We start from the raw sequence: 122,062 nt of genomic DNA, 5'->3' as shown, positions 1-122,062 counted from the left end.
AGCTGTTCTTCTGTTACATCATGTCCTATCCTCCAGTCACCTCCAGAGCTGCGGTCTCTATTCTGCTGTTACATCGTGTCTTATCCTCCAGTCACCTCCAGAGCTGCGGTCTCTATTCTGCTGTTACATCGGGTCTTATCCTGCAGTCACCTCCAGAGCTGCGGTCACTATTCTGCTGTTACATCGGGTCTTATCCTCCAGTCACCCCCAGAGCTGTTCTTCTGTTACATCATGTCTTATCCTCCAGTCACCCCCAGAGCTGCGGTCACTATTCTGCTGTTACATCGGGTCTTATCCTCCAGTCACCCCCAGAGCTGCGGTCTCTTTTCTGCTGTTACATTGGCTCTTATACTGTGTCAGTCGCTCGCCGTTGTCACTTTCCTGGCTGATGTCAGGGGGTCCGGAGAAGTAGACCCCTCATGGCATCTCTTACTATGTTGTCTCCACAGATTCCATGATATCAGTTGGGGGCCCCGGGGGCCACGTTGTGTTCTGGCTCCTCCACCTCCGTGCTGGCCTGACAGTAGCACAGTGTCTGCCGGACACAGAGGCCTAGTGAGGGTCGGGCCCTGAGGCCACAGACAATTGTCAGTATCTGATGATCGAGAACAATGGAGTCTTGTGTGATGGAGGGGCCGCTGCTGCCCCCTGAACTGCCCCAGACAATGGCCTCCTCACACCCCCGGGAATAAAAAGCTCATTATAACAGCTGATGCCAGTGGTCCCATATACCGATTATATACAGGGGGGATGCTGGTTATATATGGGGGGCTGTGTGCTGGTTATATACAAGGGGGAGGGGTGTGCTGGTTATATATGGGGGAGGGGTGCTGGTTATATACAGTGGGAGGGGTGTGCTGGTTATATATGGGGGAGGGGTGCTGGTTATCTGGTTATATATGGGGGGAGGGTATGCTAGTTATATACAGTGGGAGGGGTGTGATGGTTATATACGAAGTGGAGGGGTGTGCTGCTTATATATGGGGTGAAGGGAGTTAGGGTTATATGAGGATATTGGAGGATATACAAGGGGTCTATATATAGTCTATATATGAGGGGCCTATAGGTCTATGCTGACAGCGTCCATGCTGGCCACATATACAGCTGTGGCATAAATGAAGAGACCACTGCACAGTTTTATAAAAATCCGCTTCTCTCCATGTCTGACGCCATTCCATTCCAGTGTCAGTTGAATTCCAACCAGAGTACAACTCATTCTACTTAATGTGCTGCTGATTAGGTGATCACCTGAACCAAATCCTATTTGACGAAGGAAAGTATAAAAAACCTGCTGTGGTGATCACAATCCTCCTGCAATAGGACAAGCTGGATGGCAAAACAATGGCTAGTAATATCCCAAAAGTAATAGGAATGAAAAAATAACTCTTAGCCATCCCAAAGGCATTGAAAAGAAAAGTCTTGAGTGAGGAAGAGAAGGGCTCAATTCTGGCTTTTCTAGCAGAGGGACACAGTGAGCGTCATGTTGCCTCCATCCTTGAAATGTCTAAGACGGTAGTCCATTACAACAAGGTCAAGCAGCAGACATTGGGGACAACAAAGCTACAGACCGGCAGAGGGCGAAAACGACTCTCCAGTGACCGGGATGATTGTCATCTTATTCCAATGTCACTCAGCAACCGCAGGATGTCATCAAGTAATGGCAAATGGCTGCTGGTGTGAAGTGCATGGCAAGAACAGTTCGTAACAGGCTCCTAGAGGCAGGACTCAAGTCATGTAAAGCTAGAAAAAAGCCTCTCATCAATGACAAGCAAAGGAAAGCCAGGTGAAGTTTTCCAAAGACCGTAAGTTATGGTCCATAGAGGAGTGGAGTAAGGTAATCTTTTCTGATGAGTCTAATGTTCAGCTTTGCCCAACACCTGGTCGTCTAATGGTTAGACTGAGACCTGGAGAGGCGTTCAAGCCACAGTGTCTTGCACCAACTGTGAATTTTGGTGGAGGATCTGGGAATGCTTCAGCGAGGCTGGAATTGGGCAGGTTAATCTTTGTGAAGGACGTATGAATTAAGCCGCATACAAGGTTATCCTGGAAAAAAACAGTTGATTCCTTCAGCTCAGGCAATGTTCCTCAACTCTGAGGACTGTTTTTCCATCAGGACAATCCGCCGAGTCACACAGCTAGGTCAATTAAGGTGTAGATAAAGGACCACCACATCACATCTGTCATGGCCAGCCCAAACTCCAGACCTGAACCCCATTGAAAACCTTTGGAATGTAATCAAGAGGATGATGGATAGTCACAAGCCATCAAACAAAGAAGAACTGCTTAGGCTAGGTTCACATTGCGTTAGGGCAGTCCGTTAAGCGCATAGCGCTACGGACTGCGCTAACGCAATGTCCAAAAAGGGATCGCGTTTTCCGATCCCGCTAGCACAGATACCCGATCTACGATAGCGAGGACTGGACCTCGGACGCTGCAAGCAGCATCCACGGTCCGTCCGAAACTAACGGGACATCGCTAGCGCGTGCCGAAAATGGCATGCGCTAGCGATGCGCTAAAGATCCGTTAGCACATTGCCGTCAATGGGTGCGCTAACGAATCCGTTCCATGGCGTTAATTGCGACAATTTTGCCATGTAACGGAGTCTGCTAGCGTTAACCCATTAACGCAATGTGAACCTAGCCTTACATTATTGTACCAGGAGTGGCATAAGGTCACCCAGGAGCAGTGTGAAAGTCTGGTGGAAAGCTGCCAAGACGCATGAAAGCTGTGATTAATAATCATGGTTATTCCACACAATATTGATTTCTGAACTCTTCCTGAGGTAAAACATTAGTATTGTTTCTATATTATTATGAAATTGGTTGTTTTGTTTTTTTTTTTTTTTTTCATTATTTGAGGTCTACAAGCAATGCATTTTTTTTTGTTATTTTGACCATTTTACATTGTCACGGATCCCCACTCTCCATGGAGTCACTACTTCATCACGTATCCGCTCTCAGCACGTGACTTGGGGTTGTGCCTGCAAGGGTTAAAGGGACACTGTCACCTGAATTTGGAGGGAACAATCTTCAGTCATGGAGGCGGGGTTTTGGGGTGTTTGATTCACCCTTTCCTTACCCGCTGGCTGCAATATTGGATTGAAGTTCATTCTCTGTCCTCCATAGTACACGCCTGCGCAAGGTAAGATTGCCTTGTGCAGGCATGTACTACGGAGGACAGAGAATGAACTTCAATCCAATATTGCAGCCAGCGGGTAAGGAAAGGGTGAATCAAACACCCAAAAACCCGCCTCCATGGCTGAAAGTTGTTCCCTCCAAATTCAGGTGACAGTTTCCCTTTAATACAGAAAGGTTCAATGCTTACAGTAAGAAAAAGGTATAAAAATATAATACAACTTATGCAAAACAGTATAAAATAACAGGAGAAATCTTACAGAAATCATCTAACTGGGTAGTCTGCTTCTGCTCCCTGGGGGTGGGATGAATGTAGATTGGATCACACCAGCTCGGCCGCCCCCATTATGTGAACAGGGTTCTAGGTATACAGGTCTAATTTATAGCTTTGGTCTGGAGGTCAGGTTTCTAGACCAGCCCCTCAGGTTAATATCATAATTGCTTGTTTTTGATTGGACCACAGCCGCGCTCCCCAATGAATATATTATTTTCTCTTGAGATCCTTTGTGTAAACGTTCTCACAGAGAAACTATCAGGCCGTAATTAACATCTCTCTTCCAAGAGCTAGGAGGTGTCAAGTGTTACCCTTTCTTCTTGGTCCTAGCTAGACCCCCTGGTGAGATTTGGAGACAGAAGACTGCTTGTCTCAGGAAAGTACATATTAACACCTGGGTGAGACAGATGTTCAACTACTGCTAGTTAAGCCCCCGTCACACTTAGCGACGCTGCAGCGATACCGACAACGATCCGGATTGCTGCAGAGTCGCTGTTTGGTCGCTGGAGAGCTGTCACACAGACCGCTCTCCAGCGACCAACGATCAGGGGAAAGACTTCGGCATCGTTGAAACTGTCTTCAACGATGCCGAAGTCCCCGGGTAACCAGGGTAAACATCGGGTTACTAAGCGCAGGGCCGCGCTTAGTAACCCGATGTTTACCCTGGTTACCATCGTTAAAGTAAAAAAACAAACGCTACATACTTACCTACCGCTGTCTGTCCCCGGCGCTCTGCTTCCTGCACTGACTGTGAGCACAGCGGCCGGAAAGCAGAGCGGTGACGTCACCGCTGTGCTCTGCTTTCCGGCCGCTGTGCTCACAGCCAGTGCAGGAAGCAGAGCGCTGGGGACAGACAGCGGTAGGTAAGTATGTAGCATTTGTTTTTTTACTTTAACGATGGTAACCAGGGTAAACATCGGGTTACTAAGCGCGGCCCTGCGCTTAGTAACCCGATGTTTACCCTGGTTACCAGCGAAGACATCGCTGAATCGGCATCACACACACCGATTCAGCGATGTCAGCGGGACCTCAACGATCAAAAAATGGCCCAGGCCATTCCGACACGACCAGCGATCTCACAGCAGGGGCCTGATCGCTGCTACGTGTCACACATAGCGAGATCGCTACTGAGATCGCTGTTGCGTCACAAAACTTGTGACTCAGCAGCGATCTCGCTATGTGTGACGGGGCCTTTACACATATAACGCTAGACATATGTCACTACACAGATATATATACATATTTCATCACACTCATTTTCAGAAAATAAATACAAAAATTTATTGCTTGGAACTTCGGAGACATGTCAGTAGTTTATAGAATAAAAGAGCAATTTACATTTTACTCAGAAGTATACCTATAAAGAGAAATATCAGACAAACTGAACATTGTGCAGCGGTCTCTGCATTTTTGCCAGAGCTGTATATGTAGACATTTCCCATCATGCACCTGGACTGTAGATGCTCCACTTGAACCTGCAGGTTTTCATTCATTTCCGTCTGTTCATCGAGTGATCGCTGCAATTTTCGGATCTGATTCTGCATCTCGTCCAACTGTAAGGAATAAAAAACAAAAATCTTCAGTCCACTGCGTCCGTCAATCCAGCAAGTGAGAACGCATGGAGGCCCTGACAACCAATCGGCAGCAAGAAGAGGTGGGTGACAACCCCCGAGGAGCCTGACTATATACATGGTGCTCAGGAAGGAGGTGATGTAGTATAAGGGGTGTGGTCTCATGTCACTATCAGTGATGTCATCACTGGGGGCGGGGCTGACCTCCTCTTACACTATGTACAGGCTGGTGATGTAGTATAAGGGGTGTGGTCTCATGTCACTATATCAGTGATGTCATCACCGGGGGCGGGGCTGACATCCTCTTACACTATGTACAGGCTGGTGACGTAGTATAAGGGGTGTGGTCTCATGTCACTATATAAGTGATGTCATCACTGGGGGTGGGGCTGACATCTTACACTATGTACAGGCTGGTGATGTATAAGGGGTGTGGTCTCATGTCACTATATCAGTGATGTCATCATCGGGGGCGGGGCTGACATCCTCTTACACTATGTACAGGCTGGTGACGTAGTATAAGGGGTGTGGTCTCATGTCACTATATCAGTGATGTCATCACTGGGGGCGGGGCTGACCTCCTTACACTATGTACAGGCTGGTGACGTAGTATAAGGGGTGTGGTCTCGTCACTATATCAGTGATGTCATCGCCGGGGGCGGGGCTGACCTCCTCTTACACTATGTACAGGCTGGTGACGTAGTATAAGGGGTGTGGTCTCGTCACTATATCAGTGATGTCATCACTGGGGGCGGGGCTGACCTTACACTATGTACAGGCTGGTGACGTAGTATAAGGGGTGTGGTCTCGTCACTATATCAGTGATGTCATCGCCGGGGGCGGGGCTGACCTCTTACACTATGTACAGGCTGGTGACGTAGTATAAGGGGTGTGGTCTCATGTCACTATATCAGTGATGTCATCGCCGGGGGCGGGGCTGACATCCTCTTACACTATGTATAGGCTGGTGACGTAGTATAAGGGGTGTGGTCTCATGTCACTATATCAGTGATGTCATCACCGGGGGCGGGGCTGACATCCTTTTACACTATGTACAGGCTGGTGACGTAGTATAAGGGGTGTGGTCTCGTCACTATCAGTGATGTCATCACCGGGGGCGGGGCTGACATACTCTTACACTATGTACAGGCTGGTGATGTAGTATAAGGGGTGTGGTCTCATGTCACTATCAGTGATGTCATCACTGGGGGCGGGGCTGACCTCTTACACTATGTACAGGCTGGTGATGTAGTATAAGGGGTGTGGTCTCATGTCACTATATCAGTGATGTCATCGCCGGGGGCGGGGCTGACATCCTCTTACACTATGTATAGGCTGGTGACGTAGTATAAGGGGTGTGGTCTCGTCACTATATCAGTGATGTCATCACCGGGGGCGGGGCTGACATCCTCTTACACTATGTATAGGCTGGTGACGTAGTATAAGGGGTGTGGTCTCGTCACTATATCAGTGATGTCATCACCGGGGGCGGGGCTGACATCCTCTTACACTATGTACAGGCTGGTGATGTAGTATAAGGGGTGTGGTCTCATGTCACTATCAGTGATGTCATCACTGGGGGCGGGGCTGACCTCTTACACTATGTACAGGCTGGTGATGTAGTATAAGGGGTGTAGTCTCATGTCACTATATCAGTGATGTCATCGCCGGGGGCGGGGCTGACATCCTCTTACACTATGTATAGGCTGGTGACGTAGTATAAGGGGTGTGGTCTCATGTCACTATATCAGTGATGTCATCGCCGGGGGCGGGGCTGACATCCTTTTACACTATGTATAGGCTGGTGATGTAATATAAGGGGTGTGGTCTCATGTCACTATATCAGTGATGTCATCGCCGGGGGCGGGGCTGACATCCTCTTACACTATGTATAGGCTGGTGACGTAGTATAAGGGGTGTGGTCTCATGTCACTATCAGTGATGTCATCGCCGGGGGCGGGGCTGACATCCTTTTACACTATGTATAGGCTGGTGATGTAGTATAAGGGGTGTGGTCTCATGTCACTATATCAGTGATGTCATCACCGGGGGCGGGGCTGACATCCTTTTACACTATGTACAGGCTGGTGACGTAGTATAAGGGGTGTGGTCTCATGTCACTATATCAGTGATGTCATCGCCGGGGGCAGGGCTGACATCCTTTTACACTATGTACAGGCTGGTGACGTAGTATAAGGGGTGTGGTATATATATATATATATATATATATATATATATATGGATTAATGAGCCGCACAATGTAAACAAGTGAACAACACAGTAACTAAATGCGCTGAGGAGCCACATCAAGTAGAAACTATGGTGAAAATGGAAAGGAGAATAGGCTCCCTGGATTTATGTGCCATTTTCCGTACAAAATCCGCTTCTCCTGGCAGAAAACGCAGGTGCAGATTTGATGCGGATTTCTATAATGGAAGGGCTCAGAAATGCTGCAGTTCTGCACACAAGAAGTGACGTGCTCCTTCTTTTGTTCCGCAGTGGTTTTCATGCGGATTTTTCCGCACCATTAGCATTTTTTTTTTCAATTGATTTACATTGTACTGTAAATCTCTGTGTGGAACTGCAGCGTTTGTGCACGGAAAAATCTGCTGCGAATCCGCACAAATTCCGCATCGTGTGCACACAGCCTTAAGTTTATTGGACACACAAAAGCAAGCAAATAGGGTAATTAAACACTAAATAATACATCCGGGGTTCCCAGGCACAAATCCCCCCAAAGCTGTACATACAAGAATCCATCCCTGTGATCATGTAGAAGACATCATCCAAACATTCACAACATAATACTTGTATGAAGTACACAGGTGAAAGGTCGCACAAGAAACCACACGTGAGGTAAGTGGTGAAAATCACCAAATAGCCCAATCTATATATATAAAGCTGTGTGTATGTATCAAGCCCCGCCCACTCCACACAGCCACGCTTACTCTACACAGTGAATGTGCTTAACCCCTCTGTGACCTTAGACGTACTATCCCGTCGAGGTGCCCTGGGCTTATCTGACCCTGGACGGGATAGTACGTCATAGCCGATCGGCCGCGCTCACGGGGGGAGCGCGGCCGATCGCGGCCGGGTGTCAGCTGCTTATCGCAGCTGACATCCGGCACTATGTGCCAGGATCGGTCACGGACCGCCCCAGGCACATCAACCCCCGGCACACTGCGATCAAAGATGATCGCGATGTGCCGGCGGTACAGGGAAGCACCGCGCAGGGAGGGGGCTCCCTGCGGGCTTCCCTGAGCCCCCCACAGCAACGCGATGTGATCGCGTTGCTGCGAGGGTCTCCTCACCTCCCTCCTTGCTCGAGCCCCGGATCCAAGATGGCCGCGGATCCGGGTCCTGCAGGGAGGGAGGTGGCTTCAATGTGTAAAAAAAATTAAAAAAAATATTCCAAAATAATGAAAAAAAAAAAATATATATTATTCCCATAAATACATTTCTTCATCTAAATAAAAAAAACAAAACAATAAAAGTACACATATTTAGTATCGCCGCGTCCGTAACGACCCGACCTATAAAACTGTCCCACTAGTTAACCCCTTCAGTAAACACCGTAAGAAAAAAAAAAAAAAAACGAGGCAAAAAACAACGCTTTATTATCATACCGCCGAACAAAAAGTGGAATAACACGCGATCAAAAGGACAGATATAAATAACCATGGTACCGCTGAAAGCGTCATATTGTCCCGCAAAAAAAGAGCCGCCATACAGCATCATCAGCAAAAAAATAAAAAAGTTATAGTCCTGAGAATAAAGCGATGCAAAAATAATTATTTTTTCTGTAAAATAGTTTTTATCGTATAAAAGCACCAAACCATAAAAAAATGATATAAATGAGGTATCGCTGTAATCGTACTGACCCAAAGAATAAAACTGATTTATCAATTTTACCAAACGCGGAACGGTATAAACGCCTCCCCCAATAGAAATTCATGAATAGCTGGCTTTTGGTCATTCTTCCTCACAAAAATCGGAATAAAAAGCGATAAAAAAATGTCACGTGCCCAAAAATGTTTTCAATAAAAACGTCAACTCGTCCCGCAAAAAACAAGACCTCACATGACTCTGTGGACCAAAATATGGAAAAATTATAGCTCTCAAAATGTGGTATTGCATAAAATATTTTTTGCAATAAAAAGGGTCTTTCAGTGTGTGACGGCTGCCAATCATAAAAATCCGCTAAAAAACTCGCTATAAAAGTAAATCAAACCCCCCTTCATCACCCCCTTAGTTAGGGAAAAATAAAAAAAAATGTATTTATTTCCATTTTCCCATTAGGGCTAGGATTAGGGTTAGGGTTAGGGCTAGGGTTAGGGCTAGGGTTAGGGCTAGGGTTAGGGTTAGGGCTAGGGTTAGGGCTAGGGTTAGGGCTAGGGTTAGGGCTAGGGTTAGGGTTAGGGCTAGGGTTAGGGCTAGGGTTAGGGCTAGGGCTAGGGTTAGGGTTGGGGCTACAGTTAGGGTTGGGGCTAAAGTTAGGGTTTAGATTACATTTACAGTTGGGAATAGGGTTGGGATTAGGGTTAGGGGTGTGTCAAGGTTAGAGGTGTGGTTAGGGTTACCGTTGGAATTAGGGTTAGGGGTGTGTTTAGATTAGGGTTTCAGTTATAATTGGGGGGTTTCCACTGTTTCGGCACATCAGGGGCTCTCCAAACACGACATGGCGTCCGATCTCAATTCCAGCCAATTCTGCGTTGAAAAAGTAAAACAGTGCTCCTTCCCTTCCGAGCTCTCCTGTGTGCCCAAACAGGGGTTTACCCCAACATATGGGGTATCAGCGTACTCAGGACAAATTGGACAACAACTTTTGTGGACCAATTTCTCCTGTTACCCTTGGGAAAATACAAAACTGGGGGCTAAAAAATAATTTTTGTGGGAAAACAAAAAGATTTTTTATTTTCACGGCTCTGCGTTATAAACTGTAGTGAAACACTTGGGGGTTCAAAGTTCTCACAACACATCTAGATAAGTTCATTGAGGGGTCTAGTTTCCAATATGGGGTCACTTGTGGGGGGTTTCTACTGTTTAGGTACATTAGGGGCTCTGCAAACGCAATGTGACGCCTGCAGACCAATCCATCTAAGTCTGCATTCCAAATGATGCTCCTTCCCTTCCGAGCCCTCCCATGCGCCCAAACGGTGGTTCCCCCCCACATATCGGGTATCAGCGTACTCAGGACAAATTGGACAACAACATTTAGGGTCCAATTTCTCCTGCTAACCTTGGAAAAATACAAAACTGGGGGCTAAAAAATAATTTTTGTGGGAAAAAAATTTTGTTTTATTTTTATGGCTCTGCATTATAAACTTCTGTGAAGCCCTTGGTGGGTCAAAGTGCTCACCACACATCCAGATAAGTTCCTTAGGGGGTCTACTTTCCAAAATGGTGTCACTTGTGGGGGGTTTCAATGTTTAGGCACATCAGTGGCTCTCCAAACGCAACATGGCGTCCCATCTCAATTCCTGTCAATTTTGCATTGAAAAGTCAAACGGCGCTCCTTCCCTTCCGAGCTCTCCCATGCGCCCAAACAGTGGTTTACTGCCACATATGGGGTATCAGCGTACTCGGGACAAATTGGACAACAACTTTTGAGGTCCAATTTCTTCTCTTACCCTTGGAAAAATAAAAAATTGGGGGCAAAAATATAATTTTTGTGAAAAAATATGATTTTTTATTTTTACGGTTCTGCATTATAAACTTCTGTGAAGCACTTGGTGGGTCAAAGTGCTCACCACACCTCTAGATAAGTTCCTTAGGGGGTCTACTTTCCAAAATGGTGTCACTTGTGGGGGGTTTCAATGTTTAGGCACATCAGTGGCTCTCCAAACGCAACATGGCGTCCCATCTCAATTTCTGTCAATTTTGCATTGAAAAGTCAAACTGCGCTCCTTCCCTTCCGAGCTCTCCCATGCGCCCAAACAGTGGTTTACTGCCACATATGGGGTATCAGCGTACTCAGGACAAATTGGACAACAACTTTTGAGGTCCAATTTCTTCTCTTACCCTTGGAAAAATAAAAAATTGGGGGCAAAAATATAATTTTTGTGAAAAAATATGATTTTTTATTTTTACGGTTCTGCATTATAAACTTCTGTGAAGCACTTGGTGGGTCAAAGTGCTCACCACACATCCAGATAAGTTCCTTAGGGGGTCTACTTTCCAAAATGGTGTCACTTGTGGGGGGTTTCAATGTTTAGGCACATCAGTGGCTCTCCAAACGCAACATGGCGTCCCATCTCAATTCCTGTCAATTTTGCATTGAAAAGTCAAATAGCGCTCCTTCCCTTCCGAGCTCTGCCATGCGCCCAAACAGTGGTTTACTGCCACATATGGGGTATCAGCGTACTCAGGACAAATTGGACAACAACTTTTTGGGTCCAATTTCTCCTGTTACCCTTGGTAAAATAAAACAAATTGGAGCTGAAGTAAATTTTTTGTGTAAAAAAGTTAAATGTTCATTTTTATTTAAACATTCCAAAAATTCCTATTAAACACCTGAAGGGTTAATAAACTTCTTGAATATGGTTTTGAGCACCTTGAGGGGTGCAGTTTTTAGAATGGTGTCACACTTGGGCATTTTCTATCATATAGACCCCTCAAAATGACTTCAAATGAGACGTGGTCCCTAAAAAAAAATGGTGTTGTAAAAATGAGAAATTGCTGGTCAACTTTTAACCCTTATAACTCCCTAACAAAAAAAAAAATTGGTTCCAAAATTATGCTGATGTAAAGGAGACATGTGGGAAATGTTACTTATTAAGTATTTTGTGTGACATATCTCTGTGATTTAATTGCATAAAAATTCAAAGTTTGAAAATTGCGAAATTTTCAAAATTTTCGCCAAATTTCAGTTTTTTTCACAAATAAACGCAGGTACTATCAAAGAAATTTTACCACTATCATGAAGTACAATATGTCACGAGAAAACAATGTCAGAATCACCAGGATCCATTGAAGCGTTCCAGAGTTATAACCTCATAAAGGGACAGTGGTCAGAATTGTAAAAATTGGCCTGGTCATTAACGTGCAAACCACCCTTGGGGGTAAAGGGGTTAATAATAATGGTGACGTTTATACATTCATGATTCAGAAGCTGAAAGCTGACTAACATCATCTCTATAATCTGAGGAGAATGGGAACTACAAGCCCCAGCAGTCCCTCATATTATGCGCTCCACCCTCCTCTCATGTAAGAGACCTCTCCTCATGAACCACCTCTTTCACGCCTAGAACTGATCCCGCAATGATTTCTGGGATTTGTAGTGTAACTGTCCCCATCTACCGTTTGTTACTGCATTCTCTGGACTACAGTTCCCAGAATCCATTTGTGGCGCATGGGTTTCTGGGAACTGTAGTTCACGTCTGCTGTTATCTAATGCGCAGGAGGGATTATTAAACTACGACTCCCAGCAGGCATTGCGGAGACTGCCGACTTTCCTCAGATGCTGCATATTTCTGGGCGGGAAACTCTCCTGAGGTGAATGGTGACACCGGTGCTTCTCTGCTTGTGGTGAACGGTGCTGATGTTAGTGGTTTCTGAGGTAAATGTCGCCGTTATGGGTCTTTATACCTGTAATCTGCCCTGAAATGTGAGAACACAACTGATGCCACATGTTCTACCTGTGCTGTGAGGTAAAGTGTCTGCTGAGTGTCGTCTTCATAGTGTCATAAAATCTGAAAAAATGGAAAAATAATTCCCAGTGAAGTGAAATAGTAGAAAAGAAACAATTTTCCAGTTTTGCTTTTTTTTCTATTTATGACGTTCATTCTGTGGTGAAAATGACCCGATGACACGATTCTCTGGGCCGGTACATGTGGTATAGAAAGGTCGCCATTTTCTGAGACCTGAAACCTACTATATATATACAGGGTGGGCCATGTATATGGATATACCTAAATAAAATGGGAATGGTTGGTGATATCAATTTCCTGTTCGTGGCACATTAGTGTATGGGAGGGGAAAACTTTCCAAGATGGGTGGTGACCATGGCGGCCATTTTGAATTCGACCATTTTTTTATCCAACTTTATTTTGTTCAATGGGACGAGGTTCATGTGACACATCAAACTTATTGAGAATTTCACAAGAAAAACAATGGTGTGCTTGATTTTAATGTAACTTTATTCTTTCATGAGTTATTTACAAGTTCATGACCACTTATAAAATGTGATCTAAGTGCTGCCCATTGTGTTGGATTGTCAATGCAGCCCTCTTCTCCCACACTTTTAAAACACTGATAGCAACACCGCAGAATAATTAGCACAGGCTTCCAGTATCCATTGTTTCAGATGCTGCACATCTCGTATCTGCACAGCATAGACAATTGCCTTCAGATGACCCCAGCATCTGAAACAACAGATTCTGGAAGCCTGTGCTCGCTTTTCTTCTGCGGTGTTCCTATCCGTGTGTCAAGACTGTGAGTAGAGGGCTGCATTGACAATCCAACACAATGGGCAGCACTTAGATCACATTTTATAAGTGGTCATAAAATAGTTACCATACCCGGGCAATGCCGGCCTCTTCAGCTAGTAAAATATAAAGCTGGAATTGTATGGGCCCTGTCCCTGACAATAAGTAAGATTAAATGAAGATCCCATCACTTCTGAAGATAAACATAAGGAAGAACATGCAAGAGTATGGTTCGAACGCGGTCCCATAAGACTGCACCTGTATGGCAAGAGACACAGTTGGGATCAATATTATGATCAAATGGCTGCCAAAGAAGCAGTAGCTTCAATTATATTCCTGAAAGACAAAACCCCCAAAAGTATACCCTCATATAAGAGGTAGAATCGCTGGGGGAAGGAACCTATTGAGTGTGGAGAGTTGGAAGGCGGAAATGCAAGGTGAACCACCCAGAGCAGGTTGGGTCTTGTATACAGGGGTGTTCACACTGGGATGTGTTGAGAGATTTCTGGCTAACCCACCTAATCGAATAGTATGGGCGTGACTAATAGGCTGAGAACCAGACACTGCATTACCTGCATGTGAACAGCGTCCTATACAGACCTCTCTATTGTGCAAACACATACTAAGGCTAGGTTTGGCTAGAAATGAGCCACATTTGGTGAAAATTTGCTTTCGAGTGACTGCGTTTATGTCATTTTGGTGTCCGTTCGTGAAGCATCTGTTTTTCTGCCTTCAGGTACTGTTAATAAAGTGTTTTGGTTTTTTTTGCTCTTTTGTCAGCGTTGGGGGTGTATGGATAACATTCTCTATTTTGAAAGCATTGAGTGAACGTCAGCTAGCAAGATGTTTGTGTCTGAGCTTGTTAGATTTCGCTTGATGCAGTTGCAACTTCGGCAGAGAAGGCGCATTTCCCGAAGGAGATATTGGATCCATGAAGCAAATTTTTTACGGAATACATATGGTGCCTTTCACACCCTGTATGTTCAGCTTTGGGATCATCCCTTGAAATTTCAACGTTATCTTCGAATGTCCATTGAGACCTTTGATGTTCTGCTGTCGCATGTGAAGGATGAGATACATCATCAGCGCAGCACTTTCCGTGATAGTTTTTGTGCGGAGCAACGTTTAGTGGTGACTCTGAGGTAATTATCCTTTTTTAACATTGTTCTATTGACAAAGACAGGAAGTAATTTATTGTGGTGCATGTCTTATATAATTATGTACACTTTGGCAATTGTCCGATTCCATTTTAATTTGCCTTTATTTTAGTTGTCCTTTAAAATCTTAACAATATGTCCATAGTGCTAATTTTTTTTGGGATTGCCGACAGATATCTGGCTACCGGAGAATCTTTTGCGTCACTGCATTTTCAATTTCGACTGGGGAAATCAACCATTTGCCAACTAGTTTGTGAAACTTGTGATGCCATTTGGAACAACTTACAACCACTTGTGCTACCAACCCCGACAACAGAAATGTGGCGATTGATTTCCAAACATTTTGAGGATGTGGCTAATTTCCCCAATTGTATTGGTGCCGTGGATGGCAAGCACATTCAGATTCAGAAACCAGTGCATAGTGGATCCCTATACCATAACTATAAAAAATACTTTTCCATTGTATTGATGGCTATTGCGGATGCTAGATACCGTTTTGTTGCTGTGGATATTGGTGCATATGGATGGACAAACGATTCCAGAGTCTTCAAAGAGTCCAACATAGGGAAATGTTTGTACAGCAACAACTTCAACATACCCTCAGCACGACCTCTTCCGGGAACAGAAGACCCAAGTTTGCCCTATGTTTTAGTTGTGGATGAGGTGTTCCAACTCGGACGCAATCTTCTAAAGCCGTACTCAAGCCTTAATCTAAACTACACTAGACGCATGTTTAATTATTGTTTAAGCCGGGCAAGACGTTATGTGGAATGTGCCTTTGGTATTTTGACTTTAAAATGGCGTATCGTACTAACTTGCATGCAACTGCAACCTGAAAATGTGGACCGTGTAGTGAAGGCGTGCATCTGTCTGCACAATTTTGTTTCCAGACATGAACCCCAGGTGGTTGACCCCAATGACTGTGAGTCAAACCTCATGAGCATAGATTCGACTACTGTTCGGTCTACAGTTGAAATATTGAGGATTCGTGATCAATTTGCAAATTATTTCATACATGAAGGTCTTGTTCCATGGCAAGACATACACGTGTGAAAATGTTGAAGCCTGTTGATATTGATGTAATGTGTGAGGCAATTCCCTTTTTTTTTAATTAGTTTATATTACCTTAATCAATTGTAAAAAGTTCAATCCATACAAGATTACTGAAAATATTTTGAAGACATTCTTAGTCCAACCTGATTGTTGGTAGACATTTTTACATATGAGATCCCATAGGGATGAACAAAAACATACACGATTAACTTGGGTACCAAAAAATTTTACACAAACATTTTAAACACAGTAATTGCCAAAGTTTGGTGATTGTTTAAACCAGTGGTCCCCAACTCCAGGCCTCGAGGGCCGCCAACAGTGCAGGTTTTCAGGATTCCATCCCCTGTGCAATACTAAGGAAACCCTGAAAACCTGCACTGTTGGCGGCCCTCGAGGCCTGGAGTTGGGGACCACTGGTTTAAACAGTAGTTACAGCCTGTGATATTGCGCGGGCGTATTGTCTGCCCAACTGTACGCTGGACTGCTACATTGCCTTTGCATTTCCATACTCGGTTCACCCTGGCCTCTGTATTGTGGTTTGTATGATGGCATGTCCATGGTTCTTGGTCTCGAGGAACTGGGTTCTTGAGGGGCCAAAAATTCGTTGACTAGGTCATGCAATCTTTGCCTAAACATTAAATTTCTGTTTGGCGGTATATTTTGGACTACAGGCACATATAACAAAAGCAGGAGCTTCCACTCATTGGCTGCATATACAGATTCACGGGATTGCAATTCCATAATTTCCCGCCTTAGATCTCTGTGTTCACTGCGACACAGATCCTCTAACCGTTGTAGTCCATCATCTACAATTATGGCATCGACTTCATCTTTGGCAGATGATCGCTTGCATCCGCGTTGTGCTTGCAAACGGGCACTGACAACAGGAGCCACAGTACTACTCTCCATTGATCGTGGCTCGCTCAGGCCAGACACATCTTCAGTGCCGTCTGCTGGCTTGTTTCCTGTAGAGATGGCTCCGGTTCCTCTGCCTCTCGAGGCGCAGCAGTACTGCATATCGTTCTGTAAAAAAAATATATTGATTTAAGAGATTTTAATTAAATACTTGTTCGTCTCTCACACCGAAGCTTTTTACTTACGAGCACTGGGACATTTTCTGTAGAAACAACAATTGCTCATAATGAACATAAGGGATGACACGTTTGCCACCAGATCCACTGGGGGTGTTTTGGCTGCTGCGGAAGTCCCATACAAATCGATCTCTAATGGATCTCCACCGGGTATGGACAGCATCAGCTTTTAAGAAAAAAAAAAAAAAAATTATTTGACAGCTAGCAATCTTTACATTTTGCAAGCTAAGTTAAGCAATATTTACCAATTTTTTTCTTACAGGATGTGGACTTCTCCAAATATCGTGGGTCCAACTGGCATATTATTTTCTCCCACAACTTCCGGTTTTTAATAATATCGTGGTGGGAGCTGTCACTTTGATCCCATATGGACGGATTCGCTTCCACTAGAGTTATAAGTGTCTCGTTCTCTATGTCCAAGGGCTCTTCGTCAACCACAATACTCCTTTTTTTTGCGGGCTGCTTGGACTATGTAAACGCAAAACGTTACATTAAAATGTATACGTTCATTTTTGGTTGCATAACTTTATCTCATCGCCAAAACTACATTGTATTATTAAAGGGAACCTGTCACCTGAATTTGGCGGGACTGGTTTTGGGTCATATGGGCGGAAATTTTGGGTGTTTGATTCACCCTTTCCTTACCCGCTGGCTGCATGCTGGCCGAAATATTGGATTGAAGTTCATTCTCTGTCCTCCGTAGTACACGCCTGCACAAGGCAAGATTGCCTTGTGCAGGCGTGTACTACGGAGGACAGAGAATGAACTTCAATCCAATATTGCAGCCAGCGGGTAAGGAAAGGGTGAATCAAACACCCGAAAACTCCGCCCATATGACCCAAAACCGGTCCCGCCAAATTCAGGTGACAGGTTCCCTTTAAGGACATTTTATCCTAATTTTTTTCATTTTTAAAACACTTTTAAATTTTTATAAATTGCAATGTTTAATCGTTAATTTTTGTTGGTTGTCCTTGTAGTGTTTGGGTTATGTTATGATATGTATGTAGTTTTTTAACCATGGCTTTAAATGTTGTTATATATATGTTTCTTGTGTTATGTTTGTTTTGTATGTTTGATTTTTTAATAAAAAAAAGGAAAAAACTAGTATTTTTTTTTTGTCAAAAAGGAACATTTTGCGTGGCATTTACCACTTCTAGGTGAGGTGAAGACAGACGGCGAGGCTGTTTTTTTTTCCCTTTTTCAACAACCTACGGTGTAGTAAAAAAAAAAAAAATTACAATTATTGTATCAATTAATTTATGTGTTAAAGACACAAAATGTGTGGCATGTATCTTCTTTGTTACTTTTGCCACTTTTTTGGGGGGGTGGCCTGGCAGGTTCGGGATCAGAAGATTCCTATTTGCAATAAAAACATGATTACCTCAATACTCTGGAGTGACACACATTATTGTGGCTTTTTAACACTCGGACTACTGGACTCGTGAACCCTGACTAGAACTACTGCAAGTAGTCAAAATGACTATACCAGTAGTCCTAGTGTTAAATCGGAAGCCTACCTATTGCGATGAGAAGGCTGCAGACACGCTGCTGCTGCTGCTCGATCCCTCACTATCCGACATCTGTGTACAAACAAAACAATACATTTAGTACACACACATCCGACAGGCACTACTGTTGTGAATTCTGTTGTCGAGCTCCCTCCTGTGGTCGTGAATGGTACTTCGGTGAGTTCTGTCCGTGGGCTCCCTCTGGTGGCTGTGAGTGGAGCTGCTGCTTCTGAGGTTCCTTACACAGGTGACGTGGTTTATCCTTTGGTTGGCTTCTCTATTTAACTCCACTTAGATCGTTACTCCATGCCAGCTGTCAATGTTTTTGCATTGGTTCAGTTCGCTCTTGGATCTTTCTGGTGACCTGTCTACTCCAGCAGAAGCTAAGTTCCTGATAGTATCTAATTCGTTCATTGTTTTCTTGTCCAGCTGGATATCATGATTTTGTCTTGCTAGCTGGAAGCTCTGGGATGCAGAGTGGCATCTCCGCACCGTTAGTCGGTGCGGAGGTCTTTTTGCACACTCTGCGTGGTCTTTTGTAGTTTTTTGTGCTGATCGCAAAGCTACCTTTCCTATCCTCTGTCTATTTAGTAAGTCTGGCCTCCCTTTGCTGAAACTTGTTTCATTTCTGCGTTTGTGACTTTCATCTTTACTCACAGTCAATATATGTGGGGGGCTGCCTTTTCCTTTGGGGAATATCTCTGAGGCAAGGTAGGCTTTATTTTCTATCTCTAGGGCTAGCTAGCTCTTAGGCTGTGACGAGGTGCCTAGGTCTGGTCAGGAGCGCTCCACGGCTATTTCTAGTGTGTGGGATAGGATTAGGGATTGCAGTCAGCAGAGCTCCCACATCCCAGAGCTTGTCCTGTGTGAGTTTTAACTATCAGGTCATTCCGGGTGCTCCTAACCACCAGGTCATAACACACTACACACTCAAATGATGTATACAGAAAAATATATACATAGAATTGTACTTACATTGCCTCTGATCGCTTGCAAGACACACACTGTGTTGCTTGCGTTTTCAGCATATGTGTTGGCAGAGTATATGCTCCAAAATGGCTGCAATCATATTTTCTGTCACCTGACCACATGGACCAACCTCATTAACGCAATCCAACGCATGGTTTCATTTGGACATTTTGCTTGATTTGCGTCTGGCTGCATTAGCAATAGACTTTGAATGGCAGAATTAGCGCTTCCGTTAATCTTGCGTTAGTTTGACCGGACCTGAAAACGCTGCAGGCCGCATTCGAAGGTACGTCATAAAAAACGGAATGTTGCAAACGCATGCCAATTTTGACATGCGTTACGATGCGTCATACAAATGTAAGTCTATGGGTGCATTACAATGTCAGTTACATTGCGTTTTGCCTACTTAAAAACGTGTCCGTTAGACGGACTGCCCTAGCGCAATGTGAACCCAGACTAAGCAGTGACCCTGTCCATTAATTGGTAGGCTGAGAGGGGCTGTCTATTTAGTATTTTGCACCTGTGTTGCTAACATCTTTGCTACATGGGCTGGCTGCATCCTGTAGTTTATTTGTTCAGAGACCTGGGCACTTAAGCGGTGCTGCCCCTGTTTCTGCTGTATTTTTGAATTTTCTGAGGATTTTCAGTCCTCTTTTGTGGCTTTGCTGCTAGTTTCCTGCTCAGCGATAGGTGCAGAACATATATAGGAATGTTTAGGGCAGACAGGGTGATTTTAGATCTGCCTAGGGGTCTCCACTTCCCTAGTGTTTGGACTCTACCTCTCCCCATTGTGCACTTACTTACCTTTCACAAAGCGTGACATTAACACCAGCCATACACTTTTGTAAAGGGGGGAAAAATTGACTTTTGGGGGGGGGGATTTATTTTTCTGGGTTCATGGATCCCGTTTCTGTGCTGGCAGAGCAGCTGCAGAGGTTGTCAATGAAGGTGACTGACCTTCATTCTGAGGTTCAGCAGCAACGGCAGCGGCTGCAGACTCCTATTGTGGGGACTCTGCGGGTAGGCCGGTCCAGCTCGAACCCAAAATTGCCCTCCCGGACAGTTTTTTTTGGGGTAGGGACAGTTTTTTGTATTTACAAATGCTTGTCAACTGTATTTTAACCCCTTTACCCCCAAGGGTGGTTTGCACGTCAATGACCAGGCCAATTTTTACAATTCTGACCACTGTCCCTTTATGAGGTTATAACTCTGGAACGCTTCAACGGATCCTGGTGATTCTGACATTGTTTTCTCGTGACATATTGTACTTCATGACAATGGTAAAATTTCTTTGATAGTACCTGCGTTTATTTGTGAAAAAAATAATTTGGCGAAAATTTTGAAAATTTCGCAATTTCCAAACTTTGAATTTTTATGCAATTAAATCACAGAGATATGTCACACAAAATACTTAATAAGTAACATTTCTCACATGTCTACTTTACATCAGCATAATTTTGGAACCAAATTTTTTTTTGTTAGGGAGTTATAAGGGTTAAAAGTTGACCAGCAATTTCTCATTTTTACAACACCATTTTTTTTTAGGGACCACATCTCATTTGAAGTCATTTTGAGGGGTCTATATGATAGAAAATACCCAAGTGTGACACCATTCTAAAAGCTGCACCCCTCAAGGTGCTCAAAACCACATTCTAGAAGTTTATTAACCCTTCTGGTGCTTCATAGGAATTTTTGGAATGTTTAAATAAAAATGAACATTTAACTTTTTTTCACAAAAAATTTACTTCAGCTCCAATTTGTTTTATTTTACCAAGGGTAACAGGAGAAAATGGACCCCAGAAGTTGTTGTACAATTTGTCCTGAGTACGCAGATACCCAATATGTGGGGGTAAACCACTGTTTGGGCGCATGACAGAGCTTGGAAGCGAAGGAGGGCAATTTGACTTTTCAATGCAAAATTGACAGGAATTGAGATGGGACGCCATGTTGCGTTTGGAGAGCCACTGATGTGCCTAAACATTGAAACCCCCCACAAGTGACACCATTTTGGAAAGTAGACCCCCTAAGGAACTCATCTAGAGGTGTGGTGAGCACTTTGACCCACCAAGTGCTTCACAGAAGTTTATAATGCAGAACCGTAAAAATAAAAAATCATATTTTTTCACAAAATTTTTTTATTTTTCCAAGGGTAAGAGAAGAATTTGGACCTCAAAAGTTGTTGTACAATTTGTCCTGAGTACGCTGACACCCCATATGTGGGAGTAAACCACTGTTTGGGCACATGGTAGAGCTCGGAAGGGAAGGAGCACCGTTTGACTTTTCATGCCAAAATTGACAGGAATTGAGATGGGACGCCATGTTGAGTTTGGAGAGCCACTGATGTGCCTAAACATTGAAACCCTCCACAAGTGACACCATTTTGGAAAGTAGACCCACTAAGGAACTTATCTGGATGTGTGGTGAGCACTTTGACCCACCAAGGACTTCACAGAAGTTTATAATGCAGAGCCATAAAAATAAAACAAAATTTTTTTCATACAAAAATTATTTTTTAGCCCCCAGTTTTGTATTTTCCATAAGGTAACAGGAGAAATGGACCCCAAAAGTTGTTGTCCAATTTGTCCTGAGTACGCTGATACCCCATATGTGTGGGGGGGAACCACCGTTTGGGCACATGGGAGGGCTCGGAAGGGAAGGAGCGCCATTTGGAATGCAGACTTAGATGGAATGGTCTGCAGGCGTCACATTGCGTTTGCAGAGCCCCTAATTTACCTAAACAGTAGAAACCCCCCACAAGTGACCCCATATTGGAAACTAGACCCCTCAATGAACTTATCTAGATGTGTTGTGAGAACTTTGAACCCCCAAGTGTTTCACTACAGTTTATAACGCAGAGCTGTGAAAATAAAAAATCTTTTTGTTTTCCCACAAAAATTATTTTTTAGCCCCCAGTTTTGTATTTTCTCAAGGGTAACAGGAGAAATTGGACCCCAACAGTTGTTGTCCTATTTGTCCTGAGTACGCTGATACCCCATATATTGGGGTAAACCCCTGTTTGGGCACACGGGAGAGCTCGGAAGGGAAGGAGCACTGTTTTACTTTTTCAACGCAGAATTGGCTGGAATTGAGATCGGACGCCATGTCGCGTTTGGAGAGCCCCTGATGTGCCTAAACAGTGGAAACCCCCCAATTATAACTGAAACCCTAATCCAAACACACACCTAACCTTAATCCCAACAGTAACCCTAATCACACCTCTAACCCAGACACACCCCTAACCCTAATCCCAACCCTATTCCCAACTGTAAATGTAATCTAAACCCTAACCCTAACTTTAGCCCCATCCCTAACTGTAGCCTTAACCCTAACTGTAGCCTTAACCCCTAACTGTAGCCCTAACCCTAACCCCAGCCCTAACCCTAGCCCTAATCCTAGCCCTAACCCTAATCCTAGCCCTAACCCTAACCCTAATCCTAGCCCTAACCCCAGCCCTAACCCTAGCCCTAATCCTAGCCCTAACCCTAGCCCTAACCCTAGCCCTAATGGGAAAATGGAAATAAATACATTTTTTTATTTTTCCCTAACTAAGGGGGTGATGAAGGGGGGTTTGGTTTACTTTCATAGCGAGTTTTTTAGCGGATTTTTATGATTGGCAGCCGTCAGACACTGAAAGACGCTTTTTATTGCAAAAAATATTTTTTGCGTTACCACATTTTGAGAGCTATAATTTTTCCATATTTTGGTCCACAGAGTCATGTGAGGTCTTGTTCTTTGCGGGACGAGTTGACGTTTTTATTGGTAACATTTTCGGGCACGTGACATTTTTGATCGCTTTTTATTCTGATTTTTGTGAGGAAGAATGACCAAAAACCAGCTATTCATGAATTTCTTTTGGGGGAGGCGTTTATACCGTTCCGTGTTTGGTAAAATTGATAAAGCAGTTTTATTCTTCGGGTCAGTACGATTACAGCGACACCTCATTTATATTATTTTTTTATGTTTTGCCGCTTTTATACGATAAAAACTATTTTACAGAAAAAATAATTATTTTTGCATCGCTTTATTCTCAGGACTATAACTTTTTTATTTTTTTGCTGATGATGCTGTATGGCGGCTCGTTTTTTGCGGGACAAGATGACGCTTTCAGCGGTATCATGGTTATTTATATCTGTCTTTTTGATCGCGTGTTATTCCACTTTTTGTGGGGCGGTATGATAATAAAGCGTTGTTTTTTGCCTCGTTTTTTTTTTTCTTACGGTGTTTACTGAAGGGGTTAACTAGTGGGCCAGTTTTATAGGTCGGGTCGTTACGGACGCGGCGATACTAAATATGTGTACTTTTATTGTTTTTTTTTTATTTAGATGAAGAAATGTATTTATGGGAATAATATTTTTTTTTCATTATTTAGGAATATTTTTTTCTATTTTTTTTTACACATTTGGAAATTTTTCTTTTTACTTTGTCCCAGGGGGGGACATCACAGATCGGTGATCTGACAGTTTGCACAGCACTCTATCAGATCACCGATCTGACTTACAGTGCTGCAGGCTTCACAGTGCCTGCTCTGAGCAGGCTCTGTGAAGCCACCTCCCTCCCTGCAGGACCCGGATCCGCGGCCATCTTGGATCCGGGCCTGGAGCAGGGAGGGAAGGAGGTAAGACCCTCGCAGCAACGCGATCACATCGCGTTGCTGTGGGGGGCTCAGGGAAGCCCGCAGGGAGCCCCCTCCCTGCGCGATGCTTCCCTGTACCGCCGGCACATCGCGATCATCTTTGATCGCGGTGTGCCGGGGGTTGATGTGCCTGGGGCGGTCCGTGACCGATCCTGGCACATAGTGCCGGATGTCAGCTGCGATAAGCAGCTGACACCCGGCCGCGATCGGCCGCGCTCCCCCCGTGAGTGCCGCCGATCGCGCTGGACGTACTTTCCCGTCCAGGGTCAGATAGGCCCAGGTCACCTTGACGGGATAGTACGTCTAAGGTCAGAGAGGGGTTAAACTTTGACCTTATTCCTCTAGAGATGAGCAATGAGTGGGAATTGTGATTTCACTGTTGCAGAGGGACATCAGTCCTGGGCTTTTTCTCTGCCACATGATTCTATCTGTCTGCAGTCCATTGCAGGGCTTTTTAAGACTTTAGCCCTGATCTATGATGATTCTGACCGTATTTCCTTGGCTGTATCAAGGCATGTGGTGAAATATGTATATATATATATACAGTACAGAACAAAAGTTTGGACACACCTTCTCATTTAAAGATTTTTCTGTATTTTTATGACTATGAAAATTGTACATTCACACTGAAGCATCAAAACTATGAATTAACACATGTGGAATTTTGTACTTAACAAAAAAAGTGTGAAACAACTGAAATTATATCTTATATTCTAGGTTCTTCAAAGTAGCCACCTTTTGCTTTGATGACTGCTTTGCACACTCTTGGCATTCTCTTGATGAGCTTCAAGAGGTAGTCCCCGGGAATGGTCTTGAAGGAGTTCCCAGAGATGCTTAGCACTTGTTGGCCCTTTTGCCTTCACTCTGTGGTCCAGCTCACCCCAAACCATCTTGATTGGGTTCAGGTCTGGTGACTGTGGAGGCCAAGTCATCTGGCGTAGCCCCCCATCACTCTCCTTCTTGGTCAAATAGCCCTTACACAGCCAGGAGGTGTGTTTGGGGTCATTGTCCTGTTGAAAAATAAATGATGGTCCAACTAAACGCAAACCGGATGGAATAGCATGCCACTGCAAGATGCTGTGGTAGCCATGCTGGTTTAGCAGTGGTTTCCTAGCAGCTATTTTACCATGAAGGCCTGCTGCACAAAGTCTCCTCTTAACAGTTGTTGTAGAGATGTGTCTGCTGCTAGAACTCTGTGTGGCATTGACCTGGTCTCTAATCTGAGCTGCTGTTAACCTGTGATTTCTGAGGTTGGTGACTCGGATAAACTATCCTCAGAAGCAGAGGTGACTCTTGGTCTTCCTTTCCTGGGGCAGTCCTCATGTGAGCCAGTTTCTTTGAAGCGCTTGATGGTTTTTGCCACTGCACTTGGGGACACTTTCAAAGTTTTCCGAATTTTTCGGTCTAACTGACCTTCATTTCTTAAAGTAATGATGGCCACTCGTTTTACTTACCTGCTTTTTTCTTGCCATAATACAAATTCTAACAGTCTATTCAGTAGGACTATCAGCTGTGTATCCACCAGACTTCTGCCCAACACAACTGATGGTCACAACCCCATTTATAAGGCAAGAAATCCCACTTATTAAACCTGACAAGGCACACCAGTGAAGCGAAAACCATTCCCGGTGACTACCTCTTGAAGCTCATCAAGAGAATGCCAAGAGTGTCCAACGCAGTCATCAAAGCAAAAGGTGGCTACTTTGGCTGAATAACTAAAGCAATTGTTACCATCCACCTCTCGTGTCTCCCCTTTTCCCCATAGTTTGTAAGCTTGCGAGCAGGGCCCTCACTCCTCCTGGTATCTGTTTTGAACTGTATTTCTGTTATGCTGTAATGTCTATTGTCTGTACAAGTCCCCTCTATAATTTGTAAAGCGCTGCGGAATATGTTGGCGCTATATAAATAAAATTATTATTATTATTATTATTATTACTTTGAAGAGCCTAGAATATAAGACATAATTTCAGTTGTTTCACACTTTTTTGTTAAGTATATAATTCCACATGTGTTAATTCATAGTTTTGATGCCTTCAGTGTGAATTTACAATTTTGATAGTCATGAAAATAGAGAAAAATTTTTAACCCCTTCCCGACCTTTGACGCATACGCTGCGTCATGAAAGTCGGTGCCATTCCGACCCATGACGCAGCATATGCGTCATGGAAAGATCGCGTCCCTGCAGGCCGGGTGAAAGGGTTAACTCCCATTTCACCCGATCTGCAGGGACAGGGGGAGTGGTACTTTAGCCCAGGGGGGGTGGCTTCACCCCCTCGTGGCTACGATCGCTCTGATTGGCTGTTGAAAGTGAAACTGCCAATCAGAGCGATTTGTAATATTTCACCTAAAAAACTGGTGAAATATTACAATCCAGCCATGGCCGATGCTGCAATATCATCGGCCATGGCTGGAAACACTTATGTGCACCCACCCCACCCCTCCGATCGCCTCCCCCAGCCCCCCGATCTGTGGTCCGCTCCCCTCGGTCCTGTGCTCCGCTCCCCCGTCCCCAATCACACCCCCCACGCTCCAAACAAACCCCCCCGCACTCCGGTCCCACCCCCGCACACAGCGACCCCCCCCCCCCGTGCTCCGATCCACCCCCCCGCACAGCGATCCCTCACCCCGTGCTCCAATCCTCCCCCGTGCTCCAATCCTCCCTCCCGTGTTCTGATCCACCCCCCCCCCGTGCTCCGATCCACCCCCCCGTGCTCCGACGCCCCCCCCGTGCCCTGATCTCCCCCCCCTTATACTTACCTGGCCGCCCGAGGTCCGTCCGTCTTCTTTCCTCGGCGCCGCCATCTTCCAAAATGGCGGGCGCATGTGCAGTGCGCCCGCCGAATCTGCCGGCCGGCAGATTCGTTCCAGAGTGAATTTTGATCACTGAGATAGGTTATATCTCAGTGATCAAAATAAAAAAAATAGTAAATGACCCCCCCCTTTGTCACCCCCATAGATAGGGACAATAAAAAAATAAAGAATTTTTTTTTTTTTCACTAAGGTTAGGGTTAGGGTTAGGGGTAGGGTTAGGGGTAGGGTTAGGGGTAGGGTTAGGGCTAGGGTTAGGGTTTCGGTATGTGCACACGTATTCTGGTCCTATGCGGATTTTTCCGCAGCGGATTTGAAAAATCCACAGTGCTAAACCGCTGCGGATTTATGGTGGATTTACCGCGGTTTTTCTGCGCATTTCACTGCGGTTTTACAACTGCGATTTTCTATTGGAGCAGTTGTAAAACCGCTGCGGATTCCGCAGAAAGAAGTGACATGCTGCGGAATGTAAACCGCTGCGTTTCCGTGCAGTTTTTCCGCAGCATGTGTACAGCGATTTTTGGTTCCCATAGGTTCACATTGAACTGTAAACTCATGGGAAACTGCTGCGGATCCGCAGCATTTTCTGCAGCGTGTGCACATACCTTTAGAATTAGGCTATGTGCACACGGTGCGGATTTGGCTGCGGATTCGCAGCAGTGTTCCATCAGGTTTACAGTACCATGTAAACATATGGAAAACCAAATCCGCTGTGCCCATGGTGCGGAAAATACCGCGCGGGAACGCTGCGTTGTATTTTCCGCAGCATGCCAATTCTTTGTGCGGATTCCGCGGCGTTTAACACCTGTTCCTCAATAGGAATCCGCAGGTGAAATCCGCACAAAAAACACTGGAAATCCGCGGAAAATCCGCAGGTAAAACGCAGTGCCTTTTACCCGCGGATTTTTCAAAAATGGTGCTGAAAAATCTCATACGAATCCGCAACGTTGGCACATAGCCTTAGGGTTGGGTTGGAATTAGGGTTGTGGTTAGGGTTAGGGGTGTGTTGGGGTTAGGGTTGTGGTTAGGGGTGTGTTGGGGTTAGGGTTGTGATTAGGGTTATGGCTACAGTTGGGATTAGGGTTAGGGGTGTGTTGGGGTTAGTGTTGGAGGTAGAATTGAGGGGTTTCCACTGTTTAGGCACTTCATGGGGTCTCCAAACGCAACATGGCGCCACCATTGATTCCAGCCAATCTTGTATTCAAAAATTCAAATGGTGCTCCCTCACTTCCGAACCCCGACGTGTGCCCAAACAGTGGTTTACCCCACATATGGGGTACCAGCATACTCAGGACAAACTGCGCAACAATTACTGGGGTCCAATTTCTCCTGTTACCCTTGAGAAAATAAAAAATTGCTTGCTAAAACATCATTTTTGAGGAAAGAAAAATGATTTTTTATTTTCACGGCTCTGCGTTGTAAACGTCTGTGAAGCACTTGGGGGTTCAAAGTGCTCACCACATATCTAGATAAGTTCCTTGGGGGGTCTAGTTTCCAAAATTGGGTCACTTGTGGGGAGTTTCTACTGTTTAGGCACACCAGGGGCTCTGCAAACGCAACGTGACGCCCGCAGACCATTCCATCAAAGTCTGCATTTCAAAAGTCACTACTTCCCTTCTGAGCCCCCACGTGTGCCCAAACAGTGGTTTACCCCCACACATGGGGTATCAGCGTACTCAGGAGAAACTGGACAACAACTTTTGTGGTCCAATTTCTCCTGTAACCCTTGGGAAAATAAAAAATTCTGAGCTAAAAAATTATTTTTCAGGAAAGAAAACGTATTTATTATTTTCACGGCTCTGCGTTATAAACTTCTGTAAAGCACTTGGGGGTTGAAAGTGCTCACCACACATCTAGATAAGTTCCTTTGGGGGTCTAGTTTCCAAAATGGGGTCACTTGTGGGGGGTTTCTACTGTTTAGGCACACCAGGGGCTCTGCAAACGCAACGTGACGCCCGCAGACCATTCCATCAAAGTCTGCATTTCAAAAGTCACTACTTCCCTTCTGAGCCCCCACGTGTGCCCAAACAGTGGTTTACCCCCACACATGGGGTATCAGCGTACTCAGGAGAAACTGGACAACAACTTTTGGGGTCAAATTTCTCCTGTTACCCTTGGGAAAATAAAAAATTGCGGGCTAAAATTCATTTTTGAGAAAATAATTTTTTTATTTTATTTTCATGGCTCTGCGTTATAAACTTCTGTGAAGCACTTGAGGGTTCAAAGTGCTCACTACACATCTAGATTAGTTCCTTTGGGGGTCTAGTTTCCAAAATGGGGTAATTTGTGGGGGATCTCCAATGTTTAGGCACACAGGGGCTCTCCAAACGCGACATGGTGTCCGCTAATGATTGGAGATAATTTTCCATTTAAAAAGCCAAATGGCGTGCCTTCCCTTCTGAGCCCTGCCGTGCGCCCAAACAGTGGTTTACCCCCACATATGGGGTATCTGCATACTCAGGACAAACTGGACAACAACATTTGTGGTCCAATTTCTCCTATTACCATTGGCAAAATAGGAAATTCCAGGCTAAAAAATCATTTTTGAGAAAAGAAAAATTATTTTTTATTTTCATGGCTCTGCATTATAAACTTCTGTGAAGCACCTGGGGGTTTAAAGTGCTCAGTATGCATCTAGGTAAGTTCCTTGGGGGGTCTAGTTTCCAAAATGGGGTCACTTGTGGGGGAGCTCCATTGCATAGGCACACAGGGGCTCTCCAAATGCGACATGGTGTCCGCTAACAATTGGAGCTAATTTTCCATTCAAAAAGTTAAAAGGCGCGCCTTCCCTTCCGAGCCCTGCCGTGTGCCCAAACAGTGGTTTACCCCCACATATGAGGTATCGGCGTACTCGGGAGAAATTGCTCAACAAATTTTAGGATCCATTTTATCCTGTTGCCCATGTGAAAATGAAAAAATTGAGGCGAAAATAAATTTTTTGTGAAAAAAAAGTACTTTTTCATTTTTACGGATCAATTTGTGAAGCACCTGAGGGTTTAAAGTGCTCACTAGGCATCTAGATAAGTTCCTTGGGGGGTCCAGTTTCCAAAATGGGGTCACTTGTGGGGGAGCTCCAATGTTTAAGCACACAGGGTCTCTCCAAGCGCGACATGGTGTCCGCTAACGATGGAGATAATTTTTCATTCAAAAAGTCAAATGGCGCTCCTTCCCTTCCGAGCCTTACCATGTGCCCAAACAGTGGTTTACCCCCACATGTGAAGTATCGGTGTACTCAGGAGAAATTGCCAAACAAATTTTAGGATCCATTTTATCCTGTTGTCCATGTGAAAATGAAAAAATTGAGGCTAAAAAACTTTTCTTGTGAAAAAAAAAGTACTTTTTCATTTTTACGGATCAATTTGTGAAGAATCTGGGGGTTTAAAGGGCTCACTATGCATCTAGATAAGTTCCTTGGGGCGTCTAGTTTCCAAAATGGGGTCACTTGTCGGGGAGCTCCAATTTTTAGGCACACGGGGGCTCTCCAAATGTGACATGGTGTCCGCTAAAGAGTGCAGCCAATTTTTCATTCAAAAAGTCAAATGGCGCTCCTTCCCTTCCAAGCCCTGCCGTGCGCCCAAACAGTGGTTTACCCCCACATGAGGTATCAGCGTACTCAGGACAAATTGGACAACAACTTACGTGGTTCAGTTTCTCCTTTTACCATTGGGAAAATAAAAAAATTGTTGCTGAAAAATCATTTTTGTGACTAAAAAGTTAAATGTTCATTTTTTCCTTCCATGTTGCTTCTGCTGCTGTGAAGCACCTGAAGGGTTAATAAACTTCTTGAATGTGGTTTTGTGCACCTTGAGGGGTGCAGTTTTTAGAATGGTGTCACTTTTGGGTATTTTCAGCCATATAGACCCCTCAAACTGACTTCAAATGTGAGGTGGTCCCTAAAAAAAATGGTTTTGTAAATTTCGTTGTAAAAATGAGAAATCGCTGGTCAAATTTTTACCCTTATAACTTTCTAGCAAAAAAAAATTTTGTTTTCAAAATTGTGCTGATGTAAAGTAGACGTGTGGGAAATGTTATTTATTAACTATTTTGTGTCACATAACTCTCTGGTTTAACAGAATAAAAATTCAAAATGTGAAAATTGCGAAATTTTCAAAATTTTCGCCAAATTTCCGTTTTTATTACAAATAAACACAGAATTTATTGACCTAAATTTACCACTAACATGAAGCCCAATATGTCACGAAAAAACAATCTCAGAACCGCTAGGATCCATTGAAGCGTTCCTGAGTTATTACCTCATGAAGGGACACTGGTCAGAATTGCAAAAAACGGCAAGGTCTTTAAGGTCAAAATAGGCTGGGTCATGAAGGAGTTAAATGAAGTGTGTCCAAACTTTTGGTCTGTACTGTATCTCTGTGATTTAAGGGCATAAAAATTCAAAGTTGGAAAATTGTGAACTTTTCCAAATTTTCACCAAATTTCCATTTTTTTTTCACAAATAAACGCAGGTAATATCAAAGAAATTTTCCCACTATCATGAAGTAGAATATGTAATGAGAAAACAACGTCAGAATCACTGGGATCCGTTAAAGCGTTCCAGAGTTAGGACCTCATAAAGGGACAGTGGTCAGAATTGTAAAAATTGGCTCGGTCATTAACGTGTAAACCACCCTTGGGGGTAAAGGGGTTAATATTCTAATCCTTGGTTTGTGACTGGATCCTGGCTATTTTACCAATGAATACATTATTATTCTTTGAACACTATTTGTGTGACCTTTCTCATAGTAAATAGTGTCATGCTGCAACTGGCTTGTCTGTTCAAAAGAGTCAGAAGGTGTGAAGTGTTTCCACTTGTGTGTGTTCAGGCAATCCCCCTGTGGTGAGACTAGAAAGAATGTCTTTTTCTCAGGAAAACAAAGGTCATGACATTTGTGAAGACCTGCAGCCTAGAACAGATGCTAAGTTGCTGCTGGTTATACATCCATACATATACATATTTCACTACACCTCCCTCTTTATGACAATGCATGGGCTTGTCACATACCCGCTCTCAGCACGTGACTTGGGGTTGCGCCTGCAAGGGTTAATCTATCTCCTCTCACTCAGTCCAGCATTCAGCCTCTGTCCTATGCTGTGATGGGAGCATAAATCACACACCGACCCAGGCCACACACCCGCTCATACACGCTGCCACCACTCATCGAATACACAGACGATGAGTCCCGGAAATATTACTAATACTGTCTACCACTCAGCAGGGTCACACACTTTAAGGCTATGGACGTGAACATCTTTCTTTGTGTGTAGGCATAATTTATAGAGTCAACCCGAGGTCTAATTTCTAGACCAGCCTCTCAGGTTAATATTATAATTGCTGGTTTATGACTGGACCATGGCCGCTCCACTAATGAATATATTATTTTCTCTGAAACTCTTTGTGTAACGTTTCTCATAGATAGATAGTGTTAGGCTGTAGTTGGCATCTCTCTTCAAAAGAGTCAGAAGGTGCGAAATGTTTCCACTTCATGGTTCTTGGCAAGGCCCTCTGGTGAGATTAAAGACAGGAGACTGCCTTTTCAGGATACGTGTGATCCCCTGTGAGACCTGCAGTCTCAGGACAGATGTTAAATTACTGCTAGTCATACATCCATACCTACACATATTTCACTACAGGGGTTTGAGTTACAGGTCAGCTCCCAAGCGCGTATCTTGTTCCGCCTCACCTTGGCGAGATAGTCCATTAGCATTGCCATGATCGATTCCTTTCTTATGTTGAATGGTAAAATCATATTGCTGTAATATTAGACTCCATCTAAACAATTTCCCGTTGTCCCCAACTACTCTGTTGAGCTAACTCAAATGGTTATGATCTGTTATCAGGTAAGGACTGGGGCAGAAATTCCGCCCTGGTATTTGAAATCACACAGGCCCATGTTGTCCCCATCCCCATGAACCAGATGTGATATATTACTAATATTACTCTGGATGGAGGAAAGGATGATTTACTACAAGACCAATATTTCTAATGATACCAATGACTGCTAGGTAAGTGACGGAGTCAGCGACTGTGTGCTCCATCACATCTCTTAACAGTATGGGTGGCTGGAGAACACGGATTCTGATAACATAGCAGACAAGGTGACCCACAACCAGACTGGCCCTTCGGGCATTTGCCAGAATTGTCAGATGGACAGTCTGGCTGTTTTCCACCTCACTTTAGAAATTGAAATCAATGAACAGATTGGTTAGATGTGTTGGGCAGCTATGTCTATTTGTCCCGACCGTCCCATAGGTGCCGGGAGTCATATAGATGACTTACCCAGAGGATAGCACTCGGGCAGCATGGTGGTGCAGTGGTTAGCACTGCTGGTGTCCTGGATTCAGCTCTGACTGAGGGCGATGAGATTCCTCCTCTCAGGTGTATTGTAGAAATAGTAGTCAGTGATTGTAATGGGACCTGCTCTAGTTTTTTCTCACTTTCCCATAAATGCTGCGAGTCCTATTGATGATCTGGCCAGAAATAAAGTCTCAGGCAGCACAGTGGCTCAGTGGTTACCTCCATTGCCATCATACACTTGGGTCCTTAGTTCAAATCTGACTGAGGTCAATGAGATTCCTCCTCTCAGACACATCTTAGAAAATGAAATCAGAGACCTCAAATGAAACCTGCTTTTACTTTTCATGACCGGTCGGTGGACACTGATGGACATATTGATGACCTAGTTGTTAGGTAATCCTGTAGTGGCTCAGTGATTAGCTCCATTACCTTTCAATGCTTGGGTCCTTAGTTCAATTCTGGCTAAGGTTGGAATAATTCTACCTCAGTTGTACTTTAGAAATTGCAAATGGACCTGCTCTTCCTTTTCATGACCTCTCGGTGGGCACTGATATACATATTGATGACCTAGCCATCAGGTAATCCTCAGGCAGCACGGTGGCTCAGTGGTTAGCTTGATCACGGTTCAATGGGACCTTAGTTCTACCGACAGAAGTTGGAGTAATTCATCCTCACAGGTCTATTTTAGAAATTACAAATGGACCAGCTCTAGTTTTTCCTTATCTTCCCATTGGTGCTGGTAGTAATATCAATGACTTTGCCAAAATGCATGTTCTGAGCAGCACGGTGGCCCAGTGGAAAGGACTGGTGCTTTGCTGCATGGGAATCCAGAGTTCAAACCCCACCATAGGAAATTTCAAATGGATCTCTAGTTTTTCCTGTTCTTCCTATATGTGCTGGTAGTAATATCAATGACTTTGCCAAAGTTTATCTCTCGAGCAGCACGGTGGCCCAGTGGAAAGGACTTGCACTTTGCAGCATGTGAGTCAACGGTTCAAATCTCACCATGGGAAGTTGCAAATGGACCTGCTCTATTTTTTTTTTCCTAATCTTCCCATAGGTGCTGGTAGTAATATCAGTGACTTTGCCAAAGATTATTTTCTGAGCAGCACGATAGCCCAGTGGAAAGTTATTGTGCTTTGCAGCCTTAGAGCCAAGTGTTCGAACCCACCTATGGGAAACTGCAGATGGAATTTCTTTAGTTTTTCCTCATCTTCCTGGTGCTGGTAGTAATATCAATGACTTTGCCAAAGGTTATCTTCCAAGCAGCATGGTGGCTCAGTGGAAAGGACTGGTGCTCTGCAGCATGGGAGTCCAGGGTTCTAATCCCACCATGGGAAATGCCAAATGGACTTGCTCTAGTTTTTCCTGATCTTCCTGGTGCTGGTAGTAATATCTATGACTTCGGAGAAGGTTACTTTGTGAGCAGCACGGTAGCCCAGTGGAAAGGACTGGTGCTCTGCAGCATGGGAGTCCAGGGTTCTATTCCCACCATGGGAAATACCAAATGGACCTGCTCTAGTTTTTCCTGATCTTCCTGGTGCTGGTAGTAATATCTATGACTTCGGAGAAGGTTACTTTGTGAGCAGCACGGTAGCCCAGTGGAAAGGACTGGTGCTCTGCAGCATGGGAGTCCAGGGTTCTAATCCCACCACGGGAAGTAAGGAATGGACCAGCTATAGTTTTTCTTGATCTTCCTGGTGCTGGTAGTAATATCTATGACTTCCGAAAAGGTTATTTTCAGAGCAGCACGGTAGCCCAGTGGAAAGGACTGGTGCTCTGCAGCATGGGAGTCCAGGGTTCTAATCCCACTATGGATGACATCTGCAAGGAGTTTGTATGCTCTCCCTGTGCTCAGGTGGTGGCCACCCATGATGTAAAGACATATACAGGTAAGAGTGATACATCTGTCAAGTAACTATCCTGTGTTTCTGAAGATGGAAGGAATATCAGGATTTAGAGAAATGAGAGGGAAGAAATGGTGAAAATTTTGGCTAAGTCCAAAAGGACTTTGTGCAGCTCAGCTAGGCTGAGCTGCATAGATAACAGCTGATCAGGATACTTGCCCAAAGGGGGGACAGGCAAGTAGCCCTCCTGGATGCTGTTCAGGTGACACATCATTAGCCACAGCACTTGTCCACACCTGTATGTTTTTAGAGCCGCCCACCTGAGCACGGGGAGAACATACAAACTCCTTGCAGATGTCGGCCATGGTGGGATTAGAACCCTGGACTCCCATGCTGCAGAGCACCAGTCCTTTCCACTGGGCTACCGTGCTGCTCTGAAAATAACCTTTTCGGAAGTCATAGATATTACTACCAGCACCAGGAAGATCAGAAAAAACTAGAGCAGGTCCATTCCTTACTTCCCATGGTGGGATTAGAACCCTGGACTCCCATGCTGCAGAGCACCAGTCCTTTCCACTGGGCTACCGTGCTGCTCACAAAGTAACCTTCTCTGAAGTCATAGATATTACTACCAGCACCAGGAAGATCAGGAAAAACTAGAGCAGGTCCATTTGTTACTTCCCATGGTGGGATTAGAACCCTGGACTCCCATGCTGCAGAGCACCAGTCCTTTCCACTGGGCTACCGTGCTGCTCACAAAGTAACCTTCTCTGAAGTCATAGATATTACTACCAGCACCAGGAAGATCAGGAAAAACTAGAGCAGGTCCATTTGTTACTTCCCATGGTGGGATTAGAACCCTGGACTCCCATGCTGCAGAGCACCAGTCCTTTCCACTGGGCTACCGTGCTGCTCAGAAAAAATTATTTGTCAAAGTCTGTGATATTACTACCAGCACCTATGGGAAGATTAGGAAAAAACTAGATCAGGTCCATTTGCAATTTCCCATGGTGGGATTAGAACCCTGGACTCCCATGTTGCAGAGCACCAGTCCTTTCCACTGGGCTACCGTGCTACTCAGATAATCTTCGGCAAAGTCATTGTTATTACTACCAGCACATATGGGAAGATCAGGAAAAACTAGAGCAGGTCCAATTGCAATTTCTAAAGTACAACTGAATTACTCTGACCTCATTCAGAATTGAACTAAGGACCCTGCGTTAAAAAGTAAGTGAGCTAACCACTGTGCCACCGTGCTACCTGAGGATTACCTGATGGCTAGGTCATCAATATGTCTATCAGTGCCCACCAACAGGTCATGAAAAGGAAGAGCAGGTTTTATTTGAGGAATCTGATTTTATTTTCTAAGATGTGTCTGAGAGGAGGAATCTCATCGACCTCAGTCAGAGACCTCAAATTAAACCTGCTCCTCCTTTTCATGACCTGTTGGTGGCCCAGTGGAAAGTACTGGTTCTTTGGAGCATGTGAGTCATCAGTTCAAATCTCATCTTAGGAAATTGCAAATGGAGCTGATCTAGCTTTTTCCTAATCCTCCCATAGGTGCTAGTAGTAATATCACTAACTTTGCCAAAGATTTTTTTCTGAATAGCACGATAGCCCAGTGGAAAGGACTTGTGCTTTGGAGCATGTGAATCATCGGTTCAAATCTCACCTTAGGAAATTGCAAATTGAGGTGATCTAGTTTTTTCCTAATCCTCACATTGGTGCTGGTAGTAATATCACTGACTTTGCCAAAGAGTCTCTGAGCAGCACGGTGGCCCAGTGGAAAGGACTTGTGCTTTACAGCCTGAGAGTCCAGTGTTCAAACCCCCAAATGTGAAATTGCAAATGGAATTTCTTTCATTTTTCCTGATCTTCTCATTGGTGCTGGTAGTAATATCAATGACTTTGGCAAATGTTATCTTCCATGCAGCACGGTGGCCCAGTGGAAAGGACTGGTGCTTTGCAGCATGGGCGTCCAGGGTTCTAATCCCATCATGGGAAATACCAAACGGACCTGATCTAGCTTTTCCTGATCTTCCTGGTGCTGGTAGTAATATCAATGACTTCGGAAAAGGTTATTTTCAAAGCAGCATGGTAGCCCAGTGGAAAGGACTGGTGCTCTGCAGCATGGGAGTCCAGGGTTCTAATCCCACCATGGATGACATCTGCAAGGAGTTTGTATGTTCTCCCTGTGCTCAGATGGTGGCCACCCATGATCTAAAGACATACAGTGATGAAAGTGTTACTTGTGTCAAGTAAGTATCCAGTGTTTCTGAAGACAGGAGGAATATCAGGATTTAGGGAAATGAGAAGGAAGAATAGGTGAAAATTTTGGCTAAGTCCAAAAGGACTTTGTGCAGCTGATCAGGATACTTGCCCAAAGGGGGGACAGGCAAGCAGCCCTCCTGGATGCTGTTCAGGTGACACATCATTTGCCACAGCACTTGTCCACACCTGTATGTTTTTAGAGCCGCCCACCTGAGCACTGGGGAGAACATACAAACTCCTTGCAGATGTCGGCCATGGTGGGATTAGAACCCTGGACTCCCATGCCACAAAGCACCAGTCCTTTCCACTGGGCCACCGTGCTGCTCACAAAGAAACCTTCTCCGAAGTCATAGATATTACTACCAGCACCAGGAAGATCAGGAAAAACTAGAGCAGGTCCATTTGTTACTTCCCATGGTGGGAATAGAACCCTGGACTCCCATGCCGCAAAGCGCCAGTCCTTTCCACTGGGCCACCGTGCTGCTCAGAAAAAAACTTTTGGCAAAGTCATTGATATTACTACCAGCACATATGTGAAGAGCAGGAAAAACTAGAGAAGGTCAATTTGCAACTTCTCATGGTGGGATTTGAACCCTGGACTCCCATACTACAACGCAACAGCACTTTACACTGAGCCACTGTGCTGCTTGGAAGATAACTTTTGGAAAAGTTATTAATATGACTCACAGCACCAATGAGAAGAGCAAAGATAACGCAGCTTACAACTGGCATTTCTTACAGCTCGGGATCTTGGCATCTCGTCTGCCAGCTTGTAAAGTGAAAGCAGAATGTGCTCCAGCTACACACAGTGTGAACAGTGCGCGGGAACGTCCTGGGACTCTTTTTTTTAGACAATGTGTTATTGACAATATAACATTATTGTTGGAGACAGAGGCTCAGGCACCAATAAACAGTAGCACATAAGGATGTGACCGATGCTAGTCCTGTAGGACCCCACTCTCCCCAGACACTGAGGGTGTGACCGATGCTTGTCCTGTAGGACCCCCCTCTCCCCAGACACTGAGGGTGTGACTGATGCTTGTCCTGTTGGACCCCACTCTCCCCAGACACTAAGGGTGTGACCGATGCTTGTCCTGTAGGACCCCCCTCTCCCCAGACACTGAGGGTGTGACCAATGCTTGTCCTGTAGTATCCCCCTCCACCCAGACACTGAGGGTGTGACCGATGCTTGTCCTGTAGTACCCCCCTCTCCCCAGACACTGAGGGTGTGACCGATGCTTGTCCTGTAGTACCCCCCTCTCCCCAGACACTGAGGGTGTGACCGATGCTTGTCCTGTAGGACCCCCCTCTCCCCAGACACTGAGGGTGTGACTGATGCTTGTCCTGTTGGACCCCCCTCTCCCCAGACACTGAGGGTGTGACTGATGCTTGTCCTGTTGGACCCCACTCTCCCCAGACACTAAGGGTGTGACCGATGCTTGTCCTGTAGGACCCCCCTCTCCCCAGACACTGAGGGTGTGACCAATGCTTGTCCTGTAGTATCCCCCTCCACCCAGACACTGAGGGTGTGACCGATGCTTGTCCTGTAGTACCCCCCTCTCCCCAGACACTGAGGGTGTGACCGATGCTTGTCCTGTAGTACCCCCCTCTCCCCAGACACTGAGGGTGTGACCGATGCTTGTCCTGTAGTATCCCCCTCCACCCAGACACTGAGGGTGTGACCGATGCTTGTCCTGTAGGACCCCCCTACCCCCAGACACTGAGGGTGTGACCGATGCTTGTCCTGTAGGACCCCCCTACCCCCAGACACTGAGGATGTGACCGATGCTTGTCCTGTAGGACCCCACTCTCCCCAGACACTGAGGGTGTGACCGATGCTTGTCCTGTAGGACCCCCCTCTCCCCAGACACTGAGGGTGTGACCGATGCTTGTACTGTAGGACCCCCCTCTCCCCAGACACTGAGGGTGTGACCGATGCTTGTCCTGTAGGACCCCCCTCTCCCCAGACACTGAGGGTGTGACCGATGCTTGTCCTGTAGGACCCCCCTCTCCCCAGACACTGAGGGTGTGACCGATGCTTGTACTGTAGGACCCCCCTCTCCCCAGACACTGAGGGTGTGACCGATGCTTGTCCTGTAGGACCCCCCTCTCCCCAGACACTGAGGGTGTGACCGATGCTTGTCCTGTAGGACCCCCCTCTCCCCAGACACTGAGGGTGTGACCGATGCTTGTCCTGTAGGACCCCCCTCTCCCCAGACACTGAGGGTGTGACCGATGCTTGTCCTGTAGGACCCCCCTCTCCCCAGACACTGAGGGTGTGACCGATGCTTGTCCTGTAGGACCCCCCTCTCCCCAGACACTGAGGGTGTGACCGATGCTTGTCCTGTAGGACCCCCCTCTCCCCAGACACTGAGGGTGTGACCGATGCTTGTCCTGTAGGACCCCACTCTCCCCAGACACTGAGGGTGTGACCGATGCTTGTCCTGTAGGACCCCCCTCACCCAGACACTGAGGGTGTGACCGATGCTTGTCCTGTAGGACCCCACTCTCCCCAGACACTGAGGGTGTGACCGATGCTTGTCCTGTAGGACCCCCCTCACCCAGACACTGAGGGTGTGACCGATGCTTGTCCTGTTTGACCCCCCTCTCCCCAGGCACTGAGGGTGTGACCGATGCTTGTCCTGTAGTACCCCCCTCTCCCCAGACACTGAGGGTGTGACCGATGCTTGTCCTGTAGGACCTCCAGCCTCTCCTGATACAAATTTCCACTTTCTGACAGGAAACTTTGACTAATTAGATGAGAAGGAATGCACTTCACAGAAGGTGGACCATGCTGCACTACAAGGGCCAGGAAGAGGGAGAAGTGATACAACTGTAGAGCTGCCGCTATGTGGTATTTTCCCTATCACATGGAGGACGCAATCCACCAGTGCTGTGCACGAAACTTACCCATCAGTCCACTATGACAACACTCCTTGAGAGACTGTACACCTCCAGCGCGCTTACTCACTGAACCAACATAACATTTTACATTTTAAAGGTTAAAAAAAATTTAATAGAAACATTTTGAACAGCTGATTAGTCGATTACTGCGGCCTCTGCCCCTACAGAACTTCCCTTCTTTTCCAAGACCACCATTCCACAGGAACAGCAGAGACCCTCTGCAGATGAGGGGGCGGCCTCTGCAGACGAGGGGGCGGCCTCTGCAGACGAGGGGGCGGCCTCTGCAGACGAGGGGGCGGCCTCTGCAGACGAGGGGGCGGCCTCTGCAGACGAGGGGGCGGCCTCTGCAGACGAGGGGGCGGCCTCTACAGACGAGGGGACGGCCTCTGCAGACGAGGGGGCGGCCTCTGTAGACGAAGGGGCGGCCTCTGTAGAAGAAGGGGCGGCCTCTGCAGACGAGGGGGTGGCCTCTGTAGACGAAGGGGCGGCCTCTGTAGACGAGGGGGCGGCCTCTGCAGATGAGGGTGCGGCCTCTGTAGATGAGGGTGTGGCCTCTGCAAACGAGGGGGCTGCCTCTGCATTCAGCTCCTTTTCATCTTAGGACTCATTCAGTGCAAAATAAACATTTTAGTTGGCGGCGACACCAGATCCGCACTCACAGCAGAAATTCATTGGAAGGGTCGGGGACACGTGCATCACAGAGTACCAACAACTGCAGGGTGCATATCACAAGTGCAATTCTCACAGCAGCCACATGGTGTCATTGTCCAGAGTAAAGCGGCAGCACGCCTGCAGGGGGCAACAGACAGGACCCGCCAGGGGAGGGGACTGCTCCCAAGTTAGCACCACAAGACCAGAAATTAAATGTACAAAAATCAAAATGGCCGGAGAAGAAAGGATTTGACGTCGTCGATCACACCCATTCCTGCAGGGAGCGCTTGCAGTATCGCAGAGACCGGGGGGGGCCTTTCCTGTGCATCTGAACAATGACATAGATCAATCCCAGGACGCATAGCAGCAGGAGAAGGGGCACAATAACCATGGCAACACTGACCGCCCGCGTGTATTCATCAATATGGATGACAACATCCACATCATGGCCACCGACATCCTCCTCCTCGGGCCCAACATCAGGGTTAAATGGCGGCCGCTCCACATCTGGCCAGCGGGGGGCAGCATCTGGCTCTCGGGACACTTCCTCCTGGCAGCCCATGAAGTCTCTCAACATGGACTTGGGGTATCCGGGCTCCGTCTTCAGTCGCTGGTTGTCAAACTTCCAGTACTTGACCCCTCTGTAAAAATACGTGTAAGCTGCGGAGACGAGAGACAAACAATCAGCACCACCCTCGTATCATGAGGGGGGGACGAGGCTGAAAAGAAAGAAAGTGATATGAGCCAACTATAATGGAGGGGGGTATGTGCAAAGTACGGGAAGATAGGACAGGGGACGAGAAATGCGCCACCAGGAGACCAGTCGTACTTGGTCAGTTTGCCCTCATGTTGTTTCCAGAAAAGTACACATCAAAAAGGAAGACGGAGGAGACATTTGTATGGGAAGAGTGATGTGAGGAGGAGCCGTTGGTATGTGAGTAGTAATGTGAGGAGGAGCCGTCTGTCAGGAGGATCCGTCTGTATGTGAGTAGTGATGTGAGGAGGATTCATCTGTATCTGAGGAGTGATGTGAGGAGGATCGGTCTGTATGTGAGGAATGATGTGAGGAGGAGACGTCTATGTGAGGAGTTATGTGAGGAGAAGACGTCTGCATGATAGGAGTGATGAGGAGGAGACGTCTGCATGATAGGAGTGATGAGGAGACGTCTGCATGATAGGAGTGATGAGGAGGCGAAGACTATATGTTAGGAGTGATTAGGAGATGTTTGCATGATAGGAGTGATGAGGAGATGTCTAACCATCAAGCCAGGAAAGTGCCAGATGGGCATGAGAGCGGTCCACTACCTGGGGCACCGGGTGGGAAGTCCATAAAGCCAGAGCCTGGGAAAGTGGACGCGATAGTAGCCTGGCCCACCCCCAGGACCAAGAAACAGGTGATGTCCTTCCTGGGCACTGCAGGGTACTAGAGGTGCTTCGTACAGAACTATAGTAGCCTGGCAAAACCCTTGACGACCTCATCAGGAAGAAGCTACCCCAAATAGTCAACTGGACTGACGGCTGTGAGGGGGCCCTGTGCAACGCTCCTGTGTTGAAAGAAGTCGATCGTTCTTGGTGCAGTCCGACGCCAGCGAGTTTGGCCTTGGTGCTGTGCTCAGCCAGGTCAACTCGGGGAACCACGAGCACCCCGTGTTGTACCTGAGCCGGAAGCTTCTGCCGAGGGAAGTGGCCTATTCCACTATCGAGAACGAGTGCCTGGTCATAGTCTGGGCCCTGCAGCGCTTGCAGCCCTAACTATACGGGCACGCCTTCAATGTGGTGACCGACCACAATCCTCTGCGCTGGCTACAAGCCATATGTGGAATCAATGGAAGGTTGCTACACTGGAGCCTTGGCCTCCATCAGTATGACTTTACCCTTGAACACAAAACTGGCAGGGGGCATGGCAATGCAGATGGATTGTCCCGCCAGGGTGAACCTGCTGAGGTGCGCATGGAGGAATACCGAGAGATCCTGCCTCCGTAGCGCAGTCCATAAGGGGGATGTGTCAGGAACATGAGGTATTTGATTGTGTATTATCGCGCACACAGAGCTCTGCTACATCCAAGAGCAGAGAACAGACGCTGTGGGCCATTCTGACCCCCCTTCTTCTCACTCTGCCTCCTGCTATGTGTGTAATTCAAAACCCTCTCTAGAATCACTGAAGTTTATTGCTCTAAGCGGCAAGCAGATCTCCCTACACTCCTCATTCCCCCCTCCCATCTAATACTAGTTGGAATTGGTGTAAAGCCCTGAGTTTTTTGTTCGATTAAAGTTATATAGTGGCACCGATTTGGGCTAGAGAGATAAGAATTGTATATTCCGGGTGTACATCGGTAGATCTATCACTCACTGAAAGCGCTAGCAGCTAAACGCAATGAGTGCAAAGTGCGGATTTCTCAGCAAGCGGTTCACATAATTACTCCTTGTTCAAACTTTAAAGAACGTCCCTGATGTGGGGAACATCATGAGCATGGTGTTGTACTTATGCGAGGTTCACACAGCAAGTTCTACATAAAAATAGTTAACAGCTATAAGTAAAGGGGAGGTGTCAGCCTCAAAGTGATGTCACCACAGGGGGAGTGCCTGGGTATTGGGCTAGAATAACTTAGTGAGACCAGCATTCTGGGAGTGTTTTTTGTTTGGGGTCTTGCTGCTGTACACAGGGGTGCTGTGCATCTGGATATATGCTCACCCTTCCCCCCAGCACACGGCCAGCCTAGATAATACCATGACATAACGACCCAAGTGTTCTTTTCAAGTTTAATCCCATTTTATTTGTAATTTGTATTGTACACATGATTTTGTCTTCTTTATAATATCTTTTAATTTTTGTAAACACTGCCTACCTTTTTATGGAGTAAAATATACAATTTACTAGCTTGTCTTTCCCTGCTCTATAACAAACCGTACGTCCTCATAGGTGAATTACGCTGCTGGTTTGGCTCTGGACCCGTTAATCCTTAGGAAATTGGAGGTGGTGGCAGCACACTTTGTTCTGTGCGATTGGGAATCTCTGTAGCGACCGGCGGCGTTGATAAGCATTGTTCCCACATGAGTGGGGGTAGTTATATCGCCCTCAATGCAGCGTGACCAATAGCCAGTACATAGCAGGCAGCCTTGCTGGCGACTAATTACCCTAGGTGCGGTACTTGATCTGACCTGAGGGTAAGGAAGGGGGGGGGGGGTGCCACAGAGCTGAAAGTTCCAAACCGGAACTGGGAAGTGGGATATAGATAAATCTTCATAAGAAGGAACCAGGGGCAATCAAACGACCCCGGTTCATGACAAATTGGTGTGAGTGGTGGGGATGATAAAGGTATCTTCCCTGTGAACCGTGACAGATTGGTGGGATCCCTGACATATCCGTTGGGATCCGTGACATATTGTTGGCAGCACATTGGGATCCGTGACAGTGTGACTACAGAGGGGAGCTGTGGATATATGGTATATACAGAGAGTGTGACTACAGAGAGGAGCTGTGGGTATATAGTATATACAGAGCATGTGACTACAGAGAGGGGCTGTGGATATATAGTATACAGTGACTATGAACAGCCGCCCCCTCAACTAGTGATGATTTCATAAGAGGCCGAGATGCTTTTTTAGAATATAACAAACGCTTCATTACAGCACGCTCTTCTCTGACGCTGCTGCGGTGGTTGGATGACACACGTCACGTTCTTCTCTGACGCTGATGCGGTGGATGAATGACACGTCACACTCTTCTCTTACGCTGCTGCGGTTGATGGATGACCCGTCACGCTCTTCTCTGACGCTGCTGCGGTGGATGGATGAAATCTCACACTCTTCTCTGACGTTGCTGAGGTGGATTGATGACACACGTCACGCTCTTCTCTGACGCTGCTGCGGTGGATGGATGACATGTCACACTCTTCTCTGACGTTGCTGAGGTGGATTGATGACACACGTCACGCTCTTCTCTGACGCTGCTGCGGTGGATGGATGACACACGTCACGCTCTTCTCTGACACTGCTGCGGTGGATGACATGTCACGCACTTCTCTGACGCTGCTGCGGTGGATGGATGAAACATGTCACGCTCTTCACTGACGCTGCTGCGGTGGATGGATGACACGTCATGCTCTTCTCTGACGCTGCTGCGGTGTATGGATGAAATGTCACACTCTTCTCTGACGCTGCTGCGGTGGATGGATGACACGTCACGCTCTTCTCTGACGCTGCTGCGGTGTATGGATGACACACGTCACGCTCTTCTCTGACGCTGCAGCGGTGGATGGATGACACGTCACGCTCTTCTCTAACGCTGCTGCGGTGGATGGATGACACGTCATGCTCTTCTCTGACGCTGCTGCGGTGGATGGATGACACGTCACGCTCTTCTCTGACGCTGCTGGGGTGGAAGGATGAAACATGTCACGCTCTTCTCTGACGCTGCAGCGGTGGATGGATGACACACGTCACACTCTTCTCTGACGCTGCTGGGGTGGATGGATGACACGTCATGCTCTTCTCTGGCGCTGCTGCGGTGTATGGATGAAATGTCACACTCTTCTCTGACGCTGCTGCGGTGGATGGATGACACGTCACACTCTTCTCTGACGCTGCTGCGGTGGATGGATGAAATGTCACACTCTTCTCTGACGCTGCTGCGGTGGATGGATGACACACGTCACGCTCTTCTCTGACGCTGCTGCGGTGGATGGATGACACACGTCACGCTCTTCTCTGACACTGCTGCGGTGGATGACATGTCACGCACTTCTCTGACGCTGCTGCGGTGTATGGATGAAATGTCACACTCTTCTCTGACGCTGCTGCGGTGGATGGATGACACGTCACGCTCTTCTCTGACGCTGCTGCGGTGTATGGATGAAATGGCACACTTCTCTGACGCTGCTGCGGTGGATGGATGACACACGTCACGCTCTTCTCTGACGCTGCAGCGGTGGATGGATGACACGTCACGCTCTTCTCTAACGCTGCTGCGGTGGATGGATGACACGTCATGCTCTTCTCTGACGCTGCTGCGGTGGATGGATGACACGTCACGCTCTTCTCTGACGCTGCTGGGGTGGAAGGATGAAACATGTCACGCTCTTCTCTGACGCTGCAGCGGTGGATGGATGACACACGTCACACTCTTCTCTGACGCTGCTGCGGTGTATGGATGACACACGTCACGCTCTTCTCTGGCGCTGCTGCGGTGGATTGAAGACCTCCTCCTTCTCATGCACTTGTATATTTACTCTTCTTTTTATCCTGTTCCTCAAATGAACTTTATAGACATTTGTATTTAACGGCAAGTGAATTCCCTCCGTATTATCACATGACCGCATAGCCAAAGCACTATACTATTACTCCCTGTTATCAGCCATTTCTAGAATCATCATGTTATACTCACAAGTGTCTGATTCCATGTAGGCGCCCTTAGGGGAGTCGGGAATCCCAGCCCAGACCTTTATGGATTTGGGATAACCTATATCTACAGAGCGAGTCTTCTCACTGAAACGCCAGTAACTGAGGAAAACAAAATACACCATAAGATTATGGGCACGAGGCAGGGGGGCGGAACGAGGGAGGGGTGCAGGGTCAGCACGAGCAGGGCTGCGGGGTCGGCACGAGGGAGGGGTGCAGGGTCAGCACGAGCAGGGCTGCGGGGTCGGCACGAGGGAGGGGTGCAGGGTCAGCACGAGGCAGGGGGGCGGGGGCGGAACGAGGGAGGGGTGCAGGGTCAGCACGAGCAGGGCTGCGGGGTCGGCACAAGTGCAGGGTCAGCATGAGGCAGGGGTGCGGGGTCGGGATGACGTGCAAATGGAACACGAGGAAGAGGAGCGGGGTCAGCACGAGACGAGGGAGCACAAAATGAGGATGGAAACGAGGTCAGGGTGACCAGGGGGCGCAGCACGAGGAGGGGAGTGTGGTTAGGGTGACAAGAGAGCATTAGGAGGAAAACAGGGTGTCACGATAATGCAAAAATGCCATATTGAGAGTTTAGGTCTAGAAGATACCATGGTACAGACACATGCTGCAGATTCGACCCCTCTTTCTCCCCCACTGCTGATACAAAAACAAAGCCCTATGGCAGACACACTCTGTGCAACTTACTTGATACTAATGTGTAGCAACCCCCACTGAGCAGTTTATGGCTTTTAGCTGCAGCAGACAAATCTCCCTACCCTACTCATTCCCCCCTCCCACCTGGTACTGGTTAAAACTGGTGTGGAAACCATGAGCTTCCATTGTTCTATTAAAGTGATATATCGGGGCACCGATCCGGGCTAGAGATACTCTGTGTTTACACTTAAAAGAATCCCCATGATGTGGGGCACATTCTGATCATTGTGTCTTTCGTATACGAGACTCATACAGCGAGTTAGGCATAAAAATAGTTTTCGGAATTCTAAGTAAAGGGGAGGTTTCAGCCTCTAAATGAGGTCACCACAGGGGGAGTGCCTGGGTTTTGGGCTGTAAGATAACTTAGTAAGAAAGTAGACTTGCAGTGTCTTTTTGTCCAGAGTCTAGCTGCTGTACAGACATGTGATGCATCTAGATGTAGCCCCTCCTCCTCCAGCCATGATGATGCAATGACATAATGACCTGTAAGTGTTCTTTTCAATTTTAATCCTTTTTTTAAATTTGTAATTGTATTGTACATATGATTTGTCTTCTTTATATCTTTTTATACTTTGTAAACACTGTCTACCTTTTTTGGAGTAAAATATAAACTACTAGCTTGTCTCTCCCTGCTCTATAACGAACTCTCACGACCTCAAGTGAATTATGCCGATTTGGGCTGGCTCTGGACCCGTTAATAATTAGGAAATCGAAGCTGGTGGCAGCAGATTTGTCTTGTGCGTTGGGAGTTTTTCTTTTGACGGTAGAACTGATAATTATTGTCCCCGCCTGAGTGGGAGTAGTTATATCGCCCTCTCTGCAGTGTGCCCAATAGCCAGTACATAGCAGGCAGCCTTTCTGGTGACTAATTATCCTAGGTGCAGTACTCTGACTGACCTGTGAGGTACAGGGGCGCCAGAGAGCTGCAAGTTCCAAAACGGAACTGGGAAGTGGGATATAGATAAATCCTCTTCAGAAAGAACCAGGGGCAACCAAACAACCCCGGTTCATAACAAATTGGTATGAGTGGTGAGGATGATCTTCCCCGTGAACCATGACATATTGGTGTGATCCCTGACATATCCGGTGGGATCTGTGACACAGGGTTATAGGGTGACGGGTGGGAGCAACAAGAGGAAGGGAGTGTGGTCAGGGTGACGAGCAGGTGAAGCACAAGGATGGGAGAGGAGTTATGGTGAAGAGCTGGTGCAGCATGATGTTGGAAGCAGGGTCCAGGTGACGAGGTGGAGCAGCACGAGGAAGAGTGCGGGGTCAGGGTGAGGAGGGGGCGCAACACGAGGAAGAGTGCGGGGTCAGGGTGATGAGGGGTGCAGCATGAGGAAGGAAGCGGGTTTAGGGTGATGAGGAACTGCAGTAAGAGGATGAGAGCGGGGTTAGGGTGACAAGGGGGTGCAGCATGAGGAAGCCAGCAAGGTAAAGGTGACGAATGGGGAGCAACTGTATGGTGAACCTGTCAGCGGTGGTTGCACTCTGTCAGGAGGGGGTCAGTCTTGCCCCTTGCCGTGAGCCCCCAGATTCAGGCTTACCTGTCTCCCCGAAAGAAGTAGGTGTATCCGGTGGGCTCCCAGAATATGGCCGTGTCAATTCTATCGTAGGGGATGCCATAGCCCAGGCTGCTCAGCGGCTGCGGATACCCAGGCTCTAGATTGGCCTCACGGAACAACCAGAACTTATCCCCTGCCGATCAAATGATTACATTTAGATGACCACGCTCCTGCCGCCTCCTCCACCTCCTCCCCCAGACTCACCTTTAAAAAAAACAAACTTCCCATCGTCTCTCTCGTATACGGCGCTGATATTGGCCGGGAGTCCTCTCCAGAAATGGCCGATCGGCATGGGATAGTGATCCAACACCCGCTTGTTACGCAATCTCCAGAACCAGGCACCCTGCGCAGGAACAGGACCCAGTCAGTTGACCGCCCCATGACAGAGGGTGAGGGGCCACCACCAAGCTGGTCTGTCCCGTGAGGTCATAATGATGTCAGGAGTGCTTGAAGGCACATGACAGGGATGAGGCTTTATCATAGCGAGCTGGGGGCCACAGGATAGTGAGCAGGTGGGCGCATCATAGAAAGTGGGGGCCACATCATAGCGAGCAAGTGGGTGCATCATAGCGAGCGGGTGCCACGGCAAAGTGAGCAGAACAAGTGGGCGCATCATAGAAAGTGGGGGCCACATCATAGCGATCGGGGGGCCACGGCATAGTGAGCAGGTGGGCGCATCATAGTGAGCGGGAGCCACGGCATAGTGAGCAGGTGGGCGCAACATAGCGAGCGGGTGCCACAGCATAGTGAGCAGGTGGGTGCATCATAGCGAGCGGGGGGCCATGGCATAGTGAGCAGGTGGGTGCATCATAGCGAGCAGGGGGTCACGGCATAGTGAGCAGGTGGGCGCATCATAGCGAGCGGGTGCCATGGCATAGTGAGCAGGTGGGTGCATCATAGCGAGCTAGGGAACACGGCATAGTGAGCAGATGGGAGCATCATAGCGAGCGGGGAGGGACACTGCATAGTGATGTCAGGATCAGATCAGTTTACCTTGAAGACAAACATCTCCCCTCTCAGGACGGCCACTGCATCAAAGTTTCCCTCACAGATATCGGGTCCATACTGGTCCGGCCTTCTAGGGGGGGCATTTCCAGGCCGCTCTGGCTTTCCTCCCGATGGTATTTTTGGGGGTCTCCTGTCAGGGCGGCCAGGAGTTGGAATCGGCGGGGTGCTCGGGGTCTCACCGCCTGGACCTCCTGCGCAGATAAGAGTAAGAGACACTGCCGGTGAGCGGCCCGAGGGGAGTGATGGGTGAGCAGGAGCCTGCGGGATCATGGGAAAGGGCAATAGGGTGAGATGCAGGAACAATAATGGGGTGAGGAGAATGTGACGGGAGCAGGGATCCTCACCATACAGCTGCTGGATTCCACGCCTGTCGTCCTCAGGCAGCTGGAAGTTCTCGGTGTCCATCCACTGGTAGAACGGCGCCATGATAGCAGTGGGGTTATTAGAGTGCTCCAGGCCCAGCGAGTGTCCAAGCTCATGGACGGCCACCAGGAAGAGGTGATTCCCTGTGAAGAACAGAGGTTACACCCCACCGATCCCAGTTGACGCTGGAACATCCCAGTCTACGTACTGGCCCCTCGCCCATCCCGGGGCTCCGGCAACTCGTCCTTCCCGGGGCTCCCGCACCAGCCGCTCACCCATCCCGGGGCTCCTGCACCAGCCCCTTGCCAATCCCGGGGCTCCTGCACCAGCCCCTTGCCCATCCCGGGGCTCCTGCACCAGCCGCTCGCCCATCCCGGGTCTCCTGCACCAGCCGCTCGCCCATCCCGGGGTTCCCGCACCGGCCGCTCGCCCATCCCGGGGCTCCCGCACCGGCCGCTCGCCCATCCCGAGGCTCCTGGATAGCCGCTCGCCCATCCCGGGGCCCCCACATCGGCTGCTCGCATACCACAGGCCCTGCTACTCCTAGACCCCTTGTGGCCACCGCCTACAGCTACACGACACCACACAGAGACCCTGAGCCCAACACCCCCAGCCATACAACTACCCAAAGCCTCTCAAAAATCAGGTCCTCACCTGACAAGTCACTGTTGTCCACGGTCCAAGGTTCTTCTAAGTCAAAATGAGCGTCACCACCCATTCCCGGTCCAGGGAAGTAAGCGTGTGCCAGGAAACCACCGGGACCATCAAAGGGAGAGCTGTCACCATGGAATCCGGAGGCAAAGAGAATAAGGATGTCGGCACCAGTCTGGCGCTGAAGTAAGCTCTCATATGGGACTTCTGAGAAGGTGAGAGGTGTCACTCCCGACCACACAGCGAAGGCTCTCCGTACGGCGTCCTGCGAGTTATACACACCGAGCCGTGCAGAGTGGTTCTGTATACTGCGGGAGACAGGGAAGTCACCATGGTAACACACAGGCCCCACCCACCACAAAGGTCCCACCCCCAACCACACAAGCCCCACCCCCGACAACATAGCGAAGGCTCTCTGTACAGCATCCTGCGAGCTATACACACCGAGCCAGGCGGTTCTGTATACTGCGGGGGAGGGGGAAATCACCATGGAAACACAGGCCCCGTCCAGCACACACGCACCGCCGTCAATATTCTATTATGTCTCACACTCCAGAGCTGCACTCCCTACTCTGCTGTTACATTGTGCCTCATCCTCCAGTCACTTCCAGGGCCGCGGTCACACAGAGGTGTATTGAGGCTGTTAGAGTGCATGGGAATCACATGCATGGATGTGATGATGTGACAAAGTCCGGCATTGTGGTGAATGGCCGATATATGTGTCGCAGAGGAGGGGACTCTGCGCTGCCAGCCTAAAGCGATGTGTTCTGGGACCTGTAGTCCTATAAGTATAAGTGTTGTATAATAGTCATGGGAGGTTGGCAGGGCTAGTTATGTGAGATGGGTGGGACAAACTAGCCACACACCCACACTCCCACCCAGGGGAGTGGCTTAAGTGTATATATAATGTGACCAGAGTGTGGGTCACATGGAGTGCCTGTGTATGGTCGTTGTGAGTGACCTGTGTGAGGCTGTGTTGGAAGACCTGGGAGGAGGCTTCCTAAATAGCACATGGTGGGGCTTCAGACCTGGTGGCCTGGGTATTGGACGGTCCCGGCTGGGGATGGACGTCCTGAATAGTACCCGGACTGGCCACCTGTGTGATCCTGAGTAACCTGGGTGTTGGGAGGTCCTGGGAGTAGGACCGGATCCCTGAATAGCACGAGGTGAGGACAGGGATCTGCAGAGCCAGTGACAGCTACTGCAGAGGTCCCCAACTCCAGTCCTCAAGGCCCACCAACAGGTCATGTTTTCAGGATTTCTTTAGTCTTGCCCAGGTAATAATTGCATCACCTGTGCAATGCAAAGGAAATCCTGAAAACATGACCTGTTGGTGGGCCTTGAGGACTGGATTTGGGGACATCTGAGCTACTGTGTGGGGAAGCTACAGTCTTTCGGTGGGTCTGGACTGACTAATGTGTGCCGACCCGGCAAGTTGGTGATCCCTGTTTGGCAGCTTTCCCGGAAGGGTGAGGACTGACAAGGAGTCAGCAGGTGGAGCAGGAGCTCCCAGAAGGTACAATTGATTTGTTTGTGCTTCATATGTTAAATAAACTGTTGGTAACCCACGGCAACTGGTCAGGAGGACCAGCTTGTTTAGTTGCTGCAACCTGTCTGATATGAACTGTGTGGTAACCCACGGCAACTGGTCAGGAGGACCAGCGTGATTAGTTACCACAGACTAAAGGTACCGTCACACATAGCGACGCTGCAGCGATACCGACAACGATCCGGATCGCTGCAGCGTCGCTGTTTGGTCGCTGGAGAGCTGTCACACAGACCGCTCTCCAGCGACCAACGATCCCGAGGTCCCCGGTAACCAGGGTAAACATCGGGTAACTAAGCGCAGGGCCGCGCTTAGTAACCCGATGTTTACCCTGGTTACCATCCTAAAAAGTAAAAAAAAACAAACGCTACATACTTACCTACCGCTGTCTGTCCTCGGCGCTCTGCTTCTCTGGTCTGGCTGTGAGCGCCGGGCAGCCAGAAAGCAGAGCGGTGACGTCACCACTCTGCTTTCCGGCTGACCGACGCTCACAGCCAGAGCAGGAGGAGAGCAGAGCACAGCGCTGGGGGACAGACGGCTGTAGGTAAGTATGTACTGTTTGTTTTTTTACTTTTAGGATGGTAACCAGGGTAAACATCAGGTTACTAAGCGCGGCCCTGCGCTTAGTTACCCGATGTTTACCCTGGTTACCAGTGAAGACATCGCTGAATCGGTGTCACACACGCCGATTCAGCGATGTCTGCGGGGAGTCCAGCGACCAAATAAAGTTCTGGACTTTCTTCCCCGACCAGCGACAGCACAGCAGGGGCCTGATCACTGCTGCCTGTCACACTGGACGATATCGCTAGCGAGGACGCTGCAACGTCACGGATCGCTAGCGATATCGTCTAGTGTGACAGTACCTTAAGGTTCTGAGACTTAATGTGAAGATAATGTGTTAACGAATGGACTACATGTAAGTCAGTGATATGCAACTTGGCTTACGATGCGGTTTATGCTGTACATAATAAACCGTATGGACTGTTTTGTTTGCAAAAACCGTGCCCATGTACGTTAATCCCGTGCCAAGCGAGTGTCCCCCAATACACTCTGTGTGAGCAATCTTACAATATACAGGTCCTTCTCAAAAACTTAGCATATAGTGTTAAATTTCATTATTTACCATAATGTAATGATTACAATTAAACTTTCATATATTATAGATTCATTATCCACCAACTGAAATTTGTCAGGTCTTTTATTGTTTTAATACTGATGATTTTGGCATACAACTCCTGATAACCCAAAAAACCTGTCTCAATAAATTAGCATATCAAGAAAAGGTTCTCTAAACGACCTATTACCCTAATCTTCTGAATCAACTAATTAACTCTAAACACATGCAAAAGATACCTGAGGCTTTTATAAACTCCCTGCCTGGTTCATTACTCAAAACCCCCATCATGGGTAAGACTAGCGACCTGACAGATGTCAAGAAGGCCATCATTGACACCCTCAAGCAAGAGGGTAAGACCCAGAAAGAAATTTCTCAACAAATAGGCTGTTCCCAGAGTGCTGTATCAAGGCACCTCAATGGTAAGTCTGTTGGAAGGAAACAATGTGGCAGAAAACGCTGTACAACGAGAAGAGGAGACCGGACCCTGAGGAAGATTGTGGAGAAGGACCAATTCCAGACCTTGGGGAACCTGAGGAAGCAGTGGACTGAGTCTGGTGTGGAAACATCCAGAGCCACCATGCACAGGCGTGTGCAGGAAATGGGCTACAGGTGCCGCATTCCCCAGGTAAAGCCACTTTTGAACCATAAACAGCGGCAGAGGCGCCTGACCTGGGCTACAGAGAAGCAGCACTGGACTGTTGGTAAGTGGTCCCAAGTACTTTTTTCTGATGAAAGCAAATTTTGCATGGCATTCGGAAATCAAGGTGCCAGAGTCTGGAGGAAGACTGGGGAGAAGGAAATGCCAAAATGCCTGAAGTCCAGTGTCAAGTACCCACAGTCAGTGATGGTGTGGGGTGCCATGTCAGCTGCTGGTGTTGGTCCACTGTGTTTCATCAAGGGCAGGGTCAATGCAGCTAGCTATCAGGAGATTTTGGAGCACTTCATGCTTCCATCGGCTGAAATGCTTTATGGAGATGAAGATTTCATTTTTCAGCACGACCTGGCACCTGCTCACAGTGCCAAAACCACTGGTAAATGGTTTACTGACCATGGTATTACTGTGCTCAATTGGCCTGCCAACTCTCCTGACCTGAACCCCATAGAGAATCTGTGGGATATTGTGAAGAGAAAGTTGAGAGACGCAAGACCCAACACTCTGGATGAGCTTAAAGGGAACCTGTCACCTGAATTTGGCGGGACCAGTTTTGGGTCATATGGGCGGAGTTTTCAGGTGTTTGATTCACCCTTTCCTTACCCGCTGGCTGCATGCTGGACGCAATATTGGATTGAAGTTCATTCTCTGTCCTCCGTAGTACACGCCTGTGCAAGGTAATCTTGCTTTGCGCAGGCGTGTACTACGGAGGACAGAGAATGAACTTCAATCCAATATTCCGGCCAGCATGCAGCCAGCGGGTAAGGAAAGGGTGAATCAAACACCTGAAAACTCCGCCCATATGACCCAAAACTGGTCCCGCCAAATTCAGGTGACAGATTCCCTTTAAGGCCGCTATTGAAGCATCCTGGGCCTCCATAACATCTCAGCAGTGTCACAGGCTGATTGCCTCCATGCCACGCCACATTGAAGCAGTCATTTCTGCCAAAGGATTCCCGACCAAGTATTGAGTGCATAACTGAACATTATTATTTTATGGTTTTTTTGTTTGTTATTAAAAAACACTTTTATTTGATTGGATGGGTGAAATATGCTAATTTATTGAGACAGGTTTTTTGGGTTATCAGGAGTTGTATGCCAAAATCATCAGTATTAAAACAATAAAAGACCTGACAAATTTCAGTTGGTGGATAATGAATCTATAATATATGAAAGTTTAATTGTAATCATTACATTATGGTAAATAATGAAATTTAACACTATATGTTTTATATATAAAAATAAAGATTTATTTATTTTTATTTATATGCTAATTTTTTGAGAAGGACCTGTATATATATATATGTGAGTGTAGTGAAATATGTATAGGTCTATTGTGTGACTAGCAGTAATTAACATCTGACCTGAAGGCTGCAGGTCTCACAGGAGGTCACAACACATGTGTCTTGAGAAGGCAGTCTACTGTCTCCAATCTCACCAGGGGGTCGTGCTGGGAACCCAGAAGAAAGAGAACATTTGACACCTCCTAGCTCTTTGAAGAGAGATGTCAATTACAGCCTGACACTATCTGTAGGAAGCTTTAAGGCCCCTTCACATTAAGCGACGCTGCAGCGATACCGACAACGATCCGGATCGCTGCAGCGTCACTGTTTGGTCGCTGGAGAGCTGTCACACAGACCGCTCTCCAGCGACGCCGGTAACCAGGGTAAACATCGGGTAACTAAGCGCAGGGCCGCGCTTAGTAACCCGATGTTTACCCTGGTTACCTTCCTAAAAGTAAAAAAAACAAACACTACATACTTACCTACCGCTGTCTGTCCCTGGCGCTGTGCTCTGCTCTCCTCCTGTACTGGCTGTGAGCACAGTGGCCGGAAAGCAGAGCAGTGACGTCACCGCTCTGCTTTCCGGCTGACCGACGCTCACAGCCAGTACAGGAGGAGAGCAGAGCACAGCGCCAGGGACAGACAGCGGTAGGTAAGTATGTAGTGTTTGTTTTTTTTACTTTTAGGAAGGTAAACATCGGGTTACTAAGCGCGGCCCTGCGCTTAGTAACCCGATGTTTACCCTGGTTACCAGTGAAGACATCGCTGGATCGGTGTCACACACACCGATCCAGCGATGTCCACGGGAGATCCAGCGACGAAATAAAGTTCTGGACTTTCTTCAGCGACCAACCATCTCCCAGCAGGGGCCTAATCGTTGGTCGCTGTCACACATAACGATTTCATTAACGATATCGTTGCTACGTCACAAAAAGCAACGATATCGTTAACAATATCGTTATGTGTGAAGGTACCTTTACACAAAGAATCTCAGAGAAAATAATATATTCATTGGGGACGCAGCCGTGGTCCAATCAAAAACAAGCAATTAGAGTATCAACTTGAGGGGCTGGTCTAGAAATCTGACCTCCAGGGTGACTCTATAAATTTGGCTTGTACACATTCAAAATTGGTCACATAATGGGGGCAGCCTGGGAAGATGGTGTGATCCAATCCATATTCATCCTACAGTCAGGGAGCAGAAGCAGACTACAAGTTAACTATTTCTGTAAGTTTTCTCCTGTTTATTTTATACTGTTTTGTATACCTGTATGTCTTTTTATTACCATATCTTTATATTCTTTTTTTACTGTAAGCACTGTACCTTTTGTATTAAAGCATAAAACTTTAACAGTTGAACCTTGTATATTATAAAGAATCCATAGCCTTAAAGTGTTTGACCCTTATGAGTGACAGATAGTAGAAGTAACATTTCCGGGACACATTGCCTGCATGTTTAGTGAGTGGTGGCAGCGTGTATGAGCGGGTGTGTGGCCTGGGTCGGTGTGTGTGATTTATGCTCCCATTACAGCATAGGACAGAGGCTGAATGCTGGACTGAGAGTGGGGAGGTAGATTAACCCTTGCAAGCACAAACCCAAGTCACGCGCTGAGAGGGGAAACGTGACAAATTGGTAGCAGCACGGAGAGGGATCCGTGACAATTGGTGGCGAGCGGTGGGATAGAATTATTTCTATTAGAGCATTAGTGCCTGGTTTAAGCAATTATTCCCTGTACTAAAGAATTGGTATCCTTGCGAGGAGTGCACCAGTTCTACCAGGTTCAACTCAGTGCTTACTTAGACATACTTGCAAACATTTTCCCCTCCCCGTTTTTCTTTTCTATCTTTTATTTAGCAAAAAATGTTCATCGATATGGCAGTCCAGTACAAAAAGCTGAGCAAAGAAGCTCTGACCGCCCTCTGTGAGCAGAGAGGAATAGAAATGGCCGACAGATCCAGGGAGCTGCTGATACGCGCCTTGGTCGAGCAGGACATAGAGCAAAGTGCTGGAACATCTGGGCAAGGAGAGAGCCCACCTCAGAGAGACCCAGCAATGCCAGCTCTTGCACCGGAGAAGCCTCATGGAAGTGTCAGCAATGCCAGTGCTGAGGAGCCTATGGACTGTACTTTACAAATGGACTTACAATAGTTGGGAACAAGTGATCCCAATCTGCGCATGCAGCTTATTCTACAGCACCGACAGGCTGAGAGGCTGCAGAACACCGGGAAAACAGAGCTTTCCAGCTTCAGATGGCTCAAATAAAGCGGGGTATCAGTCCTCAGCTAACCCCCTCCCAAGACATAAATCCAAGTAGACCACATGTGGAAAACTTCCCTGTGATGGAGGGTACGGACTTGGAAACTTTCCTTCGGGGGTTTGAAAGAACCTGATGGCAATACCATCTACCCCGTGAGCAGTGGGTCCAGTATCTAACCCCAGGGTGGAGAGGCAAAGCCCTGGAAGTTTTTGCTTGCCTCCCACCAGAACTAGATGGGAACTGTCCCGTTTCGGATCCCTTCTCTGTGGTGTCACTAATTCGTCACGTGCCTGCTCTCACACGTGACTTGGGGTTGTGCCTGCAAGGGTTAATCTATCTCCCCATTCTCAGTCCAGCATTCAACCTCTGTTCTATGCAGTAATGGGAGCATAAATCACATACCGACCCAGGCCACACCCGCTCATATGCGCTGCCACCACTCATGGAATACACGGGTGATGAGTCCCGGAACTAACAATAATACTAATAAAAATATGTCTATCACTTATAAGGCTCACACACCTTTAGACTATGGATCCTTTAGAACATTCAAGGTTCAACTTGTTAAAGTTTTATACTTTAATACAAAAAGTTCAATGCTTACAATAAGAAAAAAGTATAAAAATATGATAAAAAGACATACAACTTATGCAAAACAGTCTCAAAATATACAGGAGAAAACTTACAGAAATTATCTAACTGGTAGTTGCTTTCTGCTCCCTGAGGGTAGGAAGAATGTAGATTGGATCACATCAGCTTCTCAGGCTGCCCCCATCATGTGAACACAATTCTCTGTCTGCAGCCTAAATTTATAACTTTGGCCTGAGGTCAGGTTTTTAGACCGGCCCCTCAGGCCAATATCATAACTGCTGCCTGTTTGATTGGGCCACGGCCGCACCCCCAATGAATATATTATTTTTTTTTCTTGTGGACAGGTTCTCAGGGATAGATTACCTTAGGCTGCAATATAGCATCTCCCCTCCAAGACCTCAGAGGTGTCAAGTGTTCCTTTGTTCTTGGCCTTAGCCAGACCTCCTTGTGGGATACAGAGACAGAATTTCTACTAGTCCCAAAGAAGTACCTATTAACACCTAGGTGCGACTTGCCTTCAGGACAGATGCTACATTATCACTAGTCACACATATAACCCTAGACATATGTCCCTACACACACACACACTATATATATATATATATATATATATATATATACACATAGATATATATATATATATATATATATATATATACACACACATATTTCACCACACCTCCCTCCTTATGAATAATGCCATGCACACGGTCAAGCAGTCCAGTGCCAGAGGCAGCAAAGCAACCCCAAAACATCAGGGAACCTCCGCCATGTTTGACTGTAGGGACCGTGTTCTTTTCTTTGAATGCCTCTTTTTTTTCTCCTGTAAACTCTATGTTGATGCCTTTGCCCAAAAAGCTCTAGTTTTGTCTCATCTGACCAGAGAACATTCTTCCAAAACGTTTTAGGCTTTTTCAGGTAAGTTTTGGCAAACTCCAGCCTGGCTTTTTTATGTCTCGGGGTAAGAAGTGGGGTCTTCCTGGGTCTCCTACCATACAGTCCCTTTTCATTCAGACGCCGACGGATAGTACGGGTTGACACTGTTGTACCCTCGGACTGCAGGGCGGCTTGAACTTGTTTGGATGTTAGTCGAGGTTCTTTATCCAACATCCGCACAATCTTACGTTGAAATCTCTTGTCAATTTTTCTTTTCCGTCCACATCTAGGGAGGTTAGCCACAGTACCATGGGCTTTACACTTCTTGACGACACTGCGCACGGTAGACACAGGAACATTCAGGTCTTTGGAGATGGACTTGTCGCCTTGAGATTGCTCATGCTTCCTCACAATTTGGTTTCTCAAGTCCTCAGACAGTTCTTTGGTCTTCTTTCTTTTCTCCATGCTCAATGTGGTTCACACAAGGACACAGGACAGAGGTTGAGTCAACTTTAATCCATGTCACCTGGCTGCAAGTGTGATTTAGTTATTGCCAACACCTGTTAGGTGCCACAGGTAAGTTACAGGTGCTGTTAATTACACGAATTAGAGAAGCATCACATGAGTTTTCGAATGGTGCCAATACTTTTGTCCACCCCTTTTTTATATTTGGTGTGGAATTATATCCAATTTGCCTTTAGGACAATTCTTTTTGTGTTTTTTCATTTAAGACAAATTAAATGAAGATAATAATAACAAAGAATTTGTGATTGCAATCATTTTCAGGAAGAAACTGAGTATTATCTGACAGAATTGCAGGGGTGTTAATACTTTTGGCCATGACTGTATATACACATATTTCACCACACACACTATTCTGCTGCTACATCATGTCTCATCCTCCAGAGCAGCAGTCACTGTTCTGCTGTGATATCATGTCTAGTGATGAGCGAATATACTCGTTACTCGAGATTTCCCGAGCATGCTCAGGGGTCCTCAGAGTTTTAGTTTTTCTTGCCGCAGCTGAATGATTTACATCTGATGGCCAGCATAAGTACATGTGGGGGTTGTCTGGTTGCCAGGGAATCCCCACATGTACTTATGCTGGCTAACAGATGTAAATCATTCAGCTGCGGCAAGAAAAACAAACTCCGAGCAGTAAAAAATACTCGGAGGACCACTCTAGTAACGAGTATATTCGCTCATCACTAATCATGTCCCATCCTCCAGAGCTGTGGTCACTATTCTGCTGGTGAATTGTGTGAAGGTTGAGAGCTGCTGTGCTTGGCTCTGCAGTGGTCACCTGTACGTCAGCTGCAGCTGGTTCCACTTGCGCCCGGTGTGGGCGTACCGCTTCCTGCGCATGCTGAACTTGGTTCTGCTCCCCAGCTGGTCGGGGACCCCGCAGCGCGGCTTCTGCATCCACCTGGCAACAAATGGCAGCCATGTCAGCAGGGGCAGGCGGTGACCCGGTGACAACACATTTAGGAGGATCTGCGAGCAGATTCCACAATACAATCTGAAGTCACTATTACACTATTTACCACTGGGTAAATCTGACAGGGAGAAGGACTTGGGGATCCTAGTTAATGATAAACTTACCTGGAGCAGCCAGTGCCAGGCAGCAGCTGCCAAGGCAAACAGGATCATGGGGTACATTAAAAGAGGTCTGGATACACATGATGAGAGCATTATACTGCCTCTGTACAAATCCCTAGTTAGACCGCACATGGAGTACTGTGTCCAGTTTTGGGCACCGGTGCTCAGGAAGGATATAATGGAACTAGAGAGAGTACAAAGGAGGGCAACAAAATTAATAAAGGGGATGGGAGAACTACAATACCCAGATAGATTAGCGAAATTAGGATTATTTAGTCTAGAAAAAAGACGACTGAGGGGCGATCTAATAACCATGTATAAGTATATAAGGGGACAATACAAATATCTCGCTGAGGATCTGTTTATACCAAGGAAGGTGACGGGCACAAGGGGGCATTCTTTGCGTCTGGAGGAGAGAAGGTTTTTCCACCAACATAGAAGAGGATTCTTTACTGTTAGGGCAGTGAGAATCTGGAATTGCTTGCCTGAGGAGGTGGTGATGGCGAACTCAGTCGAGGGGTTCAAGAGAGGCCTGGATGTCTTCCTGGAGCAGAACAATATTGTATCATACAATTATTAGGTTCTGTAGAAGGACGTAGATCTGGGTATTTAATATGATGGAATATAGGCTGAACTGGATGGACAAATGTCTTTTTTCGGCCTTACTAACTATGTTACTATGTTACTATGTTACACAGATGAGACTTGATGAGGCCGCTGTACTTACTGTGAAAGCCATATCAAATGAGGTGGAATAATCAGCCCAATGTGAACAAGAGTTTTTATGAAGAGGTAAGCTATAGGCTGGACCACGGTGAGTCATTGGACGTGGTATATATCGATTTTTCCAAAGCGTTTGATACCGTGCCGCACAAGAGGTTGGTACACAAAATGAGAATGCTTGGTCTGGGGGAAAATGTGTGTAAATGGGTTAGTAACTGGCTTAGTGATAGAAAGCAGAGGGTGGTTATAAATGGTATAGTCTCTAACTGGGTCGCTGTGACCAGTGGGGTACCGCAGGGGTCAGTATTGGGACCTGTTCTCTTCAACATATTCATTAATGATCTGGTAGAAGGTTTACACAGTAAAATATCGATATTTGCAGATGATACAAAACTATGTAAAGCAGTTAATACAAGAGAAGATAGTATTCTGCTACAGATGGATCTGGATAAGTTGGAAACTTGGGCTGAAAGGTGGCAGATGAGGTTTAACAATGATAAATGTAAGGTTATACACATGGGAAGAGGGAATCAATATCACCATTACACACTGAACGGGAAACCACTGGGTAAATCTGACAGGGAGAAGGACTTGGGGATCCTAGTTAATGATAAACTTACCTGGAGCAGCCAGTGCCAGGCAGCAGCTGCCAAGGCAAACAGGATCATGGGGTGCATTAAAAGAGGTCTGGATACACATGATGAGAGCATTATACTGCCTCTGTACAAATCCCTAGTTAGACCGCACATGGAGTACTGTGTCCAGTTTTGGGCACCGGTGCTCAGGAAGGATATAATGGAACTAGAGAGAGTACAAAGGAGGGCAACAAAATTAATAAAGGGGATGGGAGAACTACAATACCCAGATAGATTAGCGAAATTAGGATTATTTAGTCTAGAAAAAAAGACGACTGAGGGGCGATCTAATAACCATGTATAAGTATATAAGGGGACAATACAAATATCTCGCTGAGGATCTGTTTATACCAAGGAAGGTGACGGGCACAAGGGGGCATTCTTTGCGTCTGGAGGAGAGAAGGTTTTTCCACCAACATAGAAGAGGATTCTTTACTGTTAGGGCAGTGAGAATCTGGAATTGCTTGCCTGAGGAGGTGGTGATGGCGAACTCAGTCGAGGGGTTCAAGAGAGGCCTGGATGTCTTCCTGGAGCAGAACAATATTGTATCATACAATTAGGTTCTGTAGAAGGACGTAGATCTGGGAATTTATTATGATGGAATATAGGCTGAACTGGATGGACAAATGTCTTTTTTCGGCCTTACTAACTATGTTACTATGTTACCTTCCCCAGCAACGGCCTCCAGGTGATGGATATTCCAGGGCCAAGGCCACCACCAGGGCGCAGGAGAGTGGAGGCCGTCATCGTCTACACCACCAGGACGCGGGGGAGAGGATGCCATCACCATCTACACCACCAGGGTGCAAGGGAGAGGATGCCATCACCGTCTACACCACCAGGACACGGGGGAGAGGAGGCCGTCACCATCTACACCACCAGGATGCAAGTGAGAGGAGGCCGTCACCATCTACACCACCAGGATGCAAGGGAGAGGCCGAAACCGTCTACACCACAAGGACGCAGGGGAGAGGAGGTCGACACCGTCTAGACAAGGACGCAGGGGAGAGGAGGCCGTCACCGTCTACACCACAAGGACGCAGGGGAGAGGAGGCCGACACCGTCTACACCACAAAGACGCAGGGGAGAGGAGGCCATCACCGTCTACAGCACCAGGACACGGGGGAGAGGAGGCCGTCACCATCTACACCACCAGGATGCAAGTGAGAGGAGGCCGTCACCATCTACACCACCAGGATGCAAGGGAGAGGCCGAAACCGTCTACACCACAAGGACGCAGGGGAGAGGAGGTCGACACCGTCTAGACAAGGACGCAGGGGAGAGGAGGCCGTCACCGTCTACACCACAAGGACGCAGGGGAGAGGAGGCCGACACCGTCTAGACAAGGACGCAGGGGAGAGGAGGCCGTCACCGTCTACACCACAAGGACGCAAGGGAGAGGAGGCCGACACCGTCTAGACAAGGACGCAGGGGAGAGGAGGCCGTCACAGTCTACACCACAAGGACGCAGGGGAGAGGAGGCCATCACCGTCTACAGCACCAGGACGCAGGGGAGAGGAGGCCGTCACCGTCTACACAACCAGGACGTGGGAGAGAGGAGGCCATCACCGTCTACACCACCAGGACGCAAGGGAGACGAGGCCGTCACAGTGTACACCACCAGGATGCAGGGCAGAGGAGTCCGTCACCGTCTACACCACCAGGACGCAGGAGAGAGGAGGCCGTCACCGTCTACACCACCAGGACGCAGGAGAGAGGAGGCCGTCACCGTCTACACCACCAGGACGCAGGAGAGAGGAGGCCGTCACCGTCTACACCACCAGGACGCAGGGGAGAGGAGACAGTCACCGTTTACACCAGCAGGACGCAGGGGAGAGGAGGCAGTCACCGTTTACACCACCAGGACGCAAGGGAGAGGAGGCAGTCACCGTCTACACCACTAGGATGCAGGGGAGAGGAGGCAGTCACCGTCTACACCACTAGGATGCAGGGGAGAGGAGGCCATCACCGTCTACACCACCAGGACGCAGGAGAGAAGGAGGCCATCACTGTCTACACCACCAGGACGCAGGAGACAGGAGGCAGTCACTGTCTACACCACCAGGACGCAGGAGAGAGGAGGCCGTCACAGTCTACACCACCAGGACGCAGGAGAGAGGAGGCCATCACCGTCTACACCACCAGGACGCAGGAGAGAGGAGGCCATCACCGTCTACACCACCAGGATGCAAGGGAGAGGAGGCCATCACCGTCTACACTACCAGGACCCAGGGGAGAAGAGGCCGTCACCGTCTACAGCACCAGGACGCAGGAGAGAGGGGGTAGTCACCGTCTACAGCACCAGGACGCAGGAGAGAGGAGGCCATCACAGTCTACACAATCAGGACGCAGGGGGAGGAGGCCATCACCTTCTGCCACCAAAGCTCTAAAAGGAGGCTGGTGGTGTGAACCCTCCAGTGAGCGCAGGTGATTTGTTCCCGGGGGAAAAAAGGAGCAGCGCATCATGACAGCCGGGAAAGCTATACTAGTAGTAGACAGTGCTGTGGGGGGCTCTCTGGTAGTACGCTGTGCTGTAGGGGGCTCTCTGGTAGTACGCTGTGCTGCGGGGGGATCTGTGGTAGTACGCAGTGCTTTGGGGGGGATCTGTGGTAGTACGCAGTGCTTTGGGGGGGATCTGTGGTAGTACGCTGTGCTGTGGGGGGCTCTCTGGTAGCACGCAGTGCTGTGGGGGGCTCTCTGGTAGCACGCTGTGCTGTGGGGGATCTGTGGTAGTACGCAGTGCAGTGGGGGGGGATCTGTGGTAGTACGCAGTGTTGTGGGGGGCTCTCTGGTAGTACGCAGTGCTGTGGGGGGCTCTCTGGTAGTACGCAGTGCTGTGGGGGGCTCTCTGGTAGTACGCTGTGCTGTGGGGGGATCTGTGGTAGTACGCAGTGCTTTGGGGGGATCTGTGGTAGTACGCAGTGCTGTGGGGGATCTGTGGTAGTACGCAGTGCTGTGGGGGGCTCTCTGGTAGCACGCAGTGCTGTGGGGGGCTCTCTGGTAGCACGCAGTGCTGTGGGGGGCTCTCTGGTAGCACGCAGTGCTGTGGGGGGCTCTCTGGTAGCACGCAGTGCTGTGGGGGGCTCTCTGGTAGCACGCAGTGCTGTGGGGGCTCTCTGGTAGCACGCAGTGCTGTGGGGGGCTCTCTGGTAGCACGCAGTGCTGTGGGGGGCTCTCTGGTAGCACGCAGTGCTGTGGGGGGCTCTCTGGTAGCACGCAGTGCTGTGGGGGGCTCTCTGGTAGCACGCAGTGCTGTGGGGGGCTCTCTGGTAGCACGCAGTGCTGTGGGGGGCTCTCTGGTAGCACGCAGTGCTGTGGGGGGCTCTCTGGTAGCACGCAGTGCTGTGGGGGGCTCTCTGGTAGCACGCAGTGCTGTGGGGGGCTCTCTGGTAGCACGCAGTGCTGTGGGGGGCTCTCTGGTAGCACGCAGTGCTGTGGGGGGGCTCTCTGGTAGCACGCAGTGCTGTGGGGGGCTCTCTGGTAGCACGCAGTGCTGTGGGGGGCTCTCTGGTAGCACGCAGTGCTGTGGGGGATTTGTGGTAGTACGCAGTGCTGTGGGGGTGCAGTGCTGTGGGGGCTCTCTGGTAGTACGCTGTGCTGTGGGGGGGATCTGTGGTAGCACGCAGAGCTGTGGGGGCTCTCTGGTAGTACGCAGTGCTGTGGGGGGCTCTCTGGTAGTACGCTGTGCTGTGGGGGGGGATCTGTGGTAGCACGCAGAGCTGTGGGGGCTCTCTGGTAGTACGCTGTGCTGTGGGGGGCTCTCTGGTAGCACGCTGTGCTGTGGGGGGCTCTCTGGTAGTACGCGTTGCTGTGGGGGGCTCTCTGGTAGTACGCGTTGCTGTGGGGGGCTCTCTGGTAGTACGCGTTGCTGTGGGGGGCTCTCTGGTAGCACGCAGTGCTGTGGGGGGCTCTCTGGTAGCACGCAGTGCTGTGGGGGCTCTCTGGTAGTACGATGTGCTGTGGGGGGCTCTCTGGTAGCACGCAGTGCTGTGGGGGGCTCTCTGGTAGCACGCTGTGCTGTGGGGGGCTCTCTGGTAGTACGCTGTGCTGTGGGGGGCTCTCTGGTAGTACGCTGTGCTGTGGGGGGCTCTCTGGTAGTACGCTGTGCTGTGGGGGGCTCTCTGGCAGTACGCTGTGCTGTGGGGGGCTCTCTGGCAGTACGCTGTGCTGTGGGGGGCTCTCTGGTAGTACGCTGTGCTGTGGGGGGCTCTCTGGTAGTACGTAGTGCTGTGGGGGGCTCTCTGGTAGTACGCTGTGCTGTGGGGGGATCTCTGGTAGTACGTAGTGCTGTGGGGGGCTCTCTGGTAGTACGCTGTGCTGTGGGGGGCTCTCTGGTAGTACGCTGTGCTGTGGGGGGCTCTCTGGCAGTACGCTGTGCTGTGGGGGGCTCTCTGGCAGTACGCTGTGCTGTGGGGGGCTCTCTGGTAGTACGCTGTGCTGTGGGGGGCTCTCTGGTAGTACGTAGTGCTGTGGGGGGCTCTCTGGTAGTACGCTGTGCTGTGGGGGGCTCTCTGGTAGTACGTAGTGCTGTGGGGGGCTCTCTGGTAGTACGCTGTGCTGTGGGGGGATCTCTGGTAGTACGCTGTGCTGTGGGGGGCTCTCTGGTAGTACGCTGTGCTGTGGGGGGCTCTCTGGTAGTACGCTGTGCTGTGGGGGGCTCTCTGGTAGTACGCTGTGCTGTGGGGGATCAGTGGTAGTACGCTGTGCTGTGGGGGGCTCTCTGGTAGTACGCTGTGCTGTGGGGGGCTCTCTGGTAGTACGCTGTGCTGTGGGGGATCTGTGGTAGTCCGCTGTGCTGTGGGGGGATCTGTGGTAGTCTGCTGTGCTGTGGGGGGCTCTCTGGTAGTACGCTGTGCTGTGGGGGGCTCTCTGGTAGTACGCTGTGCTGTGGGGGATCAGTGGTAGTCCGCTGTGCTGTGGGGGGATCTGTGGTAGTCTGCTGTGCTGTGGGGGGCTCTCTGGTAGTACGCTGTGCTGTGGGGGGCTCTCTGGTAGTACGCTGTGCTGTGGGGGATCAGTGGTAGTACGCTGTGCTGTGGGGGGCTCTCTGGTAGTACGCTGTGCTGTGGGGGGCTCTCTGGTAGTACGCTGTGCTGTGGGGGATCAGTGGTAGTCCGCTGTGCTGTGGGGGGATCTGTGGTAGTCTGCTGTGCTGTGGGGGGCTCTCTGGTAGTACACACGGTCCTTACTCTCTCGTGCTGGCATCCAGCTCTCCGGACACCGGGATCCCGTAGAAGCGCTGCATTTCGGCGATGGCGGCGGACAGGCTGTGTGCGGAGCGCAGGGTGGACATCTGGCGGCTGGCCGGGGGCAGGTAGCCATAGAGCCGCAGCCAGGCCTGGGGAGAGAGCACAGGTCACACAGCAGCCGCAGCGGCCCCGCCACCGCCCCGCGCACTACGCACCTCCGCCCGGGGATCGTCCTCGCCGCCGGCCGCGTATCGCTGACAGGAGAGGAGGAGGACGCTGCAGCCCAGCAGCAGCCCCGGGGCCCGGCGAGCTCCTCGCCCGCTAGCTGTGGCCCCGCTGTCCGCCATGCCCCGGCTCTGCCCCGCTCAGTGTCGGGCGGATGAGGAGACGCTCCCGCTCTCAGGGCCTCGTCCTCCCCGGACAAGCGTCCGCTCCATGGAAGAGCCGCGAGCTGCGCGTGCGCACACCGGACCACGCCCCATCCTCTCCCTGCTGCAGGCGCTGCGCGGCCAAGATGCTGCCACCTGGCGGTGACCGCGGGAATAGCAGGGACCTGTCCACAGGCTGAGGTGCACGGAAACAGCGAGACGGAGCCGCAGCTGTGAGAAGGAGCAGGGGAGGATGTTACCCTGTATTATATGTTTACAGTGTGCCGAGATGTGGACCGCAAGCTGCGGCCTCACCTCCCGTGAATGTGAGTAATAGTGAGCTCTACCCAGGATGATGGGAGGAGTGGTGTCAGAGGCCACATACAGCTGTAGGCGGCTCTGCCGGACCCCGCTGCTCTGACCGACAGGCAGCAATCCATCTGGCCACCGCTGAGGAGCTGCAGAGGAGGCAGGTAACCTAGGCAACCACCTGGCACCTAGAGGATCCGATGAACGAGCAGGACTGTCACCCAAATAATAGAGGCGGGGGAGTGTTGATAGGCGGCGCAGAGGACGACGGTGTGTGCAGGGGGCGGCGCAGAGGACGACTGTGTGTGCAGGGGGCGGCGCAGAGGACGACTGTGTGTGCAGGGGGCGGCGCAGAGGACGACTGTGTGTGCAGGGGGCGGCGCAGAGGACGACTGTGTGTGCAGGGGGCGGCGCAGAGGACGACTGTGTGTGCAGGGGGCGGCGCAGAGGACGACTGTGTGTGCAGGGGGCGGCGCAGAGGACGACTGTGTGTGCAGGGGGCGGCGCAGAGGACGACTGTGTGTGCAGGGGGCGGCGCAGAGGACGACTGTGTGTGCAGGGGGCGGCGCAGAGGACGACTGTGTGTGCAGGGGGCGGCGCAGAGGACGACTGTGTGTGCAGGGGGCGGCGCAGAGGACGACTGTGTGTGCAGGGGGCGGCGCAGAGGACGACTGTGTGTGCAGGGGGCGGCGCAGAGGACGACTGTGTGTGCAGGGGGCGGCGCAGAGGACGACTGTGTGTGCAGGGGGCGGCGCAGAGGACGACTGTGTGTGCAGGGGGCGGCGCAGAGGACGACTGTGTGTGCAGGGGGCGGCGCAGAGGACGACTGTGTGTGCAGGGGGCGGCGCAGAGGACGACTGTGTGTGCAGGGGGCGGCGCAGAGGACGACTGTGTGTGCAGGGGGCGGCGCAGAGGACGACTGTGTGTGCAGGGGGCGGCGCAGAGGACGACTGTGTGTGCAGGGGGCGGCGCAGAGGACGACTGTGTGTGCAGGGGGCGGCGCAGAGGACGACTGTGTGTGCAGGGGGCGGCGCAGAGGACGACTGTGTGCAGGGGGCGGCGCAGAGGACGACTGTGTGTGCAGGGGGCGGCGCAGAGGACGACTGTGTGTGCAGGGGGCGGCGCAGAGGACGACTGTGTGTGCAGGGGGCGGCGCAGAGGACGACTGTGTGTGCAGGGGGCGGCGCAGAGGACGAAGGTGTGGGAGTCAGCGGAGAGGATGACGGTGAGTGGGGCACGCAGCGGCGCAGAGGACGATGGTGTGTGGGGGGTGGCGCAGAGGCCGACGGTGTGTGTGTGGGGCACGCAAAGGAGGACGGGTGTGTGTGTGTGTGTGTGTGTGTGTGTGTGTGTGTGTGTGTGTGTGTGTGTGTGTGTGTGTGTGTGTGTGTGTGTGTGTGTGTGTCAACGTCGCAGGGGACGACTGTGTTGCAGGGGGGGGGGGCACAGAGAACGACACACGCGCTGCAGGTCATGACTTTAATGTGGAACTACAGGTCCGTACAGACAAGTGAGAACTGAAAGCTACAAAACACAACACCGACCAATACGTTACAAAACAGTCAAAATTCTACAAAACGGCCCGTATGGGTCCGGGGGCTCTGTACAAAGCGCGGCCCGGCGGCGCCCCCAAATACAAACCAGACCCCGAGTCACAGAAAATAGTGCCGCTTCTCTCTTTACAAGCGCCAGCGAGCCGACCCCGCCACACACAGGGGCCCGCCGTCCAGGAGGGGGACGCTTCTGACCCCAAAACTCCATTTTCTGTATTTACAGGAATCAAGAAAAATAAGAATCGTTTCCGTATTCACAATATCCTTTGTTTGGCCAAAAAAAAAAAAAATTCAAATAACAAAAGTTCCCATGAGACACCGGGGCATCGGGCGATAACATTGCAGATTCTTCACATTTCATGACTTGTGAGGTCGTCTGCGCTCAGTCCATGGAGGAGAAGGATCTAGCTGGCACCGGTGCCCTCCATCACCTGCTGCGCCTGCTTCTGCCCCATGCAGCACTGCGCCACCGACTGGAACAACCTGCCAACGAGAGAAACACCATCATCCCGGACCACCAACACTCAGGTATGGGCAGAGGGGGTCGGCGGCCAGGACAAGGGGGAAGGGGGGGGGGGGGGGGGACATGGCCGCAAGAACGAAGGGGGGGGGGAAGGGTCCGGCAGCCAGGACGGAGGGGGGGCCGGCAGCCAGGACGGAGAGGGGGGGGGGGGGGGGGGGAAGCTGGGCAGCAGCAGCCAGGACAGAGTGGGCACTTACTTCTCTATCTCTGGAGCACAGTGCACAAAGTCGTGGTTCCAGAACTTGAAGGCAGGATTCTTAATCAGCTCGATGAAGGTGATGAGGAGCCCCCAGGGGTGAGGTCTGTTCACGATCAGTCGCTCTAGCAGGACCCTGCAAGAAACAGGAGATAAGTGGCCACTCCCACTCCTGAGCATGTGGAAGGCTCCTCCCACAGGCGGGTGCTCACCGGGTGATCTGCTCCTGTATGGCCTCTGTATTGGCCTCAGCAAACAGGTACAGCATGGTGCAGCTGAAGTAGTGCGTGTGGCTGTTGGGATAGCGCAGCTGGTTGGCAATAGCGTTCAGGAAGAGGTAGCGACCTGCGGAGGAGAAAGTGTCAGTGTGAGCAGCGGGACCAGGGAGAGCGCAGCTCCGGAGAACCAACAGTCAGCGTCAGCAGAGAGACCCGAGTGAGCGCAGCTCTGCAGAACCAATGGCCATGTGAGCAGCGAGACCCGAGTGAGCGCAGCTCCAGAGAACCAATGGTCAGCGTGTGCATCGAGACCCGAGTGAGCGCAGCTCCAGAGAACCAACGGTCAGGGTGAGCAGCGAGACCCAAGTGAGCGCAGCTCCAGAGAACCAACGGTCATCGTGAGCAGCGAGACCCAAGTGAGCGCAGCTACAGAGAACCAACGGTCAGCGTGAGCAGCAAGAGTAGAGCGAGCGCAGCTCCAGAGAACCAACGGTCAGCGTGTGCATCGAGACCCGAGTGAGAGCAGCTCTGCAGAACCAAACGGTCAGCGTGAGCAGCGAGAGTAGAGCGAGCACAGCTCCGGACAAATAATGTTCACAGTGGGAGCAGCGGGACCAGAGCGAGCGCAGCTTCAGAGAACCCACCTTCAGTATCCAAGTCCACAGCCAGGTTCTGGAAGATGTCCATGTGGGCGGAGTGTGTGATGGTGCTCATGGAGGGCGTGCTGCCTTTGTTGTGGATGTGGGCGATGGCCTGAGTCCCCACATAAAGGACCAGCGCGTTGATCAGCTGGATGCTGTATCTGTTCCCAGGCTCGTTTGAGACCTGCAGTGGAAGAGAAGGGGTTAATGCTGGCCTCCCGTTCCTTTCCCATCGGGCCTGGGGACACGGACCTGCAGATTGCTGCGGAGCTCGGACAGGAAGGTGACGGGCGACCGGGTCTTCAAGTAAGAGTCCAGGTCCTTCTTGAATTGTGGGGGCATCACTCCAGTGAAGTTGGTGAGGATTCGGGGGGCGATGTTGATCTCACTCAGCATGTCCACCTGCAGGAGGAAAGCTGGGGTCACCCAGTGCCGGAGCTGTGCCCAGGGTGGAAGGGAGGGACACGACGGCGCTGCGTGCAGGGTGGAAGGGGAGACACGATGACGCAACTTGCAGAGTGGATGGGGGGACAAGATGGCGCTGCTCTCAGGGTGGAAGGGAGGACACGATGACGCTGCTCGCAGAGTGGAAGGGAGGACACGATGACGCTGCTCGCAGGGTGGAAGGGGAGACACGATGACGCAACTTGCAGAGTGGATGGAGGGACAAGATGGCGCTGCTCTCAGGGTGGAAGGGAGGACACGATGACGCTGCTCGCAGAGTGGAAGGGAGGACACGATGACGCTGCTCGCAGGGTGGAAGGGAGGACACGATGACGCAACTTGCAGAGTGGATGGGGGGACAAGATGGCGCTGCTCTCAGGGTGGAAGGGAGGACACGATGACGCTGCTCGCAGAGTGGAAGGGAGGACACGATGACGCTGCTCGCAGGGTGGAAGGGAGGACACGATGACGCAACTTGCAGAGTGGAAGGGAGGACACGATGACGCAACTTGCATAGTGGATGGGGGGACAAGATGGCGCTGCTCGCAGGGTGGAAGGGAGGACACGATGACGCTGCTCGCAGGGTGGAAGGGAGGACACGATGGCACTGCTCGCAGGGTGGAAGGGAGGACACGATGACGCTGCTCGCAGGGTGGAAGGGAGGACACGATGACGCTACTGGCAGGGTGGAAGGGAGGACACGATGACGCTACTCGCAGGGTGGAAGGGAGGACACGATGACGCTACTCGCAAGGTGGAAGGGAGGACACGATGACGCTACTCGCAGGGTGGAAGGGAGGACACGATGGCGCTGCGTGCAGGGTGGAAGGGAGGACACGATGGCCCAACTTGCAGAGTGGATGGGGGGACAAGATGGCGCTGCTCGCAAGGTAAAAGGGAGAACACGATGACGCAACTTGCAGGGTGGATGGGGGGACACGACGGCGCTGCACGCAGGGTGGAAACCACGACGCTGCTCGCAGGGTGGAAGGGGGGACACGAAGGCTCTGCTCGCAGGGTAGACATGACGACATCGCTCACAGGGGGGGTACAGCAGCGCCGGTACCTTCAGGTTGGGAGTGAAGGGGTCCGGAAGCCTCATGTTTCGCGGGAAGGCACTCAGGATGAGATTCCTCAGCTGGATGCAGTTGGGGGGGATGACGTCACAGAAGCCGTAGTGATAGTCACAGAGGAACTCGGGGAAGTCATGCAGCAGCACCAGCAGCACTCGCAGAGTACCCTAAAGACAGCAAGAGTCCACATCAGCCCCGATCACCGGCTCCCGCAGCCACCTGTGGACCACTACTCACCTTATAGAGGATTTGCATAGGTTTGGTGAGTTCCACATTTCGGAGGAATGGAGCCAGATACTTGAAGAGGTCGATCAGCAGCTGAGCATACATGGGCCACCCCTGCCGACAAAGGAAAATGGTGACGGCACAGGGCGACGACGGCACAGGGCGACCCGGGGCCCATCTAGAGACGGTACTCACCTTTTGCTGCGGGGTGTGCGCCAGCATCCGTGCAATGAAGATCCGATGGGAAATCAGCTCCAGCCAGGCGTAGACGAAGCCCGCAGCCTTGGTCGGCCGGAGGATGTGAAAGGTATTGCTGGAGACGAGCAGGAAAAGGTCAGGTCGGGGAGGGGGTGAAGACCCTGCGGTCGCTCCAGCAGCAGACACTTACCAAAAAGCTGTCAGGGTCTGGAAGTTGATTGTCTCCAGCACGTGCTCCGGGGCGTTCAGCTCCAGCAACAGCATAATGAAGATCCGATGATACGGCAACTGCTGGAACTCACTCTGCCTCACCTCGTGGTCCTGGAGCAGGACCCCCACAACAATGCCCAGGACCTGCAGAACACCAGAAGTTATTGAGGTGATCCACAACGCAGTCCAGCACATGGCAGCCACACACCCACCTTATTCAGAAGGTTAATCTTGGTCACAGTGTTGGTGGCCTCTCCAGAATGCTTGACCAGCAGCGCGATCAGCCTCACGAAGGCGTCCAGGTTGTGGTAGCACTTAGCGCGGATCATGGTGGGATTGGCGGCAGGGTTGTGCTGCTGCTCGGCCTGCGCCCTGTAACTGATCTCCACACACATCTCTGTGCACAGCCGGAAGAAGCGAGTGATCAGATCGTCTGTCTTCAGGATCCCTTGCTGATGCATCTGAGGGGAGACCCCGTGTCACCACAGACCCCAAGTCACCACAGACCACACTCATCCATTCCAAGCACTGGCCGGTCCCCACACTCACCTGACCCACAAAGGCAGAGAAGGCCTTGGTGCTGTCTCGCCCGGCGGCTGCCGAGTGGTACAGGTTCACCCACTCTCTCAGCAGGTACTCCGCCTTCTCCCTCAGCCCGGGAGGATCATCGTACTCCGAAGCTTGCGAGATGCCAGAGTGCATCATGAAGTTGGGTCCTCCCTGCGCCCGCTCAATCATCGCCTCAAAGTTAGAGCGCAAAACATCCATGAGCTGTGGGAGCCTGAGAGAAGGCAGGCAGAGCCTTAAATACCACCGCAGAAGCCTGGGGTCACCCCAACGAAGTGGCCCCGCCGCAGTCCTCGCCCCTCCGGAGCGGCCCCGCCGCAGTCCTCGCCCCTCCGGAGCGGCCCCGCCGCAGTCCTCGCCCCTCCGGAGCGGCCCCGCCGCAGTCCTCGCCCCTCCGGAGCGGCCCCGCCGCAGTCCTCGCCCCTCCGGAGCGGCCCCGCCGCAGTCCTCGCCCCTCCGGAGCGGCCCCGCCGCAGTCCTCGCCCCTCCGGAGCGGCCCCGCCGCAGTCCTCGCCCCTCCGGAGCGGCCCCGCCGCAGTCCTCGCCCCTCCGGAGCGGCCCCGCCGCAGTACTCACCCCTCAGGAGCGTTGCCTCTGGAGTGGGCATTGATGCGCATCAGAGTCTCTATGGTGTGGAAAAACTCTGCCTCGGTCACGTGGCTCACGCTGCGCTCGTCCACCAGCAGGATCTTCACCAGCTGCATGGCAAAGGCCACGGCCATGTAGTTCAGCCCGTTCTCCATGGACTGCACAAAGAACAGAAGGTTCACCAGGAGAACAAGAAGACCGAGAGCCGCACGGCGCTGCGCATACCTGCGCCAGGTGGACATCGTACTGCTGCATGTTCACCAGGTGGTTGCGGATCAGCAGCTCCACGGCCTCCACGTTGTACTTGTACTCATCCCGGCACTCGATCAGACACCTGCAACAAAGACAGTCGTGATTCGGACACTCTGGTACCGGAACCCCTCTCCCTCCGCCCAACATCCCCCGCTTACCTAGTGATCTGCTTATTACACCAGGGGGAGCCATATGCCCGGCCATCCTGCAGAGCCTTCAGGACAAGGAGGTGGCACTCCCGGTATCGGAGGAGGAGGTCAGCATCGGCTCCACTGGTGGCATCCAGGAGCCCCTCCACGGCCTGGGCAGAAAGTGATCAGATGAGGGGGTGGCAGACTGTTGAGGTCAACAGGTGTTTGTGCGCGATGACTGATTGGGGGTCTTACCTTCTGCAGCAGACCTAACGCAGCAATGGCATCTCTAGAATTTCTAGCAAGTGCCACAGCCTCCAGTAAGCTGCGCAGAGCCTGGGCCTGGGGGTTCATGGCCAGAGCGGGGGGTACAGCGTGCAGATGCTGCTCCAGTTCAGTTATGCACTTATCATAAATCTGAGCGACGTCATCGGTGGCCCAAGCTTGTTGCTGCAAAGATGGACATTTAATGGTGACCCCAAAACTACATGAAGACCAGGGGGGGCCGCATCACGGTCACCATTACCTTCATGGGCTGAGCCAAGAAGCCTGTGGGCTGGGTGAGATCATTAGTGGGCAGGAAACCCGGAACGTTGCGTGCAAACTCCTCATACACAGCCAGCTGCTTGGGGTCCACACCTCCGACCTGTGGGGGGAGGGGGGGGGGGGGACAGGGGTCACAGCGGTAACACAGCACATTTATCATGACGGCCCATGTGACCGTGCCCATGGCAGTACCCCGGGTTTACTACCCGCCTCTCCCCTGCGCTGTGGACCTTACCTTCAATCGAATCTGTTCCGGCATGCGCTCTGCCTGGTACGTCAGCACAACGGGATCACAGTAGCGGCGGCCCTCCTGTCGGGCGTGCTTCCTCAGCTCAAACTCCTGTGCAGTGAGACACCGAGGCCGTAAGTCACAAAGGGCAGGTCTCCCCACCCACACAGCAAGGCATCACATCTCCCCCACCCACACACCGAGGAGTCACATCCCCCCTACACAGGCCATAAGTCACAAGGGGCAGGACTCCCCACCCACACACCGAGGAGTCACATCTCCCCCACACACACAATGAGGAGTCACATCGCCCCCCCACAGGCCATAAGTCACAAGGGGCAGGACTCACCACCCACACACCGAGGAGTCACATCCCCCCTACACAGGCCATAAGTCACAAGGGGCAGGACTCCCCACCCACACACCGAGGAGTCACATCTCACACACAATGAGGAGTCACATCGCCCAACCCCCCACCCCCCCACAGGCCATAAGTCACAAGGGGCAGGTCTCCCCACCCACACACAGTGAGGCATCATATCCCCCCCAGACACAGCGAGGCGTCACATCTCCCACAAACACAGCGAGGCGTCACATCTCCCCCACACACAGGCCATAAGTCACATGGGGTAGGTCTCCCCACCCACACACAGCGAGGCATCATATCCCCCCCAGACACAGCGAGGCGTCACATCTCCCACAAACACAGCGAGGCGTCACATCTCCCCCAGACACAGCGAGGCATCACATCCCCCCCCACACACACATGCCCTCCTCCAGCAAAGTGTCACGTCCCCTCCAAGGGAGGAGTCGCCTCCGCTGCAGCTATTGCGAGACTGCACTGCACCCACACCAAAAGAACCTGCTGCAAACCACGAAAAGGATACACGTGGTCCCGCCCCCGCAGAGCAGCCACATGGCCCCGCCCCAAGAGGAGCAGCAGATAACATGAATACACCCTCCTCCACAGATTCTCCTCCATTGCTGGACCTGGGAACCAGAAATTTCTCCTCCTAAGTCCACCTGCCACATTAGACCCCATTGATCCCATGCTGTTGGCAACCTACTGTGGCGAGTCTCTTGTCCATCTCGGGCCCGGCCTTCTCCACCGCCGTCTTCTGGATGAAGCAGCAGGCCAGCTCACAGTTATCCTGGGCGAGCTGCGCAGCCGCCTGCTCCATCATCTCCCGCTGCTGGGGGGAGGCGGCCTGCAGAAGAAGGCGCTGCTTATTAATGAGCCGCAGACCACCGCGTGAGACCACAGCACCTACCGACAGGTCATACCCGCATGGCGGTGGCAAAGCTGTTCTTGAGGTTGGTGGCAATGCTCATCAGCAGCGGCTCCCGGCAGGTGATCATGGCCATGCCAGCGGTCAGGTTACGCATCATGTGATGAGCGGCCACTCTCATCCGCGACTCCTCAGAATCCAGAGCAAAATCCTTCCGCACAATCTGCTCGCACGTGGTCATTGCGATCTTGATGGACCTGTCAACCACGGGGTGCACCAGCTCCTGCACCGCGCGCTCGATCGCCTGGCGCACACACTGCTTGAGCTGAGGATGCGCCTGGAAGAGTGGGATCTGGGGGGCAAAAAACACATAAGTGGGGGACCGTAAAAAGAGCAGAGACGCCGGGCCTCCCGCAGCAGGCACCTACCGTGGGATTAAGAGTGATGTGTGGAGCAAGGCCCGCCAGAGAGTAGACATGGATGTCGTGGTAGCTGTACTGCGGCTGCGGGGGAGCCGTGGCCGTGCAGGTGGCACTGGGTGGGGGCGCTGTGGCCGTTGCTAAATGACAAGATGATGTTAGAGCAGGTTCATACAGAAGACGAGGAGGAAAGCAGCTGCCAACCCTACCCGTGAAGACGGCGTCAGACTCCTGCTTCTCCACCGAGGCCCAGAGTTTGCCCGCTGTGCGGATGGCATACTCATTGGCGTTGGTGATGGGTGGCAGCTCCTCTGGCAGCTTTACGTCTTTCTTGGGCGCAGAGAGTTGCTCATCCAGAGATTTCAGGCGATCCTTGTCCTTCAGGAGGCTGCCAGGCTTCAGGTCGTTGATGTCTATGGCCAGGTTCTTACACAGAACTTCAATCTCGAACTTGAGGTTCAGCTGACAAGATGGCAGCGTTAGAGAAGGTCGAGCCGAGAGACGTCTTCTCATGGTTGTCGTCTCACGGTGGCCGCAGGCTACAACTCACCTTCAGGTCATGCTCCTGATGAAGCTCCGCAAGGACATTCATGATCGCCATAGTCCATGGATTCGGAGGCCGGAAAACCTGTAAGCAACCAAAACAGTGAGCAAGCCAAAGGAACGCATAAAACAGGGGCAATCTATACACGTTGTGCACGGGCGGCACGCACCACACTCCTGATGCTAGACTCCAACACTTTGGCAACAAAAGGCACCACGTAGAGAAGCTCCTGCTGCCCCTTCACATAGGCCTCCAGCAACAAGGACTTCACATCCAGGTCCTGCGGGAAGAAGAGACTGAGACGTGACCGAGGCAAGCAGAGGCCAAGAGCGCACGGCCGACTACTCACTGTGTGCAGGATGGGCTTGTTCTTCGCCAGTGTGATCATTCCCAGCCAGTGGCCCAGGTTCTTCAGCAGCGAGCGGTCAGAGAAGTTAGCAGCAGCTTTGTCAGACGTCAGCAGCACCTGGCGGGGACATGCACAATCAGCCACTGGCGGCACACAGACACCGCACCACACGGCCACGGCAGGGCAACATCCTCACCTTGATGTTCCTGTAAGTCTCCACGAGAACCATCTTATTGAACTCCAGATTTTTCAGAGAGTCCAAGAAGTTGGAGTACAAGCTGTGAAAGTTCAGTTCGATGCTGACCCTCTTCATCACCAAATACTGAGAAACCCACGGCATGAACTCATCCTTCACCGTCTCCTTCAGCTCTTCCACCTGTCACATAGCAGATTAGTGGGAACGCCCGATTAGTGGGAACACCACAAATGGCCACTGGAGACCGAGCAGAGTCAAATGATCAACCCTCATACAGTGCTCACTAGCCACAGGATACAACACAAACCTCCCATGATGGAACGCCCCTTTAAGGCAGAGAGAAGCTGACCGATCAGGCTCTATACAGCCATGAAAAGACCTCCCCGGCTTGTGTCCAGAGACGCCCGAGCCATCGTGTCCCCACAGCCCCTCTGAGCGCTCACCTTCTGCGTCATGTTGGACTGGGACAGGTTATTGAAGATGAAGGCGATCTTCTCTTGTACGTTCTCCGGTGGCTCCACGATCCTCTCCGTCTGGTCGGTGGCCACCAGCAGCGTGTCTATGTTGGTGGTGTTGATGGACGGCTGGACGGAGAACAGCAGTTTAGAGACAGATGCACACCCTTTACCACACGTACGAGAAGCCTTACCCTTACCGGCACATCCTTCTTAAAGCTGACCCCAGTGGGTCTGGTGATGGTGATGGTTTTGGCTGACGTGGTAGTGGTAGAGGTGGTGACGGCGTTCGTGCTCACCGGACCGGGAAGAGGAGCTTTGGCTGGCACCTGGGCCTGAGCTTGTGCCTGGGCCTGGGAAAGTGCAATGCTTCCAGGAGTGGTGATCGAACCCTGCATCTTCACTGGAGGATCCCGGGACTGCTGGCCGTACTCTATGTACTGAGGAAAAGGAGGGCAACGTTAGGGGGCGGGGCAGGCGCTGGCAGGGCAGGCACATTGCAAAGTACACAAACCTCCTGCAGGTGATGAGGGAACTGGATAAAGTGACTGATTGAAGCCAAGTGCTGACAATACTGCGGGTAGTCTTTTAATCTGCAAAAAAGCAAGAGGCCAATATGACGTACACGAGGACACGGATCCTACTGCATGGTGAGGAAAGCACGGTGCCAGCCACACGGCGATACAATGAGGATGAGGGGAGATAAAGGCCACCGGCAATACAGCAAGGACACGGCGTCTGCTCCCGACCACACGGCGAGGACACGGCGCCTGCTGTGCATCAGACATATTGAATGGCTTTTACACACTGGCCTGTTACTCTCTACCGAGATGTCATGGCCGCCTCCAGCCTGGACACATTGAATTGATTATCTATAAAGGCCATACAACCCATCTGTGACCGGCGGCCCCAACCGAGCAGTAACAGTAGCCTTGTGCCTATCCACAGCAATCCTCAGACTATCAGAAATCAGCAGCACTACAAGTGTCAGCCAGCACAACACTAGTCCACAAGGTAGAGGTATGCTACATTCTGAGACAAGAGGCGCTGCAGCAGTTTTTTATGCCCCCAGGACCACTATGGATGTCACCAACTTGCCTGTTTTTGAACCTATCTAGTGCAGCGATGCCAAAGAAATACATTTTGGATCCATAAGGTTTGCGGAGCGCCTCCAGGACGTAACGCAGAGCCAGCCCCAGCGCCATGTACGTGACAAGTCCCTTCTCGATGATGCCACCAAACAGGCAGGCGGTGATGTGCAGCTCCTTGTCTGGGTACTGGGGGAAGAAGCGATACTCCTCAAAAAGATTTCGGAGCATGCAGTTGAAGACTTCACGCTCCCGCTTGATGTTGGAATCCTTGAACCTCTGCAGCATTTCCAGGACCTGGAAGAACCGAACACGACAAGATGAGTACGGAGCACCTAGAAGTGGAAGCCGCCGGCCCGGCCGCCCCCGGAGACCAACCTCGTCCACAGACATGGTGGGGTGCGGCGGCTGGTTGTAGATCCGCTGGAAGTAGCTATTGGCCTCATCGTCGATCTCTTTCGTAAAGTGCTGGTTCGCCTCTGGCCACACCTGAGACAGATCCGCTGCAGAGGACAAGAGGTGAGCAGCCATTACCGCGTCATGGGCGGACCACCACGGACCGACCAGAGGACACAACTTACTCTGCTGGAACGTCGGCTGACTGAGCCCAGAAGTGCTTAGCTTTCTCTGGCCAAACGGGTCGTTGCTCACAGCAGGAAGCCCCAAACCTCCAGTGCCCATCCCAGAGAGGCTGGCGGTGCCGAGCCCACCTGAGGAGACAGCATCATTACCAGCCAAGACCCCACGACAGCCGCTGCCTGAGGTATGGGGGGGGGGATGGACGGCATTGTACCTGGTAGCTGAGAGGACAGACCTCCGAGGCCACTGAACGCCGTGGATGGATTCGGTGTAGTCAGGGGTGGAAATGCCTTTGCTGGTGACTGTGGGGTACTAAAGGCAGAGCCCAAGTTTGGGGGGAAAGCGGGCAAACTCTGTGTGTGAGGAGCAGCAGGACCCCCAATGCTGAGGGACGCCATCGCAGCCAGAGGGTCAATCTAATGAAAAAGAACCGCAGTGAGCCAGAGCAAGCGTCACAACCCGCCAAGTCGCGCACACACACACGGGTCACACACCCCACCGGGTCACACATACAAGGGTGACAGTGGCAGGTTACCTGGACCGGAGAAATGGCGTCCAGGCTGCTGGTGCTGGGGGGACGACCTTTGGGCATGACCCCGGGGGGCGGCTGACGAGCCTTGTTCACCACATTACTGCAGTTGGCAACCATAGTAAGAATGGTCTCGGACAGCTCCTGGGACACGCTCCTGTAAGAGGACAGGTTACAGCCGCTGCGCACAGTGACAGCCCCGGGCATACAGGCATGAACATACCCTGCACAGGCCTGGAGGCACGCCAGCATGGTGGCCAGCGTCTCTGGAGGAAGCTGGGAGCTTTTTGGCTGGTCCTTCTCTGGAGCGATACCGCCAAGAATGGAAGGACAACGTCGTTTGAGGAAGGTCATGCAGGCCTGGACGAAGGGCTCCTGAAAATGAGGATAAGAGTAAAGCCTGGCGTCACCGCGCAAGAAACACCCACCCAGAGCAAGTGTTCCCCAGAGCGAGCGTTACCCCGTGCTCCCGGATCTTGTCAGTCAGCCATTTGTCCAGTTTGAGGTATTCCCGTCGGGAGGCGAGTGCAGCAAGGTCAATAACAAAGGCAAATGGAGTCGCGTTCAGCAGCATCGACAAGGCCTGGACAAGAGCACAAGCCACCAGTTACTGGCCACAGCCGGAGGCCACCGCACCCCACACCCAAGAACTAGTAACAGGCTCTGGACTGGACCCGCACCACTCACCTTTACTGGCCACAACCGGAGGCTACCACACCCAAAAACCAGTAACGGGCTCCAAACTGGACCCGCACCACTCACCTTTAAGTCTTGGGCCACATCAAGAATACGAGACAGCCGAGCCTGGTCATACTGCTCCCCGCGCATGTACCACTCCGCCATGGCGTGCATGATCAACTGCCGGATGGAGGGAGACTGGCCCTGTAAGGAGCACAGGGGGTTAAACTGGAAGCCTGGTCTGTGATAGCTGACAGGAGAAGGGGCATCCCGGCCGGCAACATGCAGAATATCAAGCTTAGTCTACCCCGCACATCACACCTAGTAGGCCCCTGCTCTTCTCCATTTACACCTTCTGCCTGGGACAGCTCATAGAATCTCATGGTTTTCAGTATCATCTCTACGCTGATGACACACAGATCTACATCTCTGGACCAGATATTACCACCCTACTAACCAGAATCCCTCAATGTCTGTCCACTATTTCATCCTTCTTCTCCGCTAGATTTCTCAAACTTAACATGGACAAAACAGAATTCATCATCTTTTCCCCATCTCACGTGACCCCCCCCAACGAACCTATCCATTACAGTAAACGGCTGCCCACTCTCCCCAGTCCCACAAGCTCGCTGCCTCGGGGTAATCCTTGACGCTGATCTCTCCTTCAAACCACATATCCAAGCCCTTTCCACTTCCTGCCGCCTTCAACTCAAAAATATTTCATGGATCCGTACAGAATCTGCAAAAACCCTAGTCCATGCCCTCATCATCTCCCGCCGCGACTACTGTAACCTCCTTCTCTGTGGCCTCCCCTCTAACACTCTCGCACCCCTCCAATCTATTCTAAACTCTGCTGCCCGACTAATCCACCTGTCCCCCGCTATTCCCCAGCCTCTCCCCTCTGTCAATCCCTTCAATGGCTCCCCATTACCCAGAGACTCCAGGATAGAAGCCTAACCATGACATACAAAGCCATCCACAATCTGTCTCCTCCATACATCTGTGACCTCGTCTCCCGGTACTTACCTACACGCAACCTCCGATCCTCACAAGATCTCCTTCTCTACTCCCCTCTTATCTCCTCTTCCCACAATCGTATACAAGATTTCTCTCGTGCTTCCCCCCTACTCTGGAGTTCTCTACCACAACACATCAGACTCTCACCTACCATCGAAACCTTCAAAAAGAACCTGAAGACCCACCTCTTCCAACAAGCCTACAACCTGCAGTAACCACCGATCGACCAAACCGCTGCACGACCAGCTCTATCCTCTCCTCCTGTATCTTCACCCATCCCTTGTAGATTGTGAGCCCTCGCGGGCAGGGTCCTCTCTCCTCCTGTATCCTCACCCATCCCTTGTAGATTGTGAGCCCTAGCGGGCAGGGTCCTCTCTCCTCCTGTACCAGTTATGACTTGTATTGTCCATGATTATTGTATTGTACACTCCTAATCACATTTATAGTAATAAATAATGTACGCTGAGAGTCTCCCAAACCTGTCTGAATGGAGCGGTCCAAAGCATGAAGGCCTCTTATCACGTCTATGGTAGATCTGCTGAAAGGGTCCCAGTCCCATAGCCTGCCCCCTCTGGGGCCCACAGCACGTTAGCAAGGGGCGAGCAGAGTAAAGCTAGGCACAGCTTCCTTCAGCCTGCTCTTACACCCCCTATCCCAAACACCACATCCCATGTGGGGGTCCGAGGCTGCGCTCACCTGACCGTGCCATGCATAGTGCAGAATGATGGCCGAGTTGGGGTGGTTGCCCAGGAATATGGGCATGAGGGTGGAGATGAGCTCGTGGCGCAGGGTGTTCCAGGACGGGTTGATCTGGAGCAGGGCCAGCACTAGCATGTCCGGACAGTGCTTGATGGGATAGCTGAAGAGCTGCTTCACTTGCTCGTACAGTCCCACCTCCGCCAGCCGAAGCAGCGACTCGATCAGCTCCAGACTTTTCCTAAGCAAGAAAGAGAGTCAGCCATCTCCAGCACAACTACTACCCCCAACAAAGCCCCCGCTGCGCCGTCTCACCAAGTGGCGATCTCACGATTGTCATCCTCAGGTGGGGCCTTCAGGATGTCCGTGGCCACCGCATGGCATGGGTAATCCGCAAAGCAGAAGATTTCTGGGTTCATCAGGGAGTACTGGATGAAGGAGAGCTGAGAGAGAGCAGGGTTAGTAGTCCGGTAATGGAGAGAAGAATGGCGGGGGCCACAGTGCAGACCCCCAGTACCTGGCCCTCCGCGTGCTTCCAGGCCCTGTAGATCAGATCGGCAGGGAACACGTCCAGGCCCAGACCCCGCTGGATGCCGTACACCACCGTCTGGAGGCTTTTGCTGTCGCGAATCAGGAACACGGGATTATCCAGCTCGTAGATAACGTCCTTGAAGTTCAAGCTTGGATTCTGCAGAAAGAAAATTTGTGTGGAAGAATGGAATAGACTGCGGTCCGTTCTCCGCCAGCATGTCCTCTGCCAGCCGGGCACCTACCAGCTCCTTCACCACATCGATGAAGACCTCCACGTTCCAGGTGTGGGCCTGCACACTGTCGCTTTTGTCTTTCCCGTCGCTCCAGATCCCACTGCCAGGAGAGGTGATGGACTGCAAAAGAAAGACACGTGAGCCGTGGCTCAGACACAGACGCCGCTCAGACACCGACGCTGCTCGTACCAGGAGCGTGCACCCACCTGGAGGGAGATCCCGTCTGTCAACCCCGAGTGTGTCCGGGCCATCATCCCCAGCACCCGGGCCACCTGTGCAGCAGTCACCTCCCGGACACCAAACTGAACGATGATATTGCGGCATTCCTCCACACTGAAAGAGAGTGCGGCGCCATCACCAGTGGACCATGCCCCACACTGCCCACCCGGCATCAGCCACGTCCACAGCTGGCGGCAGCCACCTCCACCACACTAACCTGGCACAGAAGCTGTAGCCCACCTCCTGCATGAAGTCTGCCAGGGAACTGTCCATCATGGTCTTCGTGATTCCCCCAGAGTCAGAAAGAATCCGGTCCATCAGGATGTCCCGTTTTTCAGGGTAGAGGAGTGGTGCAAGCACCACCGGACAGCGCTCCTGGGGGAAATCTGCCCCAAAGACAGGGAACCAATAAGGGAACAATGCACCACGCTGCGGGGGACGAGCGACGCTGACAAGCGGCCATGAAGCGCCACGGTGCATGTGCGGCCCCCCTAAAGACAGCAGGTGTACCGAGGGGGGACGCCCGCAGAGACTGTACCGATAAGAGTGCACGCAGCCCATCCCCCACGGAGACTCTACAAAGGGAGCCGCCCGCAGCCCACCCCCCGCAGAGACTATACAGAGGGGCGCCGGCAGCCCATCCCCAGAGGAGACGGGACTGAGGGGTGTGGAGGGGACACCCGCAGCCCATCCCTGCTCACAATGTACCTCTGCGGAGGGTCTTGAGGAAAGCTACAATCTGCTCCTGTCCGACCCCGAAGGCTCCCTTCTGGCCGAAAAGGAGATTGGAGAGGAGGAGGTGCAGGACCTCTATGGCGATGTCTTGGAATCCACCTTCTTGGCTTCCCCCTACGTCTACGTCCACGTAAGAGCGCAGGAGATCGGGGAGCTTCTGCTTCACAAACTGCACAGCTGGGGAAAAAGAAGCCGCGACCTTGTGAGCAGCCGCTATACACAGGACTAAAGAAACCAGACTGCGGAGAGCCGGCGACGGTCACAGAGGATCCACTAGACACCCCCCATCAGCCGCGCTCCTCCCGTGAGACGCTGATCACAGGAAGCGACCGACCCTTCCAGCTACACGAACAACACTTACCAAAACCCCGCAAGTCCGAGCTGGAGGAGTTCAGAAGAGCCAAGCCGAAGACGACCTGGAAGAGCAAGGCAGGAAGAAGCCTCAAGTACAGGCGGACCCCGGCACACAGAGCCACGCACCCCCGGCACACGCACGCACACACACGCACTTCCGGCGCGCACACACACAGAGCCACGCACCCCACCACTTCACCAGTGACTACAAAACTTACTTCTTGGACTTTGCTGAGTTTCAGAACTTTATTCAGCTGGGTGAAGAGATGAGGAGACGGCTTCAGGCTCTACAACACAAGGAGGTCCCATTAGACCCAGCATCACCCCTGCAACAAACAAAGGGGACAGCGCCCCTCACTACGACCACCCCATAGACTTACCTTCTGATAGTGCAAGGGATTGTCGATGGCGTACGCGAGGGTGGAGATGAAACTGGGTTTGGTGATCAGGGACGCGCACTCCTGAATCAAAAACTGTGTCTACAGGAAAGAGACATGTGAGAGACGGCCCCAGGAGATGCCCCCGCGCCCCGTCACACCAGTCACCCACCTGATGGAAGTCTTTTCCGCTGCTTTTACCATCGCCACTGAAATCCACATGAGAGAATAGACAGCGTAACAGGTGCCTGTCTGCCTCCGGGCCGTGCCGATTCACGATCTGCTGGAAGGAAAAGCCATGGCTGAGTGCAGTGCAGTGTCCTACAGTCCGAGCTGCAGGAAACCCCACCGGCAAGATCTCCAGCCACTCCCAAAACAAGGCTGTAAATCTATTGCGCCCCACAGACCCCAGCCTGCCCCCCATACACGAGCCGCTGCCCCCCACTCACATGTTGTATTTCCAGCTGGCTGGCACGGTAATTCTTCTTTGTTAGGTTGTCCACCAGGTAGCTGATTTGAGACAAGGCCAGCGAGAGCGAGTCAAGATTCATTGCTGGTTGGGGCGGAAGCAGGCGGCCGAGCCCGGCGCAAAATCACCATTATTCCCTCTGGTCTCCGCAGACAGGTAAATTTCTTTAAATGGGCCGATTCCTGAGCTGTGTGAACAGGATCCTCAGCCCGTCCAACCGGTCAGAAACATGGCATCTGCAAAACAAGATGCCCATGAGAGTCCCCAGTAGGCAGCAGCCACCGCCACGCTGTACAGAGGCCCGAGCTGAGGAGACGGCGCGGTGCAGCTACCGGGCGCCCTCCTGGACTCCGCACACCTGCTCCGCACTGGCAGCAGCTGGAAGGCTCACATTATCGCACCCACGGCAGAAGCGGCCATCTGCCGCCAATCCAGGCGTGCCCACCCATGACATCACCCCCAACTGTACATGGACCCGCTGCAGAGCTCCACAACGCTCGACCAACAATCGCTGAAAAACAGCTCTCACTCCGGGCAGCACAGGCCCCACACACAACTGCGACATCTCCAGACATGTGGGCCAAAAGCCAAAACTGCCGGACCTCCAAACACACCGAGCCTCATCAGGCATCAACACCTGAGCTGGGTACGACCTGAACAAGCCGCGGGACCACCGGACACAGACAGCACGGAGGCATCCACTGTGGAGCACAGCACTGTCACATGCAGAGAGCGGAGCCAGACCACAGAAAAGGATGACAACAATCACACACACACACACACATATATCCCCCCCACACACATCCACCATAATCACATACACAACCCCCCACCACCACGCACATGCCCCCCACCATCACACACATCCCTCCCAAAGTGCGACACACCCACATCCCCCCCACCGCCACCTACACACATACCCCCACACACCATAATCACATACACAACCCCCCCCACCACACACATCCCCCACACACACGCCCCCCACTGTAGTAAAATATGTATAAATATACATGTGTGCAGAGGACTATGTATAGGTTTATTGTGTGACTAGTAATAATCTAACATCTGTCCTGAAAGCTGCAGGTCTCACCCAGGTGTTAATATATATTTTCCTGAGACAGCAGACTTCTGTCTCCAATCTCACCAGGGGGGTTGTGCTGGGAACCAAGAAGAAAGGGAACATTTGACAATTATATAGCAGATTACAGCATAGGACAGAGGTTGAATGCTGGACTGAGAGTGGGGAGATAGATTAACCCTTGCAGGTCCTAGCTCTTTGGAAGAGAGATGTCAATTGCAGCCTGACACTGTCTATCTGTGGGAAGCTTTAGGCTAGGTTCAGATTGCGTTAGAGCAATCCGTTTAGCGCCTAGCGCTAGCGGATTGCGCTAACGCAATGTCTTTTAAGGGGTCGTGTTAAATGTCCCCGCTAGCGCAGATCTCCGATTGGCGAGAGCGGGGAACGGACCTTGGGCGCGCCTCGGACGCTGCAAGCAGCGTCCGCGGCGCGCCACAAAACATCGGCACATCGCTAGCGCGTGCCGAAAATGGCTCGCGCTAGTGATGCGCGTTCCCATTGCTGTTAATGGGCGCGCTAACGGACGCGTTGCATGGCGTTAATTTCGCCGTGCAACGCTATCAGTTAGCGCTGTCCCATTAATGCAATGGGAACCTAGCCTTACACAAAGAATCTCAGCGAAAATAATATATTCATAGGGGGCGCGGCCGTGGTCCAATCAAAAACAAGCAATTAGAATATCAACTTGAGGGGCTGGTCTAGAAATCTGACCTCCAGGGTGACTATAAATTTGGCTTGTATACATTCAAAATTGTTCACATGCGGGGGCAGCCTGGGAAGCTGATGTGATCCAGTCTATATTCATCCTACCCTCAGGGAGCAGAAGCAGACTACAAGTTAGTTATTTCTGTAAGTTTTCTCCTGTTTGTTTTATACTGTTTTGCATACCTGTATGTATTTTTATTACCATATTTTTATAACTTTTCTTACTGTAAGCAATGAACCTTTTTGTATTAAAGCCTAAAACTTTAACAAGTTGAACCTTGTATATTCTAAAGAATCCATAGCCTAAGGTGTGTGTGAGCCTTATGAGTGATAGACAGTATCAGTAATAGTCTGGAACTCATCGCCCGTGTATTCGATGAGTGGTGGCAGTGTGTATGAGCGGGTGTGTGGCCTGGGTCGGTGTGTGATTTATGCTCCCACTAGATGGTGGCCCGATTCTAATGCATCGGGTATTCTAGAATATGTATTTATGTATGTATATAGCAGCCACATAGTATATAGCACAGGCCACGTAGTATATAGGAGCCATGTAGTATATAGCAGACAAATACTATGTGGCTGCTATATACATACATATTGTAGAATACACGATGTGTTAATACAGGCCACGCAGTATATAACACTGGCCACGCAGTATATAACACTGGCCACGCAGTATATAGCAGCCATGTAGTATGTAACAGCCCACCCAATATATAGCAGCCATGCAGTATATAACAGTGCCCACGCAGTATATAACAGTGGCCACGGAGTATATAGCACAGCCCACGCAGTACATAACAGCCCACATAGCATATAACACTGCCCATGTAGTATATAGCAGCCACGTGGTATCTAACAGCCCACGTAGTATACAACAGTGTGGGCACCATAACCCCGTTAAAAAAAAAAAAAAAATAGTTATATACTCCCCCTCCGGCGGGCTCCACCGAAGCTCCGGTGATACGCGCGCGGCTGTCGCCATCTTCCGTTCCCAGGATGCATTGCGAAATTACCCAGATGACTTAGCGGTCTCGCGAGACCGCTAAGTCTTCTGGTTAATTTCACAATGCATCACCGAGAACGGAAGATGGCGGCAGGCGCGATCGGCTCGGCGGACTACGGAAGGTGAGAATAGCAGGTTTTTTGTTATTTTATTATTTTTAACATTACATTTTTTCACTATTGATGCCGCATAGGAGGCATCAATAGTAAAAAGTTGGGGACACACAGGGTTAATAGCGGCGGTAACGGAGTGCGTTACCTGCGGCATAACGCAGTCCGTTACCGCCGGCATTAACCCTGTGTTAGCGGTGACCGGAGGGGAGTAAGCGGGCGCCGGGCAGTGACTGCGAGGAGTAAGGAGCGGCCATTTTCTTCCGGACTGTGCCCGTCGCTGATTGGTCGTGGCTGTTTTGCCGCGACCAATCAGCGACTTGGATATCCATGACAGACAGAGGCCGCGACCAATGAATATCCTTGACAGAAATACTGAGACAGACGGAAGTGACCCTTAGACAATTATATAGCAGATTACAGCATAGGACAGAGGTTGAATGCTGGACTGAGAGTGGGGAGATGGGCCTGTAAGGGTTAATCTATCTCCCCACTCTCAGTCCAGCATTCAACCTCAGTCCTATGCTGTAATGGGAACATAAATCACACACCGACCCAGGCCACACACCCGCTCATACACGCTGCCACCACTCACCGAATACACGGGCGATGAGTCCTGGAACTAACAATACTAATAAAAATATGTTTATCACTCATAAGGCTCACACACCTCTAGGCTATGGACTCTTTTAGAACATTCAAGGTTCAACTTGTTAAAGTTTTATACTTTAATAACAAAAAGTTCAATGTTTACAATAAGAAAAAGGTATAAAAATATGATAATAAAAAGACATACAACTTATGCAAAACGGTGTCAAAATAAACAGGAGAAAAATTTACAGAAATCATCTAACTAGTAGTTGCTTTCTGCTCCCTGAGGGAAGGGGGGGGGGGGGGGGGTGAATGGAGTTGGTGGAACACATCAGCTTCTCAGGCTGCCCTCACATGTGAACACAATTCTCTGTCTGCAGCCTAAATTTATAACTTTGGTCTGAGGTCAGGTTTCTAGACCGGCCCCTCAGGCCAATATCATAAATGCTGCCTGTTTGATTGGGCCACGGCCGCGCCCCAAATGAATATATTATTTTCTCTTGTGGAAAGGTTCTCAGGGATACATTCCCTCAGGCCGCAATTAGCGTCTCTCCTCCAAGACCTAGAAGGTGCCAAATGTTGCTTTTCTTCTCGGCCCTAGCTAAACCTCCTGGTGAGATATGGAGACAGAATTTCTACTAGTCCCAAGGAAGTACCTATTAACACCTAGGTGCGACTTGCCTTCAGGACAGATGTTACATTATCACTAGTCACACATGTAACCCTAGACATATGTCCCCACACACACACACACACACAAAAAAAAAAGAGGAACAGACACAGAGCACCCCGACCAAGAGAGCAGAGGCAGGATCCCTACCCACTTTCCCAGGAGTCCCTTTTTCCTTCCCTGGGGCCCCTCTCTCTCTCCTTCCCACTATTCCCGGGGCCCCTCTCTCTCTCTCCTTCCCACTATTCCCGGGGCCCCTCTCTCTCTCTCCTTCCCACTATTCCCGGGGCCCCTCTCTCTCTCTCCTTCCCACTATTCCCGGGGCCCCTCTCTCTCTCTCTCCTTCCCACTATTCCCGGGGCCCCTCTCTCTCTCCTTCCCACTATTCCCGGGGCCCCTCTCTCTCTCCTTCCCACTATTCCCGGGGCCCCTCTCTCTCTCCTTCCCACTATTCCCGGGGCCCCTCTCTCTCTCCTTCCCACTATTCCCGGGGCCCCTCTCTCTCTCCTTCCCACTATTCCCGGGGCCCCTCTCTCTCTCTCCTTCCCACTATTCCCGGGGCCCCTCTCTCTCTCTCTCCTTCCCACTATTCCCGGGGCCCCTCTCTCTCTCTCCTTCCCACTATTCCCGGGGCCCCTCTCTCTCTCTCTCTCTCCTTCCCACTATTCCCGGGGCCCCTCTCTCTCTCTCTCCTTCCCACTATTCCCGGGGCCCCTCTCTCTCTCTCCTTCCCACTATTCCCGGGGCCCCCCTCTCTCTCCTTCCCACTATTCCCGGGGCCCCTCTCTCTCTCCTTCCCACTATTCCCGGGGCCCCTCTCTCTCTCTCCTTCCCACTATTCCCGGTGCCCCTCTCTCTCTCTCCTTCCCACTATTCCCGGTGCCCCTCTCTCTCTCTCCTTCCCACTATTCCCGGGGCCCCTCTCTCTCTCCTTCCCACTATTCCCGGGGCCCCTCTCTCTCTCCTTCCCACTATTCCCGGGGCCCCTCTCTCTCTCTCCTTCCCACTATTCCCGGGGCCCCTCTCTCTCTCTCTCCTTCCCACTATTCCCGGGGCCCCTCTCTCTCTCCTTCCCACTATTCCCGGGGCCCCTCTCTCTCTCTCTTTCCCACTATTCCCGGGGCCCCTCCATCTCACTATTCCCGGGGCCCCTCTCTCTCTCTCCTTCCCACTATTCCCGGGGCCCCTCTCTCTCTCTCTCCTTCCCACTATTCCCGGGGCCCCTCTCTCTCTCTCCTTCCCACTATTCCCGGGGCCCCTCTCTCTCTCTCTCCTTCCCACTATTCCCGGGGCCCCTCTCTCTCTCTCTTTCCCACTATTCCCGGGGCCCCTCTCTCTCTCTCCTTCCCACTATTCCCGGGGCCCCCCTCTCTCTCCTTCCCACTATTCCCGGTGCCCCTCTCTCTCTCCTTCCCACTATTCCCGGTGCCCCTCTCTCTCTCTCCTTCCCACTATTCCCGGGGCCCCTCTCTCTCTCCTTCCCACTATTCCCGGGGCCCCCCTCTCTCTCTCCTTCCTACTATTCCCGGGGCCCCTCTCTCTCTCTCCTTCCCACTATTCCCGGGGCCCCTCTCTCTCTCTCCTTCCCACTATTCCCGGGGCCCCTCTCTCTCTCTCCTTCCCACTATTCCCGGGGCCCCTCCTTCTCACTATTCCCGGGGCCCCTCTCTCTCTCTCTCTCCTTCCCACTATTCCCGGGGCCCCCCTCTCTCTCTCTCTCCTTCCCACTATTCCCGGTGCCCCCCTCTCTCTCTCCTTCCCACTATTCCCGGTGCCCCCCTCTCTCTCTCCTTCCCACTATTCCCGGTGCCCCTCTCTCTCTCCTTCCCACTATTCCCGGTGCCCCTCTCTCTCTCCTTCCCACTATTCCCGGGGCCCCTCTCTCTCTCTCCTTCCCACTATTCCCGGGGCCCCTCTCTCTCTCTCCTTCCCACTATTCCCGGGGCCCCTCTCTCTCTCTCCTTCCCACTATTCCCGGGGCCCCTCTCTCTCTCTCCTTCCCACTATTCCCGGGGCCCCTCTCTCTCTCTCTCCTTCCCACTATTCCCGTTGCCCCCCTCTCTCTCTCTCCTTCCCACTATTCCCGGGGCCCCCCTCTCTCTCTCTCCTTCCCACTATTCCCGGGGCCCCCCTCTATCTCTCTCCTTCCCACTATTCCCGAGGCCCCTCTCTCTCTCCTTCCCACTATTCCCGGGGCCCCTCTCTCTCTCCTTTCCACTATTCCCGGGCCCCCTCTCTCTCTCCTTCCCACTATTCCCGGGCCCCCTCTCTCTCCTTCCCAGTATTCCCGAGGCCCCTCTCTCTCTTTTTCCCACTATTCCCGGGGCCCCTGTCTCTCTCCCCCCCTCTATTTCCAGGGCCCCTCTCTCTCCTCCCCTAACTGTGGCCCGTCTCCTAAATTCCTAGGGTCCCCGTCCCCCCTGAACCCTTCTCCGCCCCTATGGTCTCAGAGCCCCTCTCTCCTCCTCTCCCGGGGCCCCTGTGGTCTCAGAGCCCCTCTCTCCTCCTCTCCCAGGGCCCCTGTGCTCTCAGAGCCCCTCTCTCCTCCTCTCCCAGGGCCCCTGTGCTCTCAGAGCCCCTCTCTCCTCCTCTCCCAGGGCCCGTGCTCTCAGAGCCCCTCTCTCCTCCTCTCCGGGGCCCCTGTGGTCTCAGAGCCCCTCTCTCCTCCTCTCCCGGGGCCCCTGTGGTCTCAGAGTCCCTCTCTCCCGAGGCCCCTGTGGTCTCAGAGCCCCTCTCTCAACTCCTCTCCCGGGGCCCCTGTGGTCTCAGAGCCCCTCTCTCCCGAGGCCCCTGTGGTCTCAGAGCCCCTCTCTCAACTCCTCTCCCGGGGCCCCTGTGGTCTCAGAGCCCCTCTCTCCTCCTCTCTCCGGGCCCCTGTGGTCTCAGAGCCCCTCTCTCCTCCTCTCTCCGGGCCCCTGTGGTCTCAGTGCCCCTCTCTCCTCCTCTCCCAGGGCCCCTGTGGTCTCAGAGCCCCTCTCTCCTCCTCTCCCAGGGCCCCTGTGCTCTCAGAGCCCCTCTCTCCTCCTCTCCCCGGGCCCCTGTGGTCTCAGAGCCCCTCACTCCTCCTCTCCCGGGGCCCCTGTGGTCTCAGAGCCCCTCTCCTCCTCTCCGGTGCCCCTGTGGTCTCATAGCCCCTGTCTCCTCCTCTCCGGGGCCCCTGTGGTCTCAGAGCCCCTCTCTCCTCCTCTCCCAGGGCCCCTGTGCTCTCAGAGCCCCTCTCTCCTCCTCTCCGGGGCCCCTGTGGTCTCAGAGCCCCTCTCTCCTCCTCTCCCAGGGCCCCTGTGCTCTCAGAGCCCCTCTCTCCTCCTCCCCGGGCCCCTGTGGTCTCAGAGCCCCTCTCTCCTCCTCTCTCCCGGGGCCCCTGTGGTCTCAGAGCCCCTCACTCCTCTCCCGGGGCCCCTGTGGTCTCAGAGCCCCTCTCTCCTCCTCGGGCCCCTGTGGTCTCAGAGCCCCTCACTCCTCCTCTCCCGGGGCCCCTGTGGTCTCAGAGCCCCTCTCTCCTCCTCTCCCAGGGCCCCTGTGCTCTCAGAGCCCCTCTCTCCTCCTCCCCGGGCCCCTGTGGTCTCAGAGCCCCTCTCTCCTCCTCTCTCCGGGCCCCTGTGGTCTCAGTGCCCCTCTCTCCTCCTCTCCCAGGGCCCCTGTGGTCTCAGAGCCCCTCTCTCCTCCTCTCCCAGGGCCCCTGTGCTCTCAGAGCCCCTCTCTCCTCCTCTCCCCGGGCCCCTGTGGTCTCAGAGCCCCTCTCCTCCTCTCCGGTGCCCCTGTGGTCTCAGAGCCCCTCTCTCCTCCTCTCCGGGGCCCCTGTGGTCTCAGAGCCCCTCTCTCCTCCTCTCCCAGGGCCCCTGTGCTCTCAGAGCCCCTCTCTCCTCCTCCCCGGGCCCCTGTGGTCTCAGAGCCCCTCTCTCCTCCTCTCCCCGGGCCCCTGTGGTCTCAGAGCCCCTCTCTCCTCCTCTCCCAGGGCCCCTGTGGTCTCAGAGCCCCTCACTCCTCCTCTCCCGGGGCCCCTGTGGTCTCAGAGCCCCTCTCTCCTCCTCTCTCCCGGGGCCCCTGTGGTCTCAGAGCCCCTCTCTCCTCCTCTCCGGTGCCCCTGTGGTCTCAGAGCCCCTCTCCTCCTCTCCGGTGCCCCTGTGGTCTCAGAGCCCCTCTCCTCCTCTCCGGTGCCCCTGTGGTCTCAGAGCCCCTCTCTCCTCCTCTCCCGGGGCCCCTGTGCTCTCAGAGCCCCTCTCTCCTCCTCTCCCGGGGCCCCTGTACTCTCAGAGCCCCTCTCTCCTCCTCCCCGGGCCCCTGCGCTCTCAGAGCCCCTCTCTCCTCCTCTCCCCGGGCCCCTGTGCTCTCAGAGCCCCTCTCTCCTCCTCCCCGGGCCCCTGTGCTCTCAGAGCCCCTCTCCTCCTCTCCGGGCCCCTGTGCTCTCAGAGCCCCTCTCTCCTCCTCTCCCGGGGCCCCTGTGCTCTCAGAGCCCCTCTCTCCTCCTCTCCCGGGGCCCCTGTGCTCTCAGAGCCCCTCTCTCCTCCTCTCCCCGGGCCCCTGTGCTCTCAGAGCCCCTCTCTCCTCCTCTCCCGGGGCCCCTGTGCTCTCAGAGCCCCTCTCTCCTCCTCTCCCGGGGCCCCTGTGCTCTCAGAGCCCCTCTCTCCTCCTCCCCGGGCCCCTGTGCTCTCAGAGCCCCTCTCTCCTCCTCTCCCCGGGCCCCTGTGCTCTCAGAGCCCCTCTCTCCTCCTCCCCGGGCCCCTGTGCTCTCAGAGCCCCTCTCTCCTCCTCTCCCCGGGGCCCCTGTGGTCTCAGAGCCCCTCTCTCCTCCTCTCCCGGGGCCCCTGTGCTCTCAGAGCCCCTCTCTCCTCCTCTCCCGGGGCCCCTGTACTCTCAGAGCCCCTCTCTCCTCCTCTCCCGGGGCCCCTGTACTCTCAGAGCCCCTCTCTCCTCCTCTCCCGGGGCCCCTGTGCTCTCAGAGCCCCTCTCTCCTCCTCCCCGGGCCCCTGTGCTCTCAGAGCCCCTCTCTCCTCCTCTCCCAGGGCCCCTGTGCTCTCAGAGCCCCTCTCTCCTCCTCTCCGGGGCCCCTGTGCTCTCAGAGCCCCTCTCTCCTCCTCTCCCAGGGCCCCTGTGCTCTCAGAGCCCCTCTCTCCTCCTCCCCGGGCCCCTGTGGTCTCAGAGCCCCTCTCTCCTCCTCTCTCCCGGGGCCCCTGTGGTCTCAGAGCCCCTCACTCCTCCTCTCCCGGGGCCCCTGTGGTCTCAGAGCCCCTCTCTCCTCCTCGGGCCCCTGTGGTCTCAGAGCCCCTCACTCCTCCTCTCCCGGGGCCCCTGTGGTCTCAGAGCCCCTCTCTCCTCCTCTCCCAGGGCCCCTGTGCTCTCAGAGCCCCTCTCTCCTCCTCCCCGGGCCCCTGTGGTCTCAGAGCCCCTCTCTCCTCCTCTCTCCGGGCCCCTGTGGTCTCAGTGCCCCTCTCTCCTCCTCTCCCAGGGCCCCTGTGGTCTCAGAGCCCCTCTCTCCTCCTCTCCCAGGGCCCCTGTGCTCTCAGAGCCCCTCTCTCCTCCTCTCCCCGGGCCCCTGTGGTCTCAGAGCCCCTCTCCTCCTCTCCGGTGCCCCTGTGGTCTCAGAGCCCCTCTCTCCTCCTCTCCGGGGCCCCTGTGCTCTCAGAGCCCCTCTCTCCTCCTCCCCGGGCCCCTGTGCTCTCAGAGCCCCTCTCTCCTCCTCCCCGAGCCCCTGTGCTCTCAGAGCCCCTCTTTCCTCCTCTCCCGGGGCCCCTGTGCTCTCAGAGCCCCTCTCTCCTCCTCCCCGGGGCCCCTCTGGTCTCAGAGCCCCTCTCTCCTCCTCTCCCCGGGCCCCTGTGCTCTCAGAGCCCCTCTCTCCTCCTCTCCGGGCCCCTGTGCTCTCAGAGCCCCTCTCTCCTCCTCTCCCCGGGCCCCTGTGCTCTCAGAGCCCCTCTCTCCTCCTCTCCCCGGGCCCCTGTGCTCTCAGAGCCCCTCTCTCCTCCTCTCCCCGGGCCCCTGTGGTCTCAGAGCCCCTCTCTCCTCCTCTCCCCGGGCCCCTGTGCTCTCAGAGCCCCTCTCTCCTCCTCTCCCGGGGCCCCTGTGCTCTCAGAGCCCCTCTCTCCTCCTCTCCCCGGGCCCCTGTGCTCTCAGAGCCCCTCTCTCCTCCTCTCCGGGCCCCTGTGCTCTCAGAGCCCCTCTCTCCTCCTCCCCGGGCCCCTGTGCTCTCAGAGCCCCTCTCTCCTCCTCCCCGGGCCCCTGTGCTCTCAGAGCCCCTCTCTCCTCCTCCCCGGGCCCCTGTGCTCTCAGAGCCCCTCTCTCCTCCTCCCCGGGCCCCTGTGCTCTCAGAGCCCCTCTCTCCTCCTCCCCGGGCCCCTGTGCTCTCAGAGCCCCTCTCTCCTCCTCCCCGGGCCCCTGTGCTCTCAGAGCCCCTCTCTCCTCCTCTCCCCGGGCCCCTGTGCTCTCAGAGCCCCTCTCTCCTCCTCCCCGGGCCCCTGTGCTCTCAGAGCCCCTCTCTCCTCCTCTCCCGGGGCCCCTGTGCTCTCAGAGCCCCTCTCTCCTCCTCTCCCCGGGCCCCTGTGCTCTCAGAGCCCCTCTCTCCTCCTCTCCCGGGGCCCCTGTGCTCTCAGAGCCCCTCTCTCCTCCTCTCCCCGGGCCCCTGTGCTCTCAGAGCCCCTCTCTCCTCCTCTCCGGGCCCCTGTGCTCTCAGAGCCCCTCTCTCCTCCTCCCCGGGCCCCTGTGCTCTCAGAGCCCCTCTCTCCTCCTCTCCCAGGGCCCCTGTGGTCTCAGAGCCCCTCTCTCCGGGGCCCCTGTACTCTCAGAGCCCCTCTCTCCTCCTCCCCGGGCCCCTGTGCTCTCAGAGCCCCTCTCTCCTCCTCCCCGGGCCCCTGTGCTCTCAGAGCCCCTCTCTCCTCCTCCCCGGGCCCCTGTGCTCTCAGAGCCCCTCTCTCCTCCTCCCCGGGCCCCTGTGCTCTCAGAGCCCCTCTCTCCTCCTCTCCCCGGGCCCCTGTGCTCTCAGAGCCCCTCTCTCCTCCTCCCCGGGCCCCTGTGCTCTCAGAGCCCCTCTCTCCTCCTCTCCCGGGGCCCCTGTGCTCTCAGAGCCCCTCTCTCCTCCTCTCCCGGGGCCCTGTGCTCTCAGAGCCCCTCTCTCCTCCTCTCCCCGGGCCCCTGTGCTCTCAGAGCCCCTCTCTCCTCCTCCCCGGGCCCCTGTGCTCTCAGAGCCCCTCTCTCCTCCTCTCCGGGCCCCTGTGCTCTCAGAGCCCCTCTCTTCCCGTCCCCGGCTGAGGCGCAGGTTCCCGGTGGTCTCCCACGCTGCCCTCCGGCCGCCTCCTCCGCACTGAGCCGCGCTCACATTACCGAGTGACTACTCACAGACAGCGACCTCCGCACACATCCGGGCCTCGGCTTCCCGGTTATATCCGTTTGTTTTCCACAAAATGGCGCCGCTCTGTGCTCGCAGCCGCCGCCTCCTCCTCGCTCCGATCTCACAAAAACTCCGCCCCCCGACCTGGAAACGGCAACTGTTCCGCCAATCAGGGGACGCCTAGAGACAGCCACGTCTTACGTCAGACGTCCGGCAACGGGCGCGCACCCGAGCCAGGCTGATAGCAGGGACCAATGAGGAACGGTGAACGCGGCTCCGCCCCCAGAGCACGACGCCTGCGCTGTCCAATCAGATGCGAGATGTTATCCAGCGCTCCCGAAACTTCCACCGGGACTGTACCATTATCCGGAGGGGTGTACAGACAGATAGTCACTGCTGCTGGCGCTGCATGTTGAAGCCTCCCAGTGACCTGGAGACGGAGCCTCGCACCTGCACACTGACGCTTCACTGCTGCCTGCAGCCCCCGCACATGGGACCGTCTGTTGTGCCGAAAGGAAATGACACTTCCATTGGATTCAATGAAGACACGTGATCTGGAGAATTGGCCAATAGTGCTGTATCCAAGCTGCCCCATATACAGCATCGTCCCCTATACACAGCGACCCACCCCTATATACAATCATCTCCAATATACAGCACCATCACCTATATACAATCATCTCCAATATACAGCACCATCACCTATATACAATCATCTCCAATATACAGCACCATCACCTATATACAATCATCTCCAATATACAGCATCGTCCCCTATACACAGCGACCCACCCCTATATACAATCATCTCCAATATACAGCACCATCACCTATATACAATCATCTCCAATATACAGCACCGTCCCCTATACACAGCGACCCACCCCTATATACAATCATCTCCAATATACAGCACCATCACCTATATACAATCATCTCCAATATACAGCACCGTCCCCTATACACAGCGACCCACCCCTATATACAATCATCTCCAATATACAGCACCATCACCTATATACAATCATCTCCAATATACAGCACCGTCCCCTATACACAGCGACCCACCCCTATATACAATCATCTCCAATATACAGCACCATCACCTATATACAATCATCTCCAATATACAGCATCGTCCCCTATATACAATCATCTCCAATATACAGCACCATCACCTATATACAATCATCTCCAATATACAGCATCGTCCCCTATACACAGCGACCCACCCCTATATACAATCATCTCCAATATACAGCACCATCACCTATATACAATCATCTCCAATATACAGCACCATCACCTATATACAATCATCTCCAATATACAGCACCATCACCTATATACAATCATCTCCAATATACAGCATCGTCCCCTATATACAATCATCTCCAATATACAGCACCATCACCTATATACAATCATCTCCAATATACAGCATCGTCCCCTATACACAGCGACCCACCCCTATATACAATCATCTCCAATATACAGCACCATCACCTATATACAATCATCTCCAATATACAGCATCGTCCCCTATATACAATCATCTCCAATATACAGCACCATCACCTATATACAATCATCTCCAATATACAGCATCGTCCCCTATACACAGCGACCCACCCCTATATACAATCATCTCCAATATACAGCATCGTCCCCTATATACAATCATCTCCAATATACAGCACCATCACCTATATACAATCATCTCCAATATACAGCATCGTCCCCTATACACAGCGACCCACCCCTATATACAATCATCTCCAATATACAGCATCGTCACCTATATACAATCATCTCCAATATACAGCACCATCACCTATATACAATCATCTCCAATATACAGCACCATCACCTATATACAATCATCTCCAATATACAGCATCATCCCCTATACACAGCGACCCACCCCTATATACAATCATCTCCAATATACAGCATCGTCCCCTATACACAGCGACCCACCCCTATATACAATCATCTCCAATATACAGCATCGTCACCTATATACAATCATCTCCAATATACAGCACCATCACCTATATACAATCATCTCCAATATACAGCACCATCACCTATATACAATCATCTCCAATATACAGCATCGTCCCCTATACACAGCGACCCACCCCTATATACAATCATCTCCTGTATACAGCATCGTCCCCTATATACAATCATCTCCAATATACAGCACCATCACCTATATACAATCATCTCCAATATACAGCACCATCACCTATATACAATCATCTCCAATATACAGCACCATCACCTATATACAATCATCTCCAATATACAGCACCGTCCCCTATACACAGCGACCCACCCCTATATACAATCATCTCCAATATACAGCACCATCACCTATATACAATCATCTCCAATATACAGCATCGTCCCCTATATACAATCATCTCCAATATACAGCACCATCACCTATATACAATCATCTCCAATATACAGCATCGTCCCCTATACACAGCGACCCACCCCTATATACAATCATCTCCAATATACAGCACCATCACCTATATACAATCATCTCCAATATACAGCATCGTCCCCTATATACAATCATCTCCAATATACAGCACCATCACCTATATACAATCATCTCCAATATACAGCATCGTCCCCTATACACAGCGACCCACCCCTATATACAATCATCTCCAATATACAGCACCATCACCTATATACAATCATCTCCAATATACAGCATCGTCCCCTATATACAATCATCTCCAATATACAGCACCATCACCTATATACAATCATCTCCAATATACAGCATCGTCCCCTATACACAGCGACCCACCCCTATATACAATCATCTCCAATATACAGCATCGTCCCCTATATACAATCATCTCCAATATACAGCACCATCACCTATATACAATCATCTCCAATATACAGCATCGTCCCCTATACACAGCGACCCACCCCTATATACAATCATCTCCAATATACAGCATCGTCACCTATATACAATCATCTCCAATATACAGCACCATCACCTATATACAATCATCTCCAATATACAGCACCATCACCTATATACAATCATCTCCAATATACAGCATCATCCCCTATACACAGCGACCCACCCCTATATACAATCATCTCCAATATACAGCATCGTCCCCTATACACAGCGACCCACCCCTATATACAATCATCTCCAATATACAGCATCGTCACCTATATACAATCATCTCCAATATACAGCACCATCACCTATATACAATCATCTCCAATATACAGCACCATCACCTATATACAATCATCTCCAATATACAGCATCGTCCCCTATACACAGCGACCCACCCCTATATACAATCATCTCCTGTATACAGCATCGTCCCCTATATACAATCATCTCCAATATACAGCACCATCACCTATATACAATCATCTCCAATATACAGCACCATCACCTATATACAATCATCTCCAATATACAGCATCGTCCCCTATACACAGCGACCCACCCCTATATACAATCATCTCCTGTATACAGCATCGTCACCTATATACAATCATCTCCAATATACAGCATCGTCCCCTATACACAGCGACCCACCCCTATATACAATCATCTCCTGTATACAGCATCGTCCCCTATATACAATCATCTCCAATATACAGCACCATCACCTATATACAATCATCTCCAATATACAGCACCATCACCTATATACAATCATCTCCAATATACAGCATCGTCCCCTATACACAGCGACCCACCCCTATATACAATCATCTCCAATATACAGCATCGTCACCTATATACAATCATCTCCAATATACAGCATCGTCCCCTATATACAATCATCTCCTGTATACAGCATCGTCCCCTATATACAATCATCTCCAATATACAGCACCATCACCTATATACAATCATCTCCAATATACAGCACCATCACCTATATACAATCATCTCCAATATACAGCATCGTCCCCTATACACAGCGACCCACCCCCTATATACAGCATCGTCACCTATATACAATCATCTCCAATATACAGCATCGTCCCCTATACACAGCGACCCACCCCTATATACAATCATCTCCAATATACAGCATCGTCACCTATATACAATCATCTCCAATATACAGCACCATCACCTATACACAGTGACCAACCCCAATAGTCTTCTCCTGTATACAGCGTCATCTATACAGTGACCAACCCCTATATACAGTCATCCCCTATATACAGTGTCATCTATACAGTGACCAAACCCTATAAAGTCATCCACTATATACAGCACCATCACCTATACACAGTGACCAACCTTCTTTTTACAGCGACTGACCCCCTATATACAGCATCATCCCCAACACACAGCGACTGGCCCCCTATATACAGCATCATCCCCAACACACAGCGACTGGCCCCCTATATACAGCATCATCCCCAACACACAGCGACTGGCCCCCTATATACAGCATCATCCCCAACACACAGCGACTGGCCCCCTATATACAGCATCATCCCCAACACACAGCGACTGACCCCCTATATACAGCATCATCCCCAACACACAGCGACTGGCCCCCTATATACAGCATCATCCCCAACACACAGCGACTGGCCCCCTATATACAGCATCATCCCCAACACACAGCGACTGGCCCCCTATATTCAGGGTCATCCCCTATACACAGCGACCGACCCCTACAGTGCCTACAAGTAGTATTCAACCCCCTGCAGATTTAGCAGGTTTAATAAGATTTAAATAAGTTAGAGACTTCAAACAAGAGCAGGATTTATTAACAGATGCATAAATCTTACAAACCAAAAAGTTTTGTTGCTCAGTTAAATTTTTATAAATGTTAAACATAAAAGTGTGGGTCAATTATTATTCAACCCCTAGGTTTAATATTTTGTGGAATAACCTTTGTTTGCAATTACAGCTAATAATCGTCTTTTATAAGACCTGATCAGGCCGGCACAGGTCTCTGGAGTTATCTTGGCCCACTCCTCCATGCAGATCTTCTCCAAGTTATCTAGGTTCTTTGGGTGTCTCATGTGGACTTTAATCTTGAGCTCCTTCCACAAGTTTTCAATTGGGTTAAGGTCAGGAGACTGACTAGGCCACTGCAACACCTTGATTTTTTGCCTCTTGAACCAGGCCTTGGTTTTCTTGGCTGTGTGCTTTGGGTCGTTGTCTTGTTGGAATATGAAATGACGACCCATCTTAAGATCCTTGATGGAGGAGCGGAGGTTCTTGGCCAAAATCTCCAGGTGCTATCCATCTTCCCATGGATGCAGACCAGATGGCCAGGCCCCTTGGCTGAGAAACAGCCCCACAGCATGATGCTGCCACCACCATGCTTGACTGTAGGGATGGTATTCTTGGGGTCGTATGCAGTGCCATCCAGTCTCCAAACGTCACGTGTGTGGTTGGCACCAAAGATCTCGATCTTGGTACCTTGAACCGGTCAGTCTCAGAGTCCTCCAAGTGATCATGAGCAAACTGTAGACGAGCCTTGACATGACGCTTTGAAAGTAAAGGTACCTTACGGGCTCGTCTGGAACGGAGACCATTGCGGTGGAGTACGTTACTTATGGTATTGACTGAAACCAATGTCCCCACTGCCATGAGATCTTCCCGGAGCTCCTTCCTTGTTGTCCTTGGGTTAGCCTTGACTCTTCAGACAAGCCTGGCCTTGGCACGGGAGGACACTTTCAAAGGCTGTCCAGGTCGTGGAAGGCTAACAGTAGTTCCATAAGCCTTCCACTTCCGGATGATGCTCCCAACAGTGGAGACAGGTAGGCCCAACTCCTTGGAAAGGGTTTTGTACCCCTTGCCAGCCTTGTGACCCTCCACGATCTTGTCTCTGATGGCCTTGGAATGCTCCTTTGTCTTTCCCATGTTGACCATGTATGAGTGCTGTTCACAAGTTTGGGGAGGGTCTTAAATAGTCAGAAAAGGCTGGAAAAAGAGATAATTAATCCAAACATGTGAAGCTCATTGTTCTTTGTGCCTGAACTACTTCTTAATACTTTAGGGGAACCAAACAGAATTCTGGTGGGTTGAGGGGTTGAATAATAAATGACCCTCTGTTTATTTTTTTTTAAATTGTGAAAAGTCTTTTCAAACAAATAACATTCTTTTTTGCTGCAGTGCATTTCACACTTCCAGGCTGATCTACAGTCCAAATGTCACAATGCCAAGTTAATTCCAAATGTGTAAACCTGCTAAATCTGCAGGGGGTTGAATACTACTTGTAGGCACTGTATATACATTCATCCCCTACATACAGCGTCATCTCCTATACACAGTGACCGACCCCTAAATACAGCATCATCCCCAATACATGGCGACTGACCCCCCATATACAGCATCATCCCCAACATATGGCGATGGACCCCCTTTATACAGCATCATCCCTTATACATAGCGTCATCCCCTATACACAGCAACCGACCCCTATATACACCGTCATCACCTATACAGTGACCAACCCCCTATATACAGCACCATCCCCTATACACAGCGACTGGCCCCCTATATTCAGGGTCATCCCCTATACACGGCGACCAATTCCTTATATACAGCGCCATCCCCTATACACACAGTCGTCCCCTATATACAGCGTCATCTATACACAGTGACCGCCTATATACAGCATCATCCCCAATACATGGTGACTGACCCTCTATATACAGCATCATCCCCTATATACAGCGACCGACCCCTATACATAGCGTCATCCCCTATACACAGCGACCAACCCCTATATACAGCAACTGGCTCCCTATATACAGCATCATCCCCAATACACTGCGACTGACCCCCTATACCCAGTATCATCCTATATATAGTGTCATCCCCTATACACAGCGACCACCCTTATACACAGCGACTGACCCCCTATATAGAGCATCATCCCCTATACACAGCGACCGACCCCCTGTATACAGCGTCATCCCCTATACACAGCGACCGACCCCTATATACAGTGTCATCCTCAATACATAGCGACTGACCCCCTATCTACAGTGTCATCCCCAATACACAGCGACTGACTGCCCTATAAACAACGACCGACCCCTATATAGTGTCATCCCCTGTACACAGTCATCCTTTATACACAGCAACTGACCCCCTATGTAGTGAAATATGTATAGGTATGAATGTTACTAGCAGTAATTTAACATCTGTCCTGAGACTGCAGGTCTCACAGGGGTCACAACATATGTTATCCTGAGAAGGCAGTCTACTGTCTCCAACCTCGCCAGGGGGTCTTGCTAAGAACCAGGGAGAAGGGGAAACATTTCACACCTTCTAGCTCTTTTGAAGAGATGTCAATTACAGCCTGACCCTATCTATCTGTGAGAAACTTTACACAGTTTCAGAGGAAATAATGTATTCATTGGTGGAGTGTTCATGGTCCAGTCACAAACCAGCAATTATAATATTAACCTGAGAGGCTGGTCTAGAAATCTGACCTCCAGGGTGTCTATAAATTAGGGTTAGAAAAGAAAGGTGTCACAGATTGAGGGGCAGCCAAGCTGATGTGTTCCATTCCATATTCGCCCCCCCCCCTCAGGGATCAGAAACCAGACTACAAAGTTAGATATTTCTGTAAGTTTTCTCCTTTTATTTTTATAACTTTTGCATACTTATATGTCACTTTTTATTCCAATATTTTTATAGCTTTTATAATAAGCAGTATACCTTTTCTATTAAAGCTTAAAACTTTAATAAGTCTGAACCTTGCATGCTCTAAAGAATCCATAGCCTTAGAGTGTGTGATCCTTATGATTGGCAGTAGTAGTAATATTTCCTGGACTCATCGCCTGTGTGTTCTGTGAGTGGTGGCAGCGTGTATGAGTGGGTGTGTGGCCTGGGTCGGTGTGTGATTTATGCTCCCATCACAGCATAGGACAGAGGCTGAATGCTGGACTGAGTGAGAGGAGATAGATTAACCCTTTCAGGCGCAACCTCAAGTCACGTGCTGAGAAGCGGGTACGTGACACCCTATATACAGCGCCACCCCCTATACACAGCAACCGACCCTCTATATAGCGTCATCCCATATACACAGCGACCGACCTATGTACAGTGTTATCCCCTATACACAGCAACCAACCACATAGTCATCCCCTATACACAGCAACCAATCCCCTATATACAGCATCCCTTATACACAGCAACCGACCCAATATACAGCGTCATCCCATATACACAGCAACCAACCACATATATAGTCATCCCCTACACAGCGACCAACCCTATATACAGCATCATCCCCTATACACAGCAACACACCCCCTATATACAGCGTCATCCCCTATACACAGCAACCGACCCCATATATAGTCATTCCCTATACACAGCGACCGAACTCCTATATACAGCATCATCCCCTATACACAGCGACCAACCCCTATATACAGCGTCATCCCTATAGACAGTATTCCCATCAATGCAGCCTACAGCTGACCCCCTATATCCAGTGTCATCTACTATATACAATGCCCGCATACATGTTGTACTCTCGGACTCTGGCGTCCGCACCTGCCAGGAATGGAGGGAGATCCTCAGTGTCAACATTACTGCAACCTTCAATTACAGACAGAAGCCCCCCGGTCTCCCCAATGCTGCAGGGATTGGAGGCTCTGTGCTGTTACTTGAGTCCCTCATCCCATCTGACAACTGGACAGCTTTCTGCCCCAAAGCAGCCGTCATCACTAGTGTAATGCCGTGGTGAGCTGGAAGCTTCTTGTGGGGACCACCACAAGGGATAGACCCTGCCCCCGAGGGCTCAGTCTACAAGGGATGGACCCTGCCCCCAAGGGCTCAGTCTACAAGGGATTGACCCTGCCACGAGGGCTCAGTCTACAAGGGATGGACCCTGCCCCCAAGGGCTCAGTCTACAAGGGATGGACCCTGCCCCCAAGGGCTCAGTCTACAAGGGATGGACCCTGCCCCAAGGGCTCAGTCTACAAGGGATGGACCCTGCCCCCAAGGGCTCAGTCTACAAGGGACGGACCCTGCCACGAGGGCTCAGTCTACAAGGGACGGACCCTGCCACGAGGGCTCAGTCTACAAGGGACGGACCCTGCCACGAGGGCTCAGTCTACAAGGGACGGACCCTGCCCCCAAGGGCTCAGTCTACAAGGGATGGACCCTGCCACGAGGGCTGTATACAAGGGATGGACCCTGCCACGATGGCTCAGTCTACAAGGGATGGATCCTGCCACGAGGGCTCAGTCTACAAGGGATGGACCCTGCCCCCAGGGCTCAGTCTACAAGGGATGGACCCTGCCCCCATGGGCACAGTCTACAAGGGATGGACCCTGCCCCCAAGGACTCAGTCTACAAGGGATGGACCCTGCCCCCAAGGACTCAGTCTACAAGGGATGGACCCTGCCCCCAAGGACTCAGTCTACAAGGGATGGACCCTGCCCCCAAGGACTCAGTCTACAAGGGATGGACCCTGCCCCCAAGGACTCAGTCTACAAGGGATGGACCCTGCCCCCAAGGACTCAGTCTACAAGGGATGGACCCTGCCCCCAAGGACTCAGTCTACAAGGGATGGACCCTGCCCCCAAGGACTCAGTCTACAAGGGATGGACCCTGCCCCCAAGGACTCAGTCTACAAGGGATGGACCCTGCCCCCAAGGACTCAGTCTACAAGGGATGGACCCTGCCCCCAAGGACTCAGTCTACAAGGGATGGAGCCTGCCCCCAAGGACTCAGTCTACAAGGGATGGACCCTGCCCCCAAGGACTCAGTCTACAAGGGATGGACCCTGCCCCCAAGGACTCAGTCTACAAGGGATGGACCCTGCCCCCAAGGACTCAGTCTACAAGGGATGGACCCTGCCCCCAAGGACTCAGTCTACAAGGGATGGACCCTGCCCCCAAGGACTCAGTCTACAAGGGATGGACCCTGCCCCCAAGGACTCAGTCTACAAGGGATGGACCCTGCCACGAGGGCTGTCTACAAGGGATGGACCCTGCCACGAGGGCTCAGTCTACAAGGGATGGACCCTGCCCCCAAGGGCTCAGTCTACAAGAGATGGACCCTGCCCCCAAGGGCTCAGTCTACAAGGGATGGACCCTGCCCCCAAGGGCTCAGTCTACAAGGGATGGATCCTGCCCCCAAGGGCTCAGTCTACAAGGGATGGACCCCGCCCCCAAGGGCTCAGTCTACAAGGGATGGACCCTGCCCCCAAGGGCTCAGTCTACAAGGGATGGACCCTGCCCCCAAGGGCTCAGTCTACAAGGGATGGACCCTGCCCCCAAGGGCTCAGTCTACAAGAGATGGACCCTGCCCCAAGGGCTCAGTCTACAAGGGATGGACCCTGCCACGAGGGCTGTATACAAGGGATGGACCCTGCCACGAGGGCTCAGTCTACAAGGGATGGACCCTGCCACGAGGGCTCAGTCTACAAGGGATGGACCCTGCCCCCAAGGGCTCAGTCTACAAGGGATGGACCCTGCCCCCAAGGGCTCAGTCTACAAGGGATGGACCCTGCCCCAAGGGCTCAGTCTACAAGGGATGGACCCTGCCCCTAAGGGCTCAGTCTACAAGGGATGGACCCTGCCCCCAAGGGCTCAGTCTACAAGGGATGGACCCTGCCCCCAAGGGCTCAGTCTACAAGGGATGGACCCTGCCCCAAGGGCTCAGTCTACAAGGGATGGACCCTGCCCCCAAGGGCTCAGTCTACAAGGGATGGACCCTGCCCCCAAGGGCTCAGTCTACAAGGGATGGACCCTGCCACGAGGGCTCAGTCTACAAGGGATGGACCCTGCCCCCAAGGGCTCAGTCTACAAGGGATTGACCCTGCCACGAGGGCTCAGTCTACAAGGGATGGACCCTGCCCCCAAGGGCTCAGTCTACAAGGGATGGACCCTGCCCCCAAGGGCTCAGTCTACAAGGGATGGACCCTGCCCCCAAGGGCTCAGTCTACAAGGGATGGACCCTGCCCCCAAGGGCTCAGTCTACAAGGGACGGACCCTGCCACGAGGGCTCAGTCTACAAGGGATGGACCCTGTCCCCAAGGGCTCAGTCTATAAGGGATGGACCCTGCCACGAGGGCTCAGTCTACAAGGGATGGACCCTGCCCCCAAGGGCTCAGTCTACAAGGGATGGACCCTGCCACGAGGGCTGTATACAAGGGATGGACCCTGCCCCCATGGGCTCAGTCTACAAGGGATGGACCCTGCCCCCAAGGACTCAGTCTACAAGGGATGGACCCTGCCCCCAAGGACTCAGTCTACAAGGGATGGACCCTGCCCCCAAGGACTCAGTCTACAAGGGATGGACCCTGCCCCCAAGGACTCAGTCTACAAGGGATGGACCCTGCCCCCAAGGACTCAGTCTACAAGGGATGGACCCTGCCCCCAAGGACTCAGTCTACAAGGGATGGACCCTGCCCCCAAGGACTCAGTCTACAAGGGATGGACCCTGCCCCCAAGGACTCAGTCTACAAGGGATGGACCCTGCCCCCAAGGACTCAGTCTACAAGGGATGGACCCTGCCCCGAGGGCTCAGTCTACAAGGTATGGACCCTGCCCCAAGGGCTCAGTCTACAAGGGATGGACCCTGCCACGAGGGCTGTCTACAAGGGATGGACCCTGCCACGAGGGCTCAGTCTACAAGGGATGGACCCTGCCCCCAAGGGCTCAGTCTACAAGGGATGGACCCTGCCACGAGGGCTGTCTACAAGGGATGGACCCTGCCACGAGGGCTCAGTCTACAAGGTATGGACCCTGCCCCAAGGGCTCAGTCTACAAGGGATGGACCCTGCCACGAGGGCTGTCTACAAGGGATGGACCCTGCCACGAGGGCTCAGTCTACAAGGGATGGACCCTGCCCCCAAGGGCTCAGTCTACAAGAGATGGACCCTGCCCCCAAGGGCTCAGTCTACAAGGGATGGACCCTGCCCCCAAGGGCTCAGTCTACAAGGGATGGACCCTGCCCCCAAGGGCTCAGTCTACAAGGGATGGACCCTGCCCCCAAGGGCTCAGTCTACAAGAGATGGACCCTGCCCCAAGGGCTCAGTCTACAAGGGATGGACCCTGCCACGAGGGCTGTATACAAGGGATGGACCCTGCCACGAGGGCTCAGTCTACAAGGGATGGACCCTGCCCCCAAGGGCTCAGTCTACAAGGGATGGACCCTGCCCCCAAGGGCTCAGTCTACAAGGGATGGACCCTGCCCCAAGGGCTCAGTCTACAAGGGATGGACCCTGCCCCCAAGGGTTCAGTCTACAAGAGATGGACCCTGCCCCAAGGGCTCAGTCTACAAGGGATGGACCCTGCCACGAGGGCTCAGTCTACAAGGGATGGACCCTGCCCCCAAGGGCTCAGTCTACAAGGGATGGACCCTGCCCCCAAGGGCTCAGTCTACAAGGGATGGACCCTGCCCCCAAGGGCTCAGTCTACAAGGGATGGACCCTGCCCCTAAGGGCTCAGTCTACAAGGGATGGACCCTGCCCCAAGGGCTCAGTCTACAAGGGATGGACCCTGCCCCCAAGGGCTCAAGTCTACAAGGGATGGACCCTGCCCCCAAGGGCTCAAGTCTACAAGGGATGGACCCTGCCCCCAAGGGCTCAGTCTACAAGGGATGGACCCTGCCCCCAAGGGCTCAGTCTACAAGGGATGGACCCTGCCACGAGGGCTCAGTCTACAAGGGATGGACCCTGCCCCCAAGGGCTCAGTCTACAAGGGATGGACCCTGCCCCAAGGGCTCAGTCTACAAGGGATGGACCCTGCCCCCAAGGGCTCAGTCTACAAGGGATGGACCCTGCCCCCAAGGGCTCAGTCTACAAGGGATGGACCCTGCCCCCAAGGGCTCAGTCTACAAGGGATGGACCCTGCCCCCAAGGGCTCAGTCTACAAGGGATGGACCCTGCCCCCAAGGGCTCAGTCTACAAGGGATGGACCCTGCCCCCAAGGGCTCAGTCTACAAGGGATGGACCCTGCCCCCAAGGGCTCAGTCTACAAGGGATGGACCCTGCCCCCAAGGGCTCAGTCTACAAGGGATGGACCCTGCCCCAAGGGCTCAGTCTACAAGGGATGGACCCTGCCATGAGGGCTGTATACAAGGGATGGACCCTGCCACGAGGGCTCAGTCTACAAGGGATGGACCCTGCCCCCAAGGGCTCAGTCTACAAGGGATGGACCCTGCCATGAGGGCTGTATACAAGGGATGGACCCTGCCACGAGGGCTCAGTCTACAAGGGATGGACCCTGCCCCCAAGGGCTCAGTCTACAAGGGATGGACCCTGCCCCCAAGGGCTCAGTCTACAAGGGATGGACCCCGCCCCAAGGGCTCAGTCTACAAGGGATGGACCCCGCCCCAAGGGCTCAGTCTACAAGGGATGGACCCTGCCCCCAAGGGCTCAGTCTACAAGAGATGGACCCTGCCCCAAGGGCTCAGTCTACAAGGGATGGACCCTGCCACGAGGGCTGTATACAAGGGATGGACCCTGCCACGAGGGCTGTATACAAGGGATGGACCCTGCCACGAGGGCTCAGTCTACAAGGGATGGACCCTGCCCCCAAGGGCTCAGTCTACAAGGGATGGACCCTGCCACGAGGGCTCAGTCTACAAGGGATGGACCCTGCCCCCAAGGGCTCAGTCTACAAGGGATGGACCCTGCCCCCAAGGGCTCAGTCTACAAGGGATGGACCCTGCCCCCAAGGGCTCAGTCTACAAGGGATGGACCCTGCCCCAAGGGCTCAGACTACAAGGGATGGACCCTGCCCCCAAGGGCTCAGTCTACAAGGGATGGACCCTGCCCCAAGGGCTCAGTCTACAAGGGATGGACCCTGCCACGAGGGCTGTATACAAGGGATGGACCCTGCCACGAGGGCTCAGTCTACAAGGGATGGACCCTGCCACGAGGGCTGTATACAAGGGATGGACCCTGCCACGAGGGCTCAGTCTACAAGGGATGGACCCTGCCCCCAAGGGCTCAGTCTACAAGGGATGGACCCTGCCATGAGGGCTGTATACAAGGGATGGACCCTGCCACGAGGGCTCAGTCTACAAGGGATGGACCCTGCCCCCAAGGGCTCAGTCTACAAGGGATGGACCCTGCCCCCAAGGGCTCAGTCTACAAGGGATGGACCCTGCCCCCAAGGGCTCAGTCTACAAGGGATGGACCCTGCCCCCAAGGGCTCAGTCTACAAGGGATGGACCCTGCCCCCAAGGGCTCAGTCTATAAGGGATGGACCCTGCCCCGAGGGCTCAGTCTACAAGAGATGGACCATGCCCCAGAGGGCTCACAGTCTACAAGGGATAGGTGAGGATACAATAGGAGAGGGCAGAGCTGGTCGTGGTTAGGTGGATCGGGGGTTACTGCAGGTTGTAGGCTTGTCGGGAAATCTAGGTCTCCAGGTTCCTTCTGAAGGTTCCCACGGAAGGCGAGCGTCTGATCACTTGCACTTTTCATTCCTTAGTTTAATTCTCGCCGTATTCTTTCCTTCTGACGGGAGATGTTGATGCCGTTATCGCACATTTTCTCCTGATGCCAGCACTTTAGAACATCATTTTATGCCGTTTTCCATACTCCGTACACACATCCTCCACATGTATATTTTTTATAATCCCTGCTCCTGGCCTTAGATCGTGCACATTTGAACACTTTTTCTCCATTTTACTGTTCATCTGGCTTCATAAATTTTTCCTGTTTTACAGTATATGCCTTATTGTGATATGCTCCTACACTCCCTCAGTCTTGTGCTCCTGTATACCCGAACTTATGCACTCCCAGCTCTTATGTCTCCGGCTCCTGCACTCCCAGCTTCTGTAGTCCTACGTTCCCCCACTTATGCACTCCCAGCTCTTATGTCTCCGGCTCCTGCACTCCCAGCTTCTGTAGTCCTACGTTCCCCCACTTCTGAGCTCCCAGCTCTTGTGTCTCCAGCTCCTGCACTTCTGCGTTCCCAGCTCCTTTGATCCCGCACTTTTGAGCTCCCAGCTCTTGTGTCTCCGGCTCCTGTAGTCCTGCGCTCCCAGTCCCAGCTCTTGTGTCTCCGGCTCTTGCATTTCTGCGTTCCCAGCTCCTTTGATCCCTCATTTCTGTGCTCCTAGCTCTTGTGTCTCCAGCTCCTGCAGTCCTGCGTTCCCAGCTCCTTTGTTCCCGCACTTCTGACCTCCCAGCTCGTGTTCCTGGCTCCTGTAGTCCTGCGCTCCTTTATTCCTGCCCTCACAGGGCTTGTGTCCCCGTTTCCTGTGCTCCCGGCTCCTCCACTCTGAGTTCATGATCCTGCATTTCTGTGACAGCAACATCAAGGCGCATCGCGCAGGTAGGGGGCTCCTTACGCGCTTCCATCAGAACAACACAATGTGATCACGATGTCCTGATGGTCTCCATGGAGAACCCCAGTTGCAAGATGCCTGCGAGATCCTTCAGGAAAGGTGGCTTCCCAGTGTCTGCAGAGAAGGGGACCTGAGACGCCTCAATCCCTGCCTGTCAGACATTGCTCTGCTGCCCTGCAGCGCAGTAACATAGCAGGGCATCAGATCAGCCATTTGTTACTATACAGTGATGACCCATCCTGGGACAATGTAAAAAAAATATATATATTAGAAAGCGTAAAAATATTTTAAAAAAAAACCCAAATAAAGAAAAAACATTTTTTCAATAAATACATTTATGTAAATAATAATAAAAAGGAAACATAATTGGTATCGCCACGTCCGTAACGATCCGCTCTGTCCTGCTGGCTAACCCCTTCAGTGAACATAAAAAATAAATAAAAATGTATTATTTTACCACCGAAAAAAAAGTGCAATAAAACGCGATCAAAAGATGGATTTAAATAAACATGGTACAGCTGAAAACGTCATCTTGTTCCGCAAAAAACGAGCTGCCATACAGCTCCATCAACGGAAAAATAAAAAAGCTATAGCTCTCAATAAATTGATGCAAAAATATTTTTTTTTCTATAAAATAAGTTTTTATTGTGTAAAAGCACCAAAACATTAAAAAAATTATATAAATGAGGAATCGGTGTAATCGAATCGATCAGAAGAATAAAGTCACCTAATCACTTATACCGAACGAGGAGTGACGTAAAAAATAAATAAAACCAATTCTTCACATGCTGATTTTTTTTTTCATTCAGCCTCCCAAAGATCGCAGTAAGGCTCGGTGCACAATTATTCTGCGCTCTGTGCTGAGCGCTTACACCGGGGTTTCCATGTAAATCTCTGAAACACGCGATTTAGACAGAATCCCTGGCGGAAAATTCCCTATAAGGCGGCAGATGGAGGCATTGTGGGCACCATAGGACATGTGATCCAGCGGTGTCCGTCTTTTTAGGATTGCATAAAAGTGCCGTCGGCCACAGTTTTATGCGATTCTGAAAAGGACAACACTTAACAGAGACCAGACAGAGTCCAGAGTAACTCTGCTGCCTCACTATAGTGAATGGATCCATATCGGGGGTTTCATCAGAATCACGACAGTCAGAGAATTAGATGGAAACCCCAAAGTATGAGCTCAGCGTAGAGTGCAGGATAAATGTGATCCCACACGTTATGTAAAATGTTCCCAATAAAAGTTTCAACTCAATACACAAAAAAGCAAGTCCTCACTCAGGTCCGTCATCTGTTAACGGAATTATAGGGGGCTTCCAAGTTACTGGTAGAACAAAGGCTCTGGAAAAGTGAAATGGCTCCTCACGCCCCAAAAGAAATTCAGCAAATTCTCTTCTCCCAAATCCGAATGCCCCCCCTCCCTTCTGAGCCTCAGTGTACCTAAAGCACATATATAGCGTCCACATGTTTGGCATTTCTGTAGTGATGACAGACAGCCTAATATACGGGTGCATGTCTCCAGAAGCATGAGCTGGGTGTCACAAACTAGCTTCTCAGCATGCGACTTGGGGTTGCACCTGCAAGGGTTAATCTATCTCCCCTCTCTCAGAGAACATTCTTCCAAAATGTTTTAGGCTTTTTCAGGTAAGTTTTGGCAAACTCCAGCCTGGCTTTTTTATGTCTCGGGGTAAGAAGTGGCGTCTTCCTGGGTCTCCTACCATACAGTCCCTTTTCATTCAGACGCCGACGGATAGTACGGGTTGACACTGTTGTACCCTCGGACTGCAGGGCAGCTTGAACTTGTTTGGATGTTAGTCGAGGTTCTTTATCCAACATCCGCACAATCTTGTGTTGAAATCTCTTGTTAATTTTTCTTTTCCGTCCACATCTAGGGAGGTTAGCCACAGTGCCATGGGCTTTACACTTCTTGGTGACACTGCGCACGGTAGACACAGGAACATTCAGGTCTTTGGAGATGGACTTGTCGCCTTGAGATTGCTCATGCTTCCTCACAATTTGGTTTCTCAAGTCCTCGGACAGTTCTTTGGTCTTCTTTCTTTTCTCCATGCTCAATGTGGTCACACAAGGACACAGGACAGAGGTTGTGTCAACTTTAATCCAAGTCACCTGGCTGCAAGTGTGATTTAGTTATTGCCAACACCTGTTAGGTGCCACAGGTAAGTTACAGGTGCTGTTAATTACACAAATTAGAGAAGCATCACATGAGTTTTCGAACAGTGCCAATACTTTTGTCCACCCCCTTTTTTATGTTTGGTGCGGAATTATATCCAGTTTGGCTTTAGGACAATTCTTTTTGTGTTTTTTCAGTTAAGACAAATTACCGTATATACTCGAGTATAAGCCGAGATTTTCAGCCCAAATTTTTGGGCTGAAAGTGCCCCTCTCGGCTTATACTCGAGTCAATGTGGGTGGCAGGGTCGGCGGGTGAGGGCGCTGAGGTATACTTACCTAGTCCCAGCGATCCTCGCGCTGTCCCTGCCGTCCCACGGGCTTCTGTGCTGCAGCTTCTTCCTCTCTTCAGCGGTCACGTGGGACCGCTCATTAGAGATATGAATAAGCGGCTCCACCTCCCATAGGGGCGGAGCCGCCTATTCATTCCTCTAATCAGCGGTGCCGGTGACCGCTGACAGGAAGAGCTGCGGCACCGAAGACCAGGCAGAGGGACAGCGCGAGGATCGCCAGGACTAGGTAAGTATAGCATATTCACCTGTCCTCGTTCCAGCCGCCGGGCGTCGCTCCATCTTCCCGGCCGGCGCCTCCATCTTCCCGGCGTCTGCGCTCTGACTGTTCAGGCAGAGGGCGCGATGACGCATATAGTGTGCGCGGCGCCCTCTGCCTGATCAGTCAGAGCAGAGACGCCGGGAAGATGGAGGCGCCGGAAAGAGACGCCGGGAGCTGCAATCAAGGGAGGTGAGTATGTGTTTTTTTTTTTATTGCAGCAGTGGCGGCAGAGATTTCTATGGGGCACAATGAACGGTGCAGAGCACCGTATATGGCACAGCAATGGGGCACAATGAACGGTGCAGAGCACTATATGGGGCACATCTATGGGGCACAATGAACGGTGCAGAGCACTATATGGCACAGCTATGGGGAAATAATGATCTATTTTTATTTTTGAAATTCACCGGTAAATGCTGCATTTCCACCCTAGGCTTATACTCGAGTCAATACGTTTTCCCAGTTTTTTGTGGCAAAATTAGGGGGGTCGGCTTATACTCGGGTCGGCTTATACTCGAGTATATACGGTAAATGAAGATAATAAAGAATTTGTGTTTGCAATCATTTTCAGGAAGAAACTGAGTATTATCTGACAGAATAGCAGGGGTGTTAATACTTTTGGTCACAACTGTATCTATGAGAACTAACAGAGAATTTCAGAGAGAATAATATATTCATTGGTGGAGTGTTCATGGTCCAGTCACAAGCAAGCAATTATAATATTAACATGAGAGGCTGGTATAGAAATCACCTCCAGGGTAACTCTATAAATTAGGCTTGTATACATAGAATTTGGGTTCACAGATTGAGGGGCAGCCAAGGTGTTGTGTTCCATTCCATATTCGTCCCCCCCCCTCAGGGAGCAGAAAGCAGACTTCAAAGTTAACCATTTCTGTAAGTTTTCTCCTGTTTATTTTTATAACTGTTTTGCATATTTGTATGTCTTTTTATTCCCATATTTTTATACCTTTTATTGTAAGCACTGTACCTTTTGTATTAAAGCATAAAACTTTAATAAGTTGACCTTGCATGTTCTAAAGAATCCATAGCCTAAGGTGTGTGAGCCTTATGAGTGGCAGACAGTAGCAGTAGTATTTCCGGGACTCATCGCCCGTGTATTTGGTGAGTGGTGGCAGCGTGTATGAGCGGGTGTGTGGCCTGGGTCGGTGTGTGATTTATGCTCCCATCACAGCATAGGACAGAGGTTGAATGCTGGACGGAGAGTGGGGAGATAGATTAACCCTTGCAGGCACAACCCCAAGTCACGTGTGAGAGTGGGCACGTGACGAATAAGTGACACCACGGAGAAGGGATCCGTGACACTACCTAACAAAAAAAAAATATGTTTCAAAAAGTGAGGTGATGTAAAGTAAACATGTGGAAAATGTTATTTATTAACTACTAGATTGTGGCCCGATTCTAACGCATCGGGTATTCTAGAATATGCATGTCCCCGTAGTATATGGACAATGATTATTCCAGAATTCGCGGCAGACTGTGCCCGTCGCCGATTGGTCGAGGCAACCTTTATGACATCATCGTCGCCATGGCAACCATTATGACATCTACGTCGATACTGTGCCCGTCGCTGAATCAGAAACGTGGGATTTCTACGTCCTTTATGACATCATCGTCGCTGTGCCCGTTGCTGATTGGTCGAGGCCTAGCGGCCTCGACCAATCAGAGACGCGGGATTTCCAGGACTTGCTCCAATAGCGGGGTATTAGGCTCTTACATCGAGCTTCTCATTTACCTCTGAGGGAGCTGCTCAACACCAGCGAAACGTGTGGAGCTTTGTATGAACATTACGTGCTATCCACACGACCTGCAGGTCCCCGCACCGTGATTATCCCACGGTCCCCGCACCGAGACTATCCCACGGTCCCCGCACCGAGACTATCCCACGGTCCCCGCACCGTGACTATCCCACGGTCCCCGCACCGAGACTATCCCACGGTCCCCGCACCGAGACTATCCCACGGTCCCCGCACCGAGACTATCCCACGGTCCCCGCACAGACGCTTTCCAGTACTGGGGGGCAACGTCCCATCAGCCACCGTTCAGCTTTTTTGCTATTTTAAATGTTTTTAATGAGAATTTTCCTTGTTCAGTTTTCTTTGGTTTTTGGGGAACCTTCTTTTTCCTCACAGCTGCAGAGTCGGGGGGGGGGCGCAGATGTCTGGAATATTTTTAAGATTCTCTTATTTTTCTTGCCGGGCACTATAAGATCTGGAAGCAGCGAGACTCGTATAAGGCGATGACTACAGAGCAGCAGCGGTCCTGGCCGACAAGCACTGCCACCGATCGCGACCACTGCGCTGCTAGGGACGGCACGTCTAGGCGAGCGCCCACCGCACTCCCATACAAGCTCGCTCACCGCTGCAGACTCTGCCGTCTATGGAAAATGTTATCAATGTCGGCTCAGACAAGATGGCCGCCTCCACCGCCACCAGAATCATCCAGGCAAGAAACAACAGTCAGGAGAAAAATACAAAATAATTCTCAGTAGCTGCTCCTCAATATAAAACACTGGCAACATTCCCTTTAACATAATAGGTGTCAATCCCTTTAACATGAATATAATATGGAGGCCAAGATGGTTGTGTGAAGAGTTCTGGGCTCCTGTGCTGCCGCAGAGCACAATCAGAAGCAGAGCCCCTCATGACATGATTGCCAGTCCCCCCCCCCCCAATGTCCGGCTCCTCACAGCCGACCCCCCACCTTCCCCGCAGGGTCCGGCTCCTCACAGCCGACCTCCCACCTTCCCCGACGGACGGCAGGGGCGGGGCAGAGGACGGCAGGGGCGGGGCAGAGGACGGCAGGGGCGGGGCGGTCACCTCAGAAGCTTCTGCCCTCCACACAGACGCCGCTCTACGGTTTTCCACCTGCAACAGTCGGGAAGAATCAGCTTCGGGGCCCACAGCATTGTCAATGTCCAGAATGTGAGTAGGAGCAGCAGTAATGGTGGGAGCTGCGGTGCTCTCCCGGACATGTCAGAGGAGACACCAGAAAGAAATAACGGATAAAAGAGATTCAAGTAACGTCAGTGTTAAAAATCGCAGATCATCCCATCAGGTCCACGAAGATCACCTTAGCGGTGGTCTGTCCCAAGATAAACGCTCCAAGGGTCACCATGGTCACTCCGTACAGCAGTAGAGCCCACCAGCTAGAGACAAGAACAAGCCGTAAGAGACAAACACACATGCTCCGCTCAGCCGCCGCCACGCCCGCACACAGGCTCCACTCAGCCGCCGCCACGCCCGCACACAGGCTCCGCTCAGCCGCCGCCACGCCCGCACACAGGCTCCGCTCAGCCGCCACCACGCCCGCACACAGGCTCCGCTCAGCTGCCCCCCACGCCGGCACACAGGCCCCGCTCAGCTGCCCCCCACAGGCTCCGCTCAGCTGCCCCCCACGCCAGCACACAGGCTCCGCTCAGCCGCCGCCACGCCCGCACACAGGCTCCGCTCAGCCACCACCCAGCATGCACACAGTCTATGCTCAGTTTCCCCCCCGGCACACACAAGCTCCGCAGTGGCCCGCTCCGCCCAGTTGCCAGTCTCACCTTCTGCTCTTCTGTTCCTGGATTTCCGAGACTTTCAGGTTAATAAGACAAAGACCTGCAGGGAAGACAGATCAGTGGTGCCCCGCTTGCTGTGTCCCTTTTCCCTCCCTCGGAGGCGGGGCCCTCCTCACCGTGTCACTCCAGCTCCTTACTCCTCCTCAGGGGCGGGGCCCTCCTCACCGTATCACTCCCCCTTCTGCTCAGGGGTGTAGCCCTCTAAGTGTCATTCCCCCTCCTCGTCATTTTTAGAGGAGAGCTCTTACCTGGGAAGATGAAGATGAAACAGGCTGCAAGACCCCCGATCAGAGAGATCACCCTGCCAATGTCGGGGATGAAGAGCGCCAGGAGAAGTGTCAGCACAAACCAGCTCAGGGTCTGGAAGATTCTCCGCCGTCGCTCTCGTGCCGGCTCCTCGCCCGCTTCCTGGGCTGTAAGCCTCAGCCACAAACCCTCCAGCACGGCCCTGGGAGACATAAGGCGGGGGTCACCACTGCCGCCTGCTGATACTGAGAGCACAGAGTCACCAGGTGGTGTGTCACTGATACAGGGGCCATCTCAGGGGTCAGCGCCATGGACCCGACTTCCTGTACAGGTGACCCCAGCACCACAGTCAGCCTGAGCATCAGATGAGTTACAGGGGTGTCATGGCTGCCCCCGCACCACGGAGCCTCACCGTCCGCAATAGTGCAGGATGGGGTACGACGTCAGCACACACAGGATGATAAACGCCCGAGCCACGGCCACAGGAACGTCATCAGACGGGAAGGACAGGAGGACGTCCTGATCCACCGACGAGCCGAACAGCAAGTAGCCGCACACCCCTGAGGAGAGAAGAGGGTGAGGCACGGTGCCAGCCTGCCCACCAGTGATCCCACTAAGGAAACCCACCTGTGCCAGTATAGACGCACAGAGCGATCAGCATGGCCACGCTCACGATGAGCGCCCAGCGCCGGAGGTCCTGCCGCCGCATGCTGCCGTACACCGGGACACTGCTGACGTGGCACTGCCAGAGACAAAGCCATGGTGAGGAGGCGAAACAAGAGCGGCACAGCGACAGCGCAGCACCTACCTGGTATCCAAAGCATATTGTGGGGATGGCGTTAAATACAGCGATCCAGGAGGAGGCGCTGCAGAGAGAAGAGGAGGGCGTCACAACACGGCCCCCCGACACGGCCCCTGACACTCGCTGCTCACGAGGAGCCGCTAGTGATCATCCGGCCTCCATGCCTGGTCAGACACCGCTGACACTCCCTACTGGTGGGGGCGCCATTCCAGAGGCGCACTGACACCAGAGGTCGCGGGTCCACAATTCAGGGGCAGAGACATTCACCTGCGGGTGGCGCTGTCAGAGGGAGGCTCACTGGTGGGCTGCACACAACGGTAGATAACAATGAAGGTCACATAACAGGTTCCCAGGACGCTGAGAGAGCTGCAAAGAGACAACAGGCGGTGAAACGACCCGGGACCCCATCATCAGAGCCCCCCCCCAATCACTGAGGGACCCCGCCATCACAGCCCCCCGCAAACACCTTCAGGGCTGTACTCAGTATTCTACCATTACATTGTGTCTTACTCAAGTCACTCCCAGAGCTGCAGTCACTATTCTGCTGTTACATCGTGTCTTATCCTCTGGTCACATCCGGAGCTGAACTCACTATTCTGCCGTTACATCATGTCTTATCCTCCGGTCACATCCGGAGCTGCAGTCACTACAGGGTCCATCCACAGACACAGCTCCTGGCAGCGCCCCCCGTCTCGGGTGATGGCACTCACCTGGCATATTTCTGGACACTGATCTCACGTGGCAGTGACAATGGCAGAACCAGCAGGACTCCGGTGACGGTGATGGTGAATTTACGGTCGGCGTACCATGGGAGGTCACCGTCCGCCAGGATGTGCATCATGGCGCCAAGAACTGCATGAAGAAGAGACACAGGGTGGAAGGTCAAAAATGAAGACACCATGGGGCCACGATCCACAGCGCCCCCTCCGCCGCACTCACGCTTCTCCAGCTGGTCACCAATGATGATGAAGAAGGCGATGCACGTCCCAAAGGTGTAAACAGCAATGAGGATCTCACAGAGAACCCCACCGACACGGCCACAGACCCCCCGAACCACCTCCTGGTATGTCCGCTCACTGCAGGCATCAGCACAGTGTGCCAGGATCACCAGACCACTGATGATGAAGAGCAGCAGGACCTGTGGAGACAGCAAGAGTCCCCCCGACCATCAGAGAGAACAAGTGGGAACGTCCCCCCCAACCATCAGAGAAGTGGGAACGTCCCCCCCAACCATCAGAGAAGTGGGAACGTCCCCCCCAACCATCAGAGAAGACAAGTGGGAATGTCCCCCCCAACCATCAGAGAAGACAAGTGGGAACGTCCCCCCCCAACCATCAGAGAAGTGGGAACGTCCCCCCCAACCATCAGAGAAGACAAGTGTGAACGTCCCCCCCAACCATCAGAGAAGTGGGAACGTCCCCCCCAACCATCAAAGACAAGTGTGAACGTCCCCCCAACCATCAGAGAAGACAAGTGGGAACGACCCCCCCAACCATCAGAGAAGACAAGTGTGAACGTCCCCCCAACCATCAGAGAAGACAAGTGGGAGCGACCCCCCCAACCATCAGAGAAGACAAGTGGGAACGTCCCCCCCAACCATCAGAGAAGACAAGTGGGAACGTCCCCCCCAACCATCAGAGAAGACAAGTGGGAATGTCCCCCCCCAACCATCAGAGAAGACAAGTGGGAACGTCCCCCCCAACCATCAGAGGGGACAACTGGGAACGTCCCCCCAACCAACAGAGAGGACAACTGGGAACGCCCTCCCCCCCCCAAACCATCAGAGAGGACAACTGGGAACGTCCCCCCCCCCCCCAAACCATCAGAGAGGACAACTGGGAACGTCCCCCTCAACCATCAGAGGGGACAACTGGGAACATCCCCCCCAACCATCAGAGGGGACAACTGGGAACGTCCCCCCAACCATCAGAGGGGACAACTGGGAACATCCCCCCAACCAACAGAGATGACAACTGGGAGCGTCCCCCCAACAATCAGAGAGGACAAGTGGGAACGTCCCCCCCAATCATCAGAGAGGACAAGTGGGAACGTCCCCCCAATCATCAGAGAGGACAAGTGGGAACGTCCCCCTCAACCATCACAGAGGACAAGTGGGAACGTCCCCCCAATCATCAGAGAGGACAAGTGGGAACGTCCCCCCAATCATCAGAGAG

At 51.6% G+C, this 122,062-nt stretch overlaps 4 protein-coding genes and 1 long non-coding RNA gene across 13 annotated transcripts in view; 1 reads left to right on the top strand and 4 right to left on the bottom strand.

Annotated features, from left to right (window-relative positions):
• The first annotated feature begins 12,095 nt into the window (after positions 1-12,095).
• Positions 12,096-17,312, top strand: LOC138649299 (uncharacterized). 2 transcript variants are annotated; one of them, XR_011315287.1, is made up of 3 exons: positions 12,096-12,537; positions 14,186-14,547; positions 16,969-17,312. XR_011315287.1 is itself a non-coding variant. In XM_069739562.1 (3 exons), exons 2-3 carry the CDS (start codon positions 14,249-14,251, stop codon positions 15,613-15,615), a joined length of 1,179 nt encoding a protein of 392 aa, XP_069595663.1. In that variant the 5' UTR covers positions 12,096-12,537; positions 14,186-14,248; the 3' UTR covers positions 15,616-15,968. The 2 variants fall into 2 exon arrangements, 1 of the variants encoding a protein (XP_069595663.1); XM_069739562.1 differs by lacking the exon at positions 16,969-17,312 and adding an exon at positions 14,736-15,968.
• On the bottom strand, positions 15,980-17,089 carry LOC138649300 (uncharacterized). The gene is made up of 3 exons (XR_011315288.1): positions 16,952-17,089; positions 16,716-16,872; positions 15,980-16,638 (listed from the first exon to the last, which is right to left on the bottom strand). It is a non-coding gene; the product is annotated as an uncharacterized lncRNA (long non-coding RNA).
• A 22,718-nt stretch (positions 17,313-40,030) lies between the features above and the next one.
• MMP15 (matrix metallopeptidase 15) lies at positions 40,031-67,207 on the bottom strand. Of its 5 annotated transcripts, none has more exons than XM_069739557.1 (10): positions 66,960-67,207; positions 66,745-66,893; positions 59,902-60,024; positions 50,279-50,583; positions 49,606-49,767; positions 49,247-49,452; positions 48,458-48,596; positions 48,236-48,386; positions 45,976-46,091; positions 40,031-41,252 (listed from the first exon to the last, which is right to left on the bottom strand). In XM_069739557.1, the coding sequence occupies exons 1-10, from the start codon at positions 67,089-67,091 to the stop codon at positions 40,855-40,857; spliced, it is 1,881 nt and encodes a 626-aa protein (XP_069595658.1). In that variant the 5' UTR covers positions 67,092-67,207; the 3' UTR covers positions 40,031-40,854. The 5 variants fall into 5 exon arrangements, with proteins under 5 accessions (XP_069595658.1, XP_069595660.1, XP_069595662.1 ...); XM_069739559.1 differs by having other exon boundaries at positions 40,031-41,311; positions 66,960-67,199; XM_069739561.1 differs by lacking the exon at positions 66,745-66,893 and having other exon boundaries at positions 66,960-67,201.
• Positions 67,208-68,886: 1,679 nt separating this feature from the next.
• On the bottom strand, positions 68,887-97,338 carry CNOT1 (CCR4-NOT transcription complex subunit 1). Of its 3 annotated transcripts, XM_069739556.1 has the most exons (49): positions 97,202-97,338; positions 85,693-85,948; positions 85,416-85,523; positions 85,247-85,345; positions 85,085-85,153; positions 84,874-84,928; positions 84,486-84,689; positions 83,995-84,163; positions 83,765-83,891; positions 83,568-83,678; positions 83,312-83,482; positions 83,110-83,237; positions 82,795-83,035; positions 81,166-81,285; positions 80,864-80,986; positions 80,627-80,778; positions 80,410-80,560; positions 80,089-80,290; positions 79,877-80,005; positions 79,674-79,798; positions 79,306-79,592; positions 78,722-78,800; positions 78,408-78,647; positions 78,196-78,336; positions 77,753-77,932; positions 77,557-77,673; positions 77,377-77,487; positions 77,214-77,291; positions 76,873-77,125; positions 76,673-76,803; positions 76,300-76,596; positions 76,083-76,223; positions 75,022-75,126; positions 74,767-74,886; positions 74,496-74,690; positions 74,268-74,410; positions 74,083-74,191; positions 73,846-74,015; positions 73,252-73,483; positions 72,915-73,163; positions 72,683-72,846; positions 72,490-72,607; positions 72,307-72,408; positions 72,063-72,236; positions 70,805-70,954; positions 70,556-70,736; positions 69,906-70,038; positions 69,695-69,829; positions 68,887-69,457 (listed from the first exon to the last, which is right to left on the bottom strand). In XM_069739556.1, exons 2-49 carry the CDS (start codon positions 85,792-85,794, stop codon positions 69,379-69,381), a joined length of 7,200 nt encoding a protein of 2,399 aa, XP_069595657.1. In that variant the 5' UTR covers positions 85,795-85,948; positions 97,202-97,338; the 3' UTR covers positions 68,887-69,378. The 3 variants fall into 3 exon arrangements, with proteins under 3 accessions (XP_069595657.1, XP_069595656.1, XP_069595654.1); XM_069739555.1 differs by lacking the exon at positions 97,202-97,338 and having other exon boundaries at positions 85,416-85,526; positions 85,693-85,934; XM_069739553.1 differs by lacking the exon at positions 97,202-97,338 and having other exon boundaries at positions 79,674-80,005; positions 85,693-85,934.
• Positions 97,339-116,142: 18,804 nt separating this feature from the next.
• Positions 116,143-122,062, bottom strand: part of SLC38A7 (solute carrier family 38 member 7) — a 55,056-nt gene continuing 49,136 nt past the window's right edge. The window contains exons 3-11 of one of the 2 annotated variants that reach the window (XM_069739552.1): positions 120,828-121,026; positions 120,599-120,740; positions 120,156-120,254; positions 119,895-119,952; positions 119,714-119,828; positions 119,499-119,646; positions 119,089-119,288; positions 118,826-118,880; positions 116,143-118,426 (exon numbers count right to left, since the gene is read on the bottom strand). In XM_069739552.1, the coding sequence (XP_069595653.1) occupies positions 118,324-118,426; positions 118,826-118,880; positions 119,089-119,288; positions 119,499-119,646; positions 119,714-119,828; positions 119,895-119,952; positions 120,156-120,254; positions 120,599-120,740; positions 120,828-121,026 (1,119 nt within the window). In that variant the 3' untranslated portion in view covers positions 116,143-118,323. Of the gene's footprint in view, positions 118,427-118,825; positions 118,881-119,088; positions 119,289-119,498; positions 119,647-119,713; positions 119,953-120,155; positions 120,255-120,598; positions 120,741-120,827; positions 121,027-122,062 lie in introns of both variants that reach the window. The other variant, XM_069739551.1, reaches the window with a different exon arrangement.

Source organism: Ranitomeya imitator, chromosome 9 (genome assembly GCF_032444005.1).
Source record: "Ranitomeya imitator isolate aRanImi1 chromosome 9, aRanImi1.pri, whole genome shotgun sequence".
In the NCBI taxonomy this organism is placed as follows: Eukaryota; Metazoa; Chordata; class Amphibia; order Anura; family Dendrobatidae; genus Ranitomeya; species Ranitomeya imitator.
This window is presented reverse-complemented; position numbering and strand designations above follow the sequence as displayed.

Excerpts from the sequence above, each read along its gene's own strand:
- MMP15 (XM_069739557.1), bottom strand. The coding sequence starts at position 67,091 with ATGGCGGACAGCGGGGCCACAGCTAGCGGGCGAGGAGCTCGCCGGGCC. Across the intron at positions 66,894-66,959 it reads AGGACGATCCCCGGGCGGAG|GCCTGGCTGCGGCTCTATGG; the intron begins GTGCGTAGTGCG and ends CTCTCTCCCCAG. Across the intron at positions 41,253-45,975 it reads CTACATGGAATCAGACACTT|CTTACACGTATTTTTACAGA; the intron begins GTGAGTATAACA and ends TCGTCTCCGCAG.
- CNOT1 (XM_069739553.1), bottom strand. The coding sequence starts at position 85,794 with ATGAATCTTGACTCGCTCTCGCTGGCCTTGTCTCAAATCAGCTACCTG. Across the intron at positions 85,346-85,415 it reads GCGGAAAAGACTTCCATCAG|ACACAGTTTTTGATTCAGGA; the intron begins GTGGGTGACTGG and ends TCTTTCCTGTAG. Across the intron at positions 80,779-80,863 it reads ACAAGATCCGGGAGCACGGG|GAGCCCTTCGTCCAGGCCTG; the intron begins GTAACGCTCGCT and ends CCTCATTTTCAG.
- LOC138649299 (XM_069739562.1), top strand. The coding sequence starts at position 14,249 with ATGTTTGTGTCTGAGCTTGTTAGATTTCGCTTGATGCAGTTGCAACTT. Across the intron at positions 14,548-14,735 it reads CGTTTAGTGGTGACTCTGAG|ATATCTGGCTACCGGAGAAT; the intron begins GTAATTATCCTT and ends GATTGCCGACAG.